At 42.5% G+C, this 110,245-nt stretch overlaps 1 protein-coding gene across 5 annotated transcripts; it reads right to left on the bottom strand.

Moving 5' to 3' along the window:
- Positions 1-15,675: 15,675 nt before the first annotated feature.
- Positions 15,676-107,945, bottom strand: ACTN3 (actinin alpha 3). 5 transcript variants are annotated; one of them, XM_056527377.1, is made up of 22 exons: positions 79,784-79,839; positions 74,807-74,852; positions 72,673-72,787; positions 60,100-60,219; positions 56,034-56,120; positions 52,602-52,689; positions 44,590-44,668; positions 42,482-42,563; positions 42,314-42,399; positions 42,128-42,220; positions 36,486-36,716; positions 36,031-36,178; positions 32,648-32,798; positions 32,387-32,495; positions 32,168-32,308; positions 30,739-30,921; positions 29,233-29,367; positions 26,383-26,562; positions 21,422-21,568; positions 20,505-20,570; positions 20,246-20,404; positions 15,676-16,595 (listed from the first exon to the last, which is right to left on the bottom strand). In XM_056527377.1, the coding sequence occupies exons 3-22, from the start codon at positions 72,695-72,697 to the stop codon at positions 16,437-16,439; spliced, it is 2,469 nt and encodes an 822-aa protein (XP_056383352.1). In that variant the 5' UTR covers positions 72,698-72,787; positions 74,807-74,852; positions 79,784-79,839; the 3' UTR covers positions 15,676-16,436. The 5 variants fall into 5 exon arrangements, with proteins under 5 accessions (XP_056383352.1, XP_056383349.1, XP_056383350.1 ...); XM_056527374.1 differs by lacking the exons at positions 74,807-74,852; positions 79,784-79,839 and adding an exon at positions 107,787-107,945; XM_056527375.1 differs by lacking the exon at positions 74,807-74,852 and having other exon boundaries at positions 79,804-79,847.
- Between the last annotated feature and the right edge of the window lie 2,300 nt (positions 107,946-110,245).

The raw sequence follows: 110,245 nt of genomic DNA, 5'->3' as shown, positions 1-110,245 counted from the left end.
GGGTGACAGATGGGTGTAGAAGAGTGTACATGGGTGACAGAGGGGTGTAGAAGAGTGTACATGGGTGACAGAGGGGTGTAGAGGAGTGTACATGGGTGATAGAGGGGTGTAGAAGAGTGTACATGGGTGACAGAGGGGTGTAGAGGAGTGTACATGGGTGACAGAGGGGTGTAGAGGAGTGTACATGGGTGACAGAGGGGTGTAGAGGAGTGTACATGGGTGATAGAGGGGTGTAGAAGAGTGTACATGGGTGACAGAGGGGTGTAGAAGAGTGTACATGGGTGACAGAGGGGTGTAGAAGAGTGTACATGGGTGACAGAGGGGTGTAAAAGAGTGTACATGAGTGACAGAGGGGTGTAGAAGAGTGTACATGGGTGACAGAGGGGTGTAGAGGAGTGTACATGGGTGACAGAGGGGTGTAGAGGAGTGTACATGGGTGATAGAGGGGTGTAGAAGAGTGTACATGGGTGACAGATGGGTGTAGAAGAGTGTACATGGGTGACAGGGTGTGTAGAAGAGTGTACATGGGTGACAGAGGGGTGTAAAAGAATGTACATGGGTGTAGAGGAGTGTACATGGGTGACAGAGGGGTGTAGAGGAGTGTACATAGGTGACAGAGGGGTGTAGAGGAGTGTACATGGGAAACCGAGGGGTGTAGAGGAGTGTACATGGGTGACAGAGGGGTGTACATGGGTGACAGAGGGGTGTAGAAGAGTATACATGGGTGTACATGGGTGACAGAGGGGTGTAGAGGAGTGTACATAGGTGACAGAGGGGTGTAGAGGAGTGTACATGGGTGGCAGAGGGGTGTAGAGGAGTGTACATGGGTGACAGGAGTGTAGGGGGGTGAACATGGGTGACAGGGGCGCATAGGGGGTGACAGAGGGGTGGACAGGAGTAACAAAGGGACAGAGGGGGTGTATAGGCAGCAGACATGGGTTAAAAGGATGTGGTCAGAGGGGTGGACAATGGAGGGTGAATAGGGGTGACAGAGGGTTGGATGGGGGGGTGGACATGGATGACAGGAGGGTGGACATGAGAGACAGTGGGTCAGAGTGACAGAGAGGGGTCGACTGGGGGGTGCACATGGATAACAGGGATGGACAAGGTGGACATGGATGACAGGAGGGTGGACATGGGTGACAGGGATGGACAGAGAGGTGGACAAGGCGGATATGGGTGACAGGAGGGTGGACAAGGCGGACATGGAAGACAGGAGGGTGGACATGAGTGACGGGGGGAGGGTGAACATGAGTGACGGAGGTGGACAAGGATGACAGGAGGGTGGACATGAGTGACGGAAGGGTGGACATGGGTGACGGGGATGGACAGGAAGGTGGACAAGGCGGACATGGATGACAGAAGGGTGGACGGACATCTGTGACGGGGGGTGGACATGAGTGACAGGGTGGTGGACAAGGTGGATATGGGTGACGAGGGGGCTTTGCCATAGTAAGTATGGGAAAGATAAAAGTCCCGTATGTAGAACAAAAGAGTCACTGAAGTAAAGTGCACTAAGCTTTAAGGACCAACAGTCTCAAATCTAAAGTGCCTGACCGTGCAAATCGTGCGTAGATACTAAACCAAGTAAACTCACCCATATGATGCGCCACAATGCCTACCTGGAAGGTGATGAACAGTGCCTGGTTTCCTACACTTAGAATTGAGGCCATAAAGTTCAATCTCGGTTTTTTTTACAGCCTGAGAGTCCTTCAGATGCTTTTTTCTTTGTTGTAAACTACAGGTGGGCTTTCATGGGCCTTAGGAGGAAAAGCTTCTTTTTTAGCCATGAAGCCCAGATTGTTGAAGTGCTGCACTCATGGTTGGCCTTCTGGAAGGGTTTCCCATCTGCACGCAGGATCTCTGAAGCTCAGCCAGAGTTGTTATTGAGTTTTTTTGTTACCTTTCTTACCATGACCTTTCTACCCTAATTACTTCGTTTGGTGGGGCAGCCAGCTCCAGGGAGAGTCCTGGTTGATCCACAGTTCTTCCATTTCAGAATCATGGAGGCCACTGTGCTATTGGGGATTTACAGTGCAACAGAAATGTTGCTGTAGCCTTCTCCATATCTGAGCCTCCACACAATCCTGATTCGGAGCTCTTCAGGAAGTTCATTCCACCTAATGGCTTGATTTTCGCTCTAATATACATTGTCAGCTGTGAGACCTTATATAGACGGGGGCTGTGTCTTTCCAAATTATGTTCAATCAACTGAATTGAACACAGATGACGTTGAAACATCTCAATGATGATCAAGAAAAATGGGAGGACCCCAATAGCTAAATGTCAAGGGTCATAGCAAATGGTCTGAATACTTTATGTCCATGTGAAAGTTGGTTCTTATAGTGGCGGGGGGACTACTTTTACTGTGTGGGGGCACTGTTAAAGGGGCAGTCTGGCAACATATTTTATTTCTTATCTTGGTAAGACTTACCTTGGTAATAAAAAAAAACTGTGCACCTTTGCCCTACACAAGAAAATGCCCACTTACCCAATCACTGCATGAGGCTGATCCCCGCTGAGGCCAGTGACTGACTAAGCAGGCACTTCCTTGTGTTGTGACGGGGACCAGGAAGTGGTAAGCAACAGGAAGGCAACAAGGCACCATCGCAACAGCAGAGGCGGTAGATTGTGGCAGATGAGTGCAGGTTTTTTATTTTTTTCAGTCCAGCCAGTATTAAATAGAAAAATAAATCATTGGCCAACCCCTTTAATGTAAAGGGAGAAGGCTAAGGGGACACAATTACTTTGCAGGAGGTACAATTAAATTGTGGTGGCAAAGAGTAGTGGCACTGTTAATTTGGAGGAGCGCTATTACTATGAAGGACATAAGAGAGGGCCACCCCACTATGGGCAGCACTGAATAACCTATTACTTTGCGGTCTACTATTATTGTGTGGGGTGCTATTATCACTTGGTGCCCCAAAGGGAGCAGAAAACTCTGCACAGATGCACGGTGGCTAGGAGCGGTCTTTAGAGCGGTCTGGATGAGATTGAGAAAATAGGGAAAGTCAACGACTCCTATCAGAGAAGTGTAATTCACTGGACGGGGCTGTTTATCCTGCCTGTGACTGTGTCTGGTCTGTATTTTATTTTTTTATCCAGCCTATAGTGTGGAGATTCCAGAAAGGAGCAAACATATTCACAAAAATCTGCAACCTGCTTTTATTGGGGTCCCTTAGGGGTGGCCTCACCATAAGGTGCTTGTTTGGGAACCCAGTGTGTTTGATGGCCTCTGTAGTAATGTGCATGGCCAGTCATTAAAGCGTTAATAGTTCAGATCACTGTGTGCACCTCCAGTAACCATGGCGACTGTGAGGACCACCGCTTATGTCATAAAGAAAGATTCCATAAAACAAGGGCACGCTGCCATGATCAGTGCCATCTTTGGACCTTGAGCTTGACTACATTACTCTACCCAACCCTTGATGTAATTTGGAGATTCTAGCAAGTAAAAGGGTTGTCTGCTTTAGACAACCCCTTTAACCCTCTGTTCATCTACTTCAGAAGCGGACCCATCTAGCCATCAATCTGGTGATGGATATCATGACAGATCTCTCTCGCATGCCATATAGTATATGTGGCGGCCTGACACGCCCCCTTCATGTATCCCATAGAGATACAAGGAGGGGGCGTGTCGTCAGTGGCTTCCTGCGGGGGTCGGAACGGCCGCTTCTGGCAGACTGCCAGGGCCTCGTTCAGGAGATTGTGGAGGGTCCCAACGGTCGGACCCCCCGCAATCTATAACTGATCCCCTATACTTCAGATAGGGGATAAGTTATAGTTTACTGTACTACTCCTTTACTTTACATATTGGAATTACCCTCTAAGCCCAAGGGAGGGGCAACTCTCCAGTCATGGCTCCCTCGAGATTTCCTCCTCCCCAGAGGGGTTTTTTCTCCCCTGAGTGCTGGAGGGTGACTCCGTGAGTCGGAAATTTGCCATTTTCAGTGTCATTTTTCATTTTAAATAAAATTGTGACTATTTGACACCTGATTACAATTTGTTGTGTGTTTATTTTGCGTTTCATTGGTTTCATTCATTTTGCTTGGGGGGCTGGGGTTCCATGACATTTTGCAAAGTTATAAAGGAATATATCTGCCAACCACAAAGGACCAAAACATACTCAGTGAGTACACATGTTTGCCCCAGAGGATGCCCCCACTCTAGCAAGCAGCATAGTCAGAGGACAACACAACTTTTAAAGGTTCCACTCATAGTTTGATTAAAGGGACAATAAAACCTTGCAATATACATAGATAATAAAGTATCATAAAGTTGGAAGGTTTCATGGGAGTTACTACATTAAGACATTTATATATAAATAAATACCTCTTTTTCTCCATCATTGGTTGGGGACCCCCTTTAACCTTGTGTTTACCTGCTTGAGAATTGGACCTGAATATGGGATTCCACTTGTCTTGTGGATATGGAATTGCACTTGTTTAAAAAAAAAAAAAAAAAAAACTAGAAACAACTGCCTAAGAAAATGCCATACCAGCTGAATGGAGTTTTTTTTTACCCAAAAACGGTGCCGACAGATGGTGGTAATAAATAGGGAAGTATTAAAGGTGATATCCAGTGCTGAAAAACGTATGTTTCAGATCGCGGGGGGTCCGACCGCTGGGGCCCCCCGCGATCTCCTGTATGGTGCCCCGGCTCGCAGGTCAGATAGCGGGTGTCAACCACCGCACGAAGCGCGGCTGACACACCCCCTCAATACATCGCTATGGTATAGCCGGAGATTGCCGAAGGCAGCGCTCTGGCTCTGCCATAGAGTTGTATTGAGGGGGCGTGTCACCCGCCACTTCGTGCGGTGGTCAACACGCCCCCTTACCGTGGGCTGTCTGGGCCCCGTTCAGGAGATCGCGGGGGGCCCCATCGGTCATACCCACCGCAATCTGAAACTTATCCCCTATCCTTAGGATAGGGGATATGTTTTTCAGCACTGGATATCTCCTTTAAGCGCTATATCCACATAATTTTTTTTACCCTATTGTGGCATCTTAAGACTAGGGCTGGTTTTTCAAATTTGCAGCATGTTGAGAGCTTGTCCTTTATTTTTCAGACAATCTTGCCGTTTGTGATTTCCAAATTGGTGTTCTGATTTTCTGATATTTGCTCCACAGTTCTTCAGTCAAATGATAAAAAAAATGTGATAAAATGTCAAAGAAAAACTCCTATAACTAAAACTCATTCATTTTGAAAAAATAGGGAGTGCAAAATGTGGGAGCAGTTTTTTGTGTCCTTTTTTAAGGTGTGGTGCCCCGGTACAGGACCTGGTCCTGTCCCTTTGTCTAAAGTCGCCTCAGCCAGAGTCCCTTTTTGTCAATAGGGCTCTCCTGTAGGACTAACCCCTAGTCGCCTCATATAAATGATATTTAATGTATTTATATATATATATATATATATATATATATATATATATATATATATATTTAATATGTTATTTAGGAATACCTCTGTATAGGACCTTAGAGGTCATGTGCCTTTAACTAAATTGTATTATGGTTTAAGGACCTTTAGGTCATGTGATACCCAGAGTTCACTTTGTCCCACCCCCTTAATATATAAGGGGCTGCTGCCACTGAATGCTCTCTCTTCCTGCCGGACTATCAAGCAGCACTAATCTCATATCATCAGCATCAATTCAAGCTAGGCCTGAAGCCTAAAACCTAGCAGCCACAAAACCGTGAGTTATCCGAGCTCAATCTACTAAATCCTTTGTGACTACAAATCTCCTAAAAATAGTAGCACAGGGGCTAGCACCAAAGCTCATTGATTCCGGAGTCCCAGCAAACCTGTGACAAACCTGTACCACGGTTCTCTCTCGCAAAGACTGTTGTGTTCCATGCTGTTGCATAAAATATACAGTAAAGTTACTTCAAGTTTACTTCATAAAATCTGCTGTGGACATTCCGTTATTTCTCCCTGCCGTTTGTGGGACGGTTGGTGGAAGGATTAATACATTGAGGAAACCTCACCCTGGCGTCACGACAATTAAGGGTTAACACCAATATACCCTACACTATCACCGCAACACCCAAGACCACCACAAAGGTAACAACAAATAACCCCCCCCCCCAAAAAAAGGAAATATAGCCTCAAGTTTGGAGTTTGTAAAAATAAAAACAAAAAATTTATGCTTACATGATCATGGGAGTGTTTTTTTCCCTACATTCCTCAATTGAAATACTTAAATTACATGATGAAAGAGTCACTTGACTTTTAATGGGAAAAAAAAAACACAAAAGAAGAAAATGCCACATAAAAAGCTCCTATACTAATACTCACTTTTGGGGGGGGGGGGGGGGCTACAGGGTCAAAGGATCGCATAGTATTGCCCCTTGCATAAGGAGCTATAGCCATCTACAGACACCTCCTGCACTGCATTTTTAAGCTACCAGTGAAATATGAGCAGTTGCCCATAGCAGCCAGTCAGATTAAATTTTTGTTAATATAAAAGAAAAAAATGATTGGTTGCTATGGGCAACTGCTACGACGATCCTCTGCACAAGCTTTGATATATCTCCCCCTACATTATCATTAACCCCTTCCCTCTCAGGCTATTTTTTATTTTTGCACTTTTGCTTTTTCCTCCTCACCTTCTAAAAATCAGAATACTTTCAAGTTTCCACCTATAGACCCACATGAGGGCTTATTGTTTGCGCCACCAATTTTACTTTGTAACACCATTAATCATTTCACCACAAAATCTACAGCGAAATCAGGAAAAAAATATTAAAAAAAATAAAAAAAGCCATTTTGTAAACGTTGGGGGTTTGCGATTCTACGCAGTGCACTTTTCAGTACAAATGACACCAGATCTTTATTCTGTAGGTCCATACGGTTACAATGATACCTAATTTATATACGGTAGGTTTTATTTAATTTTACTACTTTAAAAAATTATAGCTACATAACTACATGCACCATTTTGGCCTTAAGGACCAGACCAATCTTATTTTTGCATTTTCGTTTTTTCCTCCTCGCCTTCTAAAAATCATAACTCTCTTATATTTCCATCCACAGACCCATATGAGGGCTTGTTTTTTGCGTCATCAATTGTACTTTGTAATGATTTATTTTACCATAAAATTTACGGCGCAATCAAACAAATATTATTTATATGGGAAAATTGAAAAGAAAACTGCAATTTAGCAAATTTTGGAAGGTTTTGTTTTCACACTGTACATTTTCTGGTAAAAATGACATGTTTTCTTTATTCTGTGGGTCAATATGATTAAAATGATCCCCATGTTATATGCTTTTCTATAATTGTACCGCTTAAAAAAAATCTCAAACTATTTTAACAAAATTAGTATGTTTGAAGTTGCCCTATTTTGACCACCTATAACTTTCTCATTCTTCCGTATATGGGGCGATATGAAGGCTCATTTTTTGCGCCATGATCTGTAGTTTTTACCAGTACCACTTTTGCTTAGGTTTAACTTTTTATTAATTTTTTATAAATTTTTTTTTATAAAATGTGACAAAAAAGCAGTAATTTTGGCCTTTTTTTAAATTTTTTTATGTTTACGCCGTTCACCGTACGGGATAATGAACAATATATTTTAATAGTTCATACTTTTACGCACGCGGCAATACCAAATATGTGTATTAATTATTTTTTTAACGCTTTTTTGGGGGTAAAATGGGGAAAAACGGATGTTTTACTTTTTATTGGGGGAGGGGATTTTTCAAATTTGTTTTACTTTTTTATCTTACATTTTTTTTACTTTTTTAATTATATTTTTTATGTCCCCCTAGGGGACTATTCATTGCAATCAGTTGATTGCTAATACTGTGCAGTGCAAAGAATAGGACATAGCACTGCTCAGTATTATCAGTGATCTTCTGCTCGATCGCAGACCAGAGCAGAAGACCCCGGGAGACGGCCATAGCAAGGTGAGGGGACCTCCGGCCGCCATGCTGGATGATCGGATCCCCGCGGCAGCGCTGCGGGCGATCCGATCGTCCATTCAAACTACCGCACTGCCGCAGATCCCGTGATCTGTATTGATCACGGCATCGGAGGGGTTAATGGCGGACATCCGCGCAATCGCGGATGTCCGCCATTACCGGCGGGTCCCTGGCTGCTGATATCAGCCGGGACCTGCCGGGCATGACGCGAGCACCGCTCCGGTGCTCGCTATCATGTCGGCGCGTAAATGTACGTCATGGTGCGCTAAGTGCCACGTCACTATGACGTACATTTACGTCCATTGTCGTTAAGGGGTTAAAATTGTCATCTTCTGACCCCTATAACTTTTTTATTTTTTCATATATGGGGCTATATGAGGGCTAATTTTTTGCGCCGTGATCTGAAGTTCTTATCAGTACCATTTTTGTTTTGATGAGACTTTTTGACACTTTCACACTACAAAAATACCTCCGTTATAAACGCCCGTTATAAAAACCCTGGACTATTTCTTCCGTTCATTCGCATGTCACAAAATAACGGCCGTTATTAATAACGGGTGATAACGGGTTAAAACGGCTATTGGAAAAATCCTGTACTATAATGGGATTTTCTAACGTCCGTTTAACGGCTGATTTCCAGGGTTTTTATAACAGGTGTTTTATGGATAACAAATAAAGAAGAAAGGTTTTACTTATTTTCCACTAAAACAATTGTAATTATTACAGATTTTGCTGCGCATTCCCCAGAGATCACACAAAAGATGTGTAAATTCTGAAAAATATGTAAAAAAAACCAAAACAAAAAAAAACCCTGGTGCTTCTGTTGTAATGCAGTTTGTTGCTGGAGCAGGAAGCTAATGGACGTATGTATTGTTAACATATGCAAAATAACTTTATGAAGCCGTATTATTTTATAGAATTTTTTATTAAAGAATACCTGTCACCAAAAAAACTTTTTATATTTTGTTAAACAATGTATTAGAAACAACTTTCTAATACCATGTGATTAACAAAAATGTATCTTTATATATATTTTTTTACTTTGAAAAACTGACCACTAGGAGTCTCCCTACCATGTCCTGGCTCAGTGATTTCGGACTCATGCCGGCCTGGCAGCATGAGTCTGAACTCTCAGTGCAGCCGGGACACTGAAAAAGCACAGCAGTGCTGTGCACGTCAGGCAGGACAGCCCACAGAGCCTGCCAGCAACCCTACCCCCCCCCTCCCGTGATTTCAAGCAGGACGGCAAATCATGTGGCTAATAGCCCCCCCGGATTATAATCACAGCACAGTAGCAACAGTAGCAACAGGATTTTTGGTGACTGTCTGGTCATGGTCGTAGCTAGAGATGAGCGAACTTACAGTAAATTTGATTCGTCACGAACTTCTCGGCTCGGCAGTTGATCACTTTTCCTGCATAAATTAGTTCAGCTTTCCGGTGCTCCGGTGGGCTGGAAAAGGTGGATACAGTCCTAGGAGACTCTTTCCTAGGAATGTATCCACCTTTTCCAGCCCACCGGAGCACCTGAAGGCTGAACTAATTTACGCAGGAAAAGTCACAACTGCCGAGCCGAGAAGTTCGTGACGAATCGAATTTACTGTAAGTTCTCTAGTCGTAGCCACTTATGGGTCCCACAGTGCAACACGGCAATATCTGGTTGCAGGACTCATGTCAAAGAAAAATTAGCTGTGTAGTCCCCACTTAAAGATGTGCCACGTTTATCACAGTGGTTAACCCCTTAAGGACCAGGCCATTTTACACCTTAGGACCAGAGCGTTTTTTGAACATCTGACCACTGTCACTTTAAACATTGATAACTCTGGAATGCTTTTAGTTATCATTCTGATTCCGAGAGTGTTTTTTCGTGACATATTCTACTTTAACTTAGTGGTAAATTTTTGTAGTAACTTGCATCCTTTCTTGGTGAAAAATCCCCAAATTTGATGAAAAAATTGAAAATTTAGCATTTTTCTTACTTTGAAGCTCTCTGCTTGTAAGGAAAATGGATATTCCAAATACATTTTTTTTTATTCACATATACAATATGTCTACTTTATGTTTGCATCATAAAATTGACAAGTTTTTACTTTTGGAAGACACCAGAGGGCTTCAAAGTTCAGCAGCAATTTTTAAATTTTTCACAAAATTTTCAAACTCATTACTTTTCAGGGACCAGTTCAGGTTTGAAGTGGATTTGAAGGGTCTTCATATTAGAAATACCCCAAAAATTACCCCATTATAAAAACTGCACCCCCAACGTATTCAAAATGACATTCAGTCAGCGTTTTAACTCTTTAGGTTTTTCACAGGAATAGCAGCAAAGTGAATACATTTTCTCCTTTTAATGTACCCCTTGTTACATTAAAAGGAGAAAATGTATACTTGTATGTGTAACCCATTTCTCTCCAGTAAGCACATACCTCATATGTGTATGTAAAGTGTTCGGCGGGCGCAGTAGAGGGCTCAGAAGCGAAGGAGCGACAATGGGATTTTGGAGAGTACGTTTTTCTGAAATGGTTTTTGGGGGGCATGTTGCATTTAGGAAGCCCCTATGGTGCCAGAACAGCAAAAAACCCCACATGGCATACCATTTTGGAAACTAGACCCCTTGAGGAACGTAACAAGGAATAAAGTGAGCCTTAATACCCCACAGGTCTTTCACAACTTTTCCATATGTAAAAAAAAAAAAAAATGTCACTAAAATGTGTGTTTCCCCCCAAATTTCACATTTTTTGCAAGGGTTAATAGCAGAAAATACCCCCCAAAATTTGTAAACCCATCTCTTCTGAGTATGGAGGTACCCCATAAGTTGACCTGAAGTGCACTACAATGCTCAGAAGAGAAGGAGTCATATTTGGCTTTTTGAGAGCAAATTTTGGTCGGGGGGCATGTCGCATTTAGGAAGCCCCTATGGTGCCAGAACAGCAAACCCCCCCCCACATGGCATACCATTTTGGAAACTAGACCCCTTTAGGAACGTAACAAGGAATAAAGTGAGCCTTAATACCCCACAGGGTATTCACGACTTTTGCATTTGTAAAAAAAATATATATTTTTTTCACTAAAATGTGTGTTTCCCCCCAAATTTCAATTTTTTGCAAGGGTAAATAGCAGAAAATACCCCCAAAAATTTGTAATCCCATCTCTTCTGAGTATGGAAATACCCCATGTGTGGACGTCAAGTGCCCTGCGGTCGAACTACAATGCTCAGAAGAGGAGGAGCGCCATTGAGCTTTTGAAGAGTGAATTTGTTTGGAATGGTAGTCAGGGGCCATCTGCGTTTACAAAGCCCCCCGTGGTGCCAGAACAGTGGACCCCCCCCCACACACATGTGACCCCATTTTGGAAACTACACCCCTCACGAAATTTAATAAGGGGTGCAGTGAGTATTTACACCCCACTGGCATTTGACAGATCTTTGGAACAGTGGGCTGAGCAAATGAAAAATTACAGTTTTCATTTTCACGGACCACTGTTCCAAAAATCTGTCAGACACCTGTAGGGTGCAAATGCTCACTGTGCCCTTTATTACATTACGTGAGGGGTGTAGTTTCCAAAATGGGGTCACATGTTGGGGGGGTCCATTGTTCTGGCACTATGGGGGCTTTGTAAACACACGTGGCCTTCAATTTCGGACACATTTTCTCTTCAAAATCCCAATGGCGCTCCCTCTCTTCTGAGCATTGTAGTTCGCCCGCCGAGCACTTTACATCAACATTTGGGGTATTTTCTTACTCAGAAGAAATGGGGTTACAAATTTTGGGGGTCTTTTTTTCCTATTTTGCCTTGTGAAAATGAAAAATTAAGGGTAACACCAGCATTTTTGTGAAAAAATTTTTTTTTTTCATTTTCCCATCCAACTTTAACGAAAATTTGTCAAACACCTGTGGGATGTTAAGGCTCACTATACCCCTTGTTACATTACGTGAGGGGTGAAGTTTCCAAAATGGGGTCACATGTTGGTATTTATTTTTTTTCGTTTATGTCAGAACCGCTGTAAAATTAGCCACCCCTGTGCAAATCACCAATTTAGGCTTCAAATGTACATAGTGCGCTCTCACTTCTGAGCCCTGTTGTGCGCCCGCAGAGCATTTTACGCCCCACATCTGGGGTATATCCGTACTCAGGAGAAATTGCGTTACAAATTTTGGGGGTCTTTTTTTCCTTTTACCTCTTGTGAAAATAAACATTTTTTTTACACTAACAGGCTGGTGTAGACCCCAACTTTTCCTTTTCATAAGGGGTAAAAGGAGAAAAAGCCCCCAAAATTTGTAGTGTAATTTCTCCCGAGTACGAAAATACCCCATATGTGGCCCTAAACTGTTTCCTTGAAATACGACAGAGCTCCAAAGTGAGAGAGCGCCATGCGAATTTGAGGACTAAATTAGGGATTGCATAGGGGTGGACATAGGGGTATTCTACGCCAGTGATTCCCAAACAGGGTGCCTCCAGCTGTTGCTAAACTCCCAGCATGCCTGGACAGTCAGTGGCTGTCCAGAAATGCTGGGAGTTGTTGTTTTGATACAGCTGGAGGCTCCGTTTTGGAAACACTGCCGTACAATACGTTTAAAATTTTTATTGGGGGGGGGGGCAGTGTAAGGGGGTGTATATGTAGTGTTTTACTCTTTATTATGTAAGGAGCTTAATAAAATCTGTAAAAATGTTAAAAAAAATAGCAAAAATTCTAAATGAGAGACAGGTGGCCAAAGAAAGCAAAACTAATCCTAAATATTTTTCTAGATATATAAATGCAAAAAAAAAAACAAGGACAGAGCATGTAGGACCCCTTAATAATGATAATGGGGAGGTTGTCACAGGCGATAAAGAGAAGGCGGAGCTACTGAATGGGTTCTTTAGTTCTGTATATACTAAGGAAGAAGGAGCTGACATTGGCCAGGTCAGTGCTGGTAACACATCATGTAATGTACTGAACTGGCTTAATGCAGAGATGGTACAAGTTAAGTAATATAAATGTAAGCAAATCTCCAGGGCCGGATGGATTACACCCAAGAGTTCTTAGAGAGGTAAGTTCAGTAATATCTGTACCCTTGTTCATGATATTTAGAGATTCTCTGGTGTCTGGTATTGTGCCAAGGGACTGGCGCAAGGCGAATGTGGTGCCAATCTTCAAAAAGGGCTCTAGGTCTTCCCCAGGAAACTATAGACCGGTAAGTCTAACGTGCATTGTGGGTAAATTGTTTGAAGGACTTATGAGGGACTACATACAGGAATACATAGGGGATAATTGTATTATAAGTGATAACCAGCATGGGTTTACTAAGGATAGAAGTTGTGAAACCAATCTAATTTGCTTTTATGAAGAGGTGAGTAGAAGCCTTGACAGAGGAATGGCTGTGGATATAGTGTTTCTGGATTTTGCCAAAGCGTTTGTTACTGTCCCTCACAGACGTCTGACAGGTAAGTTAAGGTCCTTGGGCTTGGAAACTTTAGTTTGTAACTGGATTGAACACTGGCTCATGGATCGTACCCAGAGAGTGGTGGTCAATGATTCGTACTCTGATTGGTCCCCGGTTATTAGTGGTGTACCCCAAGGTTCAGTACTGGGCCCGCTGTTGTTTAATTTATTTATCAATGATATAGAGGATGGTATTAACAGCTCTGTTTCTATCTTTGCAGATGACACCAAGCTTTGTAGCACAGTACAGTCTATAGAGGATGTGCATAAGTTACAAGATGACTTGGATAGACTAAGTGTCTGGGCATCCACTTGGCAAATGAGGTTCAATGTGGATAAATGTAAAGTTATGCATCTGGGTACTAATAACCTGCATGCGTCGTATGTCTTAGGGGGGATTAAACTGGCAGAGTCACTGGATAGAGAAGGATCTGGGTGTACTTGTAGATCACAGACTACAGAATAGCATGCAATGTCAGGCTGCTGCTTCCAAAGCCGGCAGGATATTGTCATGTATCAAAAGAGGCATGGACTCAAGGGACAGGGACATAATACTCCCCCTTTATAAAGCATTGGTACGGCCTCACCTGGAATATGCTGTTCAGTTTTGGTCGCCTGTCCATAAAAGGGACACTGCGGAGTTGGAAAGGGTGCAGAGACGCGCGACTAAACTAATATGGGGCATGGATCATCTTAGCTATGAGGAGCGATTAAAGGAGTTACAATTGTTTAGTCTTGAGAAGAGATGTTTAAGGGGGGATATGATAAACGTATATAAGTATATTAATGGCCCATACAAAAAATATGGAGAAAAACTGTTCCAGGTTAAACCCCCCCAAAGGACGAGGGGGCACTCCCTCTGTCTGGAGAAGAAAAGGTTTAGTCTCAAGGGGCGACACGCCTTCTTTACCGTGAGGACTGTGAATTTATGGAACAGTCTACCTCAGGAACTGGTCACAGAAGGAAAATTTAACAGCTTTAAAACAGGGTTAGATACATTCCTGGAACAAAATAACATTAATGCTTATGAAGAAATATAAAATCAATATCGCGCCACACCCCTACCCTTCAATTCCCTGGTTGAACTTGATGGACGTATGTCTTTTTTCAACCGTACTAACTATGTAATTTAGCCCAAAGTGAAGGAAAACACTGATAATTCTGACCCTTTAATCCTGTGCATTTATTCTGCAGTGTTTAACAACATAAGGTAACAATCCCTGGTAACACATTCGGAGGCCATTTGTGTGTACGGTAAGTAGAACAAAACAACCAACAACCATTAAATATTCACATTTATTTCCTCTGATATTTAGAGGAGTTGAGAGTAGGCCACAGAAATGGTTGACAGTGTTAAAAAAAAAAAAAAAATGGTTTCTGAACCATTAGCACACCACACTGGGTAAACATGTATTGGCTCAGGTTCACCAACCTTCAGACTGACTCCCACTCTTTTTACCACGTTCAATTACGCTTTGCCGCTTCAGGGATTTGTGCACATTACAAAATTGTCATATAATGCTACTTGTCTGGAAAGCTAAACTACAAATACTACCTTCATGAAAATACATGAAAAAAAATGTATATATACACTTATGGGGTTCACATAATAATGCTGTAGACATATGGGGGGAGATTTATCAAAACCTGTGCAGAGGAAAACTTGCCCAGTTGCCCATAGCAACCAATCAGATCGCTGCTTTCATTTTGCAGAGGCCTTGTTAAAAATGAAAGAAGCGATCTGATTGGTTGCTATGGGCAACTGGGCAAGTTTTCCTCTGCACAGGTTTTGATAAGGGAAATCCATATGGCCATTTTGAATGAGCACAGCACAGCTTCCACAGTACAGTGATCCCTCAACTTACAATGGCCTCAACATACAATGGTTTCAACATACAATGGTCTTTTCTGGACCATTGTAAGTTGAAACCAGACTCAACATAAAATGCTACGGTGAAACGTGTCAATGGCCGGAAGAACTGACCAATCAGAATGGGCAATTTACTGGTAAAACACCTGTATTACTGAAGCGTATGCACTGACTGATGTCTGGTAGCGCCCCCTACATTACAGGGAGGTATTACATGTTCTGTACACTTTACCTGTACCAGGGTTAGCTGCTCCTTTAGACATCAGGTGAGGACGACTCCATGTTACTTTTTTAGGACATTGTGTACTGTACAGGATCCTGAAGAAGCTCCTGTCCTCTACATAGACCAGCGTTTCCCAAGCAGGGTGCCCCCAGCTGTTGCAAAGCTACAACTCCCAGCATGCCCGGACAGCCTTCGGCTGTCCGGGCATGCTGGGAGTTGTAGCTTTGCAACAACTTGAGGCTCCCTGCTTGGGAAACACTGACATAGACAGTGATTACAGCTCCCAGCAGATCTTTCTTACTTTTATATGTAAGGATTTGGTTTATCTATATTAGTTATCTACTTATTTTTCTTTAATCCTCACTTTTTCCTATTTTTGGATGACATTTTGGTGCTTTTAGAACCAATTACCAGGTTTCCATAGAGTTCTGGTCTCAACATACAATGGTTTCAACATACAATGGTCGTCCTGGAACCAATTAATATTGTAACTTGAGGGACCACTGTACTTGATATTGCCTACATAGGCACAATGGCTGCAGATTCCAGTGACACACTGAATAGATATGGCTGTACTGTAATATGTGTTCTCTCCTTGAAATATTTACGGTACTACTATGACAACGGTACAGCAAATTGCATCCAGCGTTGGTGCTTCTGGAACATATGACTGTAGAATAACTATATGAATTTCACATATCAATAAAATAGATAATGTCACATAATGACAAACTCCATTGAGGATGAATAAGAACAAATGAAATACCCAAAATAATAAACCTTGTCGTTGAGCGAAGTGGTAATAGAGGATGACGGACACACTTCGACGTTTGGTGCCCACTCTTCAGCTATTTTCGTTCAGTAAAGTGTATATATACATTTTATTTGGCACTGTGCTAGACTTTAGGAAGGCCAATATGTCTTTAGATTAATGATTGAGGGAAGGGGGGGGGGGGGGTAGAGCTGGGGAACAGTCAAGGGCATAAGGGGAAGGTGTTTGGCATTACAGATCACTCTCTCCATAAAGAGCACTGGAGAAGGACATATAATCCAGAGCTCCGGAAACAGTGTCTGCACCGATGTATTTTGTCATGCGGCTGATGCAGTACTCGGCTTGTTCGGGGGGCAGCTCTCTGCGGAGTTCATCAATGGTGATGTAGCTCTGAAAACCAAAGAAGAAAAGTCAGACTGATGGAAATCTGCTTACTATTTATGCTAAAAGAAGACTTTTTTGTTTTTTTTTATTCACCAGAGTGCTATAACTTTTCAGTTTCCCATATGTGTAGTTTTCTTTATAAGTTTTACTAGTTTTGAACAATACAGTGGTCCCTCAACATACGATGGTAATTCGTTCCAAACGACCCATCGTTTGTCAAATCCATCGTATGTTGAGGGATCCGTGCAATGTAAAGTATAGGAAGCTGTACTCACCTGTCCCCGTCGCTCCGGACCAGGTCCTCACCACTCCCGATGCTGTCCCAGGGGCTCCCGATGCTGTCCCGCTGCTCCGGTGTCTTCTTCGCGATCCTCCGGTGTCTTGCGCATCTTCTGCAGGGTCCGGGCCTCGCTTTCTGGTGACGTTATTATGCTGCGGCGCCGGCGCGGCGTGCGTAGTGACGTAATAACGACGCCAGAAAGCGAGGCCCGGACCCTGGAGAAGATGCGCAAGACACCGGAGGATCGCGAAGTGGACCCGGAGCAGCGGGAATAGGTAAGCGAACCTGCCAGGGATGCTTAAACTGCTATCCGACAGCAGCTTAAGCATTTTGCGCTGTCGGATAGCAATTAATGCGATGGCCCCTACATATAAAAGCATCGTATGTCGATGCTGAGATCGACATGCGATGGCCTCTGAGAGGCCATCGTAGGTCGGGGGGTTACTGTACTATCATAGTCATAACTTTTTCTTTTTTACATTGATATAAATTGATTTAACTATTGGAAATGGAAATAAACAACTCTTAGGGTATGCTCACACTGAGGAATTGGGGCAGAATTGTTACTTTTCCACAAGAACTCACAGAGATTTTGTGCGGAATTGGCGCGGAAATCGCATGGAAATGCAGGTTTCATGCGGAGGAGGAGTATCAAGTATTTCTATTCATAAAATTTTTATTTTTTTTTTAATGCGGAAATTCCGCGCCAATTCCATGCCAATTCCTGCGCGGAAATGCTTCTGACTAAAAAAAAAAACTAACATTGATCTCTATGGGAGAATGACGCTGATTCCGCCTGAAAGAAAGAACATGTTCTTTCTTCAAGCGGAACAGACTTCCTCGTCAGAATTCTGCTTGAGGAAATTCCTCAGTGTGAACTGAGGGGCAGAAATTCTGTACAACTCTATGGGGTATGGCACTGCTGAATGAATTGGAGAGGAAAAAGCGAGCAGATTCCTCTCCAATTCCTCAGTGTGAACATACCCTTAGGCTAAGTTTCCACTTGGTTTTCTTTCTGGCAGTTTTTGGAAAACCGCCACTGCAGTTTTTGAGCCAAAGTCAGAAGTGGATCCATAAGGGAGGAAGCGTATAAATCCTTCCTTTATATTTCCAATTCCTTTTGAATACACTTCCGGCTTTGACTCAAAAACTGCACTGGCAGATATCCAAAAACTGCCAGAAAGAAAACCAAGTGGAAACCTAGCCTGAAGAGTAGAGATGAGCGAACTTACAGTAAATTCGATTCGTCACGAACTTCTCGGCTCGGCGGTTGCTGACTTTTCCTGCATAAATTAGTTCAGCTTTCCGGTGCACCGGTGGGCTGGAAAAGGTGGATACAGTCCTAGGAAAGAGTCTCCTAGGACTGTATCCACCTTTTCCAGCCCACGGGAGCACCTGAAAGCTGAACTAATTTATGCAAGAAAAGTCATCAACTGCCGAGCCGAGAAGTTCGTGACGAATCGAATTTACTGTAAGTTCGCTCATCTCTACTGAAAAGGTTTTTGTTTGCCATTTTTTCCTTTCTTTTACCTCGTCCATAATGCAGTTTAAATAATGTGTTAAAGGGGTATTCCAGTGAAAAAAAAATTTTTCATATCAACTGGCACCAGAAAGTTAAACAGATTTGTAAGTTACTTCTATTTAAAAATCTTAATCATTCCAGTACTTATCAGCTGCTGAAGTTGAGTTGTTCTTTTCTGTCTGTCTCAGGAACTGTCCAGAGTAGGAGCAAATCCCCATAGCAAACCTCTCCTGCTCTAGACAGTTCCTGAGACAGACAGAGGTGTCAGCAGAGAGCACTGTAGTCAGACAGAAAAGAACAACTCAACTTCAGCAGCTTATAAATACGGGTAGGATTAAGATATTTTACTAGAAGTAATTTACAAATCTGTTTAACTTTCTGGAGCCAGTTGATGTGAAAAAAATAGTTTTTCACTGGAATACTCTTTAATTTTATGGTACGGGTGGTTTGATAGAATATACGTGTGTTTTATACTGTGCACTTCATTTTTAATCCCACTAGCCCATACAACCAATCAGATCTTTTCTTTAATTTTCAAAAAGGCCTCTCAAAAATTTTACAAGCAATCTGATTGGTTGCTATGGGCAACTGGTCAACTTTACTTCTGTACAGGTTTTGATACATTAATATGTCAGTATGGCAAAGCATAATTGCCTGTTGATTGGAAACTTCATCCTCAATCTACCTAAATGCTACAATTGCTATTGGCATCTGGGGTGGTGGTGGTGTGTGAAATAGCCATGAAATAGCCGAGATAGCCAAGGTACCGTATATACTCGAGTATAAGCCCAGTTTTTCAGCACGATTTTTCGTGCATAAAACGCACCCCTCGGCTTATACTCGAGTGAACTCTCCGCCTGTCGATCCCTTCTCAGTGGTCTTCAACCTGCGGAACTCCAGATGTTGCAAAACTACAACTCACAGCATGCCCCGACAGCCATCGGCTGTCCGGGCATGCTGGGAGTTGTAGTTTTGAAACATCTGGAGGTCCTCAGGTTGAAGACCACTGCGGCCTTCGTCATCATCCAGACCCACCTTTTGTTTTCTACTCCCCTCCCCTTAGTGGGAAGGAAGGGTGAGCTGGTCCGGGCCATCTATGCTGCAGGGACCGTCCGGTGGGGAGGGTTAGTCGTTCTGGGCTGTCCATATTCACCGGGAGGCCCTCTTCTCCACTCCGGGCCTGCCCTGGACTAGTGACGTTGCCTTGACGACGACGCACAGGGACGTCCGTGCGCAGCAGACGTTCGTCATGTCCCTGCGTATGAACGTCCCTGTGCATCGTTGTCAAGGCAATGTCACTAGTCCAGGGCAGGCCCGTAGCGGAGAAGAGGGCCTCCCGGTGAAGACGGTGGCCGATGGCTGTCTGGGCATGCTGGGAGTTGTAGTTTTGCAACATCTGGAGGTCCGCAGGTTGAAGACCACTGATGAAGGGATTGACAGGCGGTGATGATGAAGGGGGGGGGATGATGACGAGAGTGATGATGAGGGGGTGTTAATGACGGGGGTCTGGATGATGACATGGGGGGATGATGTATTTCCCACCCTAGGCTTATAGTCGAGTCAATAACTTTTCCTGGGTTTTGGGGGTGAAATTAGGGGCCTCGGCTTATATTCGGGTCGGCTTATACTCGAGTATATACGGTAGGTTTCCCTGATCTCAGCCATTATTGTAGGAGCCCGGCTGTCAATTACATCTGTGTGATTATCATATATTTTTTAAAGTGTACATCATGGTTGCTTCATGTACAGTAAAGCCATCTATAGCATAAAGTTACTTTCTTAGTATGACAAATTGACGTTATTAGTCTGAGAAATTAAACACACAATTCTGGGCTTGTTTATGTCTCTACTGACCTTATCTGATGCCAAGATCTTGAATGAGGCCATAACTTGTTCAGCAGTGTCTGTTTCTGCTGTCTCCCGGGTCATGAAGTCAATGAAGGCCTGGAAGGTCACAACTCCTGTGTTGTTGGAGTCAACCAATGTCATGATGCGAGCAAACTCAACCTCACCCTAAGATATGAAGAAACCATATTAGAATTGTTTATACGTTGACAAAAACAGAACTTTCAAACTTGTGTACTATTATTCCGTTTTTTGGTCAACGTCTTACCAGATCATAACCCATGGAGATCAGGCAAGCACGGAAGTCATCAGGATCCATCATGCCATTCCTCTTCTGTAGGTAAAAGAGAACAATATGTATTGTTATCTCAAAAAATCTTTAAAATAACCCACATGTTACTGCAGAGGTCGAAGGTTCTTATGAACATAAACAGATAAACAGCTTGTTCCTCCCTATTCTTAAATAAATGAGATTATAATATTTACAAGGGTGTACTAGCACAATGGCAGACCATGAGGCTGCTCTGGGGGCCTTGAAGAAAAGGGACACAGCCCCAGTTAGTTGAATTCCTTTTTCTATTGGCGAAAAAACGGTGCAGAACTGCTCTTTCCAGTTATCTGCATTGTCAACAAATGAGAAGGCTAAACTTTGACCCGTATCCAGTTTTGTGGCCGGACCTAAAACCATTGTATACTACGGTTTTAGGTTCGGTCACAAAACTGGATACGGGTCAAAAATGAGCCGACGAGAGTCACTGTTTGACTATGGTCGGCTAATTAAAGTGAATGGAGTTTAGCGCTGGTCAGGCTGGGGTACGGGAGCGCCCGGTTTGCCCCTCCCCCAGCCGGATCCGGCACCCGTAGTGTAAAACCGAGATGTGAATGCAGCCTAAGATGGGGAAATTGACCAATGAGTCATGGAAAGAGTCATGAAAAGAGAAATAAAACAAAATAAAAAACAGACCTTGGGGACAAAATCATACACCATAATAAGGGGCCCAGTTTAACCTTTGCTATGGGGCCTGTTCTCTCCAATGTATGCCACTGAATACTTATGTATATTATTACTTCTAGAGCAGCAACGTAAGACTGTTTTAAACTATACGTACCTAAATATTGTTTAATGCAAAAAAATTATAAGAATAATGTTTATATTTTTAGCTCTTGTTGATAGGGAGCGCTCACCCTATCAAAGTGGTTGAATGATGCACGGAACTCGTTCATCTGTTCTTGGCTGATGCCCTTAGCATCGCGGGTCAGAATCTGGTTTTCAACTTCATTGATGGTCCTAGCAATTGTAGTGAGGAGTTGCTCCCATCCCACACGAATGTGCTGAGGAAAAGGCAGAAAGCAATATAAAATAATGTGAATGGAACAAATCAATATTTGGAGCAAAACTATATTTAGCCAACTTGATTGACTATAAAGAATGGTCATTTAAAATACAGATAAAAACTTATCTAAAACCAGACTTACCGGGTGCTCGAATACCATAATGTTTCCTTCAAAGATTCTTTCAAAGGGTTTGTCTGTCTTGGACAATCTGTACAAAGGATCTCCTAACATAACTCTTTAGTGGTCAGCTATAATTTAATGAAGGATCTGGCAGTAGGTGTTCGATAACCCAGTGCCACCACATGGAAATGAAGTATTACACATGAATAGCCTAGGTAATAGGCTGAGTAAGGCACAGATAAGCCAGGTCCTCCAAACTAAAGATGGCTGTAAATGTTGGCACCCCTGAAATTTTTCAAGAAAATGAAGTATTTCTCACAGAAAAGGATTGCAGTAACACATGTTTTGCTATACACTTGTTTATTCCCTTTGTGTGTACTGGAACTAAACCAAAAAAGGGAGGAAAAACTCAAAAAATGGGCTGGACAAAATTATTGGCACCCTTAACTTAATATTTGGTTGTACACCCTTTGGAAAAAATAACTGAAATCAGTCGCTTCCTATAACCATCAATAAGCTTCTTACACCTCTCAGCCGGAATGTTGGACCACTCTTCTTTTGGAAACAGCTCCAAGTCTCTCTTCTTGGAAGGGCGCCTTTTCCCAACAGCAATTTTATGATCTCTCCACAGGTGTTCAAGGGGATTTAGATCTGGACTCATTGCTGGCCACTTCAGAACCCTCCAGCACATTGTTGCCATCCATTTCTGGGTGCTTTTTGATGTATGTTTGGGGTCATTGTCCTGGTGGAAGACCCAAGTTCTTGGATGCAAACCCAGCTTTCTGACACTGGGCTGTACAGTGCAACCCCAAATCCGTTGGTAATCTTCAGATTTCATGATGCCTTGCACACATTCAAGGCACCCAGTGCCAGAGGCAGCAAAACAACCCCAACACATCATTGAACCTCCACCATATTTCACTGTAGGTACTGTGTTCTTTTCTTTGTAGGCAATTTTTGGTAAATAGTAGAATGATGTGCTTTACCAAAAAGCTCTGTCTTGGTCTCATCTGTCCACAAGACGTTTTACCAGAAGGATTTCGGCTTACTCAAGTTTTTGGCAAAATGTAGTCTTGCTTTTTTATGTCTTTGTGTCAGCAGTGGGGTCCTACTGGGTCTCCTGCCATAGCATTATGTTACGGTGAGCGCTCCATCCGGTCACACTGGCCATGAGCACTCTCTCCATCTGTCCTCTGGCGGGTCCAGGATTTGCATCGCGGGACGTGCCCGCATGCGAATTTCGGGCTGTCACTCACTTTTTTCTTCTGCTATTTCCTCCGTACTCTCTCATCGCTGGCGTGTGCGCCCCGCCTCCGAGGGCGCGCTCGCACCAGAGCTCTGAGTTTTAAATGGCCAGTGTGCCCTTGATTATTGTTTGCACCTGTCCCTTCTCTATAAGTATGTGCACCTCCCACAATCCCTTGCCGGATCTTTGTGTGCCCAGTGCCCTAGAGAAAGCATTTATTGTGTCTTGCCTTACCGTGTTCCTGACCTACCCGCTCCGGGCCCTGACCTTGCTCCTTTGCCGCCTGCCTTCTGACCCCTTGCTACCTCCCTGTTCTCGCTCCCATGCCACCTGCCCTGACCTTCTGCTATCCTGACTGCGAGTTTTCATATTCCTCCTGTGCCACGTCTTCTACTCAGCAGCCTGTGTGGATGAGTCGTGTCAGGAGTAGCAACCTGGGTGCCGTCTGCTGCAGCAAGTCCATCCCGCTTTCCGGCGAGCTCTGGTGAAAACCAGCGACATCTTAGACTCCGCTCCCTGACACGGCCCAAGCCATCATCCACACAGGCTCAGCAGATCTACTCCTTCCTTGCCACTTACATGTTTCATTTCATTTAAATGTCGATGGATAATTTGCGCTGACACTGATGCTCCCTGAGCCTGCAAGACAGCTTGAATATCTTTGGAACTTGTTTGGGGCTGCTTATCCACCATCCAGACTATCCTGCATTGACACCTTTCATCAATTTTTCTCTTCTGTCCATGCTCATGGAGATTAGCTACAGTGCCATGGGTTTCAAACTTCTTGATAATGTTGCACACTGTGGACAAAGGCAAATCTAGATCTGTGGAGATGGACTTGTAACCTTGAGATTGTTGATATTTTTCCACAATTTTGGTTCTCAAGTCCTCAGAAAGTTCTTTTCTCCTCTTTCTGTTGTCCATGCTTAGTGTGGCACACACAGACACACAATGCAAAGACTAAGTGAACTTCTCTCCTTTTTATCTGCTTTCAGGTGTGATTTTTATATTGACCACACCTCTAACTTGCTCCAGGTGAGTTTAAAGGATCATCACATGCAATGTTATTTTTCCACAATTTTGAAAGGGTGCCAATAATTTTGTCCAGACCATTTTTGGAATTTGGTGTGACATTTGCTTTTTTCCCTCCCTTTTTTGGTTTAATTCCAATACACAGAAAAGGAATAAACGTGTATAGCACAACATGATGTGTTACTGCAATCCTTTTCTGTGAGAAATACTTTATTTTCTTGAAAAATTTCAGGGGTGCCAACATTTACGGCCATGAATGTAACCGCTAGGATCCCTTGAAATCTTGAGAATGGGGACCCGTATTTCCTGTTGGAATGTAGGGGCAGTCATGCATCTACACTACTGCTCCATTCATTCTCTATGGGAGCTGCTGCAGACAGGTCTCATAGAGAATGAATAGAGTACTGGTGTGCAAATCATTTGTATAGCGACTCATGTCCCTATTCTCGAGATCACAGGGGCCACGACAGTCTGACTCCCGGCAATTATACACTTATCCCCATCCTGTGCATAAGGGGTAAGTCTTATTTTTATCCAATACATTTGTAATGTTTATGGCAGAACAGCAGAATACAAAGCAAATAATTTGCTGATCATAGATATATTGTAGTTAAAGGGGTACTCCGCCCCTAAACATCTTATCCTCTATCCCAGGGGTCCTCAAACTTTTTCAACACGGGGCCAGTTCACTGTCCCTCAGACCGTTGGAGGGCCGGACTATAGTTAAAAGAAAAAAAACTATGAACAAATTCCTATGCACACTGCATATATCTTATTTTGAAGTGAAGAAACTAAACGGGAACAAATTCAACATTTAAAATGAAGAATAAGTAATATATATATACAGTGCTACAAAAACAATATACCAGCAATAACTTTGCCTACACAGAGACATACAGACTGCACTGCCCATCAATGCAGTCTGATCAATGCCCATCAATGCAGTCTGATTGGTGGAACTCCGCTTTTACCCCAGGCTCTCACTGGTGCGGGTGCCCTTTAACAGAGAGGCCTACCCAAACTATATAGGGGGCTCCATATAATTTGGGTAGGCCCCTCTGTTAATAGTTGCCCCCATAGTTGTGGTAGGCAAAACGATCTGTGCCCTTCACATATAGCAATAATGCCCCATCATGTGCCACCACATATAATAATAATAATAATAATACTTATGAACTGTTCTGTGCCCCCCACATAGTAATTAAGTCAGTCCTGTTCCCCTCACATAATAATGTCCTTTATCCTGTGCCCCTAACATATAATGCCCCTGTCCTGCCCCCTCAGGGGGCATTATATTGAGGGGCCATGAGGGGGCAATATATGTGAGGGGCACAGCACAGGGGGCATTATATGTGTGAGGCACATGACAAGGGGCCCTCTTGTCATGTGTCCCTCACATATAATGCCCCCTGTCATGTGCCCCTCACTTATAATGCTCCCTGCCATGTTTCTCTCACATTAAATGTCCCCTTTTATGTGCCCTAAGTTCCATAATGCCCTGTGTACTATATAGTGCACCTGTGGTGTTTCCTACAGCTTACCACACACACACTCTCTCTCTGTCTCACACACACAAACTCACACACACACTCCCTTACACTCACACTCCGTAGGATCTTACCAAAAGATAGACTTAGCTAGCCCAGCCTACAGCTTACTTGAACTGTGCGAGCTGCGGGGACGTGATTTCCTGGCACCGGCCGCTCTGCAGGGGATCGCGTCCCCGCCGCTCACACGCTGCTGCAAGCAAGGAGCAAGCAGCGTGTGAGAAAGATGGGTGAATAGTGGAGCGGGAGCTTAAAGCTCCCGCTCCACCTTGCTAGAGTATGGGGGGGGGGCAATTGCCCCCTCCTGGATCCACCATTGGATGGCGGCCCTGCCCGTCAGGCCGGATAGATGTCCTCGGCAGGCCACATGTGGCCCGCGGGACGTAGTTTGAGGACCCCTGCTCTATCCAAAGGATAGGGGAGTAGATGTCTGATTGTGGGGGTCCGGCTGCTGGGACCCCGTGAGATCTCCGGCGCGGCACCAAAGTCATCCGGTGTACCAAGTGAACTCTACTTCGTGCCGGATGACGGGCAACCACAGCCTTCACGCGCCCTCCATTCATGTCTTTGGGAGGAGGCGTGACCACTCTGTATTAGCCGTCATGTCCCCTCCCATAGACATGAATGGAGGGGGTGTGGTGTGATGTCACAAACATGGAAGCTCCAAGCTTCCATGTTCAGAACACCACAGTGCCGGCCCAGAGATTTCGGCGGGTTCCAGCAGCCGGACCCCCGCGATCAAACATCTTATCCTCTGGATAGGGGATGAGATGTCTAGGGGCGGAGTATCCCTTTAATTGGCAGAAATAACATCACAGCTTAGTTTACTCCTTAAAGATTGGTAAGACATTTCTAAATTTCCTTACCTCCATACTGTAGTTGGTGTGTTTGTTGTCAAAGATCAGAGACTCTTGGATGAGTTGATGATCTCCCTCAAGTTTATCAATGTTGGTCTTGTAGGAGATAATATTCTGTTCATATTGCTTAAGGTGGTTCATCTGGTCTTCCAGAGAACTGCTAATGTCCACAGATATGCGACCAATCTCCTAAATATAGGTAAGTAAACAGAAATGCCAAAATTATGAAAAGTCATAATGACCAATAACACGTTTTCCAACAAAATACCATGCATATTCTCAGCAAGAAACACTTTCCTTACTTCGTATTAGGATAGCCAAACATGCACATGTGATCATTTTCCAATCCAGGGTATATAATCAAGTGCATTTGGCTGTTTCTGGACCTTTTATTTGCATTATAGGAAAATGATCACACATTATCAGACATGGCTAAATGATCATTTTATTGTTGAAAACCCACTTTAAACTACTGGATGTTACGAGCTCCTACTGGTATTCAACTGATATGGACATTTGGGAGGAGCATTTTAGAGCATGTCCTTTTCAGCTAGATGCCAGACACAACAAACTCTGAGGAAAGTAGTTGTATTTAGGGAGCTCTTAACACCTTGTATAACACATAATGGGGTTTATTTACTAAGTGTGGAGTGGAGTTTTCTTTGTGGGTTTTGATTCCCGACAGGTATTTTCCCAAGGTATTTACTAATGTTTCCCTACGTTTTGCTTTTTTTTTGCAATGTTTTTCCGAGCTAAAATCCAACACATTTTATGTGGAAACCTTAGTAAATATGTTGGTATTTTCTCCCGTGGCCACGTCCTTTTTTTTTTATTTTTCTTTCTTTTGGTCGCAAATTGTGTTGCACGGAATGTGCGACACTATTTGGGCGCAAAACCCGAGAAAAAACAGCCGGGATTACGTTAGTAAATAACCCCCAATGTTATAGATTTCCTTGTTTAAGGCTATGGCCACATGTAACAAAAATTTTGCATACAATACATACACTGTATGCATTGCCACTCGCTACATTTGTTGGGCCAAGGGTAAGTGTACAGTAGTCCATCAAGTTCAACCTATATCCCTAATGAGTACCTACTGAGTTGATCCAGAGGTGTAACGCTGAGCGCTCTGGGTCCCGCTGCTTCCCCGGAGCGCTCGCGGCTTTACTCTGCTTGCAGCGCTCCGGTCGGCGCTGCTGACCGAGAGCGCTGCTACCCTGTCACCGGAAGGGATGCGATCCACGAGTCGGGACGTGCCCGCTCACGGATCGCATCCCATGTCTCTTCTCACCTGCCCCATCCTTCCTCTGTCCCGGCGCGCGCGGCCCCGCTCTCTAGGGTGCGCACGCGCCGGCTCTCTGAAATTTAAAGGGCCAGTGCACCACTAATTGGTGCCTGGCCCAATCAAGTTCAATCACTGTTTTCCCTATAAAACATCACTTCCCCTTCCTGTCCCTGCTGGATCTTGTTGCCTAGTGCCTAGTGAAAGCGTTCCAGTGTGTCCTTTGCCTGTGTTTCCAGAATCTTTGCTGTTGCCCCTGACTACGAACCTTGCCGCCTGCCCTGACCTTTCTGCTACGTCTGACCTTGCCTTGCCTCGTCCTTTTGTACCGCGCCATCTCAGCTGCCAGAGAGGTTGAGTCGCTACTGGGTGGAACGACCAGGGGGTTACCTGCCGCAGCAAGTCCATCCCGCTTTGCGGCGGGCTCTGGTGAATACCAGTAACCCCTTAGACTCCGTTCCCCTGGTACGGCCCACGCCATCACCTCTCTGGCACAGAGGATCCACTTCCAGTGTCCTCACCCTCCGCCAGTCCGGATCCTGACAAGAGGAAGGCAAAACCCTCATCTTAGAGGTAAAAATTCCTTCCCAACTCCAAATATGGCAGTCAGAATAAATCCCTGGATCAACATTCTGTCCCTATAAATCTAATATACATAACCAGCGATGTTATTACAGTGCAAACTGTATCCCACACCAGTACAGGAACTTGGAGTTTGAGCATAAGTAGGAGTCTCTGCTCCTGTACATATAGTACATTTTAAAAGTTAAAAAAGTAAATGTATTTTAATTTTCAGTTGTGCATTTTGCTGTAGATCTGCAACATATCCAAAGCAAAATTCACAACATCTGTGGACCTATTACAGATTTTGCCTTACCCATTAAAGTCAATAGGGAAAATTTGCAATAAATACACAGCATGTCCGCAATGAGCAGGCTGCATATTTAAAGGAGTTATCCAGGAAAAAACTTTTTTTATATATCAAATGGCTCCAGAAATTTAAACAGATTTGTAAATTATTTCCATTAAAAAATCTTAATCCTTTCAGTACTTATGAGCTTCTGAAGTTAAGGTTGTTCTTTCCGGTCTAAGTGCTCTCTGATGACACGTGTCTTGGGAACCGCCCAGTTAAGAAGAGGTTTGCTATGGGGATTTGCTTCTAAACTGGGCGGTTCCCGAGACACGTGTCATCAGAAAGCACTTAGACAGACTGGAACAACCTTAACTTCAGAAGCTCATAAGTACTGAAAGGATTAAGATTTTTTATAGAAGTAATTTACAAATCTGTTTAACTTTCTGGAGCCATATATATATAAAGTTTTTTCCTGGATAACCCCTTTAAAATTTGTTCTAACTGCAGGTCTATTTCAGTTGCAGATTTTTTCCACAGCATGTGGGTGAGATTTACAAAGATGCATCAATTTAGCTGGTACTGTAAACGCATATCTGCAGCATTTCTGCCATGTGTGACTGTAGTCTAAAGGATCTTGCAACAGTGGAACATTAATTAAGTATTTAGAGGATGATGCATTAATCCTTACATATCGCTACCAAAGCTTTGATGTTGTAGAACCAACCTCTATCTTGGTCTGGATCCAGGGCCCAATGACATTGGCTTGTGCTGCAAATTGACGACGCAGGCGTTCATTAGCCTGTTGACGGGCAAGCTCCTCCTGCAGGATTTGGTCTCTGTGGGGAACCAGTTGTTTCACCTATTAAAAGAAAAAAAAAAGGTTTAATTATTTAAAGCATTACTGTCATTAGAAACAACTTTTTTTTCCATCCTTAAAAACAAAGCATTTTCCTAATATACTTCACAAAAAAAAAGTTTGGTTGCTAAAGATGTGAAAACAGGTTTTAAAAAATGGCCACTAGGAGTCTCTGTCTTTTTAATTTTGCAAACGAACCCTGAAAATTCAGCTTTTTTGGTCCATTAAAAAAAGGACCGAAACATCTAAGGGGACGGGGGAAGGAGGTGTGGTATCTCCATTCTGTGCCTCAGAACACAGAAAAGATGGAAAACACTTTTTTTTTTTATATATATATATATATATATATATATATCAACTGGCTCCAGAAAGTTAAACAGATTTGTAAAGTACTTCTATTAAAAATCTTAATCCTTCCAGTATTTATCAGCTGCTGTATGCTTCAGATGAAGTTATATAGTTCTTTTCTGTCACAGTGCTCACTGCTGCCACATCTGTCTGTGTCAGGAACTGTCTAGAGTAGGAGCAAATCCCCATAGCAAACCTCTACTGCTCTGAACAGTTCCTGACACGGACAGATGTGTCAGCAGAGAGCACTGTGGTCAGACTGAAAAGAACAACTCAACTTCCTCTGTAGCATACAGCAACTGATAAATACTGGAAGGATTAAGATTAAATAGAAGTAATTTACAAATCTGTTTTTCTTTCTGGCACCAGTTGATTTGAAAAAAGAATTGTTTTCCACTGGAGTACCCCTTTAAGAAGAGAAGCATTCACATGCACAGTGACAAACAATACAAGGTTTTAAACTATTATTTATATGCAAAATGGTCATTTTATGAACTTATTTCTTATGTATTTGCACCATATAGGTTCCAAATGGCTGCTTTAGGGTTATACATAAGCATTCATTTTGGTTACAAAGCTGTAGAAATGTAAAAATCTTTATTTTTTGGCACAAAATGCAAGTTTGTCTTCTTTCCTCACACCATATAGTTTTACATGGCTGCATAAGAGTCATATAGAACATGCATTTAGGCAGAAAACTTTGCAAATGTAAAAAGGTTTGTGCAGCCCTCATGACAGGGGGGAGGGAGGGGAAGGAGAGGAGGGAGGGGGAGGGGAGGAGCTCATCATGCTCCAGGGGAAATGCCCCCCAGCCTCTCAGAGAAATTCAGAAAGACTCATCACAGTAATACATAGATCAAATGGTATTTTACATATTAACACATGCATATAATTATACATACAGGTCATAGGGCACATTACTACACTGATTTAAACATTTTTTTTCTTAATAATGACAGTAACACTTTAAACTTCTAAAATATTCCATAAAGATTCATATAGTTCTTTTATTCTTTGTTCACTTACCGACTCCCACTTATTGGCAATATCAAGGTGGGTTAGGACGGTGTATGGGTTAATTCCAGATAACTTAATTCCGTAAGTCTGAGCAATTTTCTGAATTTCAGCCTGGATGCCCAAAATTGAAATTTTTTCCTTGTCAGCCTCAGGAAGAGTGGCCTTGAACTGTTCATGTGCTGTAATGAGGCTCTACAATTAAAAAAATAAATCAAGCCGATATAATAAATGTCGCTGTGATAAAAAGCAGAACATAGAACATACAACAATACAAAATAAATAAATCCCTCCCCAGATTTCCTCCTTTACTATTCTTATTACCTTTGATCATTTTGATCTCTTATTTCAATCAAAACTGTTATATATATATATATATATATATATTATTTTTTTTATATATATATATATATATATATATAAAAAAAAATAAAGAAAGCTTGTGTGTCCCTTAAAGGGGTACTTCGCTGCTCAGCATTCGGAACAAAATGTTTCGAACACTTAGAGCCAGCGCTGGGGCTTGTGCCATCACGGCCCCGCTCCCCTTGTGACATCACATCCTGCCCCCTCCATGCAAGTCTACGGGAGGGGACGTGGCGGCCACCACGCCCCCTCCCATAGACTTGCATTGAGGGGGCGGGACATCACAAGTGGACCCCCCCACCCCACCCCGGCTCTAAGCGTTCGGAACATTTTGTTCCAAATGCTGAGCAGCGGAGTACCCCTTTAAGTATTTTGGGATCCAAGGATTTTAATTTAAAAAAAAACTATATCTGAATCTGCTTAGCTCCTTCTGCTCTATAAGATAATGCCTGGGCAGAATGGACTGCATTTTCACTGTGACAGGTTCCCTGACTTAACTGACTAAACTCAGAATTGAAAAAATTTTTTATATTTGTAGAACCAAAAATAATAATATTGTTTTTCTTGAAAATTCTCCATTTAATAGTTTACATATAGAAATATATAATATTATCCCTATAGCCATACAATTTAATCTTGAAGAAAAATATACAGAGGGGCCAGCACTTCATTGGAAGCAGCTTTATTGAAGATACATCATACCATAAAAATGACAGTCAGTCAGACATGTTTCGAGCGCTTGCGCCCTTCCTCGGTCACCGAGGAAGAGCGCTTGTGCTCGAAACATGTCTGACTGACTGTCGTTTTTATGGTGTGATGTATCTTCAATAAAGCTGCTTCCAACAAAGTGCTGGCCCCTCTGTATATTTTTCTCCAATATTGGATGCCTTGCCGGGCACCGGTCCGAGCACCGTACATCAGGGAAGGTGAGCTGGATCATTCACTTGTTTGTTGCATATATAATCTACATTGAGTCTGTACAGTCCAGAACTACCTACAGATTTCTGCTGGTTGCTGTTAGTACCAGTCTGTCCTATGTTCTTATATAAGAGTTAGACTTCCTTGACCTTCTCCTCACCTGAATCTCTTCGATACTGTGTACAATGAACATATCCTGCAGATCTTCTGAAGCGCCATCCATCCAGTTGTTAAATGGAGCCGCTCTCTTGGCAAACTCCAGATACAGCTGATCAATGGTTTCCAAGAGCTTCTCTACACGCTGGGAAGAAACACCATCACTGTTAGTTTTTATTTCTTTACAGTTCCTTAGCATTAAGTTTATTTCTGGTTATTCTACCTCAAGAGCATCTCTCCTCTTTTGCGTGAGAGTACCAAGAGTGTCCCACTGGTCGCAGATTCCCTGGCAGCGGCTATTGACAGCGGCAGCATCATGGTAGTCAAGCTCACTGTGGAGGCACATTATATTATGGAGTATTATATGGTTTTCCTAAAGCAGTGCTCACAGACTTTGATCTTTTTTCCTCCACTTTAACCAATTTACTTCACAATTTAGTCATACAGTATATTTATAAACTGTAATGTATTTATCTTAACTCACTTCAGCTCCTGAGCAATGGCTGCAATCTGCTCCACACGGTCCTGGTGGGCAGCCAGGTCACTCTCAAAAGCCTCATGTTTGCGCACAAGGGCTCTGATTTCCATGAGAGAAGCTGATTCGTAATCTCTCTGAGACAGCAGTTCTTCCTTACCTGCACAGAACAAAAGCAGATGAGATATCAGAGGTAATGCATCAAGTCTTCAATATGGTCATGGCACTTATAGGGGTTGTCACCAGCCAGCCTAATAAAACAATAAAAGCTTTAACTCACCTCCCTTCCCCCCTTGTAGCCTCCAGTATCAGGGTTCCCATCACTGACCGCAGCGGTGTCCCGCCTTAGCCAGTCATTGGTGAGCGGCACTGTTAATTCCCCGGCTGCAGATGCTACGATCTACCGGCCATAGACAGAGCGCCCCAAAGGGAGCGAGGAAGGTGAGTTAAAGGTTTTGTTAGGCAGGATGGGAATATGTTAAATGTATGACACATCCCATCCCTATACATCAGTAGTGGACAACCAGCAGCCAACTACAGATTTTACATAATCAGCACTATTAAAGATGTTTTGCCATATATATATATATATATATATATATATATATATATATATATATATAGGGAAATCGATAGGGTCTAGTGATGAGAGTCGAACAGTTAGAGCCCCCAGTTCGAAGAAGAGAACATAAGATATTAATGGGAATCTGTCACCAGTTTATAGTGTCACTTAAAACGTACTTATCAGATCCCACTGAAAAGAAAAGAAAAACTGTTGTATGTTACTCAGTACCTCATCCTGATCATGTATATCTCTATCCACCATATTTAACAAAAAAAATTGCATATTAACACTTCTCAGTGTCTTTTCCATCTTGTCAAATGGAGGAGTCCTTCTCTTGCCTGCACTGTTAGATATAAAAATAAAAAAGATGCCTTAAAGGGGCCCTCCGCTGCTCAGCGTTTGGAACAAACATGTTCCGAACGCTGGAGCCAGCGCCTGGAGCTCGTGACGTCATAGCTTCACCCTCTCATGATGTCACACCTTGCCCCCTCAATGCAAGTCTATGGGAGGGGGCGTGACAGCCATCAAGCCCCCTCCCATAGACTTGCATTGAGGGGGTGGGGCGTGACATCATGAGGGTGTGTGGCTATGACGTCACAAGCTCTCGACACCGGCTCCAGCGTTCGGAACAGTTTGTTCAAAACGCTGAGCAGCAGAGTACCCCTTTAGGGTAATCTAATTGCATTAAATGGGTTATTTCCTCTCTGGTTCCATGCTGTACACACACACAATGATTATTGGAGATTGCCTGTACTCTACCACCAAAGACAATGGGGTGAGTGTATAGCTTATATCTTCCTAAATTAGTGCAAATGTTTAGTGCTAAAAGTACAGTGGTTTCCTATGTCATTCATGTGTATCATCCTTTGTCAGTCCTGTAATGCTGGGACTTGTAGTTTTGGAATAGTTGGAGGTACAGTGTTTGAATAACAGTTTTTTTGCAGCAGTGTTGCCTTCAGCTGTGTGCCTACAGCTTTTGCAAAAGTACAACTCCCAGCATGCCCAGACATCCTTTGGCTGTCCAAGCATGCTTGGAGTTGTAGTTTTGCAACAGCTGGAGGCACATGATTAGTAATACTCTGTGTTACAGCAGTGTTGGCTGCAGGCTGTGTTCCTCCTGCAGTCTTGTCAATCAGCCATCTCGTGTCCTTGACCCTTGGACACGCTAATGCTGCTGTGGGACTCATCAGTGTCCCAGGAGTTATGGGGACCCTAGGTAAGATTTTCAAAGGCAGTTTTCTTTAATAAAATGAATGTGGGGGGGGGGGGGGGGAATGTGTGCAGTATATTAGCAAAACTATTGTTTTGCCAAGATGTACAACATATAAATATTTTTTTTTTAATATTTGACAGTGCCCATTTAATTGTTAATATGCAGAAGTTTTCATATAATAACATTAGGCACAGAGCGAGCCAAGTGCTGTGTGAACCTTCAGTCCTCATATTCATGAACTGCTGGCTAAGTCACCTGCTGTTGATTGACAACTTTCTACCTATTATCTATGCAAATGTAAAATACTGAATATTAAAAAATAAGTAATACACCAATATAATCAGGTGTTTCACAACTGTATACTGCCCTGAGGGTTGCATAAACCTGACAACAGCCCATAGATTTAAATACGGTCCTCATAATATGGTAAGTGTACCACCTTCCTTTTATCCCCGCTACTCTCCTTAGACTTCTATGGGCAGCATGTATCTAGATCCTACAGTGAGCTGATAATCTATTGTAAAGCCAGTGGTTGGCATCCTCCAATATGTGGCTTGTCCCAGCACTCTGGGCCACGATTCCTCCTCTAGCTTTTCTTTTGTTTCCTTTGTGGCTGCACTTTCTGGTCTACCACATAGGGGCCTCATATGTACTGGCTGCACCTCAAAGGACCAGTGAGCGTATCTCTTGTGTCTTTCACCATTACCTATTTAAAGCTGATCCAACCACTTACCTGGGCCTGAGCAATAGTGTCATTTTCCCCTAGAGAATTTGTGTTATTCCTGATCTGTTAAAGGGGTACACCCGTGGAAAACTTTTTTTTTTAAATCAACTGGTGCCAGAAAGTTAAACAGATTTGTAAATCACTTCTATTAAAAAATCTTAATCCTTCCAGTACTTTTTAGGGGCTGTATACTAAAAAGAAATCCAAAAAGAAATGCATTTCCTGTGATGTCCTGACCACAGTGTTCTCTGCTGACCTCTGCTGACCATTTAAGAACTGTCCAGAGAAGAATATGTTTGCTATGGGGATTTTCTCCAGTTCCTAAAATGGACAGCAGAGATCAGCAGAGAGCACTGTGGTCAGGACATCACAGGAAATGCATTTCTTTTTTGATTGCTCTTTAGTATACAGCCCCTAAAAAGTACGGGAAGGATTAAGATTTTTTAATAGAAGTTATTTACAAATCTGTTTAACTTTCTGGCACCAGTTGATTTTTTAAAAAAAAGTTTTCCACGGGAGTACCCCTTTAAGCTGTTCTTGATCTGTGCATGTTTACCTGACGTCAGACTTCCACATCCTGGAATGGGATAAAGGGTAAAAACCTAGAGGATACTGAGACTCCGCTCCCAAGTTTGGCCCTAAGTCAATCTGGTTGGGTAACACAGCGGTTTCACACCCATTGGGGCATTCCATCTGTCTGTCTTGTCAAAGTTTTACCTGTATTGTCTGCTGTCAAGACGGATTTTAGCAGTAAATTGAGATTCTTCAAATGCATGCAATGTAGCATGTCACTGTATTTTTCCCAATAATTTCTTTACAGAATCTAAGAACTCAAAATTCAATTGTCAGCGATAATCTTCTCCATATGGATTGAGCAGTTGTCCACCTACCTCTGGTCCAGGACTCGTGTAGAGTGGCCTTCTGTCTAAACTTTTCGGCCAGATGCTCCAATCTCTCCAATCTCCTGATTTCTAGTAGAAGCCACTCTTCATAACCCTTCTCTACTTGCTCCAGACCTTTCCAGGCATTGGCAATATCCTGACACAAAATACATTAGTAAATTTTTCTTTCAAAAAAGTGCACATTATTGTATTTAATTTATCATTTTTTAACTGTAATAAAATAGGGAATACTATTCATCTATGATTAAGGCCCAGTAGGACAGAAACGCGTCAGTGGAGGAGGTTTTTCACCTCATGCTTGCCGGTGTGCACCTTGTTTGTATCTTATGGATTTTAAATGGATTTCCAATAAAGAAATGGTTTTACCATTGCTGTGAATCTTTGGACTTTTAAAATAGGGAATACACAATACCTCCAATTATTTGCTGCTCTATTATACTTACAGAAACCATCTTGCCCTCGGATGGCATGAAAGCAGGGCGGTTGCTGAGCCTCAGCTTGGTTTGCAGAGTGTTAAAGTTTATTTCCAGCTGGCACTTCTCCTGCACCCGGGGTGGCTTGTGAACTCTTCTGTAATCTCTGAAGTCCTCCAGTTTCTTTTGCATGGCGCCCATTGATTTTTCCGGGGTTCTGTTTTCAAGCCATGGGATAGTGCGGCGGATCCATTCCAGGAGCTAAAGAGTGTAATGAAAATGACAGTAAATATAACAATAGTGATCATGAATAGTAATAACAATGGATTTTTCCGGATTTAAAAAATAAATAAATAATAATTGTCAGCCATATGATAACATGGGCTCTTCTCTATAAGAAACATTAAAAAAAAAATTGAACTTGTTCAACTTAGAAAAAATTAAAAAGATGCCTTAACCCCTTAAGGACTCAGGATTTTTCAGTTTTTGCACTTTCGTTTTTTCCTCCTTACCTTTTAAAAATCATAACCCTTTCAATTTTCCACCTAAAAATCCATATTATGGCTTATTTTTTGCGTCGCCAATTCTACTTTGCAGTGACATCAGTCATTTTACCCAAAAATGCACGGCGAAACGGAAAAAAAAAATCATTGTGCGACAAAATCGAAGAAAAAACGCCATTTTATAACTTTTGGGGGCTTCCGTTTCTACGCAGTGCATATTTCGGTAAAAATTACACCTTATCATTATTCTGTAGGTCCATACGGTTAAAATGATACCCTACTTATATAGGTTTGATTTTGTCGCACTTCTGGAAAAAAATCATAACTACATGCAGGAAAATTTATACGTTTAAAAATGTCATCTTCTGACCCCTATAACTTTTTTATTTTTCCACGTATGGGGTGGTATGAAAACGCGCTTTTTTTTACTTTGGAATTTTTTTGCGCGTACGCCATTTTTTTTTTTTTACACTGTTTTATTTTTTTTATGGGAAAAGGGGGGTGATTCAAACTTTTATTAGGGAAGGGGTTAAATGACCTTTATTAACACTTTTTTTTTACTTTTCTTTTGCAGTGTTATAGGTCCCATAGGGACCTCAGGATCTCAGGCATGGAGCAGTCATTCGCCGATCGGACACCGAGGAGGCAGGTAAGGGCCCTCCCGGTGTCCTGTGAGCTGTTCGGGACGCCGCGATTTCACCGCGGCGGTCCCGAACAGCCCGACTGAGCAGCCGGGTCACTTTCACTTTCACTTTAGAAGCGGCGGTCAGCTTTGACCGCCGCTTCTAAAGGGTTAATACCGCACATCGCCGCGATCGGCGATGTGTGGTATTAGCCGCGGGTCCCGGCCGTTGATGAGCGCCGGGACCGACGCGATATGATGTGGGATCGCGGCGCGATCCCGCTTCATATCGCGGGAGCCGGCGCAGGACGTAAATATACGTCCTGCGTCGTTAAGGGGTTAAAGGGGCACTTCACTGCTCAGCGTTTGGAACAAACATGTTCCGAACGCTGGAGCCAGCGCCGGGAGCTCGTGACGTCATAGCTTCAACCTCTCATGACGTCACACCTTGCCACCTCAATGCAAGTCTATGGGAGGGGGCGTGACAGCCGTCAAGCCCCCTCCCATAGACTTGCATTGAGGGGGCGGTGCGTGACGTCATGAGGGGGCAGGGCTATGACGTCACGAGCTCTCGACACCGGCTCCAGCATTCGGAACGGTTTGTTCAAAACGCTGAGCAGCAGAGTATGCCTTTAGGGTAATCTAATTGCATTAAAGGGGTTATCCAGGAAAAACTTTTTTTATATATCAACTGGCTCCAGAAAGTTAAACAGATTTGTAAATTACTTTGATTAAAAAATCTTAATCCTTCCAGTAGTTACGAGCTTCTGAAGTTAAGGTTGTTCTTTTCTGTCTAAGTGCTCTCTGATGACACGGGTCTCGGGAACCGCCCAGTTTAGAAGAGGTTTGCTATGGGGATTTGCTTCTAAACTGGGCGGTTCCCGAGACACGTGTCATCAGAAAAGAACAACCTTAACATCAGAAGCTCATAAGTACAGAAAGGATAAAGATTTTTTTATGGAAGTAATTTACAAATCTGTTTAACTTTCTGGAGCCAGTTGATATATAAAAAAAAAAGTTTTTTTTTTCTGGAATACCCCTTTAAACAGATTTGTAAATGACTTCTATTAAAAAATCTTAATCCTTTCAGTGCTTATGAGCTTCTGAAGTTGAGTTGTTCTTTTCTGTCTAAGTGCTCTCTGATGACAAGTGTCTCGGGAACCACCCAGTTTAGAAGCAAATCCCCATAGCAAACCTCTTCTACTCTGTGCAGTTCCCAAGACAAGCAGAGATGTCAGCAGAGAGCACTGTTGCCAGACAGAAAACTCAACTTCAGCAGCTGAAAATTATTATTAAGATTTTTTTATAGAAGTCATTTACAAATCTGTTTAACTTTCTGGAGCCAGTTGATATAAAAAAAAAAAAGTTTTTTCGTGGAATACCCCTTTAAAATGCTTTAATTCTTTATGTGTGAAGGAAAGGCAACTCAGACATCAATAAAAAGGAAAGGATTCCAACAAGAACAAAATACTTAAATGGGCACTGTCACCTAGAAAAACTTTTGTCAAAGGGACAAGTTTTGATGATTAGGGGTTTCAGTGCTAAGACCCCCACCTATCAAGAAAACCAGCTGGGATAAGTGCAGCATTGTCCGCTCCCTGGTTCATAGCGATCTGTGCCTCGCTGCAACATAGACTTATAATGGAGCAGTGATACAAAGATCGGCAATGCCACGTTCTTCTCCCTGTTTAGGTCCCAACCGATCGCTAGAGCACATCTGGAAAAGAGCGCCCTAGCACGTCCTCCCCTGTCTCTGTGCCACGTGGAACAAACAAACTTACACTGTATGTCTATGGGACCCTCGATGACATTGAGCATTATAAATAATGTATAATTGAATAATGATTAATTGATTCAAGAAAGGTTGTCTTTTTTCAACCTACTTGATTAAAGGGGTACTCCAGTGAAAAACTTTTTTTTTTTTTTTTAAATCAACTGGTGCCAGAAAGTTAAACAGATTTGTAAATTAAAAGGAAGAAAAATGTGTATGTGCAGCTCACAATTACTAATACACACCGAGGTCAAACTAGGGCATGCACCTATACCTTAGTTGCAAAAAGGGAAAAACCAGAGACAAATACTTGTGCCCGGACCTTCTAGGTGAGTATAAATATACTAAATTTGGGTTTATAATTATAAAAATAATAGTGGGTCGTGCTTCAATAATAATGTGTTAATTTATTAAAATGACAATATAAAAAGTTACTCCTCACAGGGCCCTGTGTGGAGAACACATATAATACAGGCAATAGATATTAATGCATAAAAGATAATATATAATTATACCACTGGCATAAATAGTATTTTCTTGTGTGCAACCAGGAAACGCCTATTCTGGATAGGCAGATACCTATTGCACAAAACAAGCCACGTGCAAGGCTAAAAATAATACGCTAGTTAGGTGGCGGACTCAACTCCAATTTTGAACTTTTTGCATTCCTGTAGAGGATGTACTCGGTTTGTGAGGACACCCCCGTATGTTCAAAAGGGGGGTGCCCCACAAACTGACTCCATCCCTTACTATCTCACCTATTTTCTCTTATTTTTATTTTTTTTTATTTCCATTTTTCATTCTCATTTTATTTCCACTTTTATTTTGTATTTCCATTTTATTTTTATTTTTATCTTTATTTTTGTTTTATTTTTTTCTATTTTATTTTCTGTTAGTTGCTTACACATTCCTTCACACATTCTTATTCTTTCACTATAACTGTTGTATTATCAGATTCAATTTATTAGATCCTATTCACATTTACTCCTAATGCGTTTTCACATTATTCTTTATCTATAGATAATTTCACTGGTAAAAATAATCTTATTTATACAATTATTGATGTTCTTTCATATTTGTGAACAACATGTACTCATTATTACACGTATACATAGCTTTATATACAAATATTGCTCTCTAGGTAACTGATCCGATAATTCCATTTAGTGTTTTTATTATCACTTAGTAATTTGTTGATTTGTGGGATTCGTGCTCCTATAAAAAGACAAGTGTTTATGGCAAATTTTATGACTACTGAGGAAAGGGTTGCATTATATCACCCTGAAACGCGTCTAGTCTTGCATGCACTAGCCACTGGCATAAACGCTATCTATGAAACGCTATTTATGAATTGTGTCCGTGACCTTCTGTGGACTTCAGTGAATCCAGTCCAGCATATGTCCGGTCCAGCCTTTGCAAGGCCAACTCAGGTGCAGTGTTTCCAGCTTCAACACCTGCTGACGTCACACGCCGCCAACACGAGGTGAGCCCCTCGTATCCAGCGTGCAGTTCTCGGTCCCACACAGCCAGCATTGCAGCCCAGTGGTGAGAATTTCTCCATCCCCAGCGCTTGCCAGCGCCAACGGTCCTCCGGGAGCCTTTCTACCTCGGCACCTGCCAGCGCCAACAGCCCGTGATGACCATCACCGCTCCACACTAAGGACTCTGCCAGGCTATCTCTTTGTTACCATCTGGGACCGCCGCACAGAGGATCCAGTGCGCCTTACCATCCAGGCACTGCCACAATATTATCTGTTCACAGTGCGGACTGCCAGAGTTGTTACATAAGACCGGTAACATATTTGAATTGCTACAAACTGTCTAGCATAAAATAAGGACACTTTTTGTTTATACGTATTTGAATGTGGTAACCAGCCACCTAACTAGCGTATTATTTTTAGCCTCACACGTGGCTTGTTTTGTGCAATAGGTATGTGCCTATCCAGAATAGACGTTTCCTTGTTGCACACAAGAAAATACTATTTATGCCAGTGGTATAATTATATATTATCTTTTATGCATTAATATCTATTGCCTGTATTATATGTGTTCTCCACACAGGGCCCTGTGAGAAGTAACTTTTTATATTGTCATTTTAATAAATTAACGCATTATTATTGAAGCATGACCTCTATTATTTTTATAATTATAAACCCAAATTTTGTATATTTATACTCACCTAGAAGGTCCGGGCACAAGTATTTGTCTCAGATTTGTAAATTACTTCTATTAAAAACTCTTAATCCTTTCAGTACTTATTAGCTGCTGAATACTACAGTGGAAATTCTCTTCCGTTTGAAACACAGAGCTGTCTGCTGAATCACGAGCACAGTGCTCTCTGCTGACATCTCTGTCCATTTTAGGAACTGTCCAGATTTTGAGAAAATCCCCATAGCAAACAAATGCTGCCCTGGACAGTTCCTAAAATGGACAGAGATGTCAGCAGAGAGCACTGTGCTCGTGATGTCAGCAGAGAGCTCTGTGTTTCAAAAAGAAAATAATTTCCGCTGTAGCATTCAGCAGCTAATAAGTACTGGAAGGATTAAGATTTTTTTAATAGAAGTCATTTACAAATCTGTTTAACTTTCTGCCACCAGTTGATTTAAAAGAAAAAAGGTTTTCACCGGAGTACCCCTTTAACTATGTCGTTCTGGCAACCTATGGACACGGAACATCATTAATGTAAAGTCACTGGATTTTTTATTCTGTAACCATAATAAAGATATTAGAATGAGAATACAAAGGTAATAGTACTGTACTAGCGTGTTAAACTAACCTCACTTGCTAACTTTTCATATTCTTCCATCAACTTTTCATTTTCCTGGTTCACTGCAAGAACCTTACAGATCCTATTTGCTGCAGTCTCAGCCTGTGGAGGAAAAAAATGCATATATTTAGGTGAAAAGTTGAAATGCGCATAAACACGTTATTACAAGGGTATAATGCATTTTTTTATTATTACCTGTTCAGCTCCAGCAAATGCATGGTAGAAGCAGGACACGTATGTCATGATAGCCTTCTCATCTGGCTTGGGTGTATTCACAATATCTGAAGAAGAGAAGAAGAAATCATGCTTAGTGTTGTGCGCAGCAGTTTTATTCTACAACTTTACTTTTCATAAATCACACACCTTCTGCGTCCAACATTTTCGGAATATCCAGGAACTTTTCTGCGACCTCAAAGGCGGTGTTCAGGTTACCAATGGGGTCATCCTAGAGGGATTGTCAACAGACATATTTCATGGAATAATAAATGTGCAGAATAATGTATCAACATTCAGAAAATGTAGATCATCTCCACAGGGGTACACGCACATGGCATTAATCCTTTCCACACCGAGTTCCTACAGATCTGTGATCTGGTTTATGGAGCCTTCATGATGCAATATATTCGCTCCTAGAAGCAAGGCATGATGCAACAGGGGCCCCTGCCTCTTCTTAAAGGGGTATTCCGGGCAAAAACTTTTTATCCCCTATCCAATGTCTGATCACGGTGGGGCCCACTGCTGGGACCCCTGTGATCTCCCTGCGGGTGCTGAATCTCCAGTTTGGGAAACCTCCAGGTTTCCGGGACTGGGGACGTGACGTCACGCCTCCTCCATGACGTCACGCCTCCTCCATTCATGTCTATGGGAGGGGGCGTGACATGAATGGAGGGGGCGTGGCGTGACGTCACGTCCCTAGTTCCGGAGGTTTCCGAAACTAGAGATGCAGTCCCCGCATAGTATGCGGGTGCTGCAGGGAGATCGCGGAGGGTCCCAGCAGCAGCACCCCCCCCCGATGATCAGACATCTTATCCACTATCCTTTGGATAGGGCATAAAAAGTTTTTGCCCGGAATACCCCTTAAACTATTGGCAGGGGTGATGGGAGTTGGAACCCCACTGATCTAATATTTATAGGCTATCAATTTTATAAGGTATAAGGTTAATCTATATATAATGTTGTTACTTTGTAAATACACTGCATTCATTTGCTAGATCAATGTATCAATGTAACACACACGTAAATGTTTCCACTCACTGATTTGAACACATCGGATATAACCATTTTTTTTAGTAGTGAAGTAGTGGAGACTTAAGGGGGTTGTCTGTGGTATCACTTGGCTCCCTTCACTTTAATGGGGTACTCCGCCCCTAGACATCTTATCCCCTATCCAAAGGATAGGGGATAACATATCTGGTTGCGGCGGTCCCGCTGCTGGGGACCCCCACCATCTCGGCTGTGGCACCCCAGTCATCCGGTGCAAGAAGCGAACTTCGCTCTGTGCTGGATGACTGGCGATGTAGGGCGGAGGCTCGTGGCATCATGGCCATGCCCCTCAATGCAAGTCTATGGGAGGGTGCATGACGGCCGTCATGCCCCCTTCCATGGACTTGCATTGAGGGGGCGTGGCCATGACATCACGTGCCTACAGCACTGAACTCGACGCTCTAAACGAATGCCGGGTGCAGCACAGAGATCGCGGGTCCCCCGCGCTCAGACATCTTATTCCCTATCCTTTAAATATGGGATAAGATGTCTAGGGGCAGAGTACTGCTTTAATTTATTGGGAGCTGCAATACCCCATCAAACCTGAGGACAGATGTGGTGCTGTTTTGGGCAGAAATCAGCTCTGTTTCACTAATTGCAAATAACCCCTTTTAGGGTAGGGTCACACATACTGTATACCGCTATGGATTCTGCTATGAGCAGATGTGTGTGTGCTTGTAGCAGAATCTGCAGCTGATTGCCTGTAGTGTGAATTACGCTTCAGATACGGTATGTGTGACCCTACCCCTAAAGGCAATATGTCAGCTGTGTTAGCTGGTAAAAGCTGCAGACACCATTGGATAACTGTTAGGGTACAAAAACAAATGGCGCCTTTCCTGGAGCTGATGGTGGATACCAAACTTATAAATTCCCTTTTTATATCCCATCCAAGTGTCAAGGAGATGGAGCCAAGTTGCTTAAGTGCCACAGCCTGTAACACTCCTTCACTCATCCTCACCTCCCAGCCAATCTTTGCCTGACATACAAAGACCTGTTAAGGAGGGGCTAGGAGGTGAGGGTAAGTGAGGAGGCATGCCAGACTGTGGCACTTGGGCATTTCAGCTCTGCCTCCTCGACACTTGGCTGGGAAATCAAAAGGCAATTTTATACATATGGCAATTTGTCTAGAGGGAACATGTTTTTTTATTTTTTTATTTACAGAGGTTCTTTTCCCTTATACTGATTAGTGCAGTTGGAGCTTTCTGTACCTTTCTCAGTTTGGAGTAGTCAATGAGGTCAGGCCTGTGTCTATGGATGAGAGCGCACAGTGCAAGGCCATCCTTCCAGCTTTACAAGAGAGAAGAACAAGTAAAAATGAATAATTATGAATATGTTCTTAGGGCAGATTACTTAACCAGAGTATATAAGTAATTATATATGTAATTTATTAAAGGGGTTATCCAGGAATCGAAAAACAGAGCTTATTCCTTTCAAAAACCGCTCCCTCTCTGCCTTCAGGTTGGGTGTGGTCTTACAACATGGCTCCATTTACTTCAATGGAACTGAGCTGCAGAACCACACCCAACCTGGAGACAGACTAGACATGTGCAGAACCAAAAATTTCGTTTTTTTCATTTGTTCGTTTTCGTTTTTTTAAAATTTTCGGTTCTGTGAATATTCGGAATGCTGTGCATTCGTCATATTCGGTTTTCGGATGCATCCGCGAAAATGTTTTTTCGTTTTCGGATGCATTCGTTAAAAACAACCAATGCATTCGTTTATTCAGATTTTTGGTTCTGCACAGGTCTAGTGATCCCTCAACATACGATGGTAATTCGTATGTTGAGGGATTCGTGCAATGTAAAAAAGTAAAGTCCTACTCACCTGTCCCCGCTGCTCCCGATGGTGTCCCCGGGCCTCCGCTGGGCTCTCCTAGTCCTCTTCGGTACTCCGCTGGGCTCTGCTGGGCTCTCCTGGTCTTCTCCGGTCCTCCGTTGTCTGCCGCAAGGCCTTACTGGGCCTCCGTAGCGACGTCATCACGTCGCTGCCGCACGCCGTTCCTATTGGATGACGGGACGGCGTGCGCGACGGTGTCATGACGACGTCAGAGGGAGACCCGTATGAAGGCCCCGGACCAGCCCAGGACCCACCGGAGGAAGGCCCGGAGCAGCGCGGAAAGGTGAGTGAACCTGCCCGGGCTGCTTCAACTGCTATCCGGCAGCAGCTTAAGCATTATGCACTGCCGGATAGCAGTTGATGCATGGCCCCGACATTCGGTATACTGATAACGAATGCATTTGTTGTTCATTAACATGCATATTCGTTATGCGTTAGTTAACGAATGCATTCGTTAACTGTATATTCGTATGCTTTTTTGGGATTTTGTAATTTTTTTTTCGTGCATTCTTTTCGTAACGAACATCCGAAAACGGGAAAATTCGTTTCGTTCCGTGTTCGTTACGAAACGAATTGCACATGTCTAAGACAGACAGGGAGCGGTTTTTGAACGAAATAAGCTCTGTTTTTCAATTCCCGGATAACCTCTTTAAGCTTTCACTTGGAAAGGGTTAGAACTTCACAAGGTTATTACAAGTAAATTTGATCTGTGTTAAAACCCAGCCGATTGTTAGATAAAGCCATGGGAAATGCTCGGCTAAGCACTTTATACCCCATCTGCAGGTGACGATCTCCACTGTAAGTCTATGGAGCCAGTTTTGGGACAGGAAGAGCACCGAGCTGGAGAGTGAAGCACTTAGCCAAGTGCTTCTCCTGGCTCTATCTCATAATCTAAATACATTTTTGTTAACTGTTAATCCCTAACGCATGGATGATTTTTGTATACAAAAATATACTGAACTCAAAAATGCTTTTAATAATGATGTAGAAAAGTTGTCATCATCCTAATGGTTGTATATACTGTTTTCAAGGTAATATGTGGTCCAGAAAAATCTAATGGAATGTATAAATGAATTACCATAATATTAAATATGTTTGGAAACCATAATAGTAATAAAATGATATCAGTATATAATAAATAATAATATTAGTAATAAATATTTAGTTATATAGCAACAACAAATTACACAGCACAATTCAGAGGGTACAAATAAGGACAAAAATGAAACATTACAATAATACACACTGATTATTCAAACAAAAGGTTATAATTCATAGTATATCATCACAATATATTTTATATGTGGTCAAGTCCTGATTTTACAATACAGTGATCCCTCAACTTACAATGGCCTCAACATACAATAGTTTCAACATACAATGGTCTTTTCTGGACCATTGTAAGTTGAAACCAGACTCAACATACAAGGCTACAGACAAGTCCAGAACTGTGAAACGTGTCAATGGCCGGAAGAACCGACCAATCAGAATTGGCATTTTACTGGTAAAACCCCTGTATTACTGAAGCGTATGCACTGACTGGTGTCTGGTAGCGCCTCCCTACAGTACAGGGAGGTATTACATGTTCTGTACTACTCTTTACCTGTATTACTGAAGTGTATGCACTGACTGGTGTCTGGTAGTGCCCCTTACAGTACAGGGAGGTATTACATGTTCTGTACACTTTACCTTACCACAGTTACCTGCTTCTCTGGACACCAGGTAAGGGCGTCTCCATGTTACTTTTTTAGGACACTGCATGTACTGCACAGGACCCCAAAGAGGCTCCTATCCTCTACATAGACCAGTGTTTCCCAAGCAGGGTGCCCCCAGCTGTTGCAAAACTACAACTCCCAGCATGCCCGGACAGCCTTTGGCTGTCGGGGCATGCTGGGAGTTGTAGTTTTGCAACAGCTGGAGGCACCCTGCTTGGGAAACACTGACATAGACAATGATTACAGCTCCCAGCAGATCTTTCTTATTTTTATATGTAAGGACTTGCTTTATCTATATTAGTTATCTACTTATTTTTCTTTAATCCTCACTTTTTCCTATTTTTAGATTACATTTTGGTGCCTTTAGAACCAATTACCAGGTTTCCATAGAGTTCTGGTCTCAACATACAATGGTTTCAACATACAATGGTCATCCTGGAACCAATTAATTTTGTAACTTGAGGGACCACTGTATTAAATAAAACTACTTGATGTCTATTGTGCTACCATAATATCTGACACATATCTGAGGACCAAAAGCCCTGAAGTGAATGCTGACCATGAATGTGTGGTACGCCTCGGGGGTTGTAGGGTAGTTGGGGTGTTGCTGTTCTGAATAATAAAGGCTGTTGTTAACCCTTGTCACTCGTGACGCCAGGGTGAGGGTTAAATACTGTGATGGTGCTAGGGCCTATCGCCACCCTTCCCAAAAGCGATAGGTGAGTGCGTAACAAATGGACTGTCCACAAACACTGTTTAACTGAAAACTTGCAAGAACTTTTACTGAAGATTTTCTGTAGCAGGCAATATCAATAACAGTCCAGATAACAGAGTCTATTTACAGTTGAGCAGTGATTGACGGTTGGGATCAGATAAGCTCAATTTAGCTTTTAAAAGATTCCGTAGCATAGATCAGCTGGATTTAGGAGTGCATTTAGGTCCAGTGATCTTGCGGAGAGTAGCGGGGAATTGTAGAAGTACAACTGCTTTGGTATAGGCCGAGGCCGCAAGGCTTTGGCCTAGTAAACGTACTTGAAAGTTGCGGAGGTCCTACCTCGTTCAGTGACAGCAACCCAAGAGAGCAAATAATGGCCGCAGCTTCCTTATATGGGCGGGGCTGAGCCGTTTGGGATTGGTCCATAACAACTGTCACTCACCGTTACACATTGTGGGTGAACACATGACACAAGAACCACCTAAGGTCCTTCAACATACCATAGAGTTCTGAGTAACGGGTCACATGACCTAAGGTCCTGCGAAACCAAATAAATGAGTAATGCAATATACATATTTACAATGATAATTTTTTAAAAAAATATTAACTTACTAAGGGGTGACTAGGGACTAACTAGGGAAGCGGACCCCCACAGTCCTAGGGACTCTGATTTTGGGGACCACCTCACCAAGGCACAGTATGAGATACGGTGCCGGGACACCACAAATGTCCCTCAGGATTGTTCTCTATTTACTGACATGTGTAGTATATATTAGTGCTGGCACTTATAATATGCTGTGTTTTAGGGTTTATTAGGCTGTGACTATTTCAGGGTATTTTACTTGTTTTCCTCCATCCTTGATATAAAGGGAATCATGTTAACTGCACTGCGGGGTAAAAATAGTTGTCCTGACTGATGTCAGCAGATGCTCTCTCTAGTTCTCTGTCATAAGCAGATTCCACAGGGGGCTGCTGGGATATGGCTGAGCTTATTACGGCAACCAAAGTCACACAACCTAAGGACAGGAATGGAAAGCTGTCTTTGATCCTGGGTATTTGGAAAGTAGAATGTGTGAAGAATTTAGAGTCTTGGCACCTTGTAAATCTGTCGCTCTGTATAGTGAGGTAAATATCCGTAGAATTACTCACAATTTGATTTTACTAGTTAAAACCATGATTGGGTCCAAAAAGTGAAGAAAGAGAATTCATAAGTAAAGGGGTGATTGCAAGAATAAAAATGATCCCTTATCCACTTATATGGGCGAGCGTGCATTCTGCAGCTCCATTCACTTAAAGGGGTACTCCTCCCCTAGACATGTTATCCCCTAGCCAAAAGAAAGGGGATAACATATCTGATCGCGGGGGAGCCGGCCACTTCTATGATCATGACGTCACACCACTCCCCCACCATTTATGTCTGTGGGGGGGGGGGCGTGATGGCTAGTACACAGCCGTCACACCTCCTCCCATAGACATGAATGGAGGGGGCGTGGCGGCTGTGATTGCCAGTCATTCGGCACAGTGCAGAGTTTGCTCCGTGCACCGGACTGGGGGCTGTGGCAGAGAATCCGGGGGTCCCCAGCAGCTAGACCTCCGACATCAGACATTTTATCCCCTATCCAAAGGATAAAATGTCTAGCGGCGGAGTACCCCTTTGAGAGCCAGTTGACCTCCATTCTCATGATTGGCACTTGTGGTTGGACACCTACCAATCAGCTAGCTATGTCCTATCCTGTGGACCTATTCAACATTTTTGTGTTAAGATAACCCCTTGAAAAGCCATGTTTATACAACATGGAGTTTCCCCTTGGCCGTGGATTTTTCCAAAAACTCTGCAGCCAAAATTTGAAGTAGAATTTTTGATTTCTGCCACGGATCTTCATATAGATAAACCCCGCTGTAATTCAATGGAACTAATCCACAAGATTTGCAGTGCATGCTGTGGATTTTAATGTCTAAGAATAGTTTTCACATTTATATAACAAATTAGCAGAAAAAGGAGTGAAGAATGCAGTGTGATCATCTTCATTTTTTTTTTCATTATCTTTTTTAAGAGCCGAGGTTCTCGCTCACAAGTCACGCAAGTGCAAGCAAAAAGTGCAAAGCGCGTTCACACAAAAACCATGCACTAGGATGCTCCATCGCAAGCCCTTCTCCGAAAGAAGTGTGAGAAAGAAGTAAAAAAGGTTTAAAAAAGGTTGAGGCGCTCTCTTATGTGTAGTGGGGAAGTGGTTGGGGCAGTTGTGCAGCTCGAAACCCCTATCCGTATCCACAAAGGGTACGGAAACAATGGAAACAGGAAAAGGAGAAGAAAAAGGGGGTTATGAACGAGCGCTACTGCTTTTAAGAAAAGGATTCAGGATGCCACTGTAGCACAGGACAGTTTATTATGGTTCAAAGCGATAGGACAACGCGTTTTGGCACGCCATCCTAGCACAACACAGGCTACAGGACGTCATACATTAATTGTTTTGTGGACCTGAAGAAGGCACATGCTAGTGCCGAAACGCGTTGTCCTATCGCTTTGAACCATAATAAACTGTCCAGTGCTACAGCGGCATCCTGAATCCTTTTCTTAAAAGCAGTAGCGCTCGTTCATAACCCCCTTTTTCTTCTCGTTTTTCTTTCTCTGAAAGAAGGGTAGCCCCCCCCCCCCCCCCCAGTAAACCAAACCATTCACCTCAGAGCCAAAAGGCACCTGCAAGGTCCCAGGTACAATGTCCCATTTCGCCGAAGCTACTCAGGGACCAAAAGTGCTCCTGGCAAACAACTAGGCCTCTGCCAGGTTGTCACCAAGGAGCCAGTAAAACTGGTTCGGCATCCCTGCTGAAGCGGGGAAACCTGGGGCATGGTAGGGAGGTGAGGAACCTAAAGGCCACACACACCTCCCCTAGACTGGTAAGAGGGACACCCAGAAAGGCTACCGCTCCCCGACAAATCCTATTGTACATCCTAATTCAATGGTTTACCTGCCATAGAGGCGGACTATGCGACTGCTATCGGGCCCTTGGAAAAGGCAACCAGCCCTAGCTGTCCCATTCCCTTTTGCTACTGAGAAGAAGAATATGCAAAGCAGCTCATTAATATGCCACCGGGCCAGGTAATGTTTCCTGTGTGTCACTATGGAGTCTTGATTCGATCTTGTTTAGATTTGCCCTGTTTAGAGAAACTGCATTATAGGCAAACAGAGGGTAGGGTATTTAAAGGGGTTATCCAGGAAAAAACTTTTATATATATATATCAACTGGCTCCAGAAAGTTAAACAGATTTGTAAATTACTTCTATTAAAAAATCTTAATCCTTTCAGTACTTATGAGCTTCTGAAGTTAAGGTTGTTCTTTTCTGTCTAAGTGCTCTCTGATGACACCTGTCTCGGGAACCGCCCAGTTTAGAAGCAAATCCCCATAGCAAACCTCTTCTAAACTGGGCGGTTCCCGAGACACGTGTCATCAGAGAGCACTTAGACAGAAAAGAACCACCTTAACTTCAGAAGCTCATAAGTGCTGAAAGGATTAAGATTTTTTAATAGAAGTAATTTGCAAATCTGTTTAACTTTCTGGAGCCAGTTGATATATATATATATATATATATAAAAAAAATTTTTCCTGGATAACCCCTTTAAAAGGGAATACAAACAGTCCCAGTTGTAGGTATCGAAGCTGTGTACCACATTAAGGGGATTCTACTCTTTAAAATGGAAATCTTCTGAAAGTTATACCTTTTATTTAAGATTTCATTGCTGATCAACAACATGCACTTTTATCAAATGATAATATTCAGCAAGATCTTTAGATGAAGGTTTCGATTGCTGTATGACTAAAGTTTTTACAATGGGCAGCCAAAAAACACCAACTCTTATCACAGCGTCCGAGTCCACACTATAATGTATGTGTAATGTGAGCAGCAGCAAAGGGCCCTAAGGATAAGGGGGCCATTGCTACCTAGAAAACTAGATAAGCTTCTGAATTTCTGTTAGATTACTTGCAAGGACTATTATTCCATTCCATGTCTTACAATACAGTGGTCCCTCAACATACGATGGTAATCCGTTCCAAACGGACCATCGTTTGTTGAAACCATCGTATGTTGAGGGATCCGTGCAATGCAAAGTATAGGACAGTGGACTACAACCTGCGGACCTCCAGATGTTGCAAAACTACAACACCCAGCATGCCCGGACAGCCAACGGCTGTCCGGGCATGCTGGGAGTTGTAGTTTTGCAACATCTGGAGGTCCGCCGGTTGAAGACCACTGGTAGAGGAAGTTGTACTCACCTGTCCCCGCCGCTCTGGACCGTCACCGCTCGTCACCGCTGCCCTGGATGTCGCCCTCCATCGCTGTTGCCGCGTCCCCGGGGTGTCCCCGACCGTCCGGCAAGGCCTCTGCTTCCCCGGCATCCTCGCTCTCCGTCGCCGCCATCACGTCGTTACACACGCGGCTCCTATTGGATGACGGGACGGCGTGGGCAGCGACGTGATGACGACAATGGAGAGCGCCGACGATGCAGGGGATCCCGAAGAGGACACGCCGTAGCCCCGAGGACAGGTAAGAGACCCTCACTGGAGCACACGGGGCACCGTAAACGGCTATCCGGTGGCAGCTGAAGCAGTCTGCGCTGCCGGATAGCCGTTTATGCGATGGCCCCGACATACAAAAGCATCGTATGTTGATGCTGCCTTCAACATGCGATGGCCTCTGAGAGCTCTATGTCGGGCCACCGTAGGTCGGGGGTCCCTGTATCTGGTGGATTGGCTCACTGATAAGGGATTTTCTATAGCTAGTATTCCCCTGTGATAAAGTAAGCAGTTGGAATACGACAGGCCCTTTACTGTTATTGCAATGAACCCCTCTGCTGTTGGGGTCTTCTCTAGTTCTGGCTAAAATGATACACGCACCACTTGTTTCCTCTTGAAAGGTTCATCTTGCTGCCAAATGTTCTTTCATCTTACAATACCTGATGTGGAAGTTCTGCACGTTGACATTCCTGTAGGGAGCGGTCTTCCTTTGACACCAGAGGAGCAATCCTTCCTTAGCCGATGTTTCTGAGCAAGGACAATATATTATTTTACATTATGAAGACATGAAAAAGGGGGTTCAATCTAAGAATTATTGAGGTTAGACAAAACCCAAGCTGCATGAGTTTTAAAGGGGTACTCCACTGGAAAATATGTTTTTTAATTAGCTGGTGCCAGAAAGTTAAACAGATTTGTAAATTACTTCTATTAAAAAAATCTTAATCCTTCCAGTAGTTATCAGCTGCTGTATACTACAGAGGAAGTTCTTTTCTGTCTGACCACAGTGCTCTCTGCCGACATCTCTGTCCATTTTAGGAACTGTCCAGAGTAGAAGCAAATCCCCAGAGAAAAAGCCTATCATGCTTTGGACAGTTCCTGACATAGACAGAGGTGTCAGCAGAGAGCACTGAAAGGAAATTCAAAAAGAAAAGAATTTCCTGTGGATCATACAGCAGCTGATAAGTACTGGAAAGATTAAGATTTTTTTTATAGAAGTAAATTACAAATCTGGTACAAAAAGACAAAACGTAGGTGCACTCACCACTCAACGGACACTGTAGCGTGTAGGGGTCAGGTTCACCGGGAGCTGGGACTCAGCGACGGGGCAGGAAGTATGGCACTCAGAGGCTACGCCGGCAGTTTCGCACGTGAGTGCGTGCTTCGTCCGGCCTCGACGAGGCCGGACGAAGCACGCACTCACGTGCGCAACTGCCGGCGTAGCCTCTGAGCGCCATACTTCCTGTGCCGTCGCTGAGTCCCAGCTCCTGGTGAACCGGACCCCTACACCCTACAGTCTCCGTTGAGTGGTGAGTGCACCTACGTTTTGTCTTTTTGTACCTTTTTGATACTTTACACTTGTGTGTGTGCACCCCGCAGGAGACACGAAGATAGGTACGAGGTTTGGTCACGTTACAGTTCAGGTGATATATGCCCTTAGTGTGCTCTCCCCTTTCTTGCCTATTCTTGCCTGTTTAATTTTCTAGCACCAGTTGATTTAAAAACATTTTTTCCATTGGAGTACCCCTTTAATGGCCATGAGTCTTAGCAGACATGGGTCTGAAGAGGTAATGATTTTTCTTGAGGAGAGCACCATAAATTTGTGTGGAGAATTATAGGCCATTCATGCTCCACTGAGAATTGTCATAAGAAGGATATGCAAAGCAGTTCTATAGCACCACATTTTGGAGATAGCTTTGTGGTGGCCCAGTACGGGATGGTGTTTACTCGTACCCTTCTCCTGCCCTGTCAGGCAGAGTCCCTTTATGTCCCCAGGGCCCCCTGCAGTGTTATTCCCTATGTACATATGTTATATGTTAAATATGTTTCTTTAATTACTGTGACCATGTGCTTGTTACCCAGGAGGCACTAGTGACCAAGTGACCCCTCAAGTGACCTATGGGTTCTTTGCTAGACACCCCTATAAATCCAGTGGTGGAGCTACAATCTCTCTCTCCCAGCATTCTTGCTCCTGCTGAGGTCCAGTGCAGTCATCTCATTGTGTGTGTCCAGAGAATTGGAGGCCTCAAGCCTAAAATCGGCAGCCACAAAGTCATCTCAAGTAAGCTCAAAGTCATCTTCATGTCAATTGTCAAGTAAGTCAAGTCAAGTCTTCTATATAGTCACCGTGGCCTGCACTAAAGTGTCTCTACATACTGCAAGTCCCAGCAAGCCTGAGAGGTCTCCCTGTGTCACTTGTCACCTCCTTCTAGAGAGAGGGAGGAAGGCGCCTCATGTGCGGGATCAGCAGGTCTTGTTAGTGGGGGAAGGTAATTCCCAAGCCGCTTACCAGAGTTGGTTGTGCGCCCACACACAACAAGGTAAAGCATAGAATGAATATATGTGTTGGTCCACTGCAGCCCTCCTGGGTGGAAGTAGAATCAAAACAGAATGACCGTAAATTCAGGAGTTAGTCCGGCGCAGAGAGGAACCATCAGGGAGCCAGATAAAATCAATGGATTTATTAGATGCAACGCGTTTCGCTGCGCATGCGCAGCTTCATCAGGCCTGATGAAGCTGCGCATGCACAGCGAAACACGTTGCATCTAATAAATCCATTGATTTTATCTAGCTCCCTGATGGTTCCTCTCTGCGCCGGACTAACTCCTGAATTTACGGTCATTCTGTTTTGATTCTACTTGTCACCTCCTTGGGATATTGTCTGCACTGCAAAGACTATATCATCTGTCTACCCTCAGTAAAGCTACCCTTGTCCGTAACTTGGCGTCTATGTCTTCATTGCCCCCGTGCCTAGCCCAGGACCAGCGTTATTACCTTCGGGTGGTTAAGGCTAAACCACGCCCTGGTGTCACAACAAGAAGGGGTTACATTGCACCCCCACACGCCACAGCTTTCCCTACAACTCAGTTTGCTCTCCCTTAAGAAACCTAAGAACATGACTGGGGATTTAATAAGCCAAGCCAAAAAACTTCCCAGAAGGAAAAGTTACCCATCTGTACACAGCAGTCTCAGGGGTCTTGCCTCTTATCAGTACAGAGCAGGGTGCTGGTTAGCTTAACAGAGGCCTTTGTCATGAGTCCAAAAGGAAAATGGCTGTCCTCGACAGATGAGTCCCATTCCTTCTAGATGAAGTTTTCTGCCTTGGCTATTTATATCCAATCATGTTGTATGGCTTTTTAAAGGAGCACTAACTTGACCTGAAGGTAAACTACCTCCAAAAGGTGGTATTAGAGAATAGTGTTGCTTGCGAATATTCGCAATTCGAATTTTATTCGCGAATTTGCGAATATTCGCGAATATAGCACTATATATTCGCAATTATGAATATTTTTTTTTTCTTCACAGTACACATCACAGTGATCATCCCTCTCTGCTTCCAGCTTGTGTGGTGTAAAGAAGGCTCTAATACTACTGTGTGAGACTGGCGTATGAATTTTCGCATATGCGAAAATTTGCATATGTGAATTTTCGCTCATGCTAATTTTTGCATATGCTAATTTTCACATATGCTAATTTTCTCATATGCGAATTTTCGCTTATGTAAATTTCACATATGCTAATTGTCGCATATGCGAAAATCTACGCGAATATTACGAATATGCGAATTTAGCGAATATATGACGAATATTCGTCCATATATTCGCAAAATATCGCAAATTCGAATATGGCCTATGCCGCTCAACACTATAATAGAGAACTGCTTTGCATATCATAGCAGACATGAAAAGAACAACAAATAGAAATGTATACTAGTCTGTACTATTGCTCAGGCAGCATGTATTTTACTCACTAAGAGCAGTGATACAAGTGAAGCTTACTTGATTTAACCTCATAGCCCACAGAAATATATAGTTCACAATAAAAGACTATATAAAATAGTGTAATATAAGCAAATAAACTGTTCCAACTGTTACCTTCAACGGAAATGTCCTGAATAGCAAAACGCAGAATAATAGTCCAAATCATACCCAAGGTCATCTTCAAATTTCCATCAACAATTTCTATTAAAAAAAAGAAGAAGACACATTTTATTAGTATATAAAGCTATAGGCTTAAAGGGGTACTCCGCTGCTCAGCGTTTGGAAAAAACTGTTCCGAACGCTGGAGCGCCGGGAGCTGGTGACGTCATAGCCCCGCCCCTTCATGATGTCATGTCCCGCCCCCTCAATGCCTGATGAAGCTGCGTGTTTGCAGTGAAACACGTTGCATCTTGGGATTAAACCACCTTCCTTAACCTGGTCTCCTGCTGAGTTTCTCCTGCGCCTCGTGGAGCCGGCTCTATCTTTCCTTGGAACTATACCATCCGGAGGGCAGCGGATCACTCACTTTCTTCACCTGTATACCATTGTTGTGTATGTTGTTACACAACAATTTGGGGTGAGCAGCTTTCATGCCTAGCCTTCACATTTATCTATATCTCTTTTAATTCACCATGCAGCGCTCTTTTATCTGCCTTTAGATCCTGCTCATGGGAGAAACCTACCACAAGGAGACAGACTGAAGCTGCATCTTATAGGAAAAAACTAAGACTTTATAGAGTCACTCAAGGGGCAAAAGTTCTATGTCCATGTTTATTGCTTTCTGCAATTAGGTAAGACTCAGAACAGAGGTAGCGCCGTGTGATGTGACTGCCTCCTCTGCTTCTGCAAAGTCAGATGCATCATGGGAAATGTAAGCTGTATTAGGAGAGCCATATTAGAGAGGAAGAAGGAAGATGGCAGACAACCAATACAAAATACCCATTGCATTATCCTTTAACAATAACCTAATTTGCACTTAAAGACAATAAATACATGAGTGAAGGAATGAATGAATTTATAAATAAACTATTAAATAGTTATTTAATATACAAATATATAATATTTCTGGAGTTCTTATAGATTAGAGAGTCATACCGTATATACTTGAGTGTAAGCCGACCCGAATATAAGCCGAGGCCCCTAATTTCACCCCAAAAACCAAGGAAAAGTTATTGACTCGACTATAAGCCTATAAGCCTAGGGTGGGAAATACATCACCCCCCCCCCCCCCGTCATCATCCAGACCCCCGTCATCATCCCTCCCCCCTTCATCATCATCGCCTGTCAATTCCTTCATCAGTGGTCTTCAACCTGGTAACCTCCAGATGTTGCAAAACTACAACTTCTGGGAGTTGTAGTTTTGAAACCTCTGGAGGTCCGCAGGTTGAAGACCACTGTGGCTTTCGTCATCATCGAGACCCCCCCCCCCCCTTTAGTTTTCTACTCACCTCCCCTCGGTTTGAAGGAAGGGTGAGCTGGTCCGGGCCATCTATGCTGCAGGGACCGTCCGGTGGGGAGGGTTAGTCGTTCCGGGCTGTCCATCTTCACCGGGAGGCCCTCTTCTCCGCGCTCCGGGCCCAGCCCCGGACTAGTGACTTTGCCTTGACGACGACGCACAGGGATGTTCATGAGCATGCTGCGAATGAACATCCTTGTGCTGCGTCGTCAAGGCAACTAACCCTCCCCACCAGACGGTCCATGCTGCATAGATGGCCCGGCCCAGCTCGCCATTCCTTCCCACCAAGGGGAGGTGAGTACAAAACTAAAGGGGGGGGGTCGGATGATGACGAAGGCCGCAGTGGTCTTCAACCTGCAGACCTCCAGAGGTTTCAAAACTACAACTCCCAGCATGCACGGACAGCTGATGGCTCGCCGGTTGAAGACCACTGAGAAGGGATTGACAGGCAGAGAGTTCACTCAAGTATAAGCCGAGGGGGGCGTTTTCAGCAGCTTATACTCGAGTGTATACGGTAACCTTTATTTTACCTTGGACAGAGGACTAGGGTTGAGGAGTAAAAATGAGTTAGGCCGGTTTGACACATCCTAATTTTTGCACTGAATTCTGCATGAAAATTCTGCATGAATTTATAGCCAATACAGTTCAATAGGATTCGGTTGTCCCATTCGCACAGCAGAATTTCCGCTGCAGGAATTCCATTGAAGTGGATGGGCAATTCATTTCTGAGAATTTACTGCAGATTTTTCATGCAGAATTTCCGTTCAAAAATTCTGATGTGTGAACATAACCTAAGGAAAAACATACTCTATGAGGAAGTAACCATTATCTTAAGTTTAGGATGCATCGGATTAACCAAATATACCAGATATATCGGTTTCATAGTCTTACTGCTCTGACAGTAAAAAAAAAAATCTTTGCCTATGCTGATGGTGAAATCTTCTTACCTCAAGACAATGGGGGGCATTTATCATTGTAGGTGTAAGTGAAGCATTTATCATTGTAGGTGTAAGTGAAGCACTTATCATTGTAGGTGTAAGTGAAGCAGTTTTCTACTCCTTTTTTTGTGTGCTGGTAATGGGTACTCTGCTGCTCAGCGTTTGGAACAAACTGTGCGCCAGGAGCTCATGATGTCATAGCCCCGCCCCCGCATGGTGTCACGCCCCCTCAATGCGAGTCTATGGAAGGGGGCGTGATGGCTGTCACGCCCCCCTCCCATAGACTTGCATTGAGGGGGGCGTGATGTCATGAGGAGGTGGGGCTATGACGTCAGGAGCTCCCAGCTCCGCTTTAACGGTCGCAGAGGATTTGTTAAATTTTGTGCAGGTAAACACTTTCTGAAATTTTACTCTTCACATACACCAAAAAGCTAATCTAAGTTTGGGCTGGTGTCGTTTAGAGAATTTTCAGTGGCTTTGCGCCTTTTCACAAAAAGGCGCAGTTCATAAAACCCTTCCATGTGTATAAAACTTTTTTATATATATATATCAACTGGCTCCAGAAATTTACACAGATTTGTAAATTACTTCTATTAAAAAATCTTAATCCTTTCAGTACTTATGAGCTTCTGAAGTTAAGGTTGTTCTTTTCTTTCTAAGTGCTCTCTGATGACACGTGTCTTGGGAAATGCCCAGTTTAGAAGAGGTTTGCTATGGGGATTTGCTTCTAAACTGGGCGTTTCCTGAGACACGTGTCATCAGGGAGCACTTAGACAGAAAAGAACAACCTTAACTTCAGAAGCTCATAAGTACTGAAAGGATTAAGATTTTTTTAATAGAAGTAATTTACAAATCTGTTTAACTTTCTGTAGCCAGTTAATATATATATATATATATATATATATATATATATATATATATATATATAAAAAAAGTTTTTTCCTGGATAACCCCTTTAAAATCAGCAGAAATGTATAAACCATAAGGCTAAAATAAACCTGACAATGATAAATGTCGGCCATAGTTCCTTGTCGTTGTCTAGTCACATTAGATGGATCTGTACCTGTACATAGTAAATTATCTGTCCACAAGCACCACTCTTTATACCAGGCAGTATAACTATTGATAAGCAATACACAATATAGAAAAAAGTAGATTGCACTCACCCAATGGATAAGTTAAAACGTTCTCTTTATTGAGTGGTCACTTTAAAACATTCCGAAGGAAAGGGTAGAGAGATGCGGTCAGCATAAGCTGACTGACCGGCCGAGGCCGGTCAGTCAGCTTATGCTGACCGCATCTCTCTACCCTTTTTATTTCGGAATGTTTTAACATGACCACTCAATAAAGAGAACGTTTTAACTTATCCATTGGGTGAGTGCAATCTACTTTTTCCTATATTGTGTATTGCATATACTACTCCTGGACAAACTTGATTGGCACCCCCTGGAGTTTACTCATCCATAAACCTCTGCGCCGCCGTTCTACTCCTCACGCTGTGTTATTAACCCCTAGTGTTCCAGCATTGGTGCCTGCCCAGCTTTTCTCAGCCATGGTAGTAACTATTGATAAGTGCTCTCGGTACAGTGAGGCACTCATGCACCCATTATATAGACATAGACTAAAAGAAAAATGATGTTTTTACTCTGACTGTAAAGAATTATAATATATGTAGACGACACAGGTATTTGTTGACTAGTATATGGTATAACCAGGTAAACAAGCGACATCAGCAGACATCTGATCGCTCTTTTTACTTGGCATGTGCCTGTGGGCCGGTACTCACCCTCTGCACCAATAGAAACCAGTTTCACCCCTTTGCTTGCAATGAAGTCAAGAGCCTTGTTCACATTTGCGATCTTGTGGAAGCGCATTTTTCCTTTGTCTGGTTTAGGCAGTCTCTCCCCTGTAACGGAAAAGTAAAAAATCATTTCAGCATTTCAAATAATATTGTATTACTGCAAAATAAGTACGTTTGGGATAGGATGACACCTAATAAACTTTAAAGGGGTACTCCGCCCCTGGCATCTTATCCCCTATCCAAAGGATAGGGGATAAGATGTTAGATCGCCGCGGTCCCGCTGCTGGGGACCCCGGGGATAACTGCTGCAGCACCCCGCTATCATTACTGCACAGAGCGAGATCGCTCAGTGGCGATACAGGGGCCGGAGCATCGTTACGTCACGGCTCCGCCCCTCGTGACATCACGGCCCGCCCCCGTCAATACAAGTCTATGGGAGGGGGCGTGGCGGTCATCACGCCCCCTGCCATAGACTTGCATTAAGGGGACGGGCCGTGATGCCATGAGGGGCGGAGCCATGATGTCACGCTGCTCCGGCCCCTGTATTGCCCGTCATTACGCACAGAGCGAACTCGCTCTGTGCAGTAATGATGGCGGGGTGCCGCAGCGGCGATCCCCGGGGTCCCCAGCAGCAGGACCGCGGCGATCTAACATCTTATCCCCTATCCTTTGGATAGGGGATAAGATGCCAGGGGCGGAGTACCCCTTTAAGCCATTTCATTACTCTATTGATTCATAAATGGGACAGTTGTTCTTCCTTTTAGTAAAGTATATAGTATCTGTTGTGGTGTCCCTGTACCGTGTTGCATACCGTACCTTGTATGGTGGTCCCCAAAGTCAGAGTTACTACGTTCAGGTAGGGTCCTCCAGGTGGGACAGCCCCTAGTCGCATCCTCCTCCTTCTCTAATTTTATAATGTTTATGTGTAGATATTTAATATAATGCATATTAGTATACTTACCTTTGTAGCGTCCCAGGCCCTTTGGTCATGTGACTATGTTAATTCCTCTATGGTATGCTGCAGGACCTTTGGAGGTCCTTGGGTCACATGATTACCCATAACCCTTTGTAAAGATGATTGACAGAAGTGCTGGACCAATCAGCTTAAGGCCAGCCCCTGCCCATATAAGGGAGCTATAGCCAATGATCGCTCTCTTGGGTTGCTGCTCTCGTGGATGCCAGACTATCGGGACGGATCTGCGCAACTTACAAAGACACACTAGGCCTGAAGCCTGCCGGCCTCAGCCTCAATCAAACCATGAGTCCTAAACTAAATCCCCGCTAAAGCGAGCGTGACTGCTGGACCTCAACTAAATCCCCTAAATCCAGCGGAACAGCGCATATCAGTCTACGGACTCTAAAATGCTTAAGGTCCCAACCACTGTCAGTCTCTAAGAGACTTGGCCTGTATAGAGACTGTTCCGGTTATGAAGCTTGTATAAAATCTTCAGTAAAAGTTCTGACTGTTTTCAGCAAACTCTCCGGTTGTGGACATTCAATTATTCCATACCTCCCTATCGTCTCTTGGGAAGGGTTGCGGTAGGACAAGCATTGCAGAGGAGCCCTCACCCTGGCGTCACGAATAGAAAGGGTTAATCAGACACCCTTTATTTACCGCACAGCTACACCCCATATACCCTACACCCCCAGGCTATCACATAGCCATTAGATCCAAGGAACCTAATAGTCATTCTAATAGAAAACCTGTAAGTGTAGACAAGTATTGATTTAGAAATCCCTGATAATTTCCCAAACTATGTGAACATAATTGTTCCATTGTTTATCCTTCCCTTTTAGTTGAAGTATATGTTTATCTTTTTATACATCTAAAATAACAAATACATTTCTACAGCACTATATACTCTCTGTATGAGAATCTCTGTATAATACTGTGCTGTATAGAGGCACCACACAAGCTCTTTGCACACAGTTTTACTATGTGGCTGGTGTTTTTATTGAAGTAACATGTAGAGATGAGCGAACTTACAGTAAATTCAATTCGTCACGAACTTCTCGGCTCGGCAGTTGATGACTTTTCCTGCATAAATTAGTTCAGCTTTCAGGTGCTCCCGTGGGCTGGAAAAGGTGGATACAGTCCTAGGAGACTCTTTCCTAGGAATTTATCCACCGTTTACAGCCCACCGGAGCACCTGAAAGCTGAACTAATTTACGCAGGATAAGTCATCAACTGCCGAGCCGAGAAGTTCGTGACGAATCGAATTTACTGTAAGTTCGCTCATCTCTAGTAACATGTTATCTTCATGGCACATGATCCAGCATGGATTTGCTTTTTAAGCTCATTTCACAAAGCTCTTATATCAAACATCCATAGATCCACATTCAATCAACTGAAGCCAAATAGTGTCCCTTTGGCCTCTGACATTCTACATCAGCGTTGCCATTTCTTTTTTCTGCTATGGAATAGCACAGGGGGGTGGGGGGTCAATCCAATGTATATTTATGACAAATACTGCAAGATGTGGTGTAAAAGAGACTTATCTGCATGCTTGTGATGGCAACTTCCAGGCATGCAACATATTGGCCCTGATTTACTATTGCAAACCGGACATGTTTTGCAATAGTCCAATACCAATTCCCTTTGGGGTCTGCTGCCCCTCCAGGACTAAGCCCTAGGGTTACCCCTTTAAAACATCACTTTTATTGATTTCACTAAAATAATCCCTTTAATATGCTCTAAATAATACAAAAATATTTGTATAAAAAATACAACCAGATAATAGAATCAAGTTTCATCTGAAACATGTATTTTATTCGGGGGTTGTTTCTTGAAGGATCTATATTTTTGGATTAATTCCTCTATTCTGGGTCATTTTCATGTTCCCTTATCATAGATCCTTCAAAAACTCCCTTTCTTCTTCAATTACTGGTTGCTAGTTAAAATACAAAACAGCCTAGCATCCCCCCCCCCCCCCCCCCCCCCCCGACGTTTCGCCGATAGAAACCGGCTTTATCAAGGTAAAGGACGCTAAGAATGTTTTGCAATAGTAACAGATTCTGGGGGGCTTGTCCCTGACATTTTCATAAAAACCCAACATATTTCCTAAGGTTGCCACAGAAAATGTGGTGGATTTATGCTGACAAAGACCCTACAGACCAGAACATGTGTAAAAAAAAAAAGCAAAACTTAGGGAAAAAAGCTAAATCTAGCAAAACCTTAGTGAATACTGTGGGAAAAAATTGTAGGGAATGTAAATCCACAAAGAAAACTCCACTCCACTCTTAGTGAATCAGGGCCATTGGCGCACGTCTGGCGCATAACCCGAAAAAACATGTCGGGTTTACAATAGTAAATCAGGGCCATTGTGTGCAATTTGTGATTTCCTCCTTCTCTGGTGGCTATACCGCCCTATTAGTGAACTGTTTACTCCTTTTTCTCAGGACACTCCCACTACTTGCTATGTTGGAGATGTCAATTCTACCCCTGGACAGTAACAAGTAAACTGTTCAGCTTAATGAGGACCTATCAAATTAAAACTACAGTCCAGTTTGCATGCCCCTTGTTTTAGAGAAGGACGAGATGAACAGATTCATATGTAATTTTATTGGAAAAGATCCAGGATAACATGTAATTTATTCATGTAAACCTCTGCTCGTTCTGGGCAAAGTAGTCAAGTGGGCGGTCCTCCTCATTGATTGACAGCTGTTTGTGTATAAGTTTGCATTTAGAGAGCTGTCAATTACTTATTTTGGATTGCCCACATAACTCAGAATGATCAGAGATTTACATGAATAAAGGACAATTTATCCTGGAACTTTTCACATAAAATTATGGGGGGGGGGGGGGGGGGGGAGATTTACCACAACCTGCCCAGAGGAATAGTTGCTGAGTTGCCCATATCTACCAATCAGATCACTTCTTTCATTTTTCAGAGGCCTTTTCAATAATGAAAGAAGTGATCTGATTGGTTGCTGTGGGCAACTCAGCAACTTTTCCTCTAGACAAGTTTTGATTAATTTCCCCCTAAATTCTCTGTTTTTCCTGCTCTATAACAATATAACATGGTGCCTACAGATTATACTTTATAGTTGAGTTGTTCTTTTCTGTCTGACCACAGTGCTCTCTGCTGACACCTCTGTCCATGTCAGGAACTGTCCAGAGCAGGAGAGGTTTGCTATGGGGATTTGATCATACTCTGGACAGTTCCTGACATGGACAGAGGTGTCAGCAGAGAGCAGGTGTGAGCAGACAGAAAATAACTTCCTCTGTAGTATACAGAAGCTGATAAGTACTGGAAGGATTAAAGGGCTACTCCACTGGCCAGCCTTCCGGCTGCGTTAGGAACATTTATTTCTGAATGCTGTGCATGCTGCTGGGTTCTGCCATGCCCCCTCATGACATCAGCTCACGCCCCCTCAATACAAGTCTATGGGAGGGGGCGTGATGGCCAGAAGGCTGGCCAGTGGAGTACCCCTTTAAAAAAAATTAATAGAAGTAATATACAAATCTGTATAACTTTCTGTAGTCGGCTGATATAAAAAAAAAAAAAATTTCCACCAGAGAACCCCTTTAAGTTAAAAGTTGCCAGCCTGCCAAAAAGCTGCTCAACCGGATAATTTAGAGTATTGATGTTTACTGTAACGTCAGGAGAGAAATTGTAGGTCAAACAAGGATATTGCTGACAGATATCTCATAATTATAGCCAGCTTTAACAAATTCTATATCTTGAAACAATGGGACAGATTTATCAGTACTATCCTAATTTAAGACAAGTTGCGCCAAATTGAGTATGATACTTTTGGTGTATTTTGTTACATACTTTTAAAACGTTCTTCTTCCTAACATATTCTGGCTGCTTACTTTATACCACAATTTTTGCCAAAATAATGGCATGCAACCAGGGGTCAAGTTGTGGGAAAAAAAAGTGTGAGAACTCACCAAAGATTTCCACTTAAGGGCTGGTCCTGCTAATGGGAATGGTGATTCTGCTGTGAAAAAAGTGCAGGAACTCAGTTCCCACGCGTTTGTGCAGGACTTGAGCCTTGCATGCAACATTTATAAATCTGACAAAATGTATGATTTCTAAGCTAAATCCGGTTTTCTAGGCATGTTTTAAAACTGTCTAGTGAGGTATTAAGCGCCTAAAACACGTAAAACTGTCATACAGCATGTCCGATAGTTTTCTTTTTAAAGAAAGAAAGATAGAAGACGCTCCATGTGTAGAACCTCTCGGTCAGGTAAAGAGGGGAAGCAAACCATCCACAGTCGCTTACCAGACTCGGTTGTGTGAACTCACACACAACAATGGATAGCGTGTGAAGGTAATAACCAAGAAGTCCGCAGCCTTCCTGAGAATGAGGAGGCTATGAAGTGACTGAAGATGCAGGAATAATTCTGGCGCTGGACGAACACTGACAGGAGAGCGATAGGTAAAATAACCAGGTGGGTTTTTTGAACAGAGATGCAACGCGTTTCGCTGCGCATGCCCAGCTTCATCAGGCATATCAAGTAGGGCAATCACACAGGTTATATACCCGTGGGGATTAACCCTTTACAATACTCACAATACAATAATGGAGCCCACAAAAAGATACATTTACAAGTAATATTCTGTGTACCAGAAAGTAGATATAAAAACACATTCTTATCACAAAAGAGAAAAACAAATATATATACATATATATATATATATATATATATATATATATATAAAATATGTTTGAATGATAACACACAATCGATTAAATAAATACTTTGTTATCGGGTAAATCCACATTAATGTGAACGGGCCAGAAAATCTGTTTAATAAACAGCAAGTAATCACCTGAATAGATGATGTTTATTTATCTGACAAATCCGCATCAATGTGAACGGACCAAAAATACTATAACGAAAAAATACAGATAACGGATAACCTAAAATGAACAAACATTTTCCATAGATCAAAAATATATAATTTAGCGAGGGTTTTCTATAGATTCATTAAAACCGTATGGGGTCAATGTACCAAGGTTGCGAATCCAAAAGGATTCACAGTTTATTAATCTTTGAAATCTATTTGGGATTTCTAAAGTGATAGATTCAAGTATAGTTAATTTTATTGTTTCCATATTTTTATGATGGACATTGTCAGGCCCAGGGCTCTGTCATTATGCTCCAGAGGACACTACCTGCACACCGGAAGGGCTAGGAGAGAGCCCTGTTCATTCTGAGGTACTGTGCGAGACTTTGGGAGACACTGCGAAATGTGGTAACTGGGAGGGAGTGCAGGGGATTGATAATTGTTTACCTGTGACTGAACCAGTAATGTTTTCCAAAAGTGGAATGGGGTGTATTGTAAAATGTGGTGACAATGAATTGCCAATGCCAAAACCTAGTGGAGATGGGCTAGGGGGAGGGGTTGGTGTGCTCCTGGTGACATGTAAGGATGAGGGACCAGCAGTGAGTGATATATCCCAATCCTGTGAGCCTAAGAAGGAGGGAAGGAGTGATAGCCCTGTGTATGATGCCTGTATTGTTATGTCTGGAACTGAGGGGGAGGAAGGTAAACTCCAGGGAGGCATACCAATGGTGACAGTGGTAACGCGTCAGCAGCATGCCAGGGCTGCAGCTTTAACAGGAAGGGAGGATGTTATGCAAGGGGCAAGCTGTGTGACTTGCAAGCCCCAGCAGAGGAAGGTGGAGATGCTAGTTCACCTGGGGGAAATGTGCTCCCTGATACCACGAGATGGGGGGAAATTAGCATTTCCGGGAAGCTCTGCGCAGTGACCCTTCCCTTGAAGGGTTGAGACAACGTGCTGAAGATACAGGTGTTGACACAGATGGGCATCGGGTATATCGGGAAAATGATATCTTGTACTGGGAGTCCCTTTCCAAAGGCATGCTAGGGGCCCAGGAGAGAGATAGGCAGTTAGTGGTTCCTAGGCAGTACAGGAAAGAGCTGCTGAGGTTGGCCCATGAGACCCCCCTGGCAGGACATTTGGGAGTGGCCAAGACAAAGTCCAGGTTGGCACACAATTTCTACTGGCCGGGTATGGGTACTGCTGTTGCCAATTATTGTAGATCTTGTCGTGTCTGCCAGAGGGTGGGTAAGTCTGGGGATGTTACTTGTGTTCCCCTAGTTCCCCTACCAGTCATATCTGTACCCTTTGAATGAGTGGCAGTGGATATTGTGGGACCTCTAGCTATACCCAGCAGCACAGGGAAACAATTTATTCTCACTGTGGTGGATTATGCAACTAGGTACCCTGAAGCTGTTGCCTTATCCTCTGTCCGGGCAAATAAGGTGGCAGATGCACTGATCAGTATATTCTGCAGGGTGGGGTTCCCCAAAGAAATACTCACTGATCAGGGCACCCAGTTCATGTCCAATCTCATGCAAAGCCTCTGTAAAAAGGTGAATGTACAGCACTTGGTAGCAAGCCCATACCACCCCCAAACAAATGGTCTCTGCGAGAGGTTCAATGGCACCTTGAAACAAATGCTAAAAACATTTGTAGATTCGGAGGGCAGAGACTGGGAAAAGTATTTACCCCATCTGTTATTTGCTTAAGGGAGGTACCCCAAGAGTCTACAGGTTTCTCGCCCTTTGAGTTATTGTATGGTCGCAAAGTGCGGGGACCCCTAGATTTAGTTAAGGGAGAATGGGAAGGGGGGCTACATGCCCCTGAGACTTCTGTGGTGGAGTATGTTCTGAGATTCAGGGACAGGATGCAGACATTGACTGGGCTGGTACATGACAACCTCACAGCAGCACAGTCCAGGCAGAAGTACTGGTACGATCGCAATGCAAGGGACCAGGTCTATGAAGTGGGACAGAAGGTAATGGTTCTGAACCCCATTAGGCAGAATAAGTTGCAGGCGGCCTGGGAGGGTCCATTTACCATTTTACGGTGCCTAGAACCCACCACGTGAGGCAGAGACAGTACCACATTAATATGCTGAAGGCATACTATGACCCTGAGGAGGTGGTACTCAGTGTATGTAGTGCACCAGAGGAAGGGCTGGGTAGTGATCCCTTACTTGATCTAGTGGAGGAAGCTAAGAGCCAGGGATCCATTCAGGATGTGGAGATCAATCCACAGCTCTCAGATGAAAGGAGGAGGCACCTTAATCAGGTACTAGGCCCCTTCAGTGCCACCTTTACTGGGAGGCCCGGGTCAACTACTCTAGCCACCCACCATGTTGATACGGGGGCCCAGCCACCACTAAGACAGGTAGCCTATCGGGTATCCCAGGAGGTAAAAGCCCATATACAGAAGGAGATCGAGGACATGTTATAGCTAGGGGTAATTAAGAAGTCAAAAAGCCCCTGGGCCTCCCCAGTGGTGCTGGTGCCCAAAAAAGACAAATCCACTAGGTTCTGTTTAGATTACCGAAGGTTAAATGCTGTGACTACCTTTGATGCTCACCCTATGCCCAGAATAGATGAACTACTTGATCAGCTAGCAGGTTCCCAATATGTGACTACCATGGATTTAAGCCGAGGGTACTGGCAGATCCCTATGACCCCAGAGGCCCAGGAGCGGTCAGCCTTTATCACTCCCTTTGGGTTGTTTGAGTGCTGTGTTATGCCTTTTGGGATGAAAAATGCCCCAGCCACTTTCCAACGACTGGTTGATCAGCTGCTAGAGGGCCACAGGGAATACGCCGTGGCATACTTAGATGATATTGCCATATTCAGCAAGACCTGGGAGGAGCACCTGAGTCACCTGGGCAAGGTGGTAAAGCAAATAGCTGAGGCAGGGCTTACCATAAAACCAGAAAAGTGTCAAGTTGGCATGACAGAAGTGCAGTATCTAGGACATAGAGTAGGAGAAGGGTCCCTACGCCCTGAGCCCAGTAAGGTGGAGTCTATTATGGCCTGGCCAATTCCTAAGACCAAAAAACAGGTCATGCTCTTTTTGAGGACTGCAGGGTATTATCGTAGATTTGTCCCAGATTATAGTAAGATAGCAAAACCTCTCACAGACTTGACAAAAAAGAAGGTGTCCAAGCAAATTACCTGGACTGAGGATTGTGATAAGTCCTTCATTGCCCTCAAGACTGCACTGTCCAATTCTCCGGTCCTCCAGGCCCCAGATTTCAGTAGGAGGTTTGTGGTACAAACAGATGCTTCCAATTTTGGTCTGGGGGCTGTTCTTAGCCAAGTAAACTCCAATGGAGAAGAACACCCCATTCTCTAACTGAGTAGGAAGCTCTTGCCTAGAGAAGTGGCCTATGCGGTCATAGAGAAGGAATGTCTAGCTGTGGTCTGGGCTTTGCAAAAATTACAGCCATACCTGTATGGCAGGGATTTTACTGTCATAACTGATCACAACCCTCTACATTGGTTGGAAAGAGTGTCAAGTAACAATGGCAAACTGCTTCGCTGGAGTCTTATCCTCCAGCAATATAATTTCACTGTCCAACACAGAGAAGGAAGCCTGCATCAAAATGCAAATGGATTATCGCATCAGGGGGAAATAGATGGTTAATGGAAACAGATCTATCAGCCTGGAAAGGCAAGATCTCTCTGTCCCCATCTTAAGGGGGAGGTTTCAGGCCCAAGGCCTGATTATTAAAATCCTATATGTGTATTATAATTATAACTGTGTGATGTATTATCCAAGCCATGGGCGAGGGGTCATTCAGACGGTGTATCCTTTGTTTTTTGTGTATTGCATTTTATTGGGGGTCTGGCTGCTTGGTATCTCCTTCACACAGTCATGCACACTGGTCCCATCATATGATCAAACAGATAAGGGGTCAGGAAGAGAGATGCCCCACCTGGTGGGATCAGAGGGGAGGGGGGGAATGGAGTTTCCCTCCAAAGAAGCATAGATAATATTTAAACAATGCTAGACTCAGGTTGTTCGAGGCTGTGCCACAAGCTAACAAGACCATCCTAAGAACAGCATTCTCATGGACTGCTATATCATCATGCTGTAAGAACTTCATCTTGTCTTGCAAAACTGAACTTGTCTTGCAAAACTCTTTTATATATTTTTGTACCTGTATGTAATTTGTTTCTGTATTTTTATATATATATATATATATATATATATATATATATATAGCACTGTGATACCTTTTATCAGATTAAATGTTTAATTAATCAGCTCTGGTGGAAACACGTTTATCTAAGGGTTAATTTGTGACTTGCTGGGACTAGTAGTGGATACCCAGAGGTCTGGCGGCTTTAACCCTTGCACATCACACTCTCTCTAGTGTCTTGGCTGGACCGATAGGGTGTGATCGTGACAGACATTATTAAAATGTCGCAATAGACTATGCAGCATGTAAGGGTGCGAAATATTCCATCTATGTTTGCTCATTCTAGCACGAATCGTTTGCACTGTCCGGCCCACATACTGTAAATTACAGCTACAAGATATAAGATATACAGCAAAATTAGTATCACAATTAAAGGGGTATTCCGGGCAAAAACATCTTATCCCCTATCCAAAGGATAGGGGATAAAATGTCTGATCGCAGGGGGGGGGGGCGCTGTTGGGACCCCCCGCGATCTCCCTGCAGCACCCGCATTCTATGCAGGGCTGCGTCTCCAGTTTCCGAAACCTCCGGGTTTTTGGGACTGGAGATGTGATGTCATGTCACGCCCCCTCCATTCATGTTTAAAAATAAAAGGAAAACTTAATTGCGATACTAATTTTGCTGTATATCTCATATCTTGTAGCTGTAATTTACAGTATGTTGGCCGGACAATTCACCCTTACATGCTGCATAGTTTATCGAGACATTTTAATAATGTCCATCATAAAAATATGAAAACAATAAAATTAACTATACTTGAATCTATCCCTTTAGAAATTCCAAATAGACTTCAAAGATTAATAAACTGTGAATCCTTTTGGATTCACAAGCTTGGTACATTGACCCATATGGTTTTAATGAATCTATAGAAAACCCTCGCTGAATTATAATTTTTTGATCTATGGAAAATGTTTGTTCATTTTAGGTAATCCTTTTTATGTATTTTTTTGTTATAGCATTTTTTGGTCCGTTCACATTGATGCGGATTTGTCCGATAACAAAACATCATCTATTCAGCTGATTACTTGATGTTTATTAAACAGTTTTTCTGGCCCGTTCACATTAATGTGGATTTGCCCAATAACAAAGTATTTATTTAATCGATTGTGTGTTATCATTCAAACAAATTTTTATATATATATATTTGTTTTTCTCTTTTGTGATAACAATGTGTCTTTATATCTACTTTCTGGTACACAGAATATTACTTGTAAATGTATCTTTTTGTGAGCTCCCTTATTGTACTGTGAGTATTGTAAAGGGTTAATCCCCACGGGTATATAACCTGTGTGATTGCCCTACTTAATATGCCTGATGAAGCTGCGCATGCGCAGCGAAACGCGTTGCATCTCTGTTCAATAAACCCACCTGGTTATTTTACCTATCGCTCTCCTGTCAGTGTTCGTCCAGCGCCAGAGACTTTGAGACAGAATCCTGGAGCATGTTGTTTAGTTTAATTTCCCCCAATGTGTTTTACATGCAAGATGTGCATATCTGTCTTCTGCAGTGAAGAATTCACTGAGATTTAATGAAACTAAAGTATCCACAACTTTTTCTCTTATGGTATTATTCAAGATTAAGCAATATTTTTAACAAGTGCAACACCAGTTCCTCATTGAATGTTATATTATGCTGGACATCTTAACTTAAATTAAGACCTACAAACATTTATTAATTATTGGTTTGTACTTAATATGGCATAAAAACACTTTCTTCATATGTTTTTCAAATTGAAAAATTTTTTAGTTTATGTTTTAAGACTACTGTTATTAGTAAAGTCCATCAGAGAAGCCAATATCTGACAGGCTTATTATCTAGCTTTCCTGAGCCAACTTCTAAGCTTTATGTTCACATGTCAAGTTTTATATGGTCATAAAGCTTAGAAGTTCCTTCAGGAGAGAAAATAAATAATGATCAGTAGTCCATTAGAGAATTAAATATCTGATGGACATGACTGATAACAGAATTTGTAGAACACAAACTACAATTTTTTTTTTTTTTTTACTAAAGACATATGGGGGAAGAGTTTTGGTACCTTAAAATGTACACAACAAGAATAAAAAAAAAAAAAAAGCTCCTTAGCCTTTAAACTGCTATGAATGTGCAGTAGTTACATTTTAATAGCTGCTTTTAGCTTTCCTGCTTACAATTCATTTAGACATCATAAAAGTCTGATTTTGGAGGGTTTGGTACTGTAATAAGTGGAGTAGAGCAACTTTCTGTTCTGATTTGATCAAATCAGCACTGGATTTGCTCTAAATCTCAAGTTGCCCTTGCAGGGTTGTGTAATGCCAAGAAATTGTAACTTTAACCCTTAGTTATGGTAAGTAGGATTAGGGCCCCACTACCTAACCTAGGGTTAGTCGAGTTAGAGTTAGAGTTTGTAGGGTAAGTGTTAAAGTCCCACTTCATAACACTACCAACTCAACCAATAACAACTAAATATCATCATCTGCTATCTAAGGGTCTCAGAATTTGTGGCTAGATCTTGTCTAATGAAATATGACTGATTCAGAACAAGTGCTATATTACTTTATTAAAGTGTCTCACTGTTTAACACTTACCAGAGATAACCTCAAGCAGCAGCATCAGCTTCAGGCCATTTCTGAAATCTTCCTCAATGTTCTCAATTTGTGTACCAGCTTTCCTAAGGTGAGAGTTGCACCAGGCTGTGAAGGTCTGTGGAGACAAAATGAATAAAGGAAGTTGCTTATAATACCCCTAAGATTGTATATATAATTGTAAGGGTAAGTTTACATGGGTCGGATGTGCTTCGGACTTTTCTGTAGAATCAGGTAAATCTGAGTTCACACTATTCAAGTGCTCAATATCCGATTTTATGTCGGCATAGCAGCAGTAATTTATGCCAATGTACCCATTGACATACCCACAACGCGTCATTGATCCTTCTAGTCACTACATTCAGCCCTTTTGTGAATGTCTACTGCTATTTTGCGTGGTCTCATGCAGATACAAACTGACCAGTATGTTATTTTCCAGAGAATAGATAAGTGACGTGGTTGTATTATATACACAGAATATGACACATAACCATTACTCATGGATGATTATTTAAAGGATTTTCCCACTTTTGGACTAGTCATTTACATATAATGTGCCCCGCTACGTAGCCAATCTGACTTGCAACAATATATTGATATTTTTCATTATTGTAGTTGCAGTTTTTTTTATGTTTGGTTCCCCGGTAGCTATGAAAATAACACACAACAGCCTGGTTATCCAGTTGTTTACATGGACTGAATTTTGACCCGATATAGGGACTGAATATAGGACTGTTAATAAAAAAAATGGATTTTTTTTATTTATGTTATGAGTAATGTATCATATTTTAACATTTGTTCACATCAATATTTAACCATTATGGTCCTTTTTTGTGTTTGGTGACCACAATGACAATTCTGAATGGGTAATTTTAACTTACTATAGAAAAAATATGTGCACTTACAAAGTTTCTATAATGTGCTGATTTTCTCCTCTACAAAGTACAAAATTCAGAATGCCCTGCACCTGCCAAACATGCTTAAATGTTAAACTTAAAATGTACCTGTCACTTTAAAAAAGTTTAACAAGTCGTAGTGACATAATATACCCTTCAAAAAGCAGCTACACTTATAAAGAGTTACCAAATAGTACAGACTCATTATTCATAAATCATCTTTATTCCATAATACGTAAAAAAAAACAAGTAAGACGGAGGAAGAAGAAGACATAACAAGACAGCAGTCCACTGAAGTATACTGGAACCAACATAAAATAGTATATATAATCAATGTAATACCTTCCAATAATACATTAGCGGGTATTCAAATACAAAATGACATTATGTATGAAAAATACAGTTAGGAAAATAGCAATGAAAGCTAAAACTTCATATTCAACTATCCATCCATTCATAGATTCTAAAGAGCAATACAATTCAAAGGTTACCCACCCAGTATAGACAGACAAGGTGGAAACGGGATGTAAATCTTGAACATATACAGTACCAGGACCTGTGGACACTGAACTCACTCTAACTACACAAAAAGAAAGAGAGATACGCAAAATAATGCACACCCACAATAACTGTAATCCAAAAAGTATATCTTTATTACATATAAATAGTACAAATCGCAGACAATACAGTTAAAACCAATTAAAAAGGCCCAATGGGCGACAATACCCCTGAGGAAGTTGCCGACGGGCAACGGAACGCGTGGGGTCTTTAGGGGGGCACCTGCCATATACTCCTCCATCTATTGTCCTCTACTACCAGTCCCCTGTGCTTTATACTGAGGATATTCAGGTTGTATACATACTATTGGTGTTGTGGGGACAGGACTGTATTGATTTAATATTCTTGTTGTATGATAGATTGATAACCTGAGTATTTGTGGAGGCAGGTGCCCTGGGTGGGGTTTCTCCCCTTCCTTTTGGTAGGGGGTTTCCACCCCCCCCCCCCCTCGTTTGTGCAGTGGCCAATTGGGCCTTTTTAATTGGTTTTAACTGTATTGTCTGCGATTTGTACTATTTATATGTAATAAAGATATACTTTTTGGATTACAGTTATTGTGGGTGTGCATTATATTGCGTATCTCTCTTTCTTTTTGTGTAGTTAGTGTTATTTGGCACGCTTAATAGCACCCCTTTGTGTATGATGCTGAGCCCGCCTGCTTTCTATATACATACTGAACTCACTCTGACACGTGTTTCAGACACCTTTCTTCAGGGGATGCCATCAGACCTTTATATAAAGATCCCCAAAATGACTCATAGCTTCTACAGGTTTGGATGTTTTAGAGACATGTCAAAGTTTTGCTCGGTTGGGGTCTGGGTGTTTAGACTCCAACCAACGGCTAGAACAAATGGGGAGAGAAAAGCACATATCTCCTGGCTCTCTGCACACCCAACCAAGATGGTTCCATAGACTTACATTGTGAGTCCATGTCAGTGGCAGAAGTGGGAGGTTACATGCTTAACATGCACTTTTCCCAGCTTGTTTGAGCGATTGATCAGGATGTAAACACTCAAACCCTGACTAATCAACACTTTTTGACATGTCTCTACGATATGACAAACGTTTTCTTAAAGTGACAGTGCCCATTTAATATGATTCATTAAATTCATTTGATTATGATATATCCAATAACTCCCTTCTAGAATTCTTTTGAGTTAAAGAGGCTATCCAGCCTTGAAAAAGTGTCTATTCTTCTTACTATTAATATAATAGACCATTGTAAAGGGGATACATGATTATGATTATGAAATGATTATTGATCTTGATCGATTGTGCTGCCAGAAATGGTAAAAAATGTTTCTCACTAGCTGCAAGGACGATCATATCCAGATTGTGGAAGTCACCCCCCCCCCTCGATATCTTCCCGGTTTAAGGAGATCTCCCACCTTCATCGGATGGAAGAGTTGATGGCTGATTCTAGGAAACATATGGACAGGCGCCACCTCATCTGGGGTCCGTGGATTACTTTCCTATCGAACGACACCTACAGAACCCTGCACATAGATCCCCCGGACTCCTGAGCCCCAATGTTTCTCGGACGTGTACCCTTACATTAAGAGCCAGTCCGCCGCACGGGAGAGGCCCCGCCTATGCGCCCCGCTGGAAAATTACTCGCCTACACGCCTTTACTCCTTTCCCCTGCCTGTTTCTACCTATCCTTCTGCTCTGTACTGTCCCTCTCCCCTTTCGTCCTTTCTGCCCCTCTACCTCTCCTTTCGCTCCCCCCATACTCTCCTTAGTTATAACGGAGCTTTCATTGTGGAACGACTGTATTCCTATGGTTGCCTTACTGCGTTCATGTTCCGTGCAACGAGTACACATCTTACAAGTGACTTTCTGTATTATCTGTTTGTTATTTTTACTTCCATTGCTAATACTTATGTCGTTCTCCATGGCGCACTAGCGCCTTTTCTATTCATGTTCATTGCCATTTGCGCCGCTACTTTTTTTTACCTAAAAATGTTTTCAATAAAAACTTTATTCTGAAAAAAAAAATGTTTCTCACTTTGCTTCACCTGAAACAAATATAAAAATATTTGGTTGGAAAGAACTTTAAATTGAACCTTTCACTCTGGTCATGCTGCCTCCTTTGAGGGTAGCAGTCTGTCCCAATAATATGAAGGAGCTTAGCAGCACTGACTGTGAAGCCCATAGCGTGTGCCTAGTGTAAAGTCCAGCGTATTTATTAGGTGCTGCTCCCCCAGCTCGCGATTCACATTTCTATCCCTATGTACAGTGAGATGGAGAAACCTGTCAATCATAGGTGGGTGGGCGGGGGGTAGTGGGCAGCCAGTTCACTACATTTGGTATTTCCAGTTATTCCTACTATTACACAAATAGTTCTGGTAAGTGGAGGTCATTGTATTTTTGTAACGCAAAAACATTTGTAGAAATATTTGGGTTGTACATTGATTCTGTCACTGAATTCAATGCAGTGAATTCTCTCGATAAGACCACCTCTTTGAGAATACCACCCTCTTATGCTGATCAGATTTTAGGTGATATATTTTCAGACCACCATACAATATGCATAATGGCCATTTTTCACAGTTTTTTGTTTGTTTTTTTTTTTTTTTTGCCACAGTCTATTAGTATGTCTATCTTAAACACTTGCAGCAATGCTTCTTTAAAAAAAATCCTTTTTTTGGGCGTCTGGCCAAGCCACAAATCTATCAGCTTCCTAGAAAGCTATTTTTAGGGTAACAATATCCTGGAGAGTCCCAAAGAGGGTTTATGGGATGTACCCTGTGCATCATCTTGGAATGAGGGAGCTTGGCTATCCCATACCAAAGGGAAGGACAGGTGGGGGATCCTATTACTGTCTGCAATGTGCTGCTAACATCTTCCTGCAGATTTTATGGCAGTGATGGTCTATTTAGGACACCGCATGCCATATGTCAGCTCCACGTCAGCCACAGAAGTGCTTTATTGTACAGACAATGTACACATATACATCCCTGGTCCCCTACCCACAATGGCATTGCAGTGTGCTTATGTCGTCCATGATGAAACGATGTGGCAGTGATTACATTAGAGAGCACAGTACAATTGACCATTGCAGCATTGTATGTCCACCATTGCCAGAGCTTGCTGTGCATGACAGTCTACATGGTTCCCATACCTTCTAGATTATCACTGCATGGCCTGGATTGTTACTGTGCAGGGGAGATTATCACCACTCATCCGGGATCACTACCGCCGGGATGGTAGTCAGGACCATATTCTCTGATAGCATAACCAGATTTATCATAACCATAGAACAGACTGCTAAATCCAACCCATATCTATTGCATTAGTTCCCACTCGGCTTTGTTATGACAAAAGAATTGACAGCGTCTGTAATGGCCGAAGTCTCATCTTCAAGTATCTGAAATAGTTAGGTTGATTTGTAAACAAATTCAACTTTTATCAACTGTTATTTAACCTATTTCTAGCATAAAAAAACAGAATCTACACCACCAGTCCTCATATGCATAAACATCAATAGTAATGCAATACAATTACTATCATTAACCGTATAGAAAGTATCATATGTTCCTGGTTGTTCTCCGACCGCTGTGGCTCCCCACGATCTCCTGTACGGGGCCTCGGCAGCCCGTGGGAAAGGGGCGTGTTGACCACCGCACGAAGCGGCAGCTGACACGCCCCCTCAATACAACTCCATGGCAGAGCCGGAGTGCTGCCTTCGTCAAACTCCGGCTTTGCCATACCGCTGTATTGAGGGCGCGTGTCGGCCACCGCTTCATGCGGTGGTCGACACCCGCTATCTGGCCAACGAGCCGGGGCCCCGTACATGAGATCGCGGGGGGGCCCAGCAGTCAAACCCCCCCACGATCTGAAACTTCTTTTTCAGCACTGGACTACCCCTTTAAATGGGCACTGTCAGATACAAAAACCTTTGATATGTTGTAAAGCATGTATGACCAATAGGTTTTGCAATTACTTTCATTAGAAAATTTTCAGTATTTCATACTGAAAAAGCCAGTCAAACAACTCCCCCCCCCCCCCCTGCCTGCTTGGACACATACTAGTCCTACTGTGTCCAGGCATCATGGACACACTTCCTTGATTGACAGCTCTGAGCGCAGGGCTCACAGCTGGAGGAAAAATCCTCCTACGGTCAGCTTGTGTCCCGCTACTGTCAGTGAGGACAAGCTGGGAGTTGTAGTTTTGCTAATGCTAGGGGAGATGTGAGCAGACAGCATACTGAGGGAGGGGGTGGAGAAATTTGATGTACTGTACATGGTCTGGATTAGGTACTGAGTGATATATTTAAAAAAATGTTTTTTTGTTGGATCTGACGGGTACGCTTTAAGTGCTGCTCTCCTTTCAGTTTGTTAGAAAATAGATTTAGAAGATTCTTGGTTATATTTGTTTGTAGAAAAGTAAGCGAAAACCTATTGTTATGTCTCATAGGTGTTGTCACGCTTTTTTCTTAAAAAAAAAAGAAACTGGTCAATAGAGTAATGCGGCATTAATACGTTTGTTGTATGCGAACAAGGATATCATATTATACATATATCTCTGTGCTGCTGTCATTTTCTTGTTTGCGTTTGTATTTCAGCCACAGCAGCATGCATATCCTTATAACATCTATAATAGTTGTGTGGCATGTGCAGAACAATTTTTTGTGTGTGTTTGTTATATAGCTAAGTGGATTTTGTCCCGTGAGGAAGTTATATCATCCATAATATAACCCCGACCTGTCTTTAAACAACCTGACAGAAGACAACACCTCACAGACCAAGTCCCTCAATCACAATATCCATGTATAATTTCTATTTTGCTTCCAGTAACACAAACAGTTGCTATGGGTAAATGTCGTAAGGTTTGTCCCCTTTCATGTGGTTTCTATAAACTATATTAGAGGCTTATATACTATACATTGGTTTAAATGCATCATGATAGTTACAAGTCTCAGTTTAGAGGACTTGTAAATGCAAACTCCATTGAAGAGTATTACTTCTTAGTTTGTTTGTCCTGGGCAACAGTCTTGGACTCCGATTCGGTCAGGCCTGCCCCCATGAGCTCCAAGTTACCTTCTTTGCAGCTGTCAGCTGTCAGACATAAGGTGCTAAAAACTAAGCTACAAGCTGGACAAGCTATTTCCACAAAGGCAAGGCATGGAGTTAAAGGGGTTATCCAGGAAAAAAACTTTTTTATATATATCAACTGGCTCCAGAAAGTTAAACAGATTTGTAAATTACTTCTATTAAAAAATCTTAATCCTTTCAGTACTTATGAGCTTCTGAAGTTAAGGTTGTTCTTTTCTGTCTAAGTGCTCTCTGATGAAACGTGTCTCGGGAAACGCCCAGTTTAGAAGAGGTTTTCTATGGGGATTTGCTTCTAAACTGGGCGTTTCCCGAGACAGGTGTCATCAGAGATCACTTAGACAGAAAAGAACAACCTTAACTTCAGAAGCTCATTAGTACTGAAAGAATTAAGATTTTTTTAATAGAAGTAATTTACAAATCTGTTTAACTTTCCGGAGCCAGTTGATATATAAAAAAAAAGTTTTTTTCCTGGAATACCCCTTCAAGTGGTGCCATAGGTGCATATACATGACAGAGTTGTAGCTGATCACTGACGAAATTATAATAAATATATATATATATATATATATATATATATATATATATAGGGAGATTTATCAAAACCTGTGCAGAGGAAAACTTGCCCAGTTGCCCATAGCAGCCAATCAGCTTGCTGCTTTCATTTTTATGAAGGCCTGTGAATAATGAAAGAAGCAAACTGATTGGTTGCTATGGGCAACTGGGCAAGTTTTCCTCTGCACAGGTTTTGATAAATCTCCCCCATAGTCCACAAATAATCATTTTATTCAATAGCTCTTTGTATATTACATACACAGTTAACTCATTTCCGTTTCATTGCAAAATCCAGAAGTGTTGAAACTTCTTCTGTATATCTGCTGGTGACAATAAAAAATGACTTGTCTGCAATGTAACAGTGGAAAGGAAAGTAAGAATGGACAATATTTGACTCTTTTAGAAGGTCCTTGAGTCTGTGTTTTCCTTTGATTTCAGGTTTATAACTTTACACTACTGTATTAAAGGGGTACTCCGCCCCTAGACATCTTATCCCCTATCCAAAGGATAGGGGATAAGATGTCAGATCGCCGGGGTCCCGCTGCTGGGGACCCCGGGGATCCCTGCTGCAGCACCGCGCTATCATTACTGCGCAGAGCGAGATCGCTCTGCACGTAATGACTGGCAATACAGGAGCCGGAGCATCGTTACGTGACGGCCTGCCCCCGTCAATATAAGTCTATGGGAGGGGGCGTGGCGGTCATCACGCCCCCTGCCATAGACTTGCATTAAGGGGACGGGCTGTGATGTCATGAGGGGCGGAGCCATGACGTCACGCTGCTCTGGCCCCTGTATCGCCCGTCATTACGCACAGAGCGAACTCGCTCTGTACAGTAATGATAGCGCAGTGCTGCAGCGGGGATCCCCGGGGTCCCCAGCAGCGGGTCCGCAGCGATCTAACATCTTATCCCCTATCCTTTGGATAGGGGATAAGATGCCAGGGGCGGAGTACCCCTTGAAGAACAACTCCTTACAGAACAGTAATACAGTGTCCATAGACATCTACAACACTCCAGTGGTATATCCCATAGATTGACACATTTGTGCCCTGCATGGCACAGATACATAGGTGATTTGTCAAAATAGCATACCAACATATATAGGCACGGACAGGGAGGGGCAACGGATTTAGTCAGTTAGTGACTACATTTGGGTCATTTGCCAACCATATACACAGTGTACTTTACTTTTAAGTATGATTAAAACTTACATATGCTGAGAAAATGACCCAAATACAGTCACTAGCTGAATACATTGGGCCATTGCAAACAATCTGGCCGTGCCTGTCAATCCACAGATATGCCCAGCATGCAATTTTGACATTTTGTTAAGGTATTTTGGGAGATACCCGAACGCTGTATCTCCGACTCTCCCATAGAGCTACATGGAGGGGTGTGTTGGCCCTACTCCATGTGGTGGCCGACAGTAATCCAACGGAGAGAGATGTGGGGACACATACCCTACCCATTGTTCTGCAAAGAAGTGCCCCTTTAACTGCATGCACCTGAGATCATGGGAGTCTGAACACTCAAACCCCAAACAATCGAACTTTGTATGACTTTGGGGGAAATTTACTAACTCTATATGCCAGTTTTCTGCCATATTAAATTTTTAATTTTCACACATGTTACATTTGTAAAAGTGATGAGAAAAGAGGGTGTGCGGCCTCACAGTTGACCAAACAGATTTAGCTTCCGATGAATGTGGAAAACATATCCATAGACCCGCATTACTTTATGGAGACCAAAAGTGTGTCATCTTGGCCCCCCGCATTTGTCACGGTTTGTTGGATGGAAGAGTGCCGATTTGTACACTATTATACTGAGCTGGATCCAGTAAAAAATCGTATACTGTGCAATTTTTACATGGGATCCTATGTATGGCATATGCCCCTAAGGCTGAGTTTCCACTTGGTTTTTTTTCTGGCAGTTTTTGGATATCTGCCACTGCAGTTTTTGAGCCAAAGCCAGAAATGTATTCAAAAGGAATAGGACATATAAAGGAAGGACTTATACTTCTCCTCCCTTATGGATCCACTTCTGACTTTGGCTCAAAAACTGCTTTGGCAGTATTCCAAAAACTGCCAGAAAAAAAACCAAGTGGAAACTTAGCCTGAGTGACATCCCTCACAGGTATACCTCAGAGGTTTATGTGGAGGTCTCCTCCGATGTGAGATGCCATGTGAAATCAGTCTTACCATAACTCAGCCAAGAACTTACTGCAAAATAAGTCACAGGTGTAGATTCACTTTTCTAGTGCACAGACAACCAACATATGTATAATTACATTTATAATACTTTATTAAGAAATATACATCTCTTAATAAATATGTAGCATTTTACTCCTGGTGGTTTTAGAAAATTAACCATTTGAACGTTTGAGCTTTGATAAAAACCTACAGTCCTGTGCAGGCAGAGCTGCCATTCAGATTACTGTTGCTTAAATATGGAAACATTTGCGTTGGGTATAGTTGTCTGAGAAATATAAAAGACAAATAACATTCAATGTGCAACATCAGCAGTGTATAAACTATAGCAATACAAATGTATGAAATACATTTCTCCTGCAACAGCTGCAAATGTTTAGCCCGACACATTTTTCCTCCTTCGAGTATTAAAGAGAATGTCTGTGATGGGACAAGCCTTTTAACCTCATAGAGCATTTTATTATTGACATGCAGTACTGAAATTGACCACCAGGAGCACTACTGCATAATATACATAAATGCATAAGGTACATTTGTTACTGTAATGGTGGAATGGTTCACACTGGCTGTCATACATTAGTTATATATGAGTTGCATTTGATGCACAATTTTTTTTATTGGTTGGGGGGGGGGGGGTTTAATCTTTTTCTTGGCTGACATTCTGTACGTACAGTATGTCCTGTAGACCTGCTGTCCACAGCGTTGTAACTCTAGGTGAATGGGAACTACTGGTTACTGAGATGATATTGAGCTTCCAAGATCTCCTCAGCTAACCTTCCTGCCACAACCTTAAAATGTATCTTCATGTCTCTTATATACCCTAATTAAGACAGGTCCTCCTTTAGAAATACACAAGTGACCTCATGCCCTGCGTTTCCTTCATGCAAACCCCCCCCTATGGTGGAGGAATCTTGTGCTAATTTAGACATTACCATTAAAGGACCCGCAGTCCGGAATAGCAGCTGTTATATGATGCTGGATTCCTCCTGCTACTCCCCTTACACACGCAAACCATTATAGCTTAGACAGGGTATTTCATGATGTATGTTCAAAACCAATGGACTATTCCATGTCTCAATTATTCAGGAGTCATATGGAAATAAATTAAACCCGTATATCTAAATTCCAAGAAACACTTGTGGATTTTATTGATAAATGTTGACATTTCTACAGCTGAGCTTAGTGGCCAAAAAAAAAAACCCCATTAATATTATTAGTAGTACTATTTTTTGGTTGTAAGTTGTAGTCAGTATTCTTTGCCAATGTGTGAACGCAACCTAAAAGTCATCACTTTCAAGCTTTTTCATAGACTTGTGATTTGACTCAAAACAAATAGATTTTACTCATCATGTCATTTTTATGTGGCTTTATGTATCAAAATTATGAATTTGTTTAGTAATTATTATTTTTATGTAAGAGTATATTCCCACTAAGGAAAATGAAATGAAAATAACTTACCTGGCTGAAATTTTGGAGCAATAATGTTTTTGATGCTTAAATAAATAAAGCAGAATTTGCGCTATTTAGGGCTGGATTTGAAGCAGAATTAAGAGTGGAAATACAAAGTCCCACTGACTTCATGGGATTTTACTCACAGATTCCGCAGATGGTCTGGATGGTAAGGTATTGGTCTTTTTGCTGATGACACAAAGATTTGTAACATGGTTGATGTTCCTGAAGGGATACACCAAATGGAAAAGGATTTAGGTAAACTAGAGGAATGGTCAGAACTCTGGACACTGACATTTAATGTGGATAGGTGCAAGATAATGCACCTGGGGCGTAAAAACCCTCTGGCAGAATATAGAATGTGATACACTCCTAACCTCAGTATCTGAGGAAAAAGATTTAGGTCATTATTTCAGAAGACTGAAAGGTAGGTAGACAATATCATAGAGCAGCAGGAAATGCTAGCAGAATACTTGGGTGTATAGGGAGAGGTATTAGCAGTATAAAGAGGGAAGTGCTCATGGGTGTATAGGGAAAGGTATTAGCGGTAAAGAGGTAATGGCTCATGCCATTATACAGAGCACTGGTAAGATCTCATGGAGTAGTTTTTGCAGTACTGGGGAACGTATCTCCAGAAGGATATAGATATTTTGGAGAGAGTTCAGAGAAGAGATACTTAATTAGTACATGGATCGCAGGATAAAAACTCCCAGGAAAGGTCAAAGGAGTACTCCGCCCCTATACATATTATCCCCTATCCAAAGGATACATGTCTGATCACAGGACGTCCGGCTGTGGGGAACCCCTGCGATCTCTGGGCCGGCACTGCAGCATTTTGTTCACGGAAGCCTGGGGTCACGTCACGCCCCCTCCATTCATGTCTATGGGAGGGGGCCTGACGGCTAGTTGTTAGTCATCCAGCACTGCACAGATATTCGCACCGTGCACCAGATGAGTGGGGTGCCGCTGGAGAAATCGCAGGGGGCCCCCAGCGGCCGGATCCTTGCGGTCAGACATGTTATCAATTGTCCTTTGGATAGGGGAGAACATGTCTAGCAGTGGAGTACCCCTTTAAAGGACCTTAACATGTATAAAAGAAAGACGAGACAGAGGGATATGATAGAAACTTATTACGGGAACCAAGCATCAGATTTTACCATGACAATACGTTCTGTTTGGTAAAATTTTCTGCCCTCAGGGATGGTGAGGATATGAAGTTTGTAAGTTTCCCCTGCTGCCCCTGTAAGCAGTCCCCTGGGCGGGGAGCTATAATTTCCTAGTCCCACTGCTCTGGTTGTAATCACACCCTCTCTGCGTGATTGACAGGCCATGTCACCGCCCTGCTCCATCTGCTTATGGAGCGGTGACATGGGCTGTCAGTCATGTGGAGAGGATGTAATTACAGCCCAGCTGATGCGACTAGGTAAGTATAGCTCCCTGCCCAGGGGAATGCTTACAGAAGTAACGGGGGAAACTTACAAACTTCATATCCTCACCATCCCTGAGGACAGGATATGGTGAGGATTAAGATTTTACCATATATATATATATATATATATATATATATATATATATATGTATATATATGTGTATATATATATATATATATATACCATATTTTTCGTCCTATAGGACGCAGCGGCGTATAAGACGCACCCAATTTTTAGGGGCAAAATCAAAATAAATAAAGATTTTGAACCCAATAGTGGCTGTTGGCTGTCCGGGCATGCTGGGAGTTGTAGTTTTGCAACATCTGGAGGTCCGCAGATTGAAGACCACTGCAGGAGGAGGTAATACTCACGTGTCCCCGCCGCTCCGGACCCGTCACCGCTGCCCTGGATGTCGCTCCATCGCTGTCGCCGTGTCCCCGTCGCTCTGGAACATCTCTGCTGCCGGCCGGGTATCCTCGCTCTCCGTCGCCGCCATCACGTCGTTACGCACGCCCACGTACGTGACGACGTGATGATGATGAAGGAGAGCGCCGGCCATACAGGGAATCCCTGAACAGAGAAGACACCGAGGAGGCAGGTAAGGTCCCCCCCGGTGTCCTGTAAGCACTAACCCGGCTATTCAGTCGGGCTGTTCGGGACCGCCACGGTGAAATCGCGGCGGTCCCGAACAGCCCGACTGAACAGAAGGGTTAGTGTCACTTTCCCTTCAGACGCGGCGGTCAGCTTTGATCGCCGCGTCTGAAGGGTTAATACAGGGCATTACCGCGATCGGGGATGTCCTGTATTAGCCGCGGGTCCCGGCCGTTGATGGCCGCAGGGACCGCCGCGATAGGGGTGTATTCGCCGTATAAGACGCACTGACTTTTTCCCCCCAGTTTTGGGGAAGAAAAAGTGCGTCTTATACGGCAAAAATTACGGTGTGTGTATATATATATATATATATATATATATATATATAATGTGCTGTCACGCATTATGTATGGTAAAATCTGATGTTTGGTCCCCTTCAAATACATAAAGGGAATCAACACAATATTGTACTGTGTGACCATGCTGAAACATTGCTGAAATCACATGAAAATCAATAAGATTCTGATTTAAGGAGGAATTAATGTGGAATATAATGGGTAATACACATTAGATCCAGCATGGATTTTGCCTCATTCTACTTTGTTTGAACATAACCTACTATGAACCACAAAGTTACGGCTCCTCCCATGGCAAAGAAGCCTTGTTGCTTTTAGAGATAAAACATTTTCTTCTGTTTTTTCCTTGGACATTTATATAGTTATAACCATGGCTAAATCTCCTCCATGTCCCTTCATTTACTTGTACCTTTTCCAATTTTGCATATTTCAGATGAGGCTGCTCTAATGCTCTGTAAAGCAGGAAGATTACTTCCCTGTCCCATGGGTCTATGACTCTTTTCATACATTAGTGTCCAGCATGCTTTAGTAGCAGTCTTTTGATTAAAGGCTTATATCAACTTTTTTAGTAGAAAATCTATGGTGATATCACATACACCTCATATTGGTTTAAAGGGGTTGTAAAGAATTAGAAAAGCATCAACACATTTGTCCACAGGATATGTGTGGGATAGCAAGTCAGCCCCCTTTTCAATTCAGTAGAGCAGCAATACCAGGCAACAACCTACAGACAGGTATGGTACTGTTTTTAGTTAAAGGAGAAGTATCATGCAAGAAAACGTATCTGCTATCCAAAAGTTAGGGGATAAGTTTTAGATTGTGTGGGGTCCGACCGCTGGGAACCCCTGTGATCTCCTGTATGGGGCCCCGGCTCTCCCCGGAAACAGAGCACGTCGACCCCTGAACGAAGCGGTAGCTGACACGCCCCCTCCATGTACTTGAACTGGTTCTTCCATAGAAATACATGGAGTGGGTATGTCGGCCACAGCTTTGTGTGGGTGTAGACACACTCCATTCCCGGGGAGAACCGTGGCCCCATAAAGACCCCCCATGATCTTCTGATGATACGTCTCCTTTTAAAGTGTACCTGTCATTAACACAAACTGTTTATATAATGTAGGTAATACCATTATATGTATATTTTGGTTAAAAAATGTGTATATTTTTGTCCCTACAGCTATTGCCTGTGTGTTTCTGTGAGGAGGCCAAATACAGGAAGTGTGGATGGACAAGCAGGGCACTGAGGACAAGTTGGGCAAGTTGGGCTCTGTACACACAGGACAAGCAGGGCTCTGTGCACTGAGGACAAGCAGGGGTCTGTACACTGAGGACAAGCAGGGCTCTGTACACTGAGGACAAGCAGGGCTCTGCACAGTGAGGACAAGCAGGGCTCTGTACACTGAAGACAATCAGGGCTCTGATACTGAGGACAAGCAGGGCTCTGTGCACTGAAGACAAGCAGGGCTCTGATACTGAGGACAAGCAGGGCTCTGTGCACTGTTGACAAACAGGGCTCTGTACACTGAGGACAAGCAGGGCTCTGTACACTGAGGACAAGCAGGGCTTTGTACACTGAGGAAAAGCAGGGTTCTGTAAGCTAAGTACAAGCAGAACTCTGAACACGGAGGACAAGCAGGGCTCTGTGCACTAAGGACTAAGGGTGATTCAAACTTTTAATAGGGAAGAGGTTAAATGATCCTTATTTACTTAAAAAAAAAAAACTTTTTTTTGCAGTGTTATAGCTCACATAAGGACCTATAAGACTGCACACACTGATCTTTAACATTGATCAGTGGTTTCTCATAAGAAACCAGTGATCGATGATTCTGCTGCTTGACTGCTCATGCCTGGATCTCAGGCACTGAGCAGTCATTCGGCGATCAGACACCAGGAGGCAAGGTAGGAGACCTAAAGTGGATGGCATAAGGTGGACATAACCAAGGGCAACATGTTATCAAAACAAAACAGGCACATGGGGGATTAGTAAGTGTATATCTTCTTAACAGTTCCTTTTTCAGAAATGCTCCAATACTTTTATCTTAATGGGAAACCCCTCTGAACAAGTGAGCCATCTATGTAATACAGTGAAGACTGTATAGTTATTTCCATCAGCTTTATTTCTGCCATGGTGATAATATGTGACTTCCAGGATCAGTGGTGGCAGCATACAATACACACTTTGTATGTGAGCCTAACTTGTTATATGGCTACCTCTTCAACTAATCTGACAGCATCTGCTGTGCAGAATTTCTCCACAGCTTGCAGGGTTAAACATTAGAAATAAGCAAATCGATTTAGCATGAATTAAATTCTTTCAAATTTCCCATAATTTGGTGATTCAGAAAATCCAAAACCTTTAAGATTTGATTCATTAGAATCTCTCAAAATGGCAGCCACTACTACTAACCCTACACAGTCACTGCTTTGCCTATTGTTGTCTATACTGCACTGCTGCTTCTACACCTACACAAGTGCACATCTCTTGCCTTGTCTATCACATTTCATACTGTACTACTACTATGACTACTACTAGCACTACATAGCCGCACAACTGCTTTATCTATCACCAGGGGCGTAGCTATAGTTGGTGCAGAGGTAGCAGTTACATCGGGGCCCTGGTGCCTAAGGGGGCCCCAAAGCACAGCTGCCCCATAAGAGACCAGTACTATAATTGGCACATGGGGACCTGTTGCAGATTTTGCATCGGGGCCCAGCAGCTACAAGGTACACCTCTGTCTATCACATTTCATACTGTACTCCTACTAACACTACTACTACTACTAGCCCTATACAGCCGCACATCTCCTGCCTTGTTCATCGTGTTCCATACTGTACTGCTGCTTCGTCTACTACTACCAACCCTACTTAGCTGCACATCAATGTATGTTCCATATTGTACAACAACTACTACTACTATGCCTACACAGACACACATCTCCTGCCTTGTTCATCATGTTCCATACTGTACTGTTACTACTATTACTATCCCTACACAGCTGCACATCTCCTGCCTTGTCCACCGTGTTCCATACTGTACTGTTACTACTACTACTATGCCTACACAGACACACATCTCCTGCCTTGTTCATCATGTTCCATACTGTACTGTTACTACTACTACTACTACTACTATCCCTACACAGCTGCACATCTCCTGCCTTGTCCATCGTGTTCCATACTGTACTGCTGCTTCGTCTACTACTACTACTACAACTACCAACCCTAGCTGCACATCAATGTATGTTCCATATTGTACAACTACTACTACTCCTACACAGACGCATCTCCTGCCTTGTCCATCATGTTCCATACTGTACTGCTGCTTCGTCCACTACTACTTCCACTACTACTACTAGCCCTATACAGCCTCACATCTCCTGCCTTGTCCATCGTGTTCCATACTGTACTGCTGCTTCGTCTACTACTACTACCAAACCTACTTAGCTGCACATCAATGTATGTTCCATATTCTACAACTACTACTACTATACCTACACAGACACATCTCCTGCCTTGTCCATCATGTTCCTTACTGTACTGTTACTACTACTACTACTACTATCCCTACACAGACACATCTCATGCCTTGTCCATCATGTTCCTTACTGTACTGTTACTACTACTATCCCTACACAGACACATCTCATGCCTTGTTCATCATGTTCCTTACTGTTCCTGCCGTGAACCTTACCCTGCACAGGATGGATCTAATAATATCTGAAACCTAAGAGACCTTAGAGTTTCCTGTATAACTTTTTAGAGCAATCTCGATTGGGAGCAAGTTTATTTGGACCAATTTATATCTGATGGCCAATTGAAACAAAATGATCTGAAATTAAATTTGAGCATGTAAATCTTCAATAAAATTTTAAAAGTGGCTCCTGACCAGATCACAATAGCAATTATATGTTATAATATGCAGTTCACTTGAAATGTTTGTAGAATCCCTTTACACAATCCATACTGTATACAACGAGATTTTAACACGTTTAACAGTTGTTGTTACACAGACACACAGGATGCCGTCCTGCCACACTGGTGCTGTGTCTTTAAATCTCAATAGCTAATAATAGCCTCGCCAACTGTCTGTTATCTTTCAGCATATACCTTATCTGTTACCACAGTCCTGTGTCCTATCAGAGGGTAAAATGTAGCACTTGGTCCTCTGTATCAACAGGCAAAGGAAAATCTAGCAGAACTACAACTAAAGTTGAAAGTGTAAATGATCATCCTCCCCTTTATCCAATTATCATCAACTATTGCCAATTCATTGTTTGACTATTTTGCATACAAAATCATTCATATGTAATAAACGACCACAATAGATAAACAACACAATAGAGGATATCTCAGCATTGACATAAATGGCATATTTAGGGTGTATTCACACTTCTGAATTTCCACCTGCGGAATTCCGCTAGAAGTGTGAATGGGAGTGCCGAATCCCATAGAAGTCTATGGGCTTTAATTTGAGGTGGAATTCAGCAAGCGGAAATTCTACCTTGTGAATAGACCCTAAGCCTTGGTTCACACTGTCAAATTTCTGGGCAGAATTTCTGCCAGAGATCGAGTCGACGGCACTAGGACCACCCCGACTACATTGCCGTCCCCATAGATGGCAATGCAGATCTCCCAAAAGATCCACCTAGAAATGCATTGCAGTCTATGGGGGCAGCAATGCAGTCTACTCGGTCCTAGTGCCACCGGCTCGATCTCTGGCAGAAATTCTGCCCAGAAATTCTGCAGTGTGAACCTAGCCTTAAAGGGGTACTCCGGTGGAAAAACAATTTTTTTTTTCTTTTTTAAATCAACTGGTGCCAGAAAGTTAAACATATTTGTAACTTACTTCTATTAAAAAATCTTAATCCTTCCTTTATTATTAGCTGCTGAATACTACAGAGGAAATTCTTGTCTTTTTGGAATGCTCTCTGATGAACCCACTGCTCTCTGCTGACGTTATTATAATAATAAGTCTTTATTTATTGTTGTCCTTAGTGGGATTTGAACCCAAGGCCCCAGCACTGCAAGGCATCAGTGCTAACCACTAAGCCACCATGCTGCTCTTAGCATACATCTGCTATGCACGGTTGCTAAAATGGACAGAGATATCAGCAGAAAGCACTGTGGTCGTAATGTCATCAGTGTTCCAAAAAGAAAGGAATTTCCTCTGTAGCATTCAGCAGCTAATAAGTACTGGAAGGATTAAGATTTTTTAATAGAAGTAATTTACAAATATGTTTAACTTTCTGGCACCAGTTGATTTAAAAAAGAAAAAAAATGTTTTTCCACCGGAGTACCCCTTTAATGTCATCTTATAATTATGGGGTCCAGGCTTTGGGACTGATAAGATTCCTCTTTATTTTTTTTTACAATATAACTCCCGTCATAGTGCTGTGTAATTGCTTGAATGAGGCTGTTCCACAGTTTCAGACAATTGTCACTTTGTTTGTCAAATTCCCATTACTATGGGCTTGGATTGGGGTCCCCACAGTTAGACCCCCCTGGTCAGACATTGATGACATATTCATTGAATATACAAAAAAATCTTGTGATCCCTTATCACACCTGGTCTCGCTCCTTAGACCCACTGTGATGGCAAGTTACATCCTGCCGAAGTGCACGTCAGCATGCGCCTAACTCCTCGGTTGTTACTCTGTCAAACCCAACTCTCTCACTGCATAAGTCTATGGAATGAAAGATTCAGCCGGGGAGTGAACCACTGCCACAGACTTCACATGGTTATAGCTCACAAAGGAGTTTTCTGGGGACAAAACATTGATGGACTATACTCCGGTGGAAAACCTTCTATTTTTAAATCAACTGGTGCCAGAAAGTTAAACGGATTTGTCAATTACTTCTATTAAAAAATCTTAATCCTTCCAGTACTTATTAGCTGTTGTATACTACAGAGGAAATTATTTTCTTTTTTGAACACAGAGCTCTCTGCTGACATCATGACCACAGTGCTCTCTGCTGAAATCTCTGCCCATGTGTCAGCAGAGAGCTCTGTGTTCCAAAAAGAAAATAATTTCCTCTGTAGTATTCAGCAGCTAATAAGTAGTGGAAGGATTAAGATTTTTAAATAGAAGTAATTTACAAATCTGTTTAACTTTCTGGCACCAGTTGATTAAAAAAAAAAAAAAAGGTTTTCCACCGGAGTACCCCTTTAACAGACATTCTGTTTCACAGCAATAGTGTGATAGTTAAAATAGGATAAACAGTCCAGATACCATAATTACCGCAAGGGCCCTGCGGAATATTTTATTGTGTTTTTACTTTATTTTCTGTTTTTATGCAATTGCATCTGTTGTTTACTGCTGATATTTTGTGACATAAAATTTTACATCTAGTGAACTATATTGATTCACATGTCCATCACATACTCAATTTTTTCGGTAGGATGCTGAGTAGAGATGAGTGAACTTACAGTAAATTCGATTCGTCACGAACTTCTCGGCTCGGCGGTTGCTGACTTTTCCTGCATAAATTAGTTCAGCTTTCTGGTGCTCCCGTGGGCTGGAAAAGGTGGATACAGTCCTAGGAGACTCTTTCCTAGGACTGTATCCACCTTTTCCAGCCCACCGGAGCACCTGAAGACTGAACTAATTTATGCAGGAAAAGTCAGCAACCGCCGAGCTGAGAAGTTCGTGACGAATCGAATTTACTGTAAGTTCGCTCATCTCTAATGCTGAGGGCTGTTGGTTGTTTTTCTAGGTTTTGATAAATCTCCTGCATATTTCCTATCAATATATTTTCCCCATAAATCCCAATTTTGCCCTAAAACAGGTGAAAAATCTCTGATGCATCATAGTTACATGTGAGAAGATTGATGAAGTCATCCAGAACTGAATGAACTGGTTCTATAAGGCACTGGACCCCCTTTGGTACTGCTCAGAGATTTACATTCAGTAATGGACCAAGACTAGATGACGTATCACAAGATCATGTTGGGTCTATTTCCCCTTAGAACCGTATATATGTATTTAACGCTGTTATGACCAACCATTCCTGGCAAGCGAATATTTATATACCTGGTGTTATATACTTGCACTATAAATGTAGGTCAGATCTGTTCATTAAGATAAATTATGTTTTGTTCCTAATTTTTAGTAAGGCCTTTTGGTGCCTCTAGGCATAAAAATGAAGGGGGGGGGGCAGATGGTAGAGGACCTTAGAGGCCACATCACAAGACCATGATAACAAATCTAGGAGCCCAAAAGTATGAGGCCCACTAATTCCTATGGATGGAGATTTTGAATCCCTCCAAAATTATTGCTGTCACTTGACATATTTTTTTTAGACTTTGTCCAACTTGTTTTTTATTTTATTTTTTTTTGTTGTTTTTATAGATTGTTTTATATGTTAAAGGTGTTTTCCCATCTACTAAATTAGCCTTTGGCAGGAATTGGTCAGGGAAGCCAAAAGCAGCTGAAACAGGGAACTTACACAATTTGTATAACTACCATTGACTTTAATGGGAGTTGGGAAAACAATGCAGATCTGTGAGCTACAGTGTTTACATAACTCTGGCTTCTCGACCCATTAAATTTAGTATATGAAACAACCCCTTTAATATGGATGTCAATTATCATTAAAGGGGCTATCCAGTTATTTAAAAAAAAACGTAGCCCCTATCCACAGGATAGGGGATACATGTCCAATTATGGATGGTCCGACCTATGGGGCCCCCCACGATCTCCAAAACTGGGCCCGACTAATTTTGCTGAGCATTCTGGGACCCACCTTCAGAGGCAAAATGGTCTTAGCAGTGACAGCCCACTTAGCCAATCACCAGCTAAGGCAGGATACCTCTACGGCCAGTGACTGACTGAGCGGGCCATCATTGTCAAGTCCAGTTCGTCTCTGATGGTGGGTCCCAGAGCAATCAACAGAGAAAGCCAATCCCCTTTCTGGAGGTCACAGTGGTCTGACCCCTCGTGATTACTTATCTCCTATATATACTATATACACTATAACAGAACAGCTTTCTATGGATCCAGGATTCCTGTTTATAAAAAAAAATCTGGTGATGACCTCACTTGGGTTTACCTTTTAACATTAACTATGTTACTACGATCTTTGTGACCACCTCATTTGTCACTATAATCTCTGAGTCTGTATGTATGCAGCAATGACCCCCTAGAACTTGATAAGGGATCTTTGTACTTTGTAAAATACCAGCACCGATGGGAAAAAATGTTTCCACTATTATAGATATTGCTCATAGGCAATAATGAAATCATGTAATTTCTGGTGAATTTCTGCAATAATACCATTTTAACAGTAAAAACTGAGAGAAGTTTCACACATTTACTTCAGTTCTAACATTATGCCCCCTGCTTTGGGATCCAGACTAGATTTGGAACATTTCCATTGAATATCACAGAATGTCGCACATTCCGCATATGCCATATATACAGTAGCTATGATTTATTATGAGCAGTAAAACAAACATAAAACCAAACTAAACAATAATAAAACCTCTGGGGCCCCCACAATTTAGAGAATAAAAACCCCAGTCTCCCATTAAAATAGGGTACCACTTCATTCATTCTCTATGTGAGCAGCGGAAACAGCCCTAAACACTGGCCATTTCTGGTAGCTGTCAAAGGGAATGGATTTGGCAGCGACGTGCATGCTAGACTCACAGCTCCATTCTAACTGACTTGGGTCCCTATTGTCGAGATTCCGGTGTTTGTGTGTGTGTGTGTGGGGGGGGGGAGGTCCGGTGGATATAGGATAGTTTACCAACAAGTTTACTATTGTCCCAGGAATCCTTAGGGTAGGCTCATTATGTGTGATTGCTGAGGTCCACAACATGGGTTGGCCATCCCTTAATTTTTGGTGATAAGTTGGGATTCTGGGGATTGCACCACCAATGATCACATATTCATGGTGTATCAGAGTTTTTTTCTCAAAATTGTTTTTCCTGGAATACCCCTATAAAAAACTGAAGATTATTATTGTTCTTTTATTTTTTTATAGAGTAACATTTCAGATGGTTATGGCAAAAAAAATCTAGTTTCGTATTTTTTAAATGCAAATATATATATTTTTTAAACCAAGCAGTTTTCATGGACCACAGTCGTCACACCCCCTCCATTCATGTCTATGGGAGGAGGCATGACAGTTATGTACTAGCCGTCACCCCCCCCCCCCCCCGCCCCCCTGAATGGAGGGGGCGCGGCGTGATGCCCCAAACAGAATGCAGCAGTGCCAACCTGGAGATCGTTTGGATAGGGGATAAGTTGTGTGGGGGCAGAGTACTCCTTTAATACGAGTAACCATCTAGTGCTGTCCCATCTAGTTATTGAGTGATTAAAAGAACACCTGACAACAAAAATAAGGATATGGCTACATGGCAACTTTGGCCATGGCACGCCATGTAGCCCTAGCCTTAATGTTAGGCCATTTTCGCATGGCAAAATTTCCTAGCAGAATCCATTGCACCAGAGCTCCAATGTTTTCATTGGGATTCTGTTGCACCATGCTGACAGTGGAATCTCCATGGTGGAAATATCTACTGTGAAAATCCCGTCATGTCAATTGTTTCTCTGAAATCTACTGGGAAATATGAAGATGGTGGATTTCTGAGAGGTCCTAGCGCCGGCATGTTTTGCCGGTACCCTCTGTTTGCAGAGTCTGAGTCTGTACATGTCAATTATCCATAACTTATTATAAACATAGTTATTGGTCATACTAAAACTTCTGCATCTGTTCCATACATTTAAAAGGTGTTTAAAAAAAACAACAAAAAAAACATGTATATGCTGTAGAAATTACATCATTCAGATATATCGAACAAATCTTCACATAAAATGATAGCCCTCCAGAGTTGTTGTAACCTGATATAAGGCCACTTTCCGTAAAGCCCTTTGTGTTCTTTAGAAAATTAGCCATGTAAAGTAAATGTACATGCCGTAAAGCGTGTAAATGAATATGCTATATGTAATTAGCAAGGTTAAATATAGATATCTGGTACATATTTGAGATACAAGATCAATTTCATAGATACATCTGTCAGAAGTCTTCACACCTCAGCTATGTGAACATTCACACCTCGTCCAGTGAACCCAATAGTGACATGCTATACATCACATGCCTGTCCCAATTAAAGGATTAATTCCATATAGGAGTAACTCATGCTACTGACAGATATAATGGTGATATATGGATGTCGCAGCCCTATATTATCACACGTGTTCCTGCTTCCTATGTGTACTTAGTATTAGATAGCTATCGGCCACACATGCATCTTTATTGCAATAAGCAGTCGATGAGTGACAATGAGACACCTCCAGAACCAATGGGATAAGGGTGATGAAATCCACCATCCTTAAAGGGCTACTCTGCTGCTCAGCGTTTGGAACAAACTGTTCTGAACGCTGGAGCTGGCGCCGGGAAATCGTGATGTCATAGCCCCGCCCCATCATTACGTCACGCCCTGCCCACTCAATGTAAGTCTATGGGAGGGGGCGTGACGGCCGTCACGCCCCCTCCCATAGACTTACATTGAGGGGGCGGGCTTTACGCCATGAGGGGGCAGGGCTGTGACATCACTAGCTCCCGGCTCCAGCATTCAGAACAGTTTGTTCCAAACACTGAGCAGCGGAGTACCCCTTTAACCAGTGTTGCTACCAACAGAAAGCATTTGGAGTCAGTTAAAGGGGTATTCCAGGAAAAAACTTTTTTTTAATATATCAACTGGCTCCAGAAAGTTAAACAGATTTGTAAATTACTGTGCATAAGCGTAGAAGTGGAAAAAAACGGCTGACTCACCGACAAGTTCTCTTCAGGTTTTCTTCTTTATTAATATACTCACATATTCATATAAAACAAGGGAGGAGGATTTGTAAATTACTTCCATTAAAAAATCTTAATCCTTTCAGTACTTTTTAGCTGCTAAAGTTGAGTTGTTCTTTTCTGTCTAAGTGCTCTCTGATGACACGTGTCTCGGGAACTGTCCAAAGTAGAAGCAAATTCCCATAGCAAACCTATTCTACTCTGTGCAGTTCCTGAGACAAGCAGAGATGTCAGCAGAGAGCACTATGGCCAGACAGAAAAGAACAAGTCAACTTCAGCAGCTGATAATTATTGGAAGGATTAAGATTTTTTTAATAGAAGTAATTTACAAATGTTTTAAACTTTCCGGAGCCAATTGATCTATAAAAAAAAGTTTTTTCCTGGAATACCCCTTTAAGGCTCCCATATATATTAGATAGACCAGCCGAGTGATCCATCGCATACCAGGTCCCATAGACTTGGCAAAAAGCTATGTTGGTGGGTGAATTTTGATGGAACCTGCATTAGAGGCTTCTGACGAAGCCTTCAGCACAGACATGAACCCAACCCAAATGTCTACATTTTATGTATATAATGGTGTATATGTTGTGCTTTGGTTTTAGGTTTAAAAAAATCGATCAGATACGCATATGCTCTGTTGTCAGTCCAGTTTCACATGAGCATAATATGGGGCATTTCTGTCTCAGTAATATAGCAGCAAATCCCAGGCTGACCACTAGACTTACAGGTGAAACTCGAAAAATTAGAATATAGTGCAAAAGTTCATTTATTTCAGTAATGTAACTCGTCTGCGGAAGGTAGCATGAAGTGCCCCAAAATCTCCTGACAGACGGATGCGTTGAGCCTGGAGTTAATGAAGCACAGTGAACCAACACCAGCAGATTACATGGCTCTCCAAATCATAGTAATTGGGGGGGGGGCTTTGGGGTTTTCATGAGCTGTAAGGAGTAGTCATCACAATTATGACAAATCACAACTTGAACTATCTTGCTTTGTATGTAATGAGTCCCTCTCATATATTAGTTTAAACCTTTAAGTAGCATTACTGAAATAATATATATATATATATATATATATATATTGGGTAGAATTCTGGCTTGGCATATATCCCAGTAGAATGGTGAGGGGGAGTGAACTAAAACTTAACTTTTAATAAATATGCTGTTAAAAAACATAGATACGAGTGCAAGATATATTAGCAAGGGATACTGATGATTCTCCCTTGCTACAATAGACGCAGGAATAACTCACAGTTAAAATATTAACTATACTGTCTTTAAAAAGCCTGAAAATCACCCAGTCTGACCAGTCCCAGTCATATCACAGGCCCTGAAGCATATCAATTCTTCACAATGCACTTCCCTACGTGTTTCGGTCCACCTGAATAGGTGACCTCATCAGGGGCTGTTTACAAAATGCGTGCACAGAAACAAAGGACTGTATGCTTTCAAATCCAAACAATAATACAGTACTGGGATTGCAGATACAGTTGCAGCCCCAACATAAACGCTGACAGTATATGAAGTATTCCACTGTAAAATTTTATTTTTCTCAGCCCTGTGGAAAAAAGATTCAGGAAAACTTCTGACGGTCCGTTACAGATGTCCTGACAGCTACACCATGTGCATGCCCGCAGTGGTAGGGAGCCGTGCGCTGGCAGCTGGCAGTATCACACGGCTCCCCGCCACTGCGGGCGAGCACATGGTGTAGCTGTCAGGACATCTGTAACGGACCGTCAGATGTTTTCCTGAATCTTTTTTCCCCATTTATTAAAAGTTAAGTTTTAGTTCACCCAACCCCCCCCCCCCCCCCCCCCCCTTACCATTCTACTCTAATTTTCCTTGGGAGTCTGTATCCTCATAGTGAGTAGACACTCTATATAGCTACCTTATTTCTATTGGCATAAATCCCAATCAAGAGACTTTGTAACTGGAGCCAGAGCTGATCTTAGGGCATGCTACCTGAGAAGGTGGTGTGATGAGCTTCTTTGCATATTCCTTACCCAGAAAGCCCACGGAGTGTTAATGGCCTTTTTGAATCTCCGTTCTACACCGGAAGCGGTGCTCCTCCCTAAGGAGAATACTCACCCCTCATGTAAATATATAAAGTACAGACCAAAAGTTTGGACACACCTTCTCATTCAAAGAGTTTTCTTTATTTTCATGACTATGAAAATTGTAGATTCACACTGAAGGCATCAAAACTATAAATTAACACATGTGGAATTATAGACATAACAAAAAAGTGGGAAACAACTGAAAATATGTCATATTCTAGGTGGAAAGTGTCCCCCAAGTGCAGTCACAAAAACCATCAAGAGCTACAAAGAAACTGGCTGACATGCGGACTGCCCCAGCAAAGGAAGACCAAGAGTCACCTCTGCTGCGGTTCACCAGCCTCAGAAATTGGAGGTTAACAGCAGCTCAGATTAGAGACCAGGTCAATGCCACACAGAGTTTTAGCAGCAGATACATCTCTAGAACAACTGTGAAGAGGAGACTGTGTGAATCAGGCCTTCATGGTAGAATATCTGCTAGGAAACCACTGCTAAGGACAGGCAACAAGCAGAAGAGACTTGTTTGGGCTAAAGAACACAAGGAATGGACATTAGACCAGCGGAAATCTGTGCTTTGGTCTGATGAGTCCAAATTTGAGATCTTTGGTCCCAACCACCGCGTCTTTGTACGATGCAGAAAAGGGGACCGGATGGACTCTACATGCTTGGTTCCCACCATGAAGCATGGAGGAGGAGGTGTGATGTTGTGGGGGTGCTTTGCTGGTGACACTGTTGGGGATTTATTCAAAATGGAAGGCATACTGAACTAGCATGGCTACCACAGCATCTTGCAGCGGCATGCTATTCCATCCGGTTTGCGTTTAGTTGGACCATCATTTATTTTTCAACAGGACAATGACCCCAAACACACCTCCAGGCTGTGTAAGGGCTATTTGACCAAGAAGCAGAGTGATGGGGTACTGGGCCAGATGACCTGGCCTCCACAGTCACCAGACCTGAACCCAATGAAGGCAAAAGTGCCAACAAGTGCTAAGCATCTCTGGGAACTCCTTCAAGACTGTTGGAAGACCATTTCAGGTGAATACCTCTTGAAGCTCATCAAGAGAATGCCAAGAGTGTGCAAAGCAGTAATCACAGCAAAAGGTGGCTACTTTGAAGAACCTAGAATATGACATATTTTCAGTTGTTTCACACTTTTTTGTTATGTCTATAATTCCACTTGTGTTAATTCATAGTTTTGATGCCTTTAGTGGGAATCTACAAATTTCATAGTCATGAAAATAAAGAAAACTCTTTGAATGAGAAGGTGTGTCCAAACTTTTGGTCTGTACTGTATATATATATATATATATGTGTGTGTGTATATATATATATATATATATATATTTTTTTTTTTTTGTAAAGACAAGATATTGGGAGTCCTCCCTTTATCAAGTAGAAAGAAACGTATTAATATAATTTTTATCCATTTACATCATATACATCAGTTTGTAAAAGTGGAGTTAAAAAGTGGCTTATTGTTTGAATTTATGAAATTTGGCTTTTTAAAAATAAGGAACAGAAGGCAGCTTTCATTTGTCCATGCCACCTAACTGGCATTTAAAGGGGCTGTCCCAAGTTTACAAATTATCATCTATTCACAGGGTAGGGGAAATCTAGCTGCTGATTGGTGGGTGTCCAACCATTGGAACTCCCACCAATCATGAGAATAAAGGGCAATTGTTCCCCATGTGAATATTTCAGCAGCGTGCATGCTTGGCCACTGCTTCATTTATTGTTAATGGGCCTTCCGAACATTACAATGTTTAAAAGCCTTTAGAGAATAAATGAAGCATGTGCATGGAACAATTGACCTTCATTATCACAATTGGTGTGGGTCTTAACAGTGGGATCTCCACCGATTACCTTGTTACCTCCAATCTTATCGATAGGATGTAAATGTAGATATTTATCACTTGTCTTAGTCAAAAAGTGTGGATGAAACATCACTGCAATAGCCTGCAGGTCAATTGCTACTGTTGTGCCACCAGTATGCAGGGGCTGACTGACCGGCCAGTCCGATCGGACGTTGTCAGAGGGCCCGGCCGGGTAAAGGGCCCGCCGCTGCCGCCAATACTGAAGATCCAGGACACCTACTGTGGGGGGACCCCACTGCCTACACCTACTATGGGGGGACCCTGCTGCCTACACCTACTGTGGGGGGGGGGGCCTGCTGCCTACACCCACTGTGGGGGAACTCTGCTGCCTACACCTACTGAGGGGGAACTCTGCTGCCTACACCTACTATGGGGGAACTCGGCTGCCTACACCTAATGTGAGGGAACTCTGCTGCCTACACCTAATGTGGGGGACTATCTACTATGTTCCTGCCTAGCTAATATGGGGACAAGCAGCCAAACTAATAGGAGGGCTTCCTACTACCTGCATTGGGGTTTTTCATACAGGGGCAGCTATCTGGGGGATATACCCATAGGGGGCATAACTACCTACCTGGGGGACATTAACTACCTGGGGGAATGATCTACTAGGGGCCACTACCTCCTGGGGACATTACCTACATGTAACTTCCAAAAGCAACACCTTATTTTCTGTCCGCTAACACAAAATACTCTCCTCCAGAGACTAGACACTAGATCCGCCGCTGGGTGGAGGGGGGTGCTGGCTACATACTTGACTAACTACCTGGCTACCCAACCTACATACCTGGCTATCTAACTACCTACATACCTGGCTGCCTAACTACCTACATACATATCTTGCTACCTACCTACATACCGGGCTACCTAACTATGTACATACCTGGCCTTCATACATGGCTGCCTAAGTACCTAGCTAGTCACCTACCTACGTATCTGGCTTTCTGATCTACCTACCTAGTTACCTATTACCTGGCTACCTACCTGCCTGCCCTTTACTGTGCAGTACACCAAGGAGGGCATTATTACAGTTTGTGGGCCTGTAGAAGGGAAAATTGTGTAGAGGAGGGGAAGGCACTAAAAACATGCAGAATCTAACATGTTTGTCCTGCAGATGAGATCGACATGGTGGTCTTATCCAGATGGAGAAGAAAAGAAAAGAGGACGCTGCTGAACAGAAAAGATGTGAGTCCCTTTATGTAACTGTAATCACTTCTATGGTGTACAGATCCTGTGTACAGCTGGTATCTACCACTATATCGTCCTGTATATAATCACTAATATAGTATACAGACCTTGCATAGTATACTGGTCTGTGTATAGTGGTTTTATTTAGTACAGTATGGCGGTATTATCCAGTTGTTGTGTGGTGGTATATATTTACTATATATATTATTGGTCATGGAAAATTATTTTACCTACGTTAAAGTGTTTCTTATATATAAAATGTAGGGTTTTTTTTTTGTGTGTAGGGGTGGTGGATGGATTTGGGTGAGAGAGGGGCAGAAGTGTGACCAGTAACGGAGCTTCGCAGGGGGCCCTTGCTTTTTTTGGTCAGGGGACCCTGAGTGTTGTCAGTCCGCCCCTGCCAGTATGGATGCATTTTCTTCATGTACAGGTGTAAACAACCAGTCCAACCTTGGCTTAGGTTTTCAGATTTATTTTACATTTATCAACAAGAATTCATGATGGGTTAGGATTTATAAACCTGCCCCAATAACGATAATTAGAGTATTTCTCATACAGACTCCTTATGAAGGTGCTACTTACATATCATATGGAATTTATCTAATTCAGTAACCAGCTTCAGTATTCCCTATACAAAGTACCAGGCAGATCAGGACAGCACCGATTCATTGTCATGGCCTGAGAGGCTTTAGGGATGACCTAGTAGAGAATTATAAGGGTTCTCAAGAATCTCCCTATTTATGTTAGGATTTAGAAGGTAAATCATATTCTAAGGATGCTTAAGTGCCAGTCCTCTTGTCTCTTCTGCATGGCCCAGCCCTGAATGTTTTCTAGTTTGCTTAAATAAATTGAAAAGGAAAGCTGGAAACCCTATGGACTCTTCCATCTCCCCGTCACCAGAGCACTTTTTAGGTGTCATAACAAGAGGTAACTAAATAAAACAAGTATATGATAAAACCTGCTCATTTCACCCGATATTCCAGCAATAATGTTATAGTCCCACCTGCATCTACTTTTCAATAGCTTAAAAGGTACCAATACACATATGATACCTGTCAGACCATCATTTGTTTGATCAACAGTAATGTCCCCCTGAAAGACAGATGAAATCCAACATGCCCAATTCTCATCTCCCCAAATATAATCTCTTGGGAAAGAGTCAGGAGGCCTCCATACATGTCACATAGTCATCTGGATCTGGCATAACCGTTGTGATCAGATGACTTTTTATCTAATGTGTGAGGTTTTCGGGGGACATTCTAAAGAGGCACAATAGCAGCCTGTTCTCCTGCCAAGCAGAAAAGACTCTGCAGCTTTAGAGGCATTTGGCTCAGGGATTCCTCTACAAAACTCATTGGAGAGAACAGAAAAAAAAGATTAAGGGCCCTTTAAGACAGACTGATACATGCACGAAATGAGCACCAATTTTGTAGACGGCACTTATCTAAGAAGCCTTTTACATGGCTTTACTGTCATTCATTTGTGCAGCCCTTTACTTCCATCACTGGCCACACATCTTCTATTAAATGGGGAGATCTGTAGCCAACTAGTAATGATTTTTTAACCTGCCAAAACAATGCGATCAGCTGACGGCGAGTGTTTTCTCATTTGTCAGCTGATCCCTCGGCCTATTACATAGGGCAATATTGGTCTTTTCGGCCATTAGCATGGGTGCCCACCTTGGCATTTGCTGAGATGGTCACAGTAAAGCTATTTTAAATCTTAACTAGAATTTTGGCCTGAATTTAATTCTAAATAATATTTTTAATAGGACAACCCCTTTAAGGGTAACTTGTCACCTGTTTTTTTGCTGCCCAAACCGCAGCAGCATGAAACAAATACAGGTAGCAGGATCTCAATATGCTATCATTAACTCTGAAACATTCGGGCATTTCAGACAAATCATAGCTTCAAAAATCCACAAGACTTGCACAACTAGTCATAGGGGCGGGTCCTGGCAGCTGCTCTCTACCGTTCCAACACTGAATGCCGTTTTTCTCTCTATACACAGATAGGCAGGGATGCGTTACTCAGGGCCGGTGAGGCGGGAAGCAGCCTCAGGGAGCAAATCATAGTGGACTGAAACCGCATTCCCTGCACCTGTTTAATGTTGCCTGCAGTTTCGGCAGCATAAAACTGGTGATAGGTTCCCTTTAAGAAATATACCAGATATAGACCCTAATTGAAAATTCGTAGAGTAAGACAGAAATTTCTGTTAGGCAGAGGTCTCACCTCTTCTGACCTTTGTGCTTGGCCATTTCTGTATGGGAGATTATTAATGACACTAGTTTGAGGGCATTTCACATGTCACTAGTATTACGATAGAGTAAAATAGGCCAGCTTTGGACATGTTCATCAAAAACATAGGTTTAGATTGTAAGCCCCAATGGGGACAGGGACCAATTTAAGTGTACAGCGTTGCGGAAGATCTGTGCGCTATATAAATAAAGAGGTATTATTATATTCTGCCAATGGACACAGTCATTTAAAGGATCCAGTTTTCAACTACATTTTCTGCCAAAAACAAGGTTAAAGTTAAAGGGGTACTCCGGTGAAAATCTTTTTTTCTTTTAAATCAACTGGTGGCAGAAAGTTAAACATATTTGTAAATTACTTCTATTAAAAAATTTTAATCCTTCCTGTACTTATAAGCTGCTGAATACTACAGAGGAAATTCTTTTCTTTTTGGAATGCTCTCTGATGACATCACGAGCACAGTTCTCTCTGCTGACGTTATTATAATAATAATAATGCTTTATTTATTGTTGTCCTTAGTGGGATTTAAACCCAAGTCCCCAGCACTGCAAGGCAGCAGTGCTAACCACTGAGCCACCATGCTGCCCTTAGCATACATCTGCTATGCATGGTTGCGAAAATGGACAGAGAAGTCAGCAGAGAGCACTGTGCTCGTGATGTCATCAGTGTTCCAAAAAGAAAGGAATTTCCTCTGTAGCATGCAGCTAATAAATACTGGAAGGATTAAGATTTTTTAATAGAAGTAATTTACAAATATGTTTAACTTTCTGCCACCAGTTGATATAAAAGAAAAAAGGTTTTCACCGGAGTACCCCTTTAAAGCTTCGTGTCTTCATGGTTACAGACTACATAAAAAACCCTACATAGTCTGATCTTACTCCTGATCTCAGTCAGATCTCATGTCCTTTTGTCTGTTTCCCACTACTTGACAACAGACCAAATATATGCAAGTATATGGCCTCTCTCCCGCACACTTCTGTATTGTTTTTTGGCATAAAAAAAAAATACCATTGTTTTATTTTGACCTTGATGTGTTTTTATGCAGCTTTTATATGAAAAAAGTGCTTAAAATAACTCTAAAAAAAATAATGCCTTTTTTCTCATACATCTGTGACACTAGCCTTAAAGGGGTACTCCGGTGAAAAAAAATGTTTTTCTAAAATCAACTGGTGCCAGAAAGTTAAACAGATTTGTAAATTACTTATATTTAAAAAAAAATCTTAATCCTTCCAGTACTTACCAGCTGCTGTATGCTCCAGAGGAAGTTGTATTTATTTCTGGAGTTCTATTCTGTCTGTCAGGAACTCTCCAGAGCAGGATAGGTTTGCTATGGGGATTTGCTCCTGCTCTGGACAGTTCCTGACATGGACAGAGGTGTCAGCAGTGAGCACTGTGATCAGACTGAAAAGAAATTTAAAAAGAAAAGAAATTCCTGGGGAGCATACAGCAGCTGAGAAGTACTGGAAGGATAAAGATTTTTAAACAGAAGTAGTTTACAAATCTGTTTAACTTTCTGGCACCAGTTGATTTAAAAAAATTGTTTCCTACTGGAGTACCCCTTTAAGAGGCAGACAGAAGTAAGTAATGCCTGACTGCAAGATAAGACTACAAAGGGATTGTTTGTAGTCTGTATTGTAACCAAGGAGACATATAGGTCTGAATAGATATGTAGATGTATAACAGCATGATGTTCCTAGTAAAATCTATTTGCACAGTTGTCTCGTTTATTTATTTTTGTTTTTATTTAATCCACTGAAATATTAAAAATATGTATGTGCACGAAGACTAATGAATACTCCTATTTGTTCTTAATGAATAATATAGGAGTTAGAGATAGATAGATGGATGGATAGATCGATAGATAGAAAAAGAAATCTGCAGTTCACTAAAGGGCCAAAGTTAGATCCCCACAAAACATTCCCTGTAGCACTAAAAAAAGATTGGTGAAAAAAATAGAAAAACTTTTATTCCATGAAACGCAAGCAGGATGTTTCAGTCTTCTCCAGCTTGAGAAAAGTCCTAGAAAGGACTAAAACATTATGCCTGCTCATGTTTTGATGGATTAAAAGTTTTTCTATGCTTTTTACCAATCTTTTGGAGTGTTGCAATAAATATTTTGTGTGGATAGATAGATATGAGATAGATAGATAGATATGAGATAGATAGATATGAGATAGATAGATATGAGATAGATATGAGATAAATAGATAGATAGATAGATATGAGATAAATAGATAGATAGACAGATATGAGAAAGATAGATAGATAGATATGAGATAGATATGAGATAGATAGTTAGATATGAGATAGATAGATAGATAGATATGAGATAGATAGATAGATATGAGATAGATAGATAGATAGATAGATAGATATGAGATAGATAGATAGATAGATAGATATGAGATAGATAGATAGATAGATATGAGATAGATAGATAGATAGATATGAGATAGATAGATATGAGATAGATAGATAGATAGATAGATAGATAGATGGAAATGACCCTTAACCTCATTATTTAGCATTAATAGATTTTCTTAATAGGCCTCATTTACATTTCTGAATAAAAACATAAGGACAAAATACAGATGTGTAATGCAGATTGTTTTTTTATTTATTCTATTTGTTCTGTTTTTGGTTCCTTTTTGTATCGGTTTAATTCCATATTTTGCTTTTTGTTTTTTTATCCATGTTTGTTTTGTGTTTTGTTAAAAAATTGAAATACATGTCTATAAAAATCATAGAGCTGGAATTTTAATTTTCATTCATTGTCTTCGTGCATAAAAATGGAAATAATACAGATCCAAAGTCTGGAAGTTTGACCTTTAAGTCAATACATTGCAAATCTAGGTAAATTGCCGGTATGTTTGTGGAATCTAAATTGTATTTATATTGTATAATATGTAGCACTGTATTTTTTTGTTGTTAACATTATAATGTTTTACTGAATATATTGTTTTCATTTGCTAGTTTTATGCCATATAGCTATCATTCTGATGTGTACTGTATGTGATGTGATCTATTCCGATCATAAGGCCGTGATTATAATCTTTTACATTGTCTGCCACGTTACAAGGTTCCAGGGTTATAGGTGTTCGCGGCCCCTAAGCACTGACTGCCTGTGGTTGCCAAAAAACATTATATTGATTATGTCAATGGAAAACTGGAGGTCACTCTCCATTTGATATACAGCAAACACTGTTTCGTGCCATTCCAAACATTTATGACACGGGCAGATAAAGTGACTAGACTGATGTCACCAGAGATTCGATAACCAGCCTCGTCTCTATATCTGTACGTTGAAGTCATATCCCAACCATAAAGTCTCCACTGTGCCACCTGATCACCCTCTTCATACATTCCAGATAATGATGACACCTTCTACTGAAAATGTCACCAACCTATAAGGCATCAACCATACCAGGGTTATTACAAGAGACCAGCTGCTCCTAAAACCACAGATGCGGGCCTTCTTTCCCACCCCTAGGTCCCCTCCCTTACAAGGATCACCTTGCAGCTCTCCAACTAAAATGAAGGGGCTGGTTAGAGAATGAAAAACAATCCAGCACTCTTGCTGAGCCCACTCCTTCCAAAAAAAGCATCAGTGGAACATCTTGAGCCAGGCGAATGTCAGGGAGGGGAGCCGCATGTGTTGGGTGGGAGAGCTCTGGTGTGGGCACCTGTTCAGAAGCCAGCTGAGCACTCAGGGCAGTCAGTCTGAAGCTTCCTTGCTACTGTTATCTACGATTAACACCATTGTGCCACATTGTCTTCTACATTTCCTATGCATATTGTAACAATCGTAACAATAAGAATAAAGATATTCCACAAGATATTACCTTTCTTTGTTGTTTCTCCCATGCAGGGTCTAGGAGTAGGTCCCTATCCCAGTCTTCTTCCTGATGCATGTAGTCTTCTTCCGTTATAGTGTACGAGTTGGTATATTGTAGATGTGGGTCAATGGCAGTCATCTTTGCGGCTCACCCTTCCTTTATTTTCTTATTACTCTGCAAATTATTATCGGCTTTAGAATTACAGGCTCCTGCAGCCCCTGGCCAGCAGGTAATGGCTTAATAAATGTATTGCAGTGGTAGGTGGGAGATCTAACCAGGAATCCCCTCTTCAAAATGCTTGCTTCCTCCAGCCAGCCTGCTGTCCCTGGTCAAAAAAAATACACGTGACCTATTGCCCATAAGTACCATCAGCTGGGTACCATGTGGTCAGATAGGCAGCCATAAATGGTGAGTGGGTGGTCTAACAAAACCCCTCCTAGTCAGTCTGTCCTATGAGTTCAGACTTCATGAAAGTTGGGACAAAAGTTTTTTTTATAGGGTTATTACACAAATTTTGCATCCTGTGACTTTAGTAACATTACATTTTTAAAGGTCTATGTCACCTGCTTCACTTTGTAACCCCCCCAAGTTCTTGAGATCCCGCAAGGCTACTGTATGTGACATCTGTCATGATGTCACATATACAGAAATAGACTTCTCTCTCCTTGCTCTCTTCCCTGGCATACACTTAAACTGCTAGCGCTTTCAGTGCCCAAGAATAGTCTAGCAGTAAAACAAATACTCCCTCTAAATAGCAAGTATGTGACTGCATTGAAAAAGTGTTATCTCTGAAACTTTCCAAAGCAAATCTAAAAGAGTGTGTACAATATGCTACATGATTGGCCAGTATCAGATCTGGAAGCAAATCATTATAACAGGAACAATTTTTGGTTCAGTATTATAATAATAATAATAATAATAATAATAATAAACACAATAAACATATATATTTAGGGTATTTCCGGGCAACACTGTTGTCACGATGCCGGCTGGCAGGTAGTGGATCCTCTGTGCCAGAGAGGGATTGGCGTGGACCGTGCTAGTGGACCGGTTCTAAGCCACTACTGGTTTTCACCAGAGCCCGCCGCAAAGCGGGATGGTCTTGCTGCGGCGGTAGTGACCAGGTCGTATCCACTAGCAACGGCTCACCTCTCTGGCTGCTGAAGATAGGCGCGGTACAAGGGAGTAGGCAGAAGCAAGGTCGGACGTAGCGGAAGGTCGGGGCAGGCAGCAAGGATCGTAGTCAGGGGCAACGGCAGAAGGTCTGGAAACACAGGCAAGGAACACACAAGGAACGCTTTCACTGGCACTAAGGCAACAAGATCCGGCAAGGGAGTGCAGGGGAAGTGAGGTGATATAGGGAAGTGCACAGGTGAACACACTAATTGGAACCACTGCGCCAATCAGCGGCGCAGTGGCCCTTTAAATCGCAGAGACCCGGCGCGCGCGCGCCCTAGGGAGCGGGGCCGCGCGCGCCGGGACAGGACAGACGGGGAGCGAGTCAGGTACGGGAGCCGGGGTGCGCATCGCGAGCGGGCGCTACCCGCATCGCGAATCGCATCCCGGCTGACAGCGGAATCGCAGCGCCCCGGGTCAGAGGATGTGACCGGAGCGCTGCAGCGAGGAGAGAGAAGCGAGCGCTCCGGGGAGGAGCGGGGACCCGGAGCGCTCGGCGTAACAGTACCCCCCCCCTTGGGTCTCCCCCTCTTCTTAGAGCCTGAGAACCTGAGGAGCAGACTTTTGTCTAGGATGTTGTCCTCAGGTTCCCAGGATCTCTCTTCAGGACCACAACCCTCCCAGTCCACTAAGAAAAAAGTTTTCCCTCTGACCTTTTTGGAGGCTAGGATTTCTTTGACAGAGAAGATGTCCGAGGAGCCGGAAACAGGAGTGGGAGGAACAGATTTGGGAGAAAAACGGTTGAGGATGAGTGGTTTGAGAAGAGAGACGTGAAAGGCATTAGGGATACGAAGAGAAGGAGGAAGAAGAAGTTTATAAGAGACAGGATTGATTTGACACAAAATTTTGAAAGGACCAAGATAGCGTGGTCCCAACTTGTAGCTAGGGACACGGAAGCGGACATATTTAGCGGAGAGCCATACCTTGTCTCCAGGGGAAAAAACGGGAGGAGCTCTTCTTTTCTTATCCGCGAACCTCTTCATGCGTGAAGAGGCCTGTAAGAGAGAATTTTGGGTCTCTCTCCATATAATGGAAAGGTCACGAGAAATTTCATCCACAGCGGGCAGACCAGAGGGCAAGGGGGTAGGGAGGGGGGGAAGAGGGTGACGGCCGTACACCACGAAAAATGGGGATTTGGAGGAAGATTCCGAGACCCTGAAGTTATACGAGAATTCGGCCCATGGAAGGAGATCTGCCCAGTCATCCTGGCGGGAGGAAACAAAATGTCGCAAATAATCACCCAAGATCTGGTTAATTCTTTCTACTTGTCCATTGGACTGGGGATGATA

This window comes from Hyla sarda, chromosome 6 (assembly GCF_029499605.1).
Source record: "Hyla sarda isolate aHylSar1 chromosome 6, aHylSar1.hap1, whole genome shotgun sequence".
Classification (NCBI taxonomy): domain Eukaryota; kingdom Metazoa; phylum Chordata; class Amphibia; order Anura; family Hylidae; genus Hyla; species Hyla sarda.
The sequence above is the reverse complement of the archived record's forward strand: the minus strand, read 5'-3'. Positions and strand labels throughout refer to the sequence as shown.

Coding starts and splice junctions, on each gene's coding strand:
- ACTN3 (XM_056527374.1), bottom strand. CDS start 107,918: ATGACTGCCATTGACCCACATCTACAATATACCAACTCGTACACTATA. Junction 52,690..56,033: donor TCAGGACATTTCCGTTGAAG/GTAACAGTTGGA, acceptor GTCCTTGCTCAG/AAACATCGGCTAAGGAAGGA. Junction 42,400..42,481: donor GAAAATGTTGGACGCAGAAG/GTGTGTGATTTA, acceptor TCTCTTCTTCAG/ATATTGTGAATACACCCAAG.